The sequence below is a fragment of the Epinephelus lanceolatus genome, chromosome 23, assembly GCF_041903045.1.
Source record: "Epinephelus lanceolatus isolate andai-2023 chromosome 23, ASM4190304v1, whole genome shotgun sequence".
In the NCBI taxonomy this organism is placed as follows: Eukaryota; Metazoa; Chordata; class Actinopteri; order Perciformes; family Serranidae; genus Epinephelus; species Epinephelus lanceolatus.
Window position 1 is genome coordinate 2238687 of NC_135756.1, and position 121931 is coordinate 2360617.

The following is a 121931-nucleotide window of genomic DNA, read 5'->3' on the forward strand; positions in this document are numbered from 1 at the left end:
GTGTGTAAAGCTGCCAATCACTGATTATTTTAATAATCGATTAGTCATCGATTAGTCGACTAATCGTTGCAGCCCTACTACCAACGCCGAGATGTCAACAAAAACAGGTAGTAAGGTTAAATAAAAAACCATCATGGTTTGACTTTACATTCATACGGGAAGCTAACAGCAGGCTACTGGGTGAAAGTCCGGGGTTTGTTTGACCCATCCAGCACCAATTTTTGGGACTTTCCAGCCTCTTATATTACGTTGTGATCGGCAGCGTTTCAAACTGATACCTTCCTGTGTTGTATCATACTGCTGCGACAGGTGGAGTCTGGCCCACAGGCGGCGTATCACACCACCTGGTCAAGTATCATACAAGTGGCTTTTGGCATCAGCGTTTGATGCCGAAATCACTGACAAAGCCAGAGTATTTGACAGCTTCGGAATGGGAGCAGCTGGTTTTTATGTCCTACCACATTACATTACATTACAGAGTTATGCATTTTGTGCAAGATCAGAGCCAGTGTGCACAAATTATTATTGTGACATCATACACTTGATTTATGAGCTATTATTTGCAGGCGCGGGGCACGAGTTCTTGTATAGATATATCTTCCCTGTTATAATTATCCATGTGTCCCCCTCAGGCGCACTGCAAATCCTCGGAGAGCATCATGAGTAAGTCACAGCCTTAATTTTAGTTTGTCTCTATAATTACACGTCAGAGTCTCAGAGCTGCTGTTTTACTCTCTTGATGACAGAAATCTGATCCAGCGGAGGAAGATGATGATGATGACGATGAAGGAGGTATTTTCAGAGTGTGTATTTGTACCTCGAGATGTTTTTCATAGTAAACATTTGAATGTGGCTCCGTCAGAGAGAAGTAATTTAACATTTGATCTCATTATACGAGGATTATATTTTGGCTTTCTAATCTCTATCTGTCTCTGTGAGAGCTGCTTGGCTGACAAAAGGTGAACCACTGTTACAAGTCAACATGTTTACGAAGGCTTTATAAGCTCCAGACCTCCGGACTCGACATATCCTCATACAACGGTTTGTATATCTATCAGATCAGCGACAAATGAATTAGCACCCCGACCATTTCAGCTAGGCTTAACAAAAGAATCATGGTTGGGCGTTTTTATAATACATACTTGATGTAAAGTTACGTTCTTACCATAAAGTTATGTAGGTTAGCGTCAGGAAAGGAAACCTGGTTGGGCATTGTCACATTATGTGCTAAATGTAAAGTTACATATTTAACATTATGTAGGTTAGGTTTAGGGAAAAACAACATGGCTGGGTGGTCTCAAGACATACTTAATGTAAAGTTATAAACTTAACATCAAGTTACGTAGGTTATGTTCAGGAAAGTAAAGTTATGTTTGTTAGGTTTCAGAGAAAAAACATAATCGGGCATCATCATGTTACGGACTTAACTTAAAGCTACAAAGGTTAGGTTTACAAAAGGAATCATGGTGGGGACTGCTTTAAATTTACGAACTGAACATAATATTACGTAACTTCTAGGAAAGTTAAGAAACATGGTTGGGCATCATCACATTACTTACTTAATGTAAAGTTACGTACTTAACATAATGTTATGTAGGTTAGGATTGGGGGGAAATGGTTGGGTGTCATCAAATTACGCACTTAATGTAAAGTTATGTACTTAACGTGACGTTATGAAGATTAGGCTTAGGAAAAGACTTATGTTTGGTGTTGTCACAGGAAAGTAAAGTTATGACGGTTAGCGTCAGGAAAGGAAACATGGTCGGGCATTGTCACATTACGTGCTTAACGTAAAGTTACATAATTAACATACTGTTATGTAGGCTAGGATTAGGGGGAAAAATGGTTGGGTGTCATCAAATCACGTACTTAATGCAAAGTTACAAACTTAAAGTTATGAAGGTTAGGTTTGGAAAAGGAATCATGTTTGAGTATCATCGTGTTATGTAGGCATACTTAAAAGTTACCAACTGAATGATGTAAGTTAGATTTAGGAAAGTTAACTAACGTAGTCAGATGTAGGAGAAAAAACATGGTTGGTCATTGTCACGTTACATACTTAATGCAAAGTTACGAAACCTTACAGTCTGAAAAAGGAATCATGTTTGGGCATCGTCATGTTACGTTGGTCCACTTAACAGTTACGAACTTAAGATAATGTTATGTAAGTTAGTTTTAAGAAACTAAAGTTCCGTGTGTGTAGGGAAAATACGGTGTTGTCACTTTGCATACTTAACATTACATAAGTTAGGTTTGGGAAAAAAAACATGGTTGGGCATTGTCATGTTTTACTTAACGCAAAGTCACAAACTTAACATAAATTATGTCGGTTATGTTTAGAAAAGGATTCATGTTTGGGCATCATCATGTTACGTCGGCCAACTTAAAATTTACGCACTTTACATAATGTTATGTATTTTAGATTTAGAAAAACAAAACAAGGTTGGGCGTTGTCACATTGCGTACTTATGTAGGTTAGGTTTAGTATTTACTTACGTAAGTAATGTAAAGGTACGTACTTAACGTGATGTTACCTAGGTTAGGTTTATGAAAAAACAGGGTTAAGCATCGTCACATTACGTACTTAATGAAAAGTTACAAACTTAACATAAAGTTACGTGCTGAACGTAACGTGACAACTTACGTTAAAATAACTCAAAGTTCACTTGGTTTCACCTGGGACACAAACACCGGTGTCCTGGGGGAAAGTCGTGTGTTTGTTTGACCCATCGACCCCAGCCTGACTCCTTAACTTTCACTCTTTAATTATTTATTTATTTATTTATTTACTTCTTCCTTCGTTTCTCCCGTCGGGACATTACTCACGTGATCACAGCCTTTACGATTTCGTGGGTTTATACACTTATTCTGGTGCATTATTTGCAGTGCATGAAAACAGCCTGTCAGACTGTATATTCCACATTTGGAGCCTCTGAGTCTGATGACATCACTACGACATCATTTTTCCCAAATGTTGAACTTTTCCTTCAACTGCTGCTTTTACAAATCCCTAAAATTCTGGCTGCATTTTATGATTTCTTATTGATTGTTTTTTTTTTGACTTGATTATTTATTCAGTCTGTAAAAAGTTAGAAAACAGTGAAACAGTCATTTCCTCCAGTAATGTGACTGGCTGGCCCTCAGGTGACGTCATGTTTTCGCTTCACCCCAGTTTATGAGCAGCTCTTTACAAACGGGCCCCGGTGTCTCTCCCCGGTTTGGAGCCTCTAAAAATACCCGGAGGTGTCACCGTGGCTGCGGAGCCCCCGGCCCTGCGCGGGCGGTGATGGGGGGGTCCGGCCTGTCCCCGCCCCGCTGCCCCGCCGCCACCCAATGAGCTGCGGCCCCCGTATCTGTGTCGGAGTCGAGGATGCCCTGGCTGCAGTTGTATATGGTCATGGAGGGGGCATTCCAGGGAGTCCAGCACAGTGACGCCGAGCTTTTTAAACCTCTTATCCACTTGTGCTCCACCCGCAGTCCCGACTCTCTGCAGGCCGCCGTCTGCGCGTCTTTACCCGGGCACAGGAGCGAGTCTGTCCGGAGGAGATAAAAACTTCTTTTCTTTACTTTTCTTTTCTCCTCCTGTCTCCTTCCTTCACATTTGATCCTTCTCTGAGCTCATGACTCAGCCGGACTGGATTAACTGAGTGTGGATCTGCTCTCTGACCGGAGCGCACGCTTTCACTCAGACTTTGGTGAAGTGTGTCACTCCCAGCAGGCTCTGCGCTGCCCCTGCCGCTCCTCTCATTCTTCTCCTTTTCTCTTTTTTTCTGCCTTTTCTTCTCTTCCCACTCCGTGCTATAAAAGGGGGGCACCATGATGAGCAACAGCAGCTACTTGGAGCCGCAGCTGCCGCCGCAGCTCTACCAGAGCACCGCGGACATCGGCGAGGAGGAGGAGGAGATGCCGGCCACCGAGAAGGACCTGGCCGAGGACGCTCCGTGGAAGAAGATCCAGCAGAACACCTTCACCAGGTGGTGCAACGAGCACCTGAAGGTCATCAACAAGCGGATCAACGACCTGCAGAAGGACCTGAGCGACGGGCTGAAGCTGATCGGGCTGCTGGAGGTGCTGAGCCAGAAGAAGATGTACAGAAAGTATCACTCCAGGCCCAACTTCAGACAGATGAAGCTGGAGAACGTCTCTGTGGCGCTGGAGTTTCTGGAGAGAGAACACATCAGGCTGGTCTCCATCGGTGAGTGACGCACAGCACACACGCGCCGCTGCTTGGAGAGATTTTACGCACATTTTACGCAACAAATCAAACGAACTGCGCTGCGCACACAGTTCAGACTGCAGTGATGAAGATGAGGATGAAAAAAATGGCTTTGTCTCCCCAAACTTTGCATGTACAGTTAGTTTGAACTCCTCCAATTCAACACCTTAAAAGTGTGTTAAGGGGATTTCATGGATTTATAGGGCTGACAGTCAGTTCAGGGGGAACATTCAGAGGTTCAGAGGGAAGTTGGTGATGGTTGATGACAGCTGTTGGTCTCAGGTGTGTGTAGCTGCAGGTGTTAACAGCTTCATTAAACTTCTGCTGATTGGCTCACATGTTCTGTGACCGTGTGCTCGGAGAAACTCGTCACCTCTCAACGTGTATTTGTTCACATTCGTCACATCAACTGGGAAGATTCGTGTTGGACTTCAACTTAAAAAACAACCTTAAACAGAGCAAAACCTCTTAGAAAGTTTATTAAAATCCTTAAATCAATCTATCACTTATTCTCTCTACTATTATCTGGTTGTTACTTACCTCTTCAAGTCCCTTAAACTGCCCCCAAAACCCATTAGTGGCCTTATAATCCATTAAATATCCCCTCATCGACCCCAGATCTCCAGGATCTGTCCTTAATATCTACAGAGCATCACTGGGATTGTTCCTGAGCTAAAAGTTGAAGGCCTTTTACTTTGATGATTCAGGGATGAATTTAAAGGGTTCTTGCCCCTCTACAATCCCTTAATCCAGTGGTTCCCATGTGGTGGGTCGAGGGTCCGCTCTGAAAGGACCGCTCCATAACAGAAACAGACGACATGGCCAAACACCAGTGCGACACTGGGTGTATTTAACTGTGTGGACTGTGGACTAATGACTGAGGAGAAATCTGGACCTCCTGGCTGGACCAGCTGGGAGCCACTGCCTTAATCCACACTGAAATCCCTTAAAAATCTCAAATAATTATCCCTAATCTGAGCTGTCCATCTTTGCTTTTTGCACCTGGACCGAGAAATTAAAGGTTTTTATTCCTTGAAAATCGATTGAATCTGAGAGAAGAGAATAATCTCACGTCCTGTCTGCGGTCACAGCTCTGATGTGTCGATGTGTTGAGTCTCTGCAGGCTGACTGTGTTGAACACACTGATGTTGAATCTGTCTCACGCTGAGAGCTCCTGTTCGTATCTTTGGGTTGTTGATGATGATGATGATGAAGAGGTGGATCCTTCCAGAAGCAGCAGAGACATTTCCTCTGACTGATGTAAACTCTCATCACTCAGAGTTCAGAGTCAGACTGAAGGAGCCTCAAACTGCCTCTAACTTTACATAAAGTTAATATTAAATCAGAGACGGGTCGTCGCAGGGCTGGAAGGAGAGGACATGTGAAGCCGGAAGCGTTTTAGGAAACAGGAAGTGTTGTTGGCTGCAGCTGGAAGTGAGAGCTCCAGTTTCCTCTGCGCTCTGATCTGGTTTCAGCTCCACCATCAGAGTCAGACTGGTTCATACTGGGAGGGGCTGACCATTTCAGTGATAATTATTTTATTTTTTTTGTTTATTTAATGACCAAATCACAGTTTGTTTTCCCCAAAACAGACAAACTTGAAATCAGAAACTGAGCTGCTGGTTTGTTCACATGTTGTGACTCTACAGCTGCAGCAGGGTCTGAGAGGCCTGGAGGGGGGCAGCAGGTCGTAGGGAGGAGGAGGAGGAGGAGGAGGAGGAGGAGGAGGAGGTGGGGGTGTATGTGAGTATGAGCTGATTGATGGCAGGACAGCTGAGCTCTGCTCTGACTCCTCCAACAGCTGCTGAAAATAGACGCAGAGAGGAAACCATGAAGTGTGAGATCCACTTCAGCCTCTGATAGAAACACAGTGAATCAGTAGAAACCACGGGGGGGAAATCGATGCAGCACAGCATCACGATACTTTGCATGACGATATTGTGTCGATACACAGACGCCAAGTATCGATCTTTTAGTATATACATAATTTTTGCAAATACACATTTTAACACAACTGTTGGTCCTAGAATAATAAAATCAGTTGCTTTGTCGGGCCACTAGATGGTGCTGATGTGTTGTTTCCTGGTGAGGTCAGCAGATGTCTCATGGTGCATTCGTTTTGTACTCGGAGGTCAGAAATTCCCAGTTCCCAGTCAGAAGTTTAAACTCGAACGCACCTTGAGATCGGATTTCCAACTCGGAAACTCGGAGCAGCCGCATCAACCCTGACTTACAAATTCAAGATGGCTGCCGGTCACATACATAGTGAGTAAACACTCTGCTAAAATTCTGTTTATAGCAACTTTATCTTATTTGTTTTACATCAGGTCAGCGTCATCTGTGGCGTTCATCAGTTGGAGTGCGTGATGGTTTTGAAGCTGTCTATACTCCGAAAGTGCAAGGGCAACAAAGGCTTTCTTGCAGGCGTCCATGTTTTTTTCCAACTTGTCCACTGTTGTCAACTAGAATGCAAAAACTGTTGTCAACTCGGAGGTGACGTCATTCCCACTTCCGACTTCCGACCTCCGAGTACAAAATGAACACAGCATCAGTCAGCGGCATTTGGCGGGAAGTTCATCAAAACAAAGATGGAGGCACCAGAGAAATCAGAAATCAGAAATGTGTCGTCAGCGTTTAAATCAAATATCTGGACTTATTTTGGATTTTCTAACACAGAAGGAGGACTTGGATATGACACGTGAACTGTATCTTGAGGAGGTAAAACTGATGTTGACAAAGTTTTCCTTTGGAGAAATAATTTGCAGTTTGAAAAAAAGGTCATAAATCGCAGTATATTTTATCGCAGTCATCAGCATATCGCAATAATATCGTACCGCGACCTATGTATCGTGATAATATCGTATGGTGGGTCTTTTAGCTATTCCCACTCCCCGTAGAAACAGAGCGAATCAGTAGGAACCAGAGTTTGTTTCAGACCAGCAGAACCTCCTCAGCTGGATTCACTGTTTCATATCAGAGTTCGTTTGGATTTCAGCTCTGTGACGGCATGGGTCAGCTTCAGCTGCAGCTTGTTCTGTTTTCTGCTGATGTTCTGGGACTAACTGATCGTCTACAGTAGAGCTGGTACCTTCTGGTCTTTGATCAACTGATTGACCGATATGATCTCCAATCAAATTCCCAGTGGTTTGGTGATCGCTGGAGTTACTTTGAAAGTGTTTTTTCTGAGAGCGTTTTGGAGGTGCAGGATTTTTTCAGCTGAGATGTTTTGGTTGTGTCTGGTTGCTGTGATACTGAATGTCCACTAAAGGTAAAAATGTCTGCGAGTCGTAGAGTAACTTCTCTGGAGGAAGGGAAGGCCGAGTTAAGTAACGCGCCAGGTGGTCTTTTTGGTATTTATCCTCCCTTGTGATTGGGCAGCTCGGTAAAAAGTGACAGAGACGGGTGCAGCTTTTTCAGTGACCGAAAAAAACCCCACCAAACATGCAGCACTCAGCGCAGAACAGTCACTCAGGGACCTGTGGCTGATTTAGTTCATCTAGAGACAACGTGCAGATTTTGTTTCCCAATCGACTGGTTGAAGAGCAGGTTGAATTTCAGTCGACCAAAATTTTCTTGGGTCGACTTCAGCCCTGACTGATCGGTTCACTTTAGGATGAGATGTTACGATCCCTGATGTACACACTGAGACTATGAGTTGGAGTGATAGTGCCCATTGAAGGTTTCCAAGTGGGAGCCAAAGGGTTAAAGTTAGATGGATAGAAAAGTAGGAAGGAGTAGAGGGAAGGAGAGACATCTCTGTGGACTGATCTCTCCCCGCCGGACCGGGCCGTACACTTTGCCTCCCCCGATCCCTCATTCGGATGAGGAAAGAGAGAAGAAACTAACAGGAGATAAACTGACCAAACTTTAATCCAGGTCCAGTTTAACGGGTCGGTTGCTGGTGCACATACTTGTGATTGTGAGTGAAAGTTGGAGCCAAGCTGAGGAGGAGGTGGGGTTTAGGGTTTAGGGAGGGTAAAGCTTCATTGGGGTCATCAGGTGGGTACTCTGTGTTGATGATGTGTCGTGGGCCTATCATCGTTGGCGTCCCAGGTACACTCCCCTCTTTAACCCTGCTGCTGCTGTTGTTGGTGGTATTTCAGGGCCCAGGTGTCTCTCCTCTTGATCCAGAGCCACCAACTCTCCTATTCGGCTGCACCACAGAGGGCTTTGATGGCCTGACGTTAGGCTTGGCCTCAAATTCCCATTTCTTTAAGCAGCCTGGTAGTTGACTTACCTGCAAAGCCTCTGCAGTCCCCTCCAACTGGGCAGACATTTGCTCTCCTGCTGCGTCGCTCAGCGTCAGCTGCCAGCTCGGCCTACTTAAGGCTCCTCCACAGAATCCTCCCAGGACACAGTGAGCTCATGATGTAGACGAGGTGCAGTGAGGAGGTCCAAAGCACGAAGTCTGGTCTGAGGTTAGTAGAGGCGATCTCAGATGGGAAGAACAGACGCTGATTCAGATCTGCCAGTAACCTCCAGTCTGGTGCCCCTCCCACTTGGCTGGTGTCTGATTTTACTGTTCAGATCTTGTGTTGCTTCACACCTTCATGGACAAACTCTCCTGTAATTGTGGGATGGAGTGATAGAGGAGGGAGGGCATTGATGGTTGACCATCTGGTCTCCAGGGTAGCTGCTAGACACTGTAGCACCTGATTGTGGTGCCAGATATAACAACCTCTTGTCAACTTGTCTTGCAGCCAACCAGAGGATGTTTCAGGTTCTCTAACATACATGCCGATCATTTACTGTGGCGTTCAGCACGTCAGGACTGTGAGTGTTGGTGAAAGTGATCAGTTGCCCTTTGTACGTTTGTGTAATGAGCAGTTCCTTCAGTGCTGCAGTGCACACAGATAACAAACAGGTATAAAGACAGTTCTGAGTCATGAGGAATAAAAAGAGTCCTCACATGTTAAGATGTTTCATTTTATTAAAAACAGTCAGGAGTCTGATAAACGGTGAAGATGCATCTGAATAAAAGAAGGACTAATACCTGCAGAGACAGAACTCACAGAGCTCTCACCTCAGTGTATGAGGTCACATGTCTGAGTCACATGACCACAGTGAAATGTGTGTCAAATATTGTGGTTCATTGTTAAAGTGGATCTGCTGTCTGTCAGCCTCTCTCTCCCAGTCTGTAATGGTTTCCATGTGTCGGAGCAGTCAGCACACAGGAATGCCCCCCCCCTCCTCCTCTATACTCACCCTGATGCACTACACAAACTACACACAAACTACACACTCTGTGTTTCAGAGCCATGTGGCTGTTTGTCACTGAGTACGTTTAATGCACAGTGAAGTCGAGTCCCAGCTGGACGAGGACATCTAACTGGCCTACTGTCCTTGTCCCAGTATACAAGCACGGGAGGGGAATCCATTTATTGAGCCAAGTATGTGCGACTCCTCTACGATAGGTGGAGATATGCCCCCTTTCAGCTTGTTAGTATTGGACCTTTTTCCTGTTGACCTATTACGTCACAGACCAAACAATGGACAAACAAGTTAGCTACGGTTAGCTAGCTGCTAACTGGTACCATGGTGGACAACTCAGGGGTTCGTTCATCTTCCCATGCGTCCGGCTGTTAGCTGCCCTGCTGTTGCTGTGCCCCTCTGTACAGCCCGCCACTCATCCTGGCGTGACGACAACAGCCACCAGTATGCTGCCAAAACACCAAGATGTGCCACACTTTGCCCGGCCACGTGGCCTGCCCTCCCAGCATCTGTCCTGGGCGGTAACTGCTGCTACCGACTCAGGCCGGAGTATTCAGGCCGAACAGATATTGACTGCTGCGCTTCAGACTCAGGAGGCTCATCTCTGGAAGGTCGCAGTTTGACTCGTGCTGGATCTGAGGTTTCACTGCCGTGTGAAGTCGTACTGTTTGCCTGTTATTGTCCTTTCCACCTGCGTCAAACACCTGTTGCTTGTTGGCTGATTGCAGCCTGAGGATGGTCACTGTGTGCTTCAGGGGCAGTAGGAAAAAACTGTTGCATGCTATAACAGAGGCACAGTGATCTTAGGTGTGCATCTGATTAAATGATTAAAAAAGCAACCTTAAAAAAGCACTCAAACAATAAGTCATAAGAAAAACACTAAAGACACGCAACAAAGGCAAACAACACATGCAGAGCAGACCCCCAACACTAACACTGTCACGGGATGACTTTGGGCCTTTAAATAAAATGAACTTCAGTTGTGTTTCCTGCTGTGACGGACAGAGTTCAGCTCCATCAGCAGGACTGTGTGTCTGTAAAAACCATTATCAGAAGCAAACAGCTGAACCCTGCTGTTCCTCGTACAGACCTTCACTTTGCTTGCTGTTTTTAACTCAGACCAATTAGTTTCATTCTGTGTGAATGAAGTCTGCAGGGTTTAAACCCCCCCCCCCCCCCCCCCCCCCCCCCGAGCCGACAGATGATGAGCTCATGTTTCCTGCTACAGGAACCATGCAGCTCTGAGGATTACATTCTGATTATTAAACATGTCTCCTGTCTGTTGGCTCTGATCGGACACACTGATGTCCTCTGAGGAGGCAGCGAAACCTTAACGGAATACATACGATCAATCTCTGAATATATATGACAGCATCTGCCTACAGACGTTAACTCTGACACGAGTTCAGACCAAAGATTCACGACAAGATGAGTTGAAACAGACAACTGCTATCAACGCTCTATTCTGTAACATAGTAAAAAGCTGCCGGTTCACAGGAAGTGACCACCATGAGACGGTGTATCATCTCTAGTCAACAACTCTCTGTGCTTCTGTACTCCGGCTTGACTCAAGCTCAGATCGGCCAGTTCACACCGCTGACACTTTTCTCTGCAACGTTCTAAAACGGTTTCGTCTCATCGTGAATCTTTGGTCTGAACTGGACTTTACAAACAGGTTCTGCTAACTCTCACTGACAGTTTATTAACTCCAAACAACAAATCAGTTGTTTCCACGTCTTCTGTTTGAGCTGTCTGACTTTTCACTGAGAGGTAAAGAACTGTGTCATCTGCGTACGTGTTTATCCTGCACTCATTCTGCTGTACTGATGCTGAGGGGATTATCCTGGTGTCGTAAATTCAAAGGATTGGCCTCGCTAGCTCATGTCAGGCACTGACCTGTTGAGAGGATGCTCAGTTAAAATCATTATTGACCTTCATGCAGTGTTAATTGTGACAGCAATTTTAGATTTAGTCTGAGTCTCAAGATGAAAATGTTTATTAGTTTTAGTCACATTTTAGTCATTTTTATCCTTGACAAGATTTCAAAACATTCCAGTCATTATATTTTCTATATGTTTTTATCTTTAAACTAATCCAGTGAGGCTAATTCATGTATTAGAAATTAGAATGAAGGTGCAGACTATTTACTGGAGTTTACCAGCCTCTTGCTCATGCTGCATTTGAACATACAAGCACGGCTGTTCTTGGCTTTCAATGTCCGATAGACCACCACCAACATTTTCATCACGTCTTGTCAACGAAAATGAAACTTGGTTTTCATCTTAGTTCATTACTAAGATCTATTTTTAGCTCGTCATAGTTTTGGTTTTGTCAAAAAAAAAGGTTGTTGATGAAGAGCTTTCATTATAGTTTTCAGCAACGAAATTAACACTGCCTTCATGTCGTCAACATAGGTACATCAGCAGCAGTTTTAACTTTTATTAAAGCTTCTTTTAATCGTTAGGAAACACAGAATAATGTGTCAGGATGTATTTAAAGCAGCAGGACGAAGCCTTCGACTGATTCAGTGTCAGAGTCTCAGTGTGGCACCAGGTCAGAGGTCGGAGGTCAGGTTCATGTGAGATCTGCAGAGGTTTAGCATGGCGTCAGTCGTCTGGAGGAACAAACTGTATCAGTATGATGGTGTGGAGTTGATCCAGTGGATTTTCTTCCCCCTGAGTTTATTATTTATAAAACAAAACCTCTGTCTGTTGTCTCAGAGTTTATTTCTCAGTAAACTGAACCTCTGTGGGTCGGACTACAAAAGACGTCTGAACTTTGAAGATGTAATCAAATAAAGTTCTTTTCCCAGTTTGCCAGATTTTCAAAAGAATCTCATTTTCCTCTGCTCATGAATGAATAATAATATTAAGGAAATATTCTGGTTAATCAGATGATGCTGACTCCAGAGGGAAAGCTTGTAGGAATTGTTTCTGTGTCTCTGACCTCCTGTCAGACTCATCAGTGTCGGTGTGTGGTTTTTTGTTTGTTGAAAGTGAAGATAAATCAGCTGAAATGAGTTAAAGAAAAAAAACCTCAGTGGCATCAGATCTGTGTGTCATTCCTGAGAGTGTGGTGAGCACAGAGGAGTTGAGTCATGTTGTGAGAACGATGATATTTTAAATAAACTTTTGTTTTGTGCTCACAAAGAAACATCCAATCACTCATTCAGGCCTGAGACACAAATAAATCCAAACTCTCTTCACTCTGAAACTGTGGCAGACATTTTCACTGACCTTTTATAGATAGAAAAACTTCAGCTTCAACTCTATTTTGTCCCAGCAGGGCACCTGGTTGTACAGCAAGTGAAAAGTGAGCACATGAGAATATACCTACAGGGGGGAGCTGAATACAGTGGGCCGAAACATCAGTGGACACTGGCAAACAGCCACTGCAGTGTAAGCGACCTGCTGATCACGGCTCTGAATACAGAGAATCTGGTGCGATCGACACAACATATTAATAATGTCGATCATAATTAGCTGCAGCTGAATTTTAAACCCATGTGACAGTAGATGTGTAGGAATGTGTGTGGAGCAGAGTCCAGACTCAGCTGTGACGACGGCGTGGACACGTTAGACCAGTCGCTCCATCTGTTGCTGCTGTCAGCTGCTCAGCCGTCGCACCGTCAGACGACTGCACACAAATCATCAGCTAACACTTCACTAAAGCCGAGAGACTCAGGAGACGACTGCACAGAGATTGTTTTATCAGTTAAAGACTTCATCTATCAGGTTATTAAATGTTAAGGTGATGCCTTTAATGTCTCATTATGTGTGTCGTTCAGTTTAAAACCAGGAGAGCTTCACTTCATCTGAGAAGTGACAGAAAATCAGAAGCATCAGAAAAAGTGACACAAACAAAAATGGCAGACACAGTCGGTTAGAAAAATGTAAACTAGACGACTGTAAAAGTTCAGTCCTGACCCTGGAAACATTTTCCAGACTCAAGGTCCACTTATAGGTTTTTATAGTGTAGCTTTCGTTGTATCACATGGTCTTCATCTGTGGTGTGACACGGTGCTGATAGACGAACTCACCTCTGTGACAATCAGGTAATTACAGCCGCTGATAAAGACCATGAGATGTGGTTAAAGCTCCGGAAAAAGTGAATAAGTGGACTTTGATTGGGGAATATTCTGTCTAATGCGGGTGAAGCTCCACTAAATAAAGTAAGCAGTTTATCATAGTACAGTTTAGAGCTGTGCGATATCACGGCACTTACAGTAACATAACGAGTTTATATAACTCCGCTGTCTGTCTCTGCTGCGCTGCACACACAGGGCTCAGCCTCGTAGAGAGCAGAGACGCAGCGAGACGGCGACAATATTCAGACCAACTTTTTATTCATTGGATTAAAATGTGCTCTATCGTGATATGTATCGTTATCAGGACATGAAATGACCTATATCATGATATGTATCGTTATAGAGTGTGCCAGGGCTGACGTCAAAACCCGGAAGTTTAGCATCGCGCTGGTTCCCGGAAGAGAAAGTGAATGTGATTTTTGTATTGCGTTTTGGATTATGTCAGAAAATAAGCTCTGTGGCTAACACAAGTTTATGATACCTACAGGTTTTGTTCAGCGAGATAATCTTCACATATGAACACCTTTCATACCGCATTTGAAGCTTAAATGCGATCGCCAGAAGTAAAAAGCTAACGTTAGGCTTTAACGGACTACATGACTACTCCACGGTCGCATGACTCTTGACGTCACCGCCACTAAGCTTTCAACTGATTTCGGCTGCTTTATTTTAAAAACATTGTATAATGGGGAAATCGGACTGTTGAAGCTAAATAAGAAGCTGTAATGGCGGACTGCCAGCACTCTCGCCTGTTCAGGGGTGATGACGTTTAATGTCCCCGACAGGGTTTGTAGTCGTATTGAGCAACTTGTTAGCAACCACCTTTTTTATGACACGTAAAAGCTTCAAAATTCACAAGTAGGGTATTTATTGACGTGTTTTATGTTGTAGAACAAAACCTGAAACTCACTTAAGCTTTTGTTAACCACAGACCTTATTTGAGGTATTTTACCAAAATCCCATTCAAAAAACGTATTGACTTTTAGACGAGAGAACCGGAAGTGCTAAAAGTGCTAACGGAGTTCCGGGTTTACTGGCACACTCTATTGGGACATGAAATGACTTATATCATGATATGAGATTTTGGTCATATCGCCCAGCCCTAGTACGGTTCACAGTGTAAATACATACATGCAGAAAATATAAACTGTATACGCAGAGGAAATGGAGGTGTGAAACACTGGCTGCACAAAAAGAACCTAAACTGGTGTCTTTGATCAGAGAGGCCCCGTCCAGGTGAACAAATGTCACACCTCCAGATTGTAACACACACTGTGTCAGGCAGTCATCGTCTCCAGGCCCCAGGCTGATGACATCACTGTGACATCATCAGAGTTAGGTTCAGGAGATATATTAGCTGAGGGCTGCAGGCGAAGACTTAGCCTTTATACGTGGGATGCCCACTCTGACAGGTGAGCCACTTGGCGCCTCAAACATAACAATATTTCTGACCCTCTCTGATGTGACCTAGTTGTAAGAAAGTATTAACACAACATCACTAATGTGGATGTAACGACTCAGTGGGTTAAAGCAAGCGTTAAAACAAAAGGAAAAGTCCTGTAAGTTGATAAATTTACATCACTGTGCCTTTAAAACAAGGGGAAAACACCATTTATGCCACATCATGATACAACAATATCCAACATCACAGATGATATATAGTCTCATATCTCGCTATATTATCTTCATGTGGCCCAGCTGCAGTCTGAGGAGAACTTCATGTGTAGAACCATGAGTTTTAAACTGCAGTAAACCAGTGAGTGAAGCAGCTGACGGTCACACTGCTGCCTCATCACCAACGCTCAGTCTGACTCTGAACAACAAAGTTACTGTCACCCCCCCCATCATGTCATGTGGTCTGACCCGGTCTGGAGGGGCAGGGTGAATGCTGTCTGTGTGTGGGAGTCAGAGGGGGGAGGAAGGACGAGGAACTGTGTGTGTGTGTGTGTGTGTGTGTGTGTGTGTGTCAGCTGTCGTCACAGTTGGTCTGACACGTCTCAGCCAACAGCTGGAGGCTCCACAGATCTTCGATCACTCAGCTGAAGTTCTGAGGTGCTTTTACTTTACCGGAGTGTTTCCAGTTTATTATACTTCATCATTAAGTCATTAAAACGAGCTCCACCTTCACCAGCTGCAACATTTGCAACTTAAAATGCAGACAGTATGATGATGTGCATCCTGTGCAGCTGTAATTAAAAAACAAACTTCTTTTAAAATCCTCACCATGATAGAAAAACATGTGACGCTGCAACAATGACACAAACAGCCTGTGAGAATCAGGAGGGACTGAAAAGACAAAATATAATCAAAACTCTTCTGCAGGACGAGAACTGCTGGAGCTTTGAGAACATGTTGATATTAATACTTTTGTAGTTTTACTCAAGTTTTGAATGACTTAAATATCTCCAGAGTATTTTCACGCTGTGGTTTTAAGACTTTTACTGATTTTTGATATTTGAAACCAGTAAAAGATTCTGAGGGCAGAGAAATAACTGACTGAGTGGAAGCAGCATGAAGGGTTAAATGGCGAGGCGTTAAATGACGTTAGGTCCAGTTCAGAAGTATTTTATTTCTGTGTGTGTGTGTGTGTGTGAGACTCTCGAGGATTTCCACCGTCCAGCTGTTGGCTGGAAACACACACTTCAGGCTTTTATAGGTCACAGGTGTGTGTGTGTGTGAGTGTGAGTGTGTGTGTGTGTGTGTGTCTTTAAATAGCTCGGAGGTTTTGTCTAACACACACTCGGGGATTCGTCAGGATAAACAAAAACACACATTTATACAGCTGCTGTCCACCTGCTGTGTGTGTGTCTAATGAGATCTGTGGTACTGCATTTACTAAAACTGTGTGTGTGTGTGTGTGTGTGTGTTGAGCAGTGTTTTAGAGCTGGGTATCACCACTGATTTCCTGAATACATTAGATTTGATTCACCTGGGGATATTACAGTTACAGCACCAGTTTTTCATGGTGTGTGAAAGAGATTGTAAAATTCTGTTTCCTCCTCTCTGTCTGCAGCGTGGCGTCTCCACTCCGTGTGTGTGTGTGTGTGCGTGTGTGTGCGTGCGTGCGTGCGTGCATGTGTGGTGGCGCAGCAGCCAGGACACAGGACAGGCTACAGCATGATAATACGTTAAACCAAAACATGAAACAGTAAGCTAACTGCTAACTGCTAATAGTTACAGATAAAAGAGCCGGTAACATCGGAGCTAGGGTTGGGACTCGTTAGGATTTTAACAATTCCGATTCCTTACCGATTCCTTCTTAACGGTCCGATTCCTCTTACCGATTCCTACATTATATTCATTATACTTTCTATACTTAAACAAGTATATAATAAACACAAATGCAATCACACAAATACAAAAACTTTATTCTAACTGTTGCACAGTACAATTAGATGAAAATACACATTTGTGTGTGGTGTGTATTTCAGATTTAGAGCTTGTATCATCTCCCTGAGAATATATAACAACAAAAAGTGATTCTCTGATTTCTACAGTAACACTATTACCTCAAAATAACCACAGCAATGTAATAAAAAATACTTATTATGCATTCATGCTTGGGCACTGTTATTTACGTGACAACACCTGAACACAACACACACACACACACACACACACACACACACACATTGGCTGTTTGTTTCTCCCTCTCCCCTCGCTGGAAGTGTCGAACCTCCCGCTCCCGTCTCAAACGCAGAGGTCTCCCTCTCCGCTGAGCACCGGGCACGCCGGGCCTATTAAATAGCCTGTAACCATAACAACTGTGTGACACAAACTCAGTGCTTTAGTGATTAAATAATGTCGGGCTCGGTCGGGTTCGGACAGAAATATGCGTCCTGTGCCGCACTCTAATGGAAATGTACGTGACATTTTTTTGTTTTTTTTTTACAATCTAGGAATCGTTTGCAGGAACCGTTACGCCAAATGTGATGGAACCGGTTCCAGAACCGGAACTTTGGACCCGGTTCCAAAAAAGAACCGGATCCGGATCCCAACCCTAATCGGAGCTTCTCAAGTCTACAGTCATTAATAATTTAGGGGCTCGTTTACTACCATCGATTTTAGCAGGGTTCGAGCTTCACACATATGTGGGGAAAGCATATGTTAAAAGATCAATCTCAGATTTTATGAATCAAAGTCGGGTCATTTAAATGAAGATGGATTTGAATCGGATGAATCGATTATCTTAGCCCAGCTCTAGGCGTGTATCTGTGTCAGTACATGTCACTGAGACAATAAGGTGTCATGTTGAGTACAATCTTTAAAGTAGAGGCTGGAGCAAAAACTGAAACAAATTTATTGTGATATATCAGTGGTCCCAGACCTTTATCATCACAGGACCCTCCTCTATCACTGGGAAACTGACGACCCCTGACTAAGGAGACCAGTCTCACTCTGAAGTCTTCAAAATCCGGCGCTTGGGCAGTGACTTGCGGCGTCAGAAACCAATGTAAAAAGGTGTCCTTTAATGCCAAGGCCGGTTTATGTTATAGTTTAACAGTGCCCGATGCAAGGCTGTGCAATTAATCGTCTGGTGATCGCGATTACGATTTTGACGTCAAATGATTTCAAAATTAATAAAATCAAGGGTAAATGATTTTTGGTCACGGACGCCTAGAGATGTTATTTTGTCTTCTTCGGAAGCCGCACATGTGCAATACCGCCCCCTCCTCTGCTCTGTTCACTCCACGAGCCTGTCAAGTAGGTGAACTACAAATAATGCGAGGTGCAGGTGATCGCGGAAGATTTCAAAAATAGCGTGCGGAAAATGGCAGAGGGAGAGCGAGAGAGGTTGGTCTGTTTGTCTGTGCGTGCGCATCGGGGCCGAACTCCACCATGAACGATAAGAGAGCAGAGGAGACTTGTAAACGCGCGACCACGTAGAGACGATGACATGCCGTCGTGTAAACAGTGTAAGTCATCACGTGCGCCGCATAATTTTTTGCATGATTGTGATTTCAATTTTGACCAAAATAATCCTGATTATGATTTTTTTCCATCATCGAGCAGCCCGAGGGCATCAGGGAGAAACACAACAGGACAAGGATCTTCTCGCCCTCAATGGTCGCCATCTTGGCTACGTAGCAGAAGGGGAGGGACCACTTTTCAAACTGTGAACGTCGCTGCATTGTACAAATACATGTGTTTTCTGCACTAAGCACCACTATACTGTTGTCAGGTATAAGCCAGCAGTGTGTGTGTTGGGTTCATTTAGCAGTCTGTAATGATTTGGTACCACGAACGATAACACGAATGCTAATGCTAGTTTGCTAACTAGCTAATTTGCGGTCGTCATTTCCGGTGAGTGCACAACAGCCGTGTTTGGTTTGAGACAACACTACGCTGTCGAAATTTGCGCACTACGTCAATAAGTACATAGTGCACATAGTGTACTACACGGAAGTGTCCTAACGGAAGTATGTGATTTGAGACACAGACAAACTGGTGCATAAAGTTTCACCAGAATTCAGGAAATGACACGTTTGATGCTCAGAATCTTCTTGTCGAGGACCTCCAACCCCCCCATCTCACATGTGAGTTCAGATAAATGTCAAACATCATTTATTATATTTATGATTCTGCCCTTTGTCTTGTAAAAACCTGTAAAAGTCGACATCTGTTCATATAAACTTTGACTTTTAAAGAAAATCATTAAACAGATATTTAGGATATATTTCATATACAGAATAATCACACCTTCACATCCACCCTGTCAGTAACATTACATAAAGACACAGCTGAGTCTTTGACCGTCAGAACGTCTGAACACTGTGATGTCACTCAGTCTGACAGTTTGATTCCTGAGCTGCAGATAAAAGACAGATCCTCCCTCAGTGGAGCCAACGTCGTTGTACCGCTCTGTGCTCGGCACTGATGAAGAGAGGAAAACACTCCTCCTCCTCCTCCTCCTCCTCTTCTTCTGGAGTCTCTCAGTCTGTCACCAACTGTTCACTCATTCATTCATTCACTCACTGACATCACAGAGACTGGAGGTCAAAACAACATGTTGGTGACTGACTGAAGACACATGTTGTTTCTTCATAATAACTCCTCGTCTTTATTTTAAGGCCAGAAACAAAACTGAAATCATGTTTTTTTAATGAAAAGCTGGTTTTTGTTTGTTGGTTTGCTGCCAAGGGTGTTTTTAAAGTTCCTCTGCTGGTGTTAATTAAACCCTAAAACCTCGTCTCTGTTCGTCAACATGACATTTAGAAGATTTTTCCTTTAAAAAACCTGTTTCATGCTTTCAAATGGTTTAGATTTAACTCTACACTCATTTAGGTCCAGATGTTATGTCTGTCCAGATGTTTTAGTAAACAGATATTTTCCCCTCCGTCCACACGACCACACTAGAATGCTAGAACGACTCCAAACACTGATGTGTGCTGTGTCACACAGACAGTGTTCACACAGTGTTCACACAGACAGTGTTCACACAGACAGTGTTCACACAGACGGCGTTCACACAGTGTTTACACAGACAGCGTTCACACAGACAGCATTCACACACAGTGTTCACACAGACAGTGTTCACACAGACAGCGTTCACACAGTGTTCACACAGACAGTGTTCACACAGACAGCGTTCACACAGACAGTGTTCACACAGTGTTCACACAGACAGCGTTCACACAGTGTTTACACAGACAGCATTCACACAGACAGCGTTCACACAGACAGCGTTCACACAGACAGTGTCACACATACAGTGTTCATACAGTGTTCACACAGACAGTGTTCACACAGTGTTCACACAGACAGTGTTCACACAGTGTTCACACAGACAGTGTTCACACAGACAGTGTTCACACAGACGGCGTTCACACAGTGTTTACACAGACAGCGTTCACACAGACAGCATTCACACACAGTGTTCACACAGACAGTGTTCACACAGACAGCGTTCACACAGTGTTCACACAGACAGTGTTCACACAGACAGCGTTCACACAGACAGTGTTCACACAGTGTTCACACAGACAGCGTTCACACAGTGTTTACACAGACAGCATTCACACAGACAGCGTTCACACAGACAGCGTTCACACAGACAGCGTTCACACAGACAGTGTCACACATACAGTGTTCATACAGTGTTCACACAGACAGTGTCCGCACCGACAGTGTCACACAGAGTGTTCACACAGACAGTGTTCACAGAGACAGCGTTCACACAGACAGTGTCACACAGAGTGTTCACACAGACAGTGTTCACACAGACAGTGTCTGCACAGACAGCGTTCACACAGACAGTGTTCACAGTGTTCACACAGACAGTATTCACACAGACGGCGTTCACACAGACAGTGTTCACACAGATAGCGTTCACACAGACAGTGTTCACAGTGTTCACACAGACAGTATTCACACAGACGGCGTTCACACAGACAGTGTTCACACAGACAGTGTTTACACAGACAGCGTTCACACAGTGTTCACACAGTGTTCATACAGCGTTCACACAGACAGTGTCCACACAGACAGTGTTCACACAGACAGTGTTCACACAGACAGTGTCACACAGAGTGTTCACACAGACAGTGTCACACAGACAGTGTTCACACAGACAGTGTCCACACAGTGTTCACACAGACAGCGTTCACACAGACAGTGTCACACAGAGTGTTCACACAGACAGTGTTCACACAGACAGCGTTCACACAGACAGCGTTCACACACACAGTGTTCACACAGACAGTGCTCACACAGACAGCGTTCACACAGACAGCGTTCACACAGACAGTGTTCACACAGTGTTCACACAGACAGTGCTCACACAGACAGCGTTCACACAGACAGCGTTCACACAGACAGTGTTCACACAGTGTTCACACAGACAGTGCTCACACAGACAGCGTTCACACAGACAGCGTTCACACAGACAGTGTTCACACAGTGTTCACACAGACAGTGTTCACACAGACAGCGTTCACACAGACAGCGTTCACACAGACAGTGTCACACAGACAGCTTTCACACAGACAGTGTTGTTGCTGTAACTACTGTATTTCCACATGTTTATGGAGCCGTAAAGCCGCTGCATCATCAACAACATGGTCCTTCAAATATTTCACAGTAAAAGCCTTGTGTTAACAAATGAAGGCATTCTGTCCACGGAAACGTTGTCGGAGGGCTTTTATTTTGATAAAGAAACAGCAAGTGTTGAGTCAAAAATAAATACTTAACAGATATAAACATTAAAACTGTAGTGAAAGAGTTGTAGTAGAGAAAAGTGTCAGTGGTGTGAACTGGCCGGTCTGAGCTCGACTCAAGCCGGCTGATGGTGTCACCTGACACTCAGCTGGTTGAAACTTGTCTTGTCTTGTCGTGAAACTGGACTTTAAACTTCAGATGCTGACGTGGAGCAGAAACACTGAATGTCTCCGTGTTGAATTTAAGTGCAAAGTCGTCATCAGACCAAACGGTGCTGACAAAACATTACCAAACAGGTAGTCCGCCATTGTTGTTGTTGTTTCCAGTGTTTGCTCTTTGCTCATAGCATCAGTGGGCATGCACGACTGGAGACGATGACGTCATCGTTTTGATAAAGCTACACCTTAGTGGGCATTTTGAAAAATTTCCATTTTAGGAAACTAAAACTCTGTTTGTGTGGACGAGAGGCCTAAACATAGAGGAAAATATCTGTTTACAAAATGTCTGGCCTCATGGAACTATGAAGATGCAAATTAGCCCCGCCCCTCAGCCGCTCACCTGCAGCTGCTCACCCTCAAGCCCCGCCCTGCAGGGTGACGGGATTGGTTCCTTAGGTTTTTGTTGTCAGTACACTACAGCTCCACCTGAGCGCCTGCCTTCAAAGATACCTCCAACAACAGACTTTAAACTTTGAGCTCCTGATGAAACCTGTCTGTGTGTAGTTCTCGTTTCATCCAGCACTTCACAGACTTCACAGACTAATTCTTTCCCTCCGTCGTCATCTCTCCTCTTCCTCTCTCCCTCCATCACTTCCTCTCTGCAGCCTCATAAAGACTTCCTTTCTAAATGTCACATAACACACTCTCTCCGTCACCCTGAGAGACGAGGGTGTGTGTGTGTGTGTGTGTGTGTGTGTGTGTTGGGGGGGGTTAGGTTCTATCAGGACTCCATTGTTTCTCTGCAGCAGCAGGCCGACCTTTAGCTTGTTTGTTTGGTAACCATTGGCGACTGGCGAGTGTTGCTGCTCACTGTGACTGTTAACGAGCGGACGTGTTGTTGTTGTTGTTGAGGCCAGCCCTGCTCCCTCTCTGCTGTGGAGTATGGTGTCCCTGCTGGGACAAAAAGTCACATGACATGATTAAAAATAACAGTGAAGAGAGTCAGCTGATTGTTTTCTGCTTCACAAAAGTAAAACTTCTCAATCTGCAGAATAATATTATGTTATTTAATTTGAATTATTGATGCATTGATGTGCCGATCAGTTTAATGTTGCAGCTGCTGAAGGTGACGCTCACTTTAATGACTTTATAAACTGCTTCTACCTCTGAGATGGAGGAGAAGTATGAAGTAACAGAAAATGGAAATACTCAAAGTACCTCAGTCGTGTGTTTGAGTCCAGCACATCACTCCAGGGACAAACCATCAGACGGCATCTCCCTCCTGCTTCAGTCTGATAAAAACATCACGTGTTTCTGTCTGAGGAACAGAAAGCGTCAGTAAATCTGTGGAAGGTTCAGCTGATCTGAACAAACTGCAGCAGCTCCTGTTTCCTGGGGAAAGATTACAGCGTCGCTCCAAACACCACACTTCCTGTGTGAACACTGGGCCGAACTAATCTCTGGACTCTCATCTTCCTGACAGAGAGTCCAACAACAGACGGCTGGACTCAGAGAGGGAAAATATGATGTCAGGGTCCACGAGACATAAACACACACACACACACACACACAGTAAGGAGTTGAGGTGTCAGTTTAAATCAAGAATCAGCTTAAGTTCAAACATTAAAGCTGTCCAGTAGTTGAGGTTTAAGCAGCGTGTTGATTTGCTCCACCCTCCTTGTTGGCGGCCGTCAGGGAATCATTGCACTGTAGGAATTAGCACACATTCATTTTAATCACAGCAATCGTAGACTGTAGTGATGCTGGGAGAGTCGTCCACCCGACAAGATCACTATTAATGTCACTTCATATTGTCTCACAGTTATCTTGTACAGTTCAGTTTAGTGAGGGATGGATAGTAATGCCTGAAGAAGTCATTTTGGATCAGGTTGATATCATGCCTCACATCACACATGGGCGATGTTACCAACGTGTTAATTGGTAAATGCACAAGATTTGTTCCAGCTGATGTTAAATCCAGAGAATGAGCCACGTTCATTAAAGGATTTGAGAACATCAGGAGCAGACACCTCCAGGTCAGAGATATACAATACAATATCATCTGCATATAGGAGCATTCATCACCCCTGTTTTTGTTATTTTTACTTACCCTGCAGTTTCATGTTCTTCATTCATGTTTGATCTGCTTCCTGTTTTATTTTGTAGATTCTCTCCTCATGTATCGTGTCTGGTTTTACTTCCTGTCTCTGTCTGTTTCCTGTCACACCTGTCTCGTTGGTCCCTCCCTGTTCCCAGAGTCTTCCCCTCACACCTGTTCTGTGTTAGTCTTGTTTGCTCCACCCTAGTGTTCCCAAACACACCCTTGTTGTCAGCCAATCACCATTTCCCTCATGTAGCTCATGTCCTCCAGCTGTATCTCCTTCTTGCCATTAGTCTTGTCCTTTGTCAGTTCGTCCTGCGCTCATCCCCATGTTCACGCTGTCATTCCCTGCTCAGTTTCCTGCCTGGTATCTTGTGAACCTGAGTTCATCGTATTTCAGTTTAGTTTTGGTTCTGTTTTCATCTGGACTTTAGTTACCTGCCTGTTCCGGATGTTTTTCATTAGTTGCGTTAAAGCTTGCCTTTTGTTAAACCTTAAACCTGCCCGCCACAAATACACCTCCACACACTGAGGGCAGGTCATAACTGCTGTGTGAGTCTGTACGTTGTTTTTAAATAAACTCCTGCAGAGTGAGACGTCAGTGTTTGTGAAGTGAAGAGTGAGCTGAAGGTGAATGAATGAATGAACAGCCATGTGCTGAATGAACTCTGGACGTGAGTTACGACTAACTGATGTCGTCATTCAGCCACGAACACTCCGATGATTTATGATGGGCTCTCTGACTCTGTTTCCTGATTGGACGATCCATCAGAAACTTGAACCGTGTCAGCTTAACGTTCCTGACGGGGTGAACATGAGGTTTTCATTGGTCCGTTTAAACACGACACCAGTTGATGTGATGAAAACATGATGAAGTCGGTCCTGTTAAAGAGGTGAGGCCGAGCTGTGAGTCATGTGTGGCTCTGTGACAGCGCTCCGACCGACTGTGTATAAATGTAGAAAACAGAAAGAAAGAGTCATCACGCTGAAAGTTGGTTTTCAGCTCAGGAACAGCTCAGAGTTCCCCCTCAGATTCCTGAGTGTGTGTGTTATCCTGTGTGTGTGTGTGCATGTGTTTCCGATTTAAACTGACCTCATTCCTCAGCCCGGGGGCTGGATGACATCATCCTGCAGCAGATCTCCTCTGTGCCATCCATGGATCAAACTTTCACATTAAAAACAGCCTCGTGACAGCTCACAGATAAACAACATGGAGCCGTGAACTTTTATTTTGGCGAGCAGAACTAACGCTGTTGGAGGAGAACAGGAAACTGGGTCACATCAGCTGATCAGCAAACAACAGTCAGTTCAGAAGTTATTAAACCACAAACAGAGAGTTTACTGACGTCTCATTGGCCCACAGGTTTCTGTTAACACACAATTACAGCTTTAAGTACATTAAACTGCTGGTAACCATGGCAACAACATGATGATGAGTGCCACGTTACTGAGAGGTGAAACTAACTGACCATAGAAACTTTTCCCTTAGTGGACAATGACTCAGCAGCATCACATCTGTTCATATTAACACCAACATGTCTTCATCCAAACTGTCTTTGTCCATCTCTCAGACTCGAAAGCCATCGTGGACGGGAACCTGAAACTGATCCTGGGTCTGATCTGGACCCTGATCCTGCACTACTCCATCTCCATGCCCATGTGGGAGGACGAGGATGACGAAGACGCCAAGAAACTGACCCCCAAACAGCGTCTGCTGGGCTGGATCCAGAACAAGGTGCCCCAGCTCCCCATCACCAACTTCCACCGAGACTGGAGGGATGGGAAGGCACTGGGAGCACTGGTGGACAACTGTGCACCTGGTAGGTGCTGGGGATGAGAGGGTACACCATTATCTGTATCTGTATCTGTGTCTGTGTCTGTGTCTGTCTGTATCTGTGTCTGTGTATGTATCTGTCTGTGTCTGTGTCTGTCTGTATCTGTGTCTGTGTCTATATCTGTATCTGTGTCTGTATCTGTGTCTGTGTCTGTCTGTATCTGTGTCTGTATCTGTGTCTGTGTCTGTCTGTATCTGTGTCTGTATCTGTGTCTGTGTCCGTATCTGTATCTGTATCTGTGTCTGTATCTGTATCTGTGTCTGTGTCTGTATCTGTGTCTGTGTCTATATCTGTATCTGTGTCTGTATCTGTGTCTGTATCTGTATCTGTGTCTATATCTGTATCTGTGTCTGTATCTGTGTCTGTATCTGTATCTGTGTCTGTATCTGTATCTGTGTCTATCTGTGTCTGTGTCTATATCTGTATCTGTATCTGTGTCTGTATCTGTGTCTGTATCTGTGTCTGTATCTGTATCTGTGTCTGTATCTGTGTCTGTGTCTGAATCTGTATCTGTATCTGTGTCTGTATCTGTGTCTGTGTCTGTTTCTGTATCTGTGTCTGTGTCTGTATCTGTGTCTGTGTCTGTATGTGTCTGTGTCTGTGTCTGTATCTGTGTCTGTGTCTGTATCTGTCTGTGTCTATATCTGTATCTGTATCTGTGTCTATATCTGTATCTGTATCTGTGTCTGTATCTGTATCTGTATCTGTCTGTGTCTGTATCTGTATCTGTGTCTATCTGTGTCTGTGTCTTTGTCTATATCTGTATCTGTATCTGTGTCTGTGTCTATATCTGTATCTGTGTCTGTATCTGTATCTGTATCTATGTCTGTATCTGTGTCTGTATCTGTATCTGTGTCTGTATCTGTGTCTGTATCTGTATCTGTGTCTGTATCTGTATTTGTGTCTATATCTGTATCTGTGTCTGTATCTGTATTTGTGTCTGTATCTGTGTCTGTATCTGTATCTGTGTCTGTATCTGTATCTGTATCTGTGTCTATATCTGTGTCTGTGTCTGTATCTATTTGTGTCTGTGTCTGTATCTGTATCTGTGTCTATCTGTGTCTGTGTCTTTGTCTATATCTGTATCTGTGTCTGTATCTGTGTCTGTGTCTGTGTCTATATCTGTATCTGTGTCTGTGTCTATATCTGTATCTGTGTCTGTGTCTGTATCTGTGTCTATATCTGTATCTGTGTCTGTATGTGTATCTGTGTCTATATCTGTATCTGTGTCTGTATCTGTGTCTGTATCTGTATCTGTGTCTGTGTCTGTATCTGTATCTGTGTCTGTATTTGTATCTGTGTCTGTGTCTATATCTGTATCTGTGTCTGTGTCTGTATTTGTATCTGTGTCTGTATCTGTGTCTGTATCTGTATCTGTGTCTGTGTCTGTATTTGTATCTGTGTCTGTGTCTGTATCTGTATCTGTGTCTGTATTTGTATCTGTGTCTGTATCTGTATCTGTGTCTGTATCTGTGTCTGTTCAATGGACAAAATTTTCTGTACTCGAAATGCGTGTGGCTTAAACTGGCGTTAACTGACATTAACAGGAGAGTAAATTATCTCATGTTGCTGCTGCTCACACATGACTGACGTGTGTCTGTCCGTGTTGCCTTCAGGTCTGTGTCCAGACTGGGAAACATGGGATCCCAGTCAGCCGGTGGAGAACGCCAGAGAGGCCATGCAGCAGGCTGACGACTGGCTCGGAGTGCCGCAGGTAATGTTTGACCTCTGAATTCAGTTTTTCTCACAGTGCAGCAATCGCACCCTGAAAAAAGGTGCTTGGGAGTGTGTGCATGCTGCCACGACGTAGCTCAGGTGTGTGAGCGCACCTGTTGCACGTCTACATTGAAAACATTAAGGAATATTACAGGTGTTTGATTTTTCCCACATGGAAATTCTGACCAATCAAGAGCAGCTTTCTCACACAAGGCATTTGATCTGGTCCTCTTGTAAATGCTGCCGTGAGAACACGAACCAACTCTAGGCAATTATACAACTTTGGAACAACATGAGTCCCTGATTCAGACCAGAGGAGACCACTCTAGGGCTGAGAGCAGCCTTAAAAAATTTGTTTAACTGGTTTATCAGGATAATCTCAAAGAGAAAATTAAAAATAAAACATTCAGTCATTTTTATTTTAGTGTCGTTCTTTTTTCCTGTTCAGTGATATTATTCACCAACGTAAACCCCTTAACTTTTGTTTTATCAGCTTAATATGGATTTTTCCTCACAGCAAACCTGCAGTTGCTGCAGCAAAACAAAGCCTCTACACATGTGGCATCTGCTTTATTAGGTGAGCTGTGGGCGTCCCCGACACTGGCTCTGTAATCTCAGAATCTGAGCTTCAGTCCAGTAAAACTCAGATGAAATGTGCTCAGCGTCGGTTATATCACAGCCGAGCAGAGAAACCCTGACACAGATGATATAATGAGAGTCTCAGTGTGTAATCAGCGTGTGAACAGAGTTGTAGTCGCGCTGCGATCCAACGGGCAGCATCAGGAACTTTCCTCTCCGTCACACGTGTTAAATGGCCCTCTGGTCTATTTCCAGCCTGCAGAGCGATCCTGCAGCCGGTGGTTTGAATCAGCAGCAGAGTGAAGCAGGAACACAAAGGGTTCGATCAGATGATGTGAAAGACATAAAGTCAGAGTTTCCATCTTTACACAATCAGTGTGTGTGTGTGTGTGTGTGTGTGAGGATGATGATGTGATGAAGCAGATGGTTTATATTTAATGAGACAGACTGTTGATTAAAATCTTCATTTGTTCTCTACATGTTTAGATTATCACTGGAAACTGTGAGTCTGATCGAAGCTCTTAAAATGATCAAGTAAACTCTGATGGAGACAGTTAATGTGCAGGGGCAACAACAACAACAACAACAACAACAACAACAACAGAGCAAGAGTTATTTTGTCTTCTTTAATGTGATGATGTCACTTTAATGTCTGTGTAGTAATTGATCATTTTTGTGCAGGATGTAAAAGTTGCACCCACACATTAACTGTCACCTTCAAAATGGCCGACCAAGTTTATAAAACAATTGCTTGACTCATGGCCAAAACTCTGACTACTTCTGTGCTTGTGCATCCAATTGAAATGCATGCCCTTTATTTTGAAGGAGTATTTGGAGATAGTGTTACTGATGCTTTTATGTCAGCGGGGGTTTGAACACATCGTCCTGCGCTGCTAATGAACAACAGAGTCTGTTAGAGGAGCAGCTGTTCAACATGTGTTCGCTCAGACTCCGTCATTAGTCTCTCTTCTCAGTCTCGTTATGTTCATTAATTAAAATCTTCTTTGATGTGTCGCTCTTTAAACCAGCTTTTTGTTCATGATCAGGATCATCTGCGTCATGTGTTCACGCTCTCGCTCTTCTTCAGGTGATCGCTCCAGAGGAGATCGTGGATCCCAACGTGGACGAGCACTCTGTGATGACCTACCTGTCTCAGTTCCCCAAATCGAAACTGAAGCCCGGCGCCCCCCTGAGGGCGAAGACGCTGCACCCCAAGAGGGCCAAGGCCTACGGGCCAGGTGAGGAAACACACAACCCTGAAGTCTGCTCAAAAACTGATCACTTTAAATCCACATTTATTGAATTTCCCAGCGAGAATATACACGTCTGATACAGATTCTTTTGCTCTGAAGATGCTGGTTGACAATATTTTGCACACTGTTCAATATCTTTAAATATGACCACAGGAAGTATTAATCGTTATTTCACAGAGCTGTGTTCTGGTCAGAGTGGAGAAGCCTCTGAGGCAGCATTTAACATGACGTATCTGCTCACTGTTTTAATTTCTCCTGAAACCTCTCAGCCTTCACATCAACGTCAGGTGTGCAAAGTCATCTAGAGGACTGGTTCTGGCCCCCGGGCCGTATGTTTTAAGAGTGTTTTCACATTTAGTCCTTTTTAAATGAACCGAACTCAGTCCTCTTAAAGTGCACCAAAAAGTGGACCAACAGAAAAGGGACTCAGTTCTTTTTGTGTTGACACTGTAGCCTTTATCTTAATGACGAAAACTGTGTGTGTGTGTGTTTGTGTGTTCCACGTTTTTCGCCTCACTGACTTGGTCAATCCATGTGAAATTTGGCACAGTGGTAGAGGGTCATGGGAGGATGCCAATGAAGCAATATTACATCAATTGGCCAAAGGGGGGCGCTATAGCAACCCATTGAAATGTCAAACTTTGAATGGGCATATCTCATGCCCCGTATGTGGTAGAGACATGAAACTTTGCACAGAGATGCCTCTCCTCATGAGGAACACATTTGCCTCAAGAACCCATAACTTCCGCTTATATAGATTTTCCATTTCCATTTTGAATGTTTTGAAAAACACTTCAAATGGATCTCTTCCTAGGAAGTTTGAGCGATCTGCATGAAACTGGGTGAACATAATCTAGGGACCAATATCTAAAGTTCCCTCTTGGCAAAAGTTGGAAAACTTACTAAAACTGAGCTTCTATAAGGCAATGAATATTGCGGAGGGCGTGGCTCATCACATAAAGGTGTATAACATCTCAAGGGTTTCACCCATCACCACGCAACTTTGTAGGCATATGACCACACATAATCTGAGGGGACCCCTCCATTATTGAGCCCATCAAACAAAATGGGGGCGCTAGAGAGCTCATTTCTTATCTAGGCCTAACCGCCATATGGATTTTTACTAAACTTGGTAGATATGTAGAACAGGACGCCTCAAGGTGACTGGAGAAATTTAACTCTAATTGGCAACTGGGTGGCGCTATAACAACGGAAAAATGCTTCAAAATGGCTAAAATGCGACCGATCGCTGTGGCTCCCCCTGTGGACCAATGTTGGTGTTGTTTCTAATGTTTGGTATGACTAAGTCATGGTATGGTATGCTGCTGCAACAAGGGCTAGCTGCACCTTTCCCATGTGAACTACCAGTGCGCCCCACTTTTAAGTCAATACAACATATAAACACTTTAACTATCTGCCTTTCAACGTGCTACCTCAACTACTAATGTACAGTTTTAGCCCACTAACTATCCCACTATTGGCAATGGTACTACTGTACTTTCAATAAAGCAATCGTACTATCAACTTCACAAACACTCTGTCTGAATACATTGCTCTTCTTAATGGGTTCAGTTGACTATTTAATCTGCAGTTTCCTATGACCTGTATCCCAAACACACACCATGTGAAACTGTACGTGGGCAACTGTGCACTCAGTGGGTATGTACTAGTATATATATTGATGGAGTTTTGTTTTTACTTTGATGTGGCACTGCAGTGCGGTCATGAACTTAACACTGGAGGGAAACATTTGTGTTTCTGTGAGTTGTTGACAGTTGCCATTTGATGTTTTCTTCGGTCCATATCTGGAGGAGTTGTTTCATCGTCAGACCAAAGTCCAGACCAGACTGGCCGTGTTGTCGTTACCTGTGGCCATGGTTCCATTGTGTTTATAATGCGTCCCACTGAAATAGCATGTGATCTGGCTACGGCAAGCCTGGAGGGCTACAGTACAATAGCAGAAGCGGACCCGGAGCGTTTTGTGTTCACTAGGCACAGGTTAAGTGAACCGGACCGCTGACTTGAAGCAAACCAAACTCAGACCATTTGGTTTGCTTCAGAGGGGTCTGAGGTCTCTTGGAGGGCTGAAAAGGACCAAGTGTGAAAACACCCTAATTCACTGTTTTGTGATGTTCTATAGACTTAACAATCAATCAGGGTTGGCTTGTTGGCCATCTTTGACCTTCCGTAGTCACTGCTATTTGTTCATTTATAAAGCCATACTGGTTAAACTCCCTTTGCATATTTGTACTTTGACTGAACAGAGATCTGACTGTAGCCACAGTCTGAGATCTCAACACTTAGTTGTGTTGTCTGTTCCTGGTGCTCAGACAGAGCTGGGAAATAAAGCTTTTCTGTGCTGTGCTCCTCTCACCTGGAATAACCTTCAGAAAGAGTCCAAACTACGTGAACTGGTCTCTGTCTGATTTCAAAGCTCTTATAACTACAAGGTTGAAAGAGTTTTTGTCACGGTCCATAGGTGTTGTAATATTTCTGTGTGTTACTGTGGATCTTTTATGTTTTTTGTTGTGTTGTTGTTCGGCTGTAACTTTTCGTATGCTGCTGTCTCGGCCAGGTCTCTGTTGGAAAAGAGATGGTTGATCTCAACTGGACTCACCTGGTTAAAGATGGGTTAAATACAAAATAAATAAAGTCAGTCAATTAGAAACTGATTGATAACAGAAATTATAACGGACTGCAGCTGTAACTGTGTTTAGTCCCAACAGGATTTAAACTCTCTCTTTAACTCTTGAGTAACTTTCTGCTGTCATCACGGTCTGAGACGTCTGGTCCTCTGGAGTCATCAGATTTCTGACTGATCTCTGTCTCCTGTGTCTCAGGTCTGGAGCCTCGAGGGAACGTGGTCCTGAAACCAGCAGAGTTCCTGGTGGAGACGGTGGAGGCCGGACTGGGTGAAGTCCTGGTTTATGTGGAGGATCCAGAGGGACACACAGAGGAGGTGAAAACACACACTCTTAATTCTTCATATTAAATCAAACACAACAAAGTTAAATCAGACTGAATGTGAATGTGTTTCTGTGTCCTTCAGGCCCGAGTCATCCCAAACAACGACAAGAACAGAAGCTACTCGGTGGTCTACCTGCCCAAAGTGGAGGGGCTTCATAAAGTAAGAAACACAAAGTCATTACTAAAAGTCTGTGTCATATAAAAACTAAAGTGATGCTCAAAGTTGTCACAGTGAAATTTAAGGTGTGCTGATGGATTCACGTCATCAACTCATGCATTGAGTAACATTACAAGTTAACGTTCCACCTTAAAAGTTGCCGGCAGTCGGCCCAGTGAATGAAGTTATTTTTTCTCTTTCATTTTATAGTTGTAGTTTACTGATGTATGAACAGAGGTTACATAAAACCAGAGTGAGCGTCCTCTACTGACCAATCAGACTGCAGGGTTTCTAGCTCCACCTTTTAGTACCAGATCTGTGTGCTAGGTACCCCAACAGAGGGGGGACCAAACATGGGGACGCTAAGGAACGCTTCTGTTGGGACCATCCACAACTTTACACTGTGGAGACAGAAACAATGCGTACTGAACTGAATCGTACTTAATCGAGGCTCAACAGACACGTTAACTGTGCTGTTTGATATTATGAGAATAAACCACAAATATTCATTTAAACATATTTCCGAAGTTACCTTTGTTCAACATGTATGAAATGTCCCAAAATCCTTTAAAAGTGCTGCCTCACCAAATTATTTGAATAATAATAGCCATGTGTATTTTGTGTATAATGTTAGTAGAAGTATGATAACAGCAGCAGTAGGAGGCATCAGGCAGCAGCACAACCACAAGAAGAAGCCAAGTCTAAAGGCCCGTTTCCACCGCAGGAACTTCGGGGTAATTTTACGGGGCCGGGGCCGTTGGTGCGTGTCTCCACCGCAGGAACCACCCCCGAAGGACAGAGTTCCGGAACTTTTACGGGGGCTAAACAAGTCCCTGCCTCGGAGTAGGTACTCAGAACGGCCCCGAGAAACTCCTGGCTGGGGCTTGGGGATTACTTGGTGCTGATTGGATATACTCAAGGAGGGATGTGACGTCAACAGAAAGCAACAAAATAGCTGGCATTTTTAAAATTCAGCCGACGAGGGTTATCTCGTTCATATAGCTTCCGCCGCCATGTAAAAAAACTCACTAAATGGTCCGTGAAAAAAATATTTTTTCCAGCGGATATCTTAGTTACAACATGATTGAGCTAGCAAAGCAGTTTTGTGTTGCTCTGTGTGGTATTTATTCAGTTTTGGGAAATCACGATGTCTAGAAAGCATCAGTGGCTGCAGCTGACAGGGACAGCTAACAGCAGCAGCAAAGCTAACATCAGGACGTCATCTGTTAAAAGCCTCCCGTTGTCGGATACGACATGAAACTACTCCAGTTAGCTCAATCATGTTGTAACTAAGACATCCGCTGCAAAAAATATTTTTTTTCACGGACCATTTAGTGAGTTATTACAGACACCGCTAAGGGCTAATAGCTAACGGCGTCCCTACGTCGCCCCGGTAAATGGTCGCACAACGATTACGTCACATCCAGAGCCCGTAACTTTACAGGAACCTTCCTCGTACTCCGCTCTCAGTGGAGACACGGCGGTTGAGAGGGCCGAGCGAGAGGACGTTCCTGTAGTAGTTCCTGCCCCCCAAATAGTACCAGGAACTTCTTCAGTTGATCCGAGGTGCCCAATTTTCCTCCTCGTAGGGTAGACATATTGGTGGAACCCTTTTAGTTTAAAAAGAACAAGGCGGCCTTCCACAACAAGAGGGGCTGTTGATGACTTGTGGGAGGAGCTGTTGATGACTTGTGGGAGGAGCTGTTGATGACGCCGCACGTGCGAGCCACTGGCGGTGGATAAACAGGAAACAGCTGATAGCAGGAATTAGCGAGCAGCTAGTAGCAAGAGGGAAACACAAACCTGACAGACACTGTAAAGATGAGCAACTGGGGAGACAAGGAATTGCGCGCCCTCCTTGTCCTCGCAAACGAAGAGGCCATTAACCGTCAGATGACGGGGACGGTGAAGAACGGGCCGACTTACGAGAGAATCACCGAAGGACTGACCAGCCGCGGCTGTACGCGGCCAGTACAAGAACAGAAGCCTCAGAGTTGCTTTACGAACGAGAACCTGTATCAGATTCCCTGACTGGCCTGAGTGTCTCTGTTCCTCCCAGGTGAAGGTGCTGTTCGCTGGGCAGGACATCGACAGAAGTCCCTTCATGGTGAACGTCTCCAAGGCGATGGGCGACCCAACCAGAGTTCAGGCCCGCGGGCCGGGGCTGCAGACAACAGGAAACGTGGCCAACAAACCGACGTACTTTGACATTTACACTGCAGGTAAACTTCTAAAACTACATCTGCATGAAACACAAGTTGAAAATCGTACAAACAAAAGACGAGATATTTTTCTCGTTAAATGTACAGACCTTTGTTTCTGCAGTATTTTCATCTGATCAAAACATTTAGACTTACATGTTACTGAAGATATTCGACCTCAGCGATGACTCAGTCTGCCTGATACTGATTTAGTGACCTTCAGTGTTTGAGAGACTTGTTGTCCGTCTGTCTGTCCTACAGGGGCGGGTGCTGGAGATGTGGGCGTCATCATTGTGGATTCAAACGGTCGAAGGGATACAGTAGAGATTGTGTTGGAGAACAAAGGCGACAGTATTTTCCGCTGCACCTATGTTCCTGTCCTGGAGGGACCTCACACCGTCTACGTGACCTTTGCAGGGCAGCAGATTCCCAGAAGTCCTTTCACTGTCAACATCTCAGAGGGTAGGTGTCTCACAGTCCAGACTGCTTCGACATGTTGTTCTTAAAAAGGTTTAAAGTTGTAAATTAATTTCCATGTAACATGAACATGGATCTGACGTGTATCTGATGCATGAGTTTGTAATCAGAGTGTTACATTGAAATCTGATGTCCAGACTGACGGATTAAAGAACAGGATGAGATCTGTTCAGCTCAGTCTGGGTCCAGGTCTGATGGGACAGTCAGTGCTTGCTGGGTTTTGTTGGCTGAAGCTGTGCACTCTCATGGTTTTGGGCTGTGGTGTTCGGCCTTCTCCTTGGTGCTCCACTGGTCTGCTGGCGGAGGTGTGGACTCAGTGGGAGTTGGACTGTTGGACAGACGGCGACAGAAAGAGGATGTTTGGATGGACTTGACTTGAGTCTTGCCTATCTTTAATGTGGGAGCTTGAGTGATGGGACTTGGTTATGATGACATAACATGGGTCGTACTATTTTTATCCAGGATGTGACTGGTTCAACTTTGACCTGGACCTGGACCTGATGTCTTACAAACACAGATGTAGCCACTGTGACATCACCCAGTGGTTTGTAGACTCCTGTTTTGAAGCCTTGAATTTGGCCTTTTGTGCCGTTTGAAGCCAGAAATGACCATATTTGGACGAGAGGGTGGAGCTAATGCTAATGCTAGCTGCTAGCTTGGTTAGCAGGTTGCATTTATAGCTATGGTTAACTCTGATAATGCTAATTTTTGCTGAGGAAAAACAGGATTAAAATCATTAAAACAAAATGTACTTATTGGAAAAACTTTGGAGGTTCTTTTAGTGAACAAGGCTTTTTTTAGGTGACCAAAACGTTAAGCCTTAATAAAACGTAAACAGGTGTGTAATGTATAAATTCAGCCCTGTACAGTCGTCATGAATGTTGAAATGATCTCTACAGACCAAAACTGTTTTTGTACCAGGCTGTAAACATGTTTATTTTTACATGCTAACATGGAGGTCTGTGGGAACTGACTCGCTCTTGGAGACAGCCTCTAGTGGACATCAGAGGAACCGCAGCTTTTGGCTTCATGTTTCAGGCGGCTTGGTTATGACTTGAAACTTGCTTCCTGACTCTGGACTTGACCCGGGACTCATCTGTCTAGGCTTAAAACTTGGAAATCTTGAAACTTGAATTGGGACTTGGCTTGTGACTTGTAAAGTTAGACTTTGACTCGATAATGTTAGACTTGCAGAACCTGACTTGTTCCCGTGTCCGCCTGCTGGTCTGGAGGTGTGGAGGTGTCTGTCCCCTCTCTGCCTGTCTGCACATGTATCATCACTGTTGTTCCCTCCTTCAGTTTCACAGAGCGTCCCTCCTCTCGGGTCTCCGGTGCAGGTTTTACCTCAGTCTGCACGCACCCCACCCTCAGACAAGACAAGGAGAGCCCCCCCTCCAACACCGCCCAAACCCAGGCGACCAAGTTAGTACAGGCCGGGTGGGGGTGGGGGTGTGACTGGAGCCTGCCTGCGCTCGCCTGGTTTCCTTCCACCTCAACTCAAAACCATCCCTGCTTCCGACCCTCCTGAAGAGGGTTCTCCCAGCTTTACAGCATGTGCAGCACTTGCTTCTTCTTCTTCTACAGAAACTGAGTGAATGTGGACGTGTGGATTGAGTCCTCTCTGGATTAAAAGAAATGTTATCCTACACTTGTTTTTCATTTTCAAGAGAGCGACTGAAGCTCTGAATCGCTTTGTCGTAAAATACAAAACAACTCATAAAATACGTCCGATTAACAGTAGAAGATATTTGTATGCTAAGCTACATAGCTAAGTGTGTCCTTTATAATTTATCATTCCCTGTGACGACAGCGGTAAACTGTAGCTACAAACTAAACCAATTCAGTGTAGTCTGTGTTTAGAATATAACACGATATTTATACATCAGTTCGTACTCGTCATTTTAACCGTGTACGCCCTGCACGGTGCTGGGCTGTGAGCACAGGTCCCACGAGAGGACGTGGGGCCCTCATGGAGTCTGTTTCCTGATGTTATACTGGGACCATTAAGTGGCCTCGCCAGTGTAGTGCTTAGAGCACTCATCGTCCATGCGGAAATTCGGGGGTTCGGGGTTCGAATCCTGCTGGGGTCAACGTCAGCAAAGGCATGCGGTCGCAAGAGGTTCCCACCACTGAATCAAACGGGATTCGGCGGAAGGAGGCTTCAGGATAAGAGAGTTACTCTGGAATCTGAGCTAAGTCCTCAACGAGGGCGCGTCTCAAGCCCGTTGAAGACGGGAGGTTCCAGACGTAAAAGCAGATTCATACTGTGACCACTTCATTTTTTTGAGCAGTGTCTTTAAACCAAACGTCTCACTCCACCTCTGTGAACCCTCCAGATATCTGAGGATATATAGATTCATGATTTTTACACCATCCAGAGAGGCTTTTGATTGTGTGTGTGTGTGTGTGTGTGTGTTGAGTCACTTCATACCAACATCTGGAGGAAACATCAGCCAACTTCTGGCTGGTTTGGACGCCCATCTTTACAGTCTTTTGTTCTTCAAACCAGATTTTTATTTTGTTGGTAAAAAATATGCAAACCATAAATGTTTCGGTTAACGCTGTAATTATAATAACTACTAATGAGAATAACAATGATGAGAAAACTTCAGAAAAAATAACACTTTCAAACACACAGTATAACTCTAATTTGTGGCCCTGCCATGAATTTGATTTTTTTACACACACAGGCCTTCATCATCATCATCACGATTATTATCATGAATATTAGCAGCTTCACCTCTTCCTCTCCTCTTCATCATAACCATATAAATAACTCTGCTTTTCCAACCTTTTAATTTTGCATCTCGTCTGTTCAGACATAAAAACTGTTAGTGAAATATCTTTCTGTTTCTGGTTTCTGGTGTTTTACCTGCAGATAAAACAGCAGGTTGTTTTTTTTCTACATGTTTGTTTTCCACCTGTTGAACCTGCGGCTCCTTCAGACTGATAATAACACTGTTTCTGTTTCATCCTCACCTCTGCTGCTTTTTCCTTTCAGCCTCAGCAAACTGCTTCTCTGATCAGCTGACTAACAGAGATCAACTCTGTGTGTGTGTGTGTGTGTGTGTGTGTGTGTGTATTCTTGGTTTTACTATATTTAGTTGAAGACTCGTGACGATTTGTGACGTTTGGTTATTTTTACATTGAGGGTTAGTTCAGGATTCTCTCAGATTAAATGAGAGGAGGTGGACGTTCCCAGACAGGTTTAAATTTAATCTGAGCCTTCGTTAAAAATGAATCCACACTGACTCTGATTTACGAATATTTATCAGGTGTTTTTAATCGTCTGTCACAGAGAGCAGACCGTTTGTGTGGCTATAGCCAGGAGTCAACAACCCCGACTCTAAAACTTCATGTATTCATTATTCTCTTAAGATTTTATTCAGGCAGCTGTTCAGTTATTTATTTCTCCAGATTTTCTCTGGAAATCAATCAGTGCAAATCTATGAAATTAACTCAGATCTAGCTAACTGTTGGATAACTTTAGCTCGCTTTGTCTTCATAAACTTTACTAAAAAAAATTATGTTGAATATGTTGAATTTTAGATTTCTATATGTGTCAATAACGCTGTGGTTGATTAGTTATGTTTAGGCACAAAAAACACTTGGTTACACTTGGGAAAAGATCATGTTTTTGCTTGAAATACCTGGTGTCCTCTCTGCAAGTGCAAGGATGTCTTGATAAAATACAGCCGCTAAAATAAGGTCACTAAAAAACACTGATGTTCAAGGGGCCAAAAAGCAGAGCACAAATTAGGAATATGTACCGCAAATTATTATTTGTAATAAAATTAATAATTCAAGACCTCGATGTAGTATTTTGTGCTCATTATTTAATAATCAGAGAGCACAGATGAGTATTTTGTACGTATGAATTATTAGTTAGAGTATTTCTAACTTCCACCTTCAGACTAACATCTAATCTGGATTAAAATCGGAGTCATTGTGGACTGGACGGGTCCTGCTTCAGGGCTCAGTGTAGAACTACTCAGGAAGTAGAAGAACAAAATGTGTGTTTGTGTGAATGTTTGTTAGTTTTGTTACCATTTTAAAATCATCTCCCAGCCTCCCCAGTGACCCACGTCTTTGTCTGATTGGTCCTCACAGCCTGTAACCCGAACGCCTGCAGAGCGTCGGGCCGAGGTCTGCAGCCGAAGGGTCTGAGGGTGAAGGAAGTGGCTGATTTCAAAGTTTACACTAAAGGAGCCGGCAGTGGAGAGCTCAAAGTCACTGTGAAGGGACCAAGTAAGAAGCCATGAGACATCTTTACTTTAGTTTGAAATGCACCTTTAATGTATATGATGAGCAATGCTAATATTCGATTTTGAATCCAGAGGGCTTGGAGGAGCCGGTGAAGGTTCTGGAGATGGAAAACGGGATATTCGAGTGTAATTATTACCCCATCATGATGGGAAAATACATTGTTACCATCACCTGGGGAGGACACAGCATCCCACGCAGGTGAGACAGTCAGCTGATCTTATTATTCTCCAGTTTTTATGCTGATAACGTTTATCCAAACAGAAAACTGACAGAAACAAATCCAGGTCTTTGACTTTGATATTAATGGTTTCATGGAACTACAGAATTATAGGGGACCAAGGATAGAACCCTGAGGTACTCCAGGGGTTTTACTCAGAACACAGTTACTTACAAACAATATGAAACTTACTGGACAGGTCACCAAACTATCACAGGACTGACACATAGAGACAGACAAAAATTCACCCAGAACACACTGGAGGGATTACATATCTCATCTGGCCTGGGAACACCTCAGGATCCTCCAGGAGGAGCTGGAAAGCATCGCTGAGTGGAGGGCATCTGGAATACTTTGCTCAGCCTGATGCCCCCGAGACCTGGTTTTGGATAGAAGGCTGAAAATGGATGGATGGATTATTTTTGATAATTTTTTGATTAAACTATAAAAAAAGTGCCCATCATATCTTCAAATGTTTTACTTTGTCCAGCAAATAAGACAACAAAAAGCAGAAAATCTTTCAGAAGCTGAACTGGTGAATTTTAGCTTGAAAAACAGCAGAAAGAATTAACTAATACACAACATAATTTAATTTTGGTAAACAATAATTAAAACAGTTTCAGCTGTACATTTATACATGCTTTGTTTGTTTAAAGAATGTCTTCCAGCTACATTGTCATGTGTGTTTGTGCGTTTTCAGTCCATTTGAGGTCCAGGTGAGTGAGGAGGCCGGGCCTCAGAAGGTGAGGGCCTGGGGTCCTGGTCTAGAGACGGGTATGGTGGGGAAGAGCGCTGACTTTGTGGTGGAGGCCATCGGCACGGAGGTGGGAACACTTGGTATGTCACAACAACATGAAGGACGAATCAGAGCACTCACCTGCTGCTCAGAATTATTGACAGGAGGTTGGGGGAGGGGCTAAAAGAGGGCGGCTGCTGGTCTGAAGCTTTGGTCCACAGAGACGGTATCTCAACAACTGGTGGTCAGAGTGCCTTTAAATTTACCATAATTGTTCATGGTACTCAGAGGATGAATCACAATGATTTTGGTGACTTTATAAACTTTATATCTGTGTATTCCATGCTGGATATTCATATATATTTAAATAAAGATTGTTTATCATCAGTATATATGATGTGTAATGTGATGTTTGATGACTGTCTGCAGGTTTCTCCATCGAGGGTCCGTCTCAGGCGAAGATCGAGTGCGATGATAAAGGTGACGGGTCATGTGACGTTCGATACTGGCCGACTGAACCAGGTGACTACGCTGTGCACGTGATCTGTGACGACGAGGACATTAAGGACAGCCCCTTCATGGCTCACATCCTTCCTGCTGCCAACGACGTCTTCCCAGAAAACGTGAGACCAGAACCTGACTGATCCTAAAACTGTTTCACAGACGTTTGATTGTTTAACGTGACGTGTTGATAATTCTCCTCAGGTGAAATGTTACGGTCCAGGTCTGGAGCCGCTCGGCTGCATCGTCAACAAACCTGCTGACTTCACCATCGATACCCACGGAGCCGGCAGAGGAGAGCTGAAGCTCTACGCTCAGGTGACGTTTAAGAATGAAATAACACTCTTTCGTCTTTAATGATGACATGGTGATTGGATATTAATGAGCTGTGTGTTTGTGCCGTCAGGACGCGGAGGGCTTCCCCATCGATATCCAGATCACAGATAACGGAGATAGCACCTTCTTCTGTGTTTACATTCCCACAAAACCTATCAAACACACCATCATCGTCACCTGGGGCGAAGTCAACGTTCCCAACAGCCCCTTCAGGGTAAGCAACAACACAGTCACACTGTCAGGAGGTGGAGCGGGTCGTCCACCGATCACAAGGTCAGCGGTTCTATCCCCAGCTTCTCCTGTGTCCCATCCACAATATCGATGCAGCCATTTTCCTTTTATTCAGATCAAACCAGAAATTTGTAGTTAGTATGATCAGTAAAAAATAAGTCACTTAAAATATCTAATCACGATTAATCACAAATTAATCAGACATTTTTTATCTGTTCTACGTGGACCTTAAAAGGAAAAACAAGACAAGACATTAAATTATCACATCATAAAATTTAAAGCCAAATTCAGCTGAAAACTCTGCTATTTTTTATTGTTTAAAGGACACAATTTCAGAGATGCACATAGCTGCGTGGAAATGAAACGTTATGAGGTTTATTTGGCTACGTGGAACATAATTAAAGTAGACCGAGGAAAGAGCCCTGAGGTACATCGTACATCAATGGACGTAGAAAGACATGTAAAACAAATATTTTCACAGAAGAAGAATAATAGGAACAAAAAGACAAATACAAGGCAGAGGAGCGTTAAAAATAATAGATTAAAATGGACAAATAAGTGAGAAAAAAGATTTTCAAAATAATGAAATTAACTGTACATAAACAGCAATTACACAGGATTGTTGGAGTTTATAACTGTATTCTTAATTGTTTTCTTTGTAACTTTGTATGATGTGATCCAGGTAACGATAGGAGAAGGCAGCCATCCAGAGAACGTGAAGGTTTACGGTCCAGGTGTGGAGAAGACGGGACTGAAGGCCAATGAGCCAACGTACTTCACTGTGGACTGCAGCGAGGCTGGACAGGGTGGGACACAGCTCTAATCCAACATTATTCCTGTTTCATGTCTTTTATCCTGTTATTGTGACCAAACAGTGGAATAACATCCATCACATGATGTCCTGCAGCCCAAAAAGACTCACCCAAAGACTTAGACCCAGTTCAAACCAAAGATTGGCGACGAAATGAGTTGAAACAAACGACTACGTGCAATGCGCCGTTCTGCGACATTGTAAAAAGCTGGCAGTTGACAGGAAGTGACCACCATGAGATGGCGTATCATCTCTAGTCAACAACTCTCTGTGCTTCTGATCTGATTTGCAGCTTTTCAGACTTATTTTGTGGCTAAATATAATTTGTAGCTTCTTAAAATCTGAATGAGGATAGTGATAGTGAGCTTGGATAGCTGATTGGCTGCTGAAACAGGTGTCATGCTTTAAAACCAGCCGCCGCCCATTTGACCAGCTGAGTGTCAGGTGACACCATCAGCCGGCTTGAGTTGAGCTCAGACCGCTGACACTTTTCTCTGCAACAAACAGTTTCGTCTCGTCAGTCTTTGGTCTGAACCGGGTTTTACAGGGCGAAAGAGACGTCTATGTATCAGTGGGTAAATTTTTTTGAGCATCACAACTTCCTTAGGTTGACTAATTACACTATCAGAATTTGATCCAATAACATTTTGAAGCAGCATGAGCAACTTTCAAAGGAATGAATGGAGCTCCGCCTCCCAGCACTGTATCCAGTTTGCTTTATACATCCATGGGTTATCCATTTGGAAGCTTCAGTCCAGGCGGCCATGTTCTTCAGCGGTCCCACTTGACTCCTTGATGTCACGTTACTTTAATGTTGTTGTTTCTTCTGATATGAATAGAGTTAATTCTGACTGTTGTTACCTGCAGGTGACGTTAGCATCGGGATCAAGTGTGCCCCAGGTGTGGTCGGTCCTGCAGAGGCTGACATCGACTTTGACATCATCAAGAACGACAACGACACGTTCACAGTGAAGTACATGCCTCCAGGTGCCGGTCAGTACACCATCATGGTGCTGTTCGCCGATCAGGTGAGAGCAGAGACAGGAAGTCTGCTTCTTCTCACGTTTCCTGTTCAAACGATAAACACACCTCTCACCTTTAATGTTGCAACAGGAAATACCCATCAGCCCCTTCAGAATAAAGGTGGATCCTTCCCATGATGCAGCTAAAGTCCGAGCAGAAGGACCTGGACTCCACAAGACAGGTGAGCTGACCTCAGGTGCAGCTCTGCAGGATCATGTCATCACGTTTCTGTCCTGCAGAGAGCGAGTCACCTCTGCTCTCCAAACACTTCATTATTTGCAGCAGTGTCGTTCATCACTTTGTGCTCTGGAGTTACTTCATTAATGATTCAAATGACTCAAACAAACCACAGAAATGATGTAACCGGTGTTTGTGAATTATTTAGTTTGTGCTCTTTATTTTGGTTCATAAACGTTTTGACATGTCCTCTGGAAACACTTATTCTGAGGGTACTAATGTAGGAATTTGTGCTTTGAGTCAGTTGATTATTTCCAGCTGGAGTATTCAGATCCTTTACTGACAGCCATATGCAGATGATTTGTATTTATATATTTCATTTCTGCGTGCAGGAGTCGAGGTGGGGAAACCGACTCACTTCACCATTTACACAAAGGGAGCCGGTAAAGCCCAGCCTGAGGTTCATTTCACCGCAGCAGCTAAAGGCGAAGCCGTCAGAGACTTCGAGATCATCGACAACCACGACTACTCCTACACCGTCCGCTACACCGCCGTCCAGCAGGTGACACAGCACCCTGATTTATGTCACGTATGAGGAGTGAGCTGAACCTGAGTTAACTCTGTGTCTCTCTCAGGGGAGCATGTCCATCACCGTGTGTCACGGAGGAGACCCCATCCCTAAAAGTCCCTTCAACATCAGCGTGGCCCCCCCGCTGGACCTCAACAAGGTCAAAGTTCAGGGTTTGAACAACAGTGAGTATGTCTGAGTCTGCACTCAGGAAATGAGAAACATTCATCATACAGGAAGTGGAGTTCAGGTTCAGTTCAGAGTGACGACATCTTGTGATTGATTCTGTGTTGAAGGTCACAAGTTAAACATGTCACTGTCAGTGACATCATACATGTGGTATTTTGTGTCTTTAATTACGTAGAGAGTTTAATTTGATAGTGACAGAAGAGAAGTCATGAAGAGATGCAGCGAAGGTTCCTGATTGAACCTGAATTATTTTAGTTTTGATTTGATGCAGCCAAAGTTTCCCCACAGAGTTTTTTTAATGACACTTTCACACGGAGCACAAATTAGTTTTTTGGGTGATGACTGAATGAAAATTACTGAAGGATAAATGTATTTCTATATTTCATTTGCTCCAGTCTTCCATCTCGCACCTCTCATAGGACAGATTTAGGCATCACAAGAAACAACAGACCAGAACAACAGATATAACTCACCTCTCACTGTAGCCTATAAAAACCACTCATGTATGTTTGAACTTTAGACTCAATGAGTCATAAAAATGGGAACATTAATATTTCCTTGATAAAAACGCCATTTGAGGTCCAGAATATTGTACTGTCCTCTACTGTCCTGGTTCTCTTACCAGTGTTACCAGCGGTGCCACACATCTCAACACTGGAAGCTGGTCCGAAAAATTTATCTGTCTCCTTAAAGGGATAGTGCACCCAAAAATGTAAATTCAGCCATTATCTACTCACCCATATGCAGAGGGAGGCTCAGGTGAAGTTTTAGAGTCCTCACATCACTTGCAGAGATCCAAGGGAAGAGGAGGTAGCAACACAACTCCACCTAATGGAGGCTGACGGCGCCCCAGATTCAAACGTCCAAAAACACATCATTGAAACCACAAAATATCTCCATACTGCTCGTCCGTAGTGATCCAAGTGTCCTGAAGCCCCGACATAAAAAGTTGTTTGGGAAAACCTCATTTGAACTCTGTTTTTAGCCTCATTGTAGCCTGTAGCTCTGACTGCGTGCTTCATGTGTGTTCACATGCTTTCGCTACGGACGAGCAGTATGGAGATATTTTGTGGTTTCAATGATGTGTTTTTGGACGTTTGAATCTGGGGCGCCGTCAGCCTCCATTAGGTGGAGTTGTGTTGCTACCTCCTCTCCCCTTGGATCTCTGCAAGTGATGTGAGGACTCTAAAACTTCACCTGAGCCTCCCTCGGCATATGGGTGAGTAGATAATGGCTGAATTTACATTTTTGGGTGCACTATCCCTTTAACTGGCAACCTGTTGCTCTTCAGACCCTCTCCAGTGGCTCCCTGTCGCTTTGTCATTGTTGTAGGCCCAAAGTGATAATTGCATACTACAGCTGTAATATATGTGCAGCCTATACATTGAATTTAAAAAAGTTTTAATGTTTCATCCACTGAAATGTGCGTCATACGTCTACAATGACCTTTCTGTAAGAATTCTGCTGAAGTTCAGTCACGGTGGCTGCCTGGAGTCTCTCCAGCAAGGCTAGTTAGGGATTCTAAATCCAAAAACAGAAACGCCTTGGAGGAAAATAGAGGATTTAATAGCATGTGGACAGATTCATTTGCTTTCAGCACCAATGTTGCAAAGTTAAAGTACTAAATAATTATAAACAATTATACAACACCTTGTTGTAAATCATCTTAATGTATGCTCATTTAGACCTATTCGTTCTGTTAATGAGCTAATTTAGACTAAATGCTGTTACCTTTGTTCAAATATGTTTTGCGGCTCCAGACAGATTTTTATTTTATTTTTTTGGCCCATAATGGCTCTTTTAATAGCCTTCACTTTTTAGTTCTACTCGGGGGGGGGGGGATGTTTAATAGACCAGAGGTGGGGGGTCTTAAGGATGTAGAGGGAATGTATCAGACCAACATATGCGATAAACTGTCAGGATTTAAAAACTAAAAGAAAAAAATTAAAATTGACTATAACAGACACAGGAAGCTAATAAAGGGCCTTTAAAACCGGAGTAATGTTCTCTCAATGTTCATGAGTCAAGAACAGGTGGAAAAAAGGTTTTGCAGGATGATTTTTCTCAGATCCCTAAACGAAACATTTGTAGAAAGGGTTTGAAAAAACTTTTGCCAGGAAAAAAATAGTTTTGCTGGGATCATTTTTCAAAGTGTTTGTTGTTGTAATACTCATATCAGCCACTAGAGGCTGAAGTGCACCACGGTCATGTGTGTGTTATGTGTTAGCAAGTTATTATAACATTACTGTTATGTCTTTTGGCTAGAAATGTCTATTTATCAATCTGTACCTGTATATACTGCTTCTGTATGTATTTAGATGAGGGGTTATAGTCCCTCCTACTTCAGCCCTTGTGGCCATAATGAGTATTACAACAAACAACCTGTTTTATAGATAGAAAAAAAATAAGGAGCTTCCTCACTTGCCTGTCAGAGCTTCCGTAATATTCTGACAAAAATCCTACAAAAACCTGTTGGTGCTGAAAACATCACTAAGCTCTAACTGAATATCATTTATCTGTGTTTGCAATCGAAGAGGTGGATGTCGGGAAGGACGAGGAGTTCACCGTCTCTACTCGAGATGCAGGAGGTCAGGGCAAACTTGACGTCAAGATCACCTCCCCGTCCCGTCGACCAATCCCCTGCAAGCTGGAGACAGGCACAGCCAATGAGGTGCACACAGTGAAGTACATTCCCCCCGAGGAGGGACAGTACAGAGTGGACATCAACTACGACGGAAACCCTGTACCAGGAAGTCCGTTCACTGTGGAGGGCGTCATGCCACCTGACCCTTCAAAGGTCAGTTAAAGACCATCTTTTAAGATTCACTCAGAATTAAGTATGTTTCATAAGTTTCACTTAAGTAAAGGCCTTTAGAATTATACTTAAACTGAGCAGCTTTATCCTTAAAACCTCCAACAAACTCATTAAAATCTTTCTCGGTCAGAGTATACCTTTCTTGATCCAACTAAATCTTTCTTGGTCTTAGTAAACCTTTGAAGTTACAACTAAACCTTTCCTGGTCCCAGTATACCTTTCTTGATCCAACTAAACCTTTCTTGGTCCCAGTATACCTTTCTTGATCCAACTAAATCTTTATTGGTCTTAGTAAACCTTTCTTGATCCAACTAAACCTTTCTTGGTCCCAGTATACCTTTCTTGATCCAACTAAACCTTTCTTGGTCCCAGTATACCTTTCTTGATCCAACTAAACCTTTCCTGGTCCCAGTATACCTTTCTTGATCCAACTAAATCTTTCTTGGTCTTAGTAAACCTTTCTTGATCCAACTAAACCTTTCTTGGTCCCAGTATACCTTTCTTGATCCAACTAAACCTTTCTTGGTCCCAGTATACCTTTCTTGATCCAACTAAACCTTTCTTGGTCCCAGTATACCTTTCTTGATCCAACTAAACCTTTCCTGGTCCCAGTATACCTTTCTTGATCCAACTAAATCTTTCTTGGTCTTAGTAAACCTTTCTTGATCCAACTAAACCTTTCTTGGTCCCAGTATACCTTTCTTGGTCCAACTAAACCTTTCTTGGTCCCAGTATACCTTTCTTGATCCAACTAAACCTTTCTTGGTCCCAGTATACCTTTCTTGATCCAACTAAACCTTTCCTGGTCCCAGTATACCTTTCTTGATCCAACTAAATCTTTCTTGGTCTTAGTAAACCTTTCTTGATCCAACTAAACCTTTCTTGGTCCCAGTATACCTTTCTTGATCCAACTAAACCTTTCTTGGTCCCAGTATACCTTTCTTGATCCAACTAAACCTTTCCTGGTCCCAGTATACCTTTCTTGATCCAACTAAATCTTTCTTGGTCTTAGTAAACCTTTCTTGATCCAACTAAACCTTTCTTGGTCCCAGTATACCTTTCTTGATCCAACTAAACCTTTCTTGGTCCCAGTATACCTTTCTTGATCCAACTAAACCTTTCTTGGTCCCAGTATACCTTTCTTGATCCAACTAAACCTTTCTTGGTCCCAGTATACCTTTCTTGATCCAACTAAACCTTTCCTGGTCCCAGTATACCTTTCTTGATCCAACTAAATCTTTCTTGGTCTTAGTAAACCTTTCTTGATCCAACTAAACCTTTCTTGGTCCCAGTATACCTTTCTTGATCCAACTAAACCTTTCCTGGTCCCAGTAGATCTTTCTTGGTCCCAGTAAACCTTTCTAGGTCTTATGACACCTTTTTTGGTTCAGCTAAACCTTTCCTGCTCTCAGTAAACTTCTATTGCTCGGTTTAACCCTTTTTGGTTATTAACAAGAGTCACTGGGTCTATGATGTCAATAATCACTCCATGCTGCATCTGGTTTAGCTTCTGAGATTGTATGTGAACTCCTTCAACGTGTCCTTGTGTCTCACCTCTCTTGCCTTTTTACCGTCCAGGTCCGAGCCTATGGTCCAGGTCTTCAGGGTGGTGTTGTGGGTAAACCAGCCCCCTTTGCCATTGACACAAAGGGAGCCGGTACTGGTGGTCTGGGCCTGACGGTGGAGGGACCCTGTGAGGCCAAGATCGAATGCCAGGACAATGGTGACGGATCCTGCTCCGTGTCCTACCTGCCCACCGAGCCCGGCGAGTACGCCATCAACATCCTGTTTGCAGACCAGCACATCCCTGGGTCCCCCTTCAAGGCTGTGGTCCAGTCGGTGTTTGACCCTAGCAAGGTGACGGCCAGTGGGCCCGGCCTGGAGCGAGGGAAAGTCAACGAGGATGGATCCTTCACGGTGGACTGCTCTAAAGCCGGAGAGGCCGAGCTCACCATCGAGATCATCTCAGACTCTGGAGCCAAAGCTGAAGTTCACATCCAAAACAACAGTGACGGAACCTACTCCATCACCTACATCCCAAAGTTCCACGGCATGTACACCATCACCATCAAGTATGGAGGACACACAGTGCCCAAGTTCCCCACCCGACTACAGGTGGACCCAGCTGTCGACACCAGCGGGGTGAAGGTGCACGGACCAGGAGTGGAACCCAGAGGTGAGGACTGGAAGATGTTTTCTAACCAGTAACAAGGTGGTTTATATAATTGAACATCAACACATAGAACAAATCAAAGAGACAACAGAAAGAAATTAGAGCATTAATATTCTGTTTGTGTGTTTGTTTCGTCTCTGCAGGCGTCCTGAGAGAAGTGACCACACATTTCATCGTGGACGCCCGGGCGCACTACAAGAGCGGCGGCAGCCGAATCAAAGCCTGCATCTCCAACCCATCAGGCGCCAACACAGACGCCTACATCACCGACAAGGGAGACGGGACCTACAGAGTGGAGTACACGCCGTACGAGGATGGTGAGACTCTAAACTTTTCTGTGTGTTGTTGTGTTTGAGCTGAACAGTTTTCAGTGAACTGAGCTGATCATCAGGAACAGAGTCTCAGGCCGCAGGAGGTCTGCTGCTGTTTTATGGAGGTTGTTTTTCCACAACAACATTATAACATTGAATTGAAAGTGGTTTGTGGTTTCATAAAGCTTCTGTTTGTCCCTCGGCCACAGTAAAGAGAAGGAGGCGAGCGAAGCATCTGTGGCTTCAACAATGAAACTCTCAGAATATTTCATCATGTTTACGACTCTTAATGTGGTCACATGACTCCAGCTCCTGATGCTGTTTGTTACAGACTGCACATGTAAACAACACGGAGCTGCACCGTCAGAATCAAAACGAAAACATGTTGGAATTTAAATTTAAAGCCTGGTTTAAATCCCAGACACATTCCTGCCCAGGTTAGTGTTTGTTTCCATCAGTGATCCTTTAGTTTTAATGATGCTAACATGAGAAGTCACATGGACAGCTCTGTGCTCCTACAGCCGTCCTGACCTGACAGTGGAGAATACAGTAATGTGACAGCGACAGACGTGTGACGGTATAGAACTGTACATGAGGTGAGATTAACGAAGCAGTGAGGTCTCTAACTGAGGTGAAGCAGAGTGTGAGGGTGGAGGGACGGGCGGCTGGTATTAATAGCTGCAGTCTCTGCTGGCAGCAGATGGTTTTCCACTGATAGTAATGTGTGACATGTTGGAGCCCGGTGCATTGTGGGACAGAAATACTCTTCCCTGTGGAGGCTTCAGTCAGACTGGGATTTTCATCTCTTGTCTCTCTTAAACACACAGACGTGTACTTATAGGTTTGTAGCTGACAGTTGTTGGTTTAAAATATCAGACTAATATTCAGAGTTCCTCTATAGCTCCACCATCAGCTCAGAACTGGGGTTACGTTCGGTGACTCCCAGTGTCAGTGGGAGAAACTGTTCAGATTTAAAATTAGGTGTTGTAGTGTGTGTGAGTGTGTGTGTGTTTAGTTAGGCCTCCCTTCATGAATAGAGCATCAAACGAGACATTTAAGGAGTCTCTGAGCTCCTCGAGTTGAAAAACCTTCAACTCAAAGCGGAAATTCGCTCCACGCCATCTCTTTTTTAGTCATCTTTGTTCCCATCGTCCAATTGTACGATCTGAGAGGTGGGCCCCTGAGTCATCCTAAAAACAGATCTCTGTTTATCTGACCCCGTGTGTGTGTTTGTCAGGTAAACGGTCATGTGCTGAATATTCCACATTAAACTGGTGTGTTCGTCTGCAGGTTTGCATCTGATTGAGGTTTTGTTTGATGACGTCTCGGTACCTAAGAGTCCCTTCAGGGTGTCGGTGACGGAGGGCTGTGATCCCAGTCGAGTCCGAGCCTACGGTCCAGGTCTGGAGGAGGGACTGGTGAACAAACCGAACCGCTTCACTGTCGAGACCAGGTGAGTCTTTCTTAACCAATCAAACAAATCTGAATGTTTCAGACTGATTTATCTCTAATGTCTCTGACCTCCTTGTTATACCTGCTCTCCCCGGTCACTCCCTCAGAGGTGCTGGCACCGGAGGTCTCGGCCTGGCCATCGAGGGTCCATCTGAGGCCAAGATGTCGTGTAAGGACAACAAAGATGGCAGCTGCAGTGTGGAGTACATCCCCTTCACTCCTGGAGAGTATGATGTCAACATCACCTTTGGAGGCCTTCCTATCCCAGGTGATGTATCCAACCCGTCCAGACTTTATAGATTCGTCACATAGTTCAGGTTCAGCCGTGACTAATGTCCAGCCTCCTGTTTATTTTTCAGGGAGTCCATTTCGGGTCCCAGTGCGAGAGCTGGTGGATCCCAGTAAGGTGAAGTGCTCAGGTCCCGGACTGGGAAGTGGAGTGCGAGCACATGTCCCTCAGACGTTCACTGTGGACAGCAGTAAGGCTGGTGTGGCCCCGCTGGAGGTCCAGCTGTATGGACCCACAGGTGAGACGACCCTGATCTGTTCTCTTAGACCTGTGAGTGTCTTCAGGGTTTGATCTATCACGGCTGCTTTCACACTGGCAGCTCAGTCTGCAGCCCTCAGAGGTCACTGGAATATTTGGTTACTTATTCCAAAATGGGTCCGGATGTGTTTTACCACTTACGTCCGCCCCTAATTCAGGGTCAGCCAAGTCACAAACATGCACAATTTGCTGCAGCTGTATCTTGTGAAGGTGGTCTACCTTCGCTAATCTAGAACCGTCTAATCATAAAGAATTAATGCATCTTTATGAAACAAAAAAACCTGCACAAAGGCGACACATTATCTCAACGTCCTCAAATGCGGTTGAGACTGATACCTGCCCTCTCTGATGACTTGTGTCCTGGGATCCTCTCTCGTCGCTAATGTTTGTGACCTGCAGGTTGTGGCACTTATCTTCGCTACTTCTTGGTCAAACTTTGACAGATTTGAAAAAATGCAGAAAATTGAACCGGCTTTGAAAACTTTAACAAAGGACAAAAGGTTTGCGGTCAGTTTAAGTTAACATAAAATCTGGACCTTGTGTGCAAAGTTCTTAAAAGTCCAAAACTGTGAAACTTTGCTCTTCAGGTGTGGCCGAGCCGATCAGCATCACCGACAACGGTGACGGTACTCACACAGTCAACTACACTCCTGCCAACGACGGCCCGTACACGGTGTGTGTGAAGTACGCCGACCAGGAGGTCCCTCGCAGGTCAGTACCCAACAGACAATTATCTAAAGGAGTCTCCATCGTCGTGGTTCAGGTCTCACCTTCCAAACTGTCTCCTCTCAGTCCGTTTAAGATCAAGACGTTACCAGCTCACGACGCCAGTAAGGTCCGAGCCAGCGGTCCAGGTCTGAATGCATCCGGAGTTCCGGCCAGTCTGCCTGTGGAGTTCACCATCGATGCCAGAGACGCCGGCGAGGGACTGCTCACTGTTCAGATCCTGGTGAGTCACAGAGTCCTGATTCTGACTGAAGCAGCTCAGGACTCGGCCTGTATCATGTCTGTGATGTCTTCATTCATCTGCATCTTGAAAGCTGTAGTTACGAGATGAGCCAACTCAAATTCAAAGATCAAATATGAATTCTGATTTTGTAAATAAGCCAAATAACAAATCTGTAACCAGGGGCTTAAATTATACCTCTTGTAGTTTGCTGATAACAAACCATCCAGTTTAGTGAGATACATTTGTAGGCTGGTAGCAGCATGTTTGAAGCTCGCATGTCTCTGGTTAGCCTCAGTGTGTAGCCAGCCAGTCCCACAAGTAGTCACTACATCACCCAGCCCTATTAAAGGGATAGTGCACCCAAAAATGTAAATTCAGCCATTATCTACTCAGCCATATGCCGAGGGAGGCTCAGGTGAAGTTTTAGAGTCCTCACATCACTTGCAGAGATCCAAGGGGAGAGGAGGTAGCAACACAACTCCACCTAATGGAGGCTGACGGCGCCCCAGATTCAAACGTCCAAAAACACATCATTGAAACCATAAAATATCTCCATACTGCTCGTCCGTAGTGATCCAAGTGTCCTGAAGCCCCGACATAGACAGAGAGGCAGTCAGAGCTACAGGCTACAATGAGGCTAAAAACAGAGTTCAAATGAGGTTTTTCCAAACAACTTTTTATGTCGGGGCTTCAGGAAAACATTTTGATTTTTCCTGATTGTCGATAAAGCTTTGTGCTGAATCAGAGTAACGGGGCTGAACATCATCATCATCATCATCATCATCATCACTTCAGGCTTCAGATCCATCAGGTCAGACTAGATGTGTAATCAGATACAGATCATAGAGATGTATCTTCCTCCTGGACCCTGGTCTTCATCTGCTCCTGTCTGAACTGTTGTTGTCTTACTGACTCTTTTAACCCCTGATTCAACCTCTCCATGTCACTTCCTGTTTCCCCCGGCGGGGGCTTGTCGCTGCTGCTGCTGCTGCTGCTGCTGCTGCTGCTGCTGCTGCAGGGTCCTGATGGGTGCAGGCGCGAGGCCTCAGTGTTTGTGGAGGACTGGGGCAGGAGGGTGTGGGAGACACATATAGTAAAGAAAACCATCCCCTTCAGTATTCATAAGAGAGGCTGTGTAAGGCCTGCACTCTCTCCTCCGTCACCTCCCCCCCTCCATCACCTCATGTCTCCCCTCCTCCCCTCCTCCCTGACTCCTCGTCTCCTCGTTCACTTTAAATCTCCCTTTTAATCAGTTCAAGAGGAAATCATCCAGATGTGTTCAGACCAGATGAAAGCTAATATTTGCCTGTGTGAAAACAGTCGCTGGTCAGCCAGCTGTTCTAACGTGCTAACTAAGGCAGCTAACGCTAATATTCGTGCTAACTTGGTTTGTAGTAAACAGGGTTCGCACGAGGTGCCTGAGGTGCTTCATGTTTGAGTAAAAAAAATCATGTACTGGAGTTCCCTGAAAAGAGCCCCTTTTTATAAAGTGCTGAAAAAGTCCTTGAAAATCAAATAAAACACAGAATGATGTTTTTGTTCAAGTCAGTGTCATTAAAGTCTTCAGAACTCCGTCAGCTTTTTCTTTTTATACCTCCACGCTGGAGAGAGCCATAGCCAGAGGCGTTATGTTTTCAGGTCGTCCGTCCATACGATATCTCAAGAACACCCCAAAGGAATTTCTTTGAATTTGGCACAAACGTGGACTGAAGAATAAACTGATTAGAATTTTGTGGTTGAGGGTCAGTGTGACCTTGCATTTGCCTCGTTCTCATGAATGTGAAATCTCAAGAACACCTTTAGGGATTTTGACCTCACAAAACATTTTTTTGGCCATAACTGAAGAATTCATTCACTAAACTTGACACAAATGTCTAACAAGATAAAATAATGAAGGTCAAAAGGTCAAAGGTCAGCTTGACTGTGACATCATCATGTTTTAACGTCATATCTCAGGAACAGAAGGGGAGACATTTGGTCAGATACTGAATTGGTGACTCTAATCTTGAAACTGTGCTGATTGTATAGATCTTCTGTGTGTGAAGCATCCATGTTTTCACTGACATGGATGGAGACTGTCAGAGACACTGGACTGGTGGGCGGAGTCATACAACCACAGGGTGGACTGGTGGGCGGAGTCATACAACCACAGGGTGGACTGGTGGGCGGAGTCATACAACCAAATTCTGACGAGTCACCGGGTTGTACTCTCCTGCCCGACATTGTAGTTTATTTTTGCGTCACTCAAACCCTGGCGAAATCGTGTTGGGTCTGAATGCGTTCAGAGACCAGTGAGGAACCTGCCGTCGTGCTCTTGAGAGCTGGCACAGAAAAGGCACATGAGTGGCACCCACACCTGACCTCAAGTTCTCCAGGCGGCTAAAGACGCAGCATGTGTACAACATCTTGTGCAGCAGTAGAGCAGGATCCCTTCAGTCAGTCAGCTGAAGTTCTTTATACACAGAGACACCATAAGCACCTTTAATATCAGGGTATAAATACCAAACAGATCCATGTCCCTCCTCCTCCTCCCCTCTGTGGTCTCCATGTGAACTGACCTCCATCAGTTTGTTTAACCAGCTAACAGACAGATGTGGTTTTCAGTCCTCCACTAACCAGAGTGATTCATAAACATCCTCCTCCTCCTCCTCCTCCTCCTCTTCCTCTGCTGCGGTGATTAGAGTTAGATCCTGTGTGCTGATGTTAAACACATGAAGAACTTGAAATGTCCTGTGAACACCACTGGTCTCAAACATCAGCAGTCAGAGAGCCTCTCTGCATTACACACAGTTAAAATGTCCTAGTGTCTAACAGGTTACAGTTTCAAACGCCAGCGTTCACTGTGACACAGACACAAAGGTTTACGTCTGGATTTTAAGAACTGATATCAGATTATTCAGAGAGAAATCAGGATGAATCAGACAATGATTCACACGGTTCAGTTAGAGACCACTGATGTACTTCACAGTACTTCACCTCGCAGAAAGATGTTTCCTGTGCCCTTCAAATATACTTCCTGACCTTGTCCCCGTGTGTGTCCAGGATCCGGAGGGAAAACCCAAGAAGGCGAACATCCGGGACAACAGAGACGGGACGTACACGGTGTCCTACGTACCGGACATGACGGGACGTTACACCATCACCATCAAATACGGAGGAGACGAGATCCCGTACTCACCCTATCGCATCCACGCCCTGCCCACCGGAGACGCCAGCAAGTGTCTGGTCACAGGTCAGACTCCGCCCACCTCTCATTCCAGCAGCCAATCAGATTTCAGCACCTGTCACAGCATCACTGACTCTGTTGTTGTTTCCTACAGTATCGATCGGAGGACACGGACTGGGTGAGTCGAGTTTACACTGCGCTGCTCTGATGATACAGAGTGTGTGTGATGATGTGTGTGTGTGTGATGATGTGTGTGATAATGTGTGTGTGTGTGTGTGTGATGATGTGTGTGTGTTCGAGCTTATAACTGCAGGACAATATCTTCTATTAACAATTAGATTGTCGGTCAAAATAAACAAAACCAAGATGATGAAAACTTCCTTTTATAAGATTTTATTTTTATTTAGTTTATTATAATTATTCAATTATTATTTTTGTTTTTCTAGTTCATTTTAATTTTATGATTTTATCCTATCATTCCTATTTTTTATTTTATTTCTTTACGCACTTTTAATTTTAATTTATTATTCTGTTTTAATTTGTTTTGTTTTCTTTTTTATTTAGTTTTGCTTTGTTTTATTTTGTCTTGTTATGTTTTAATTTATGTTTTTGAATTGTTTTTATTTTTTCATTTTATTATGTTTTATTTGTTTGTTTTATTTTATTGTATTTTTTTATTTTGAGTTTATTTTTTATTATCATTATTATTTTATTTGCTTTTCCTTGTTTTGTTTTACTTTATTTTATTTCATCTGCTTTGTTTTATTTTTTTGTTTTATTTGATTTTTTTTATTTTAGTTTGTTGTATTTGTTCTGTTTTATTCTATATATTTTATGTTGTTTTTCTTTGTGTTATTTTATTTTTTATTTCTTAAAATTTTGCTCCATTTTTTTTTTTTTGTTCCATATGTTTAATTTTTATTTGTTTGATGTTGTTTTTGGTATTTTATTTTGTTTTGTGTTGTTTTCTTTTCTTAATTATTTGAATTTGTTTTAATTTACTTTTGTTAGTTTAGTTTGACATACAGCAGTAAACGTGTCTTTAAGCACCAGCTCAGCTCAGATGATCATATCCATAATAAAGATGATTCACTGTAACTTGCCTCCTGATTGGTCGTCCATCTTGTCAGGATCAGGTATAGGCCCGACCATCCAGATCGGAGAGGAAACGGTCATCACCGTGGACGCAAAGGCTGCTGGGAAAGGTAAAGTGACCTGTAAGGTGTCGACCCCTGACGGAGCGGAGCTGGACGTGGACGTGGTGGAGAACGCCGACGGGACGTTTGATATTTATTACACGGCTCCGGAGCCCGGGAAGTACGTCATCACCATCCGCTTTGGAGGGGAAAACATTCCCAACAGCCCCTTCCACGTGGTGGTGAGTGACATCACTGAACACCTGAGACACAGGTGTGGTTTGTTGTGAAGGTCAGTGGTTCTTGAGCTTTTTATCGGAACAATTTCAGACGTCTGAGAGTCGTTCACACTCGAGATAGAATCCAGAATCCAGATCTGGATCATCTAGAAAAGTCCAGGAACCACTGCACCGTCACCGTCCTAATATTCTCATGGAGACACTTGTGTTTGTGCATGGAGTGTGTGTTTGTGTGTGTTTGTGTGTGTGTGTGTGTGTGTTCCCTAAAGGTTGTACCTTGTTCCCCGTCAGGCGAGTGATACCGTCCCAATAATAGAGGAGCCATGTGACAAGCTTCAGTTACAGCAGCCCTACTCGCCCTACGTGGGCTTCTCCCCTCCATGGGTACAACACAGAGTTATTACATATACATATACTGTAGATATAAATATATACACTCACACCTGCTGTCCATTGACACACACTGTCCTCTTCAGTCTGCAGCTGATCAATAACAACCCAGATTCACTGATAGATTCATTATCAGGCTCAGCATGAAGCTGCATGTTCACTCTGCATGATCGTCTGATGCCAGCTGCTGAGGGGGCGGGGCCTGTCTTCTCTGTGTCAGTGCATCAGCTGCATGAAGTTTACTAGTTCTTCATTATCTGATGTAAACTAGTGGCTGTTATTTAAGTTAAGACTCTGTAGAGTAAAAAAAAAGGAGCAACATTTTCAAACTGCTTTTTCTTTAAAACTTTAATTCATTTTTGTTGATTTTTAAGTTCATTTTGATTTTATTAGTTTATTCCATTATTAGTATTTTTAATTTTTATTTTGTTTTAAAAAAAACGTCTTTTTTTTTCATTTAAATTTTTTTAGTGTCATTATTATGACTTTTATTAATTTTGGTTTATTTTGTTTTGTTTCATGTTGTTTTATTTAACTTTTTTGCATTTTTATTTAACCTTAGCGTCTCTTTTTTATTTTACTTAATTTATTTAATAGTATTTAAGGTATTATTTTTATTTTGTTTTGTTAGTTGTTTGCTTTTGTGTTTTTTAGGAGAATTGCTTATAATTTTTATTTTCTTTTGGTTTATTTTGTTCTGTTTTCTGATGGACTGTTTACAGTATTTAAGGTTTGATTTCCATCATGACCCAGTTAAAAATGGTGTTTAGTCGAACTGGTTTCAGACCAGTCAGCCTCTCTGCCGTCCTGCTGTGCGTCCTCCTCCTCCTCCTCCTCTCTCTGGACTGTATCCCAGAGTTCCCAGTATGGTGACACTAACACCCTCCCTCTGGCTCTGGTTTAGGCCACTGATGATCCCATCAGCCCCGTGGATGGCATGGAGCCGGTGCTCCGCCCCTTCAGTCTGGTCATTCCCTTCACTGTGCAGAAAGGAGAGATCACAGGTAAGAGTCTGTTTACACGTCCATCTGCCAGATCGACAGATTTATGTTTGTTTACCTGTGAGATAGACATATTATTTTCATTGATGAAGATTGTCTGGTTTGCTCCAGAGAGGAAGAGTGCATGACGTCATCTTCGTTCATAATTACTTGTAAACAATTTGTACATGTTTACTCTGACACAGCCGTGTTGTACAAGTGTAACTAAACGTTGAGTTGTTTGTGATTTTAAAGGTTCAGTCTGGTTGTTGTTATTTATTTCTCATGTTTAAACTCACCAGCAACATGTTTGTCCCTCAGCACTGTCTGACAGGAAGGTACTGGTTCCTGCTAAAGGTCTTAATAACACAGATCTGTAGTTTGTTCAGTCCTTTCCTCAGACAGATGCTGACTGGAGTTTTTTTTATCAAACTAACAGGAGGAACCAGTGACTCTGTTGGGGACTATTTTCAGCGGCGGATTAATGTAGAGTGTAGAGTGCTGTAAAGAGTGTGTGTCAGCAGGACAGTGTATAACACAAACTACAGGGTGTGTTTGTGCATAAACCAGTCTGTGATTTGTCCTCCAGGTGAAGTACGAATGCCGTCTGGTCGAACCGCCGCTCCTCACATCACTGACAACAAGGACGGCACCGTCACTGTGAAATACTCCCCGACTGAACGAGGCCTGCACGAGATGGACATCAAATATGATGGAAGCCACATCCCAGGTGATGTCACGACGTGTTTTTAATTCACCTGCTTTTTTCTCTTCAGGCTCAGCCGGAGAAACGAGGATGACTTCAGTGTTTGGAGACAAATATCAGAGTATCATCTGCAAACAGTCTGACTGCAGGCTGAATCTGTCCTGAACTCTGGCTGCACCTGTTTATAATGTTCATCCTGCGTTTCTCTCCATTACAGGAAGTCCACTCCAGTTCTACGTTGATGCCATCAACAGTGGTCATGTGACAGCATACGGCCCCGGGCTGAGTCACGGCACGGTGAACAGACCGGCTACCTTCACTATTGTCACTAAAGACGCTGGAGAAGGTATCAGTGCCAAAACACGGGGTGTTAATTGGGTTAGGTTTGTCAGTACCTCAGCTCCGTTCAGTGAATCACCATGGTGACACAGACCTGGTTGTAAATAGGGAAGGTATCTCAACAAAGTATCACAGGAAAGGGAGAGATCACGCCCCTGAGTAGCTGCAAGACTTTACTTTGGAAGATTTTTTCGGAATTAGCAACACAGGTAAATAAAAATCTAGAAACTGCTGATAGTGAATTGGAACAGTGTTGTTAAACAGAGAAACCGTGATGAGCAGAGAGATGAGTGTGAGATGTTTCGGTACAAGTGCTGCTCACCTTTATATTAGGGACCATCCTTCACCTGTTCTCTGCGTGCAGGCGGTCTGTCTCTGGCTGTGGAGGGTCCGTCTAAAGCAGAGATCAGCTGTAAAGACAACAAAGACGGGACCTGTACCGTGTCCTACCTGCCCACCGCACCTGGAGACTACAACATCATCGTCAAGTTTGACGACAAACACATCCCCGGCAGCCCCTTCACTGCCAAGATCACCGGTACTCAGACTCTGTGTGTGTGTGAGGTCACTGCAGATGGGAAGTTAAATTTGTTTCTGGAGCCAGACAAACTTGTGATGCTTTTAACTCTTTTTTTAAAGTATGTTTAGACATATTATGAAGACCATAGAGAACATTGTGTGGGAGACACCGGTTGAGTATTCATGAGTCCACGTGTTAAGTGTAAAAACCTCCCACTCCTTCACATTTAAACTCATTAACTGTTAAACACAAGAGTAAAATTCTGACCATCAGCTGCAGCTCAGCGCAGACGTATCAGTAGTGATAACAGACTGATGTGTTACAGCCTGGTGCCAGTTATATTCTGGAGTTCCCCAGGGCTCAAGTTTGGGACATTTTTTATTTTCTAAATAAATGCTTCACTTTATGTACAGTCATGGTATTTAATTTGACTTTATGCAGATGACACTCCGTATTATCTTCCTGTAACAGACAAAAAATATTTAAAGTCTTTACAGTCCTCTGCAGATGAAATATGGGATGTCCTCCATTTTCCTTCAACTAAACTTGGATAATTATTTATTTAGCCACTTGTGTTCCCGTTGCTATTTAAATGTATATTTTGATAGGAAAGGTTTCTGTCTGAAATAAACTGTTAACATTTCTGTATTGAGAAAATTATTTGACATAAGTTTAAAATTTTACTCTGCTTGTTGTCTTTAAGTTGTATCAACCTGAATGATATTTTCCACCATGTTTTAGTTTTCTCTATAGGCAGCCTTTAATAGGTTTACCTTTTTATATTAACGTCATATTATATTTTACAGCCTCATTATCCGACATAATTACTCATCACCTCTCTCTAGATGTTGAGCTTCATTGTTTTATTTTGATGCGATTGATCTCTAGGTGATGACTCCATGAGAATGTCTCAGCTTAACGTAGGCACGTCAACAGATGTGTCCTTAAAGATCATGGAGACGGACCTGAGCAGTCTGATGGCAAGCATCAGAGCGCCGTCTGGAAACGAGGAGCCGTGTCTGCTGAAGAGGCTGCCCAACAGACACATCGGTCAGTCTGGGATCATCACGTTCAGATAGACTGTTCAACATTTCAGGCTCACTGAGAACGCTAACTTTACTTAACGTTTATGGTCTCTTTCCAGCCGTAGCTTAAAGCTAAGAGCTAACTTTAATTAGCTTACCTTACAAACATTATATGTGGCAAATATATATATATTTTTTGACATAAAGTCCAGTTCAGACCAAAGATCGGCGACGAGACGAAACCTGACACTCAGCTGGTGACAGATTTTAAGAAGCTACAAATTATATTCAGCCACACAATAAGTGAAAAGCTGCAAATCAGAACGGAAGCGCAGAGTTGTTGACTAGAGATGATACGCCGTCTCATGGTGGTCACTTCCTGTCAACGTTACAGATCAGAAGCACAGAGAGTTGTTGACTAGAGATAATGCGCCGTCTCATGGCGGTCACTTCCTGTCAAGTAGTAGTTTGTTTCAACTCGTCTCGTTGTGAATCTTTGGTCTTGAACTGGAATTTTATCAACAATCAGCGATGACTAACTTTAGCTGTCGGTCAGTAATAAGTGGTTTACAGGGAAATCAGCCTCGTGTCATTCCTAGTTTCGGACTTGGATTTGACTCGACTGGTTTGTCAAACAATGACTTCAGCCTACTGAAAGAAATAACTTTCAAGTCAAACCTGGCAGCACCAGTTTGATAGACAAACGAACAACAGAACAAAATTATATCCAGTTCGTGTTTCTGTTCCTGCTCCTCCTGTCTTCAGGGATCTCCTTCACTCCGAAGGAAGTAGGCGAACACGTGGTGAGCGTGAAGAAGAACGGGAAACATGTGACCAACAGCCCCTTTAAAATCATGGTGGGTCAGTCGGAGATCGGAGATGCCAGTAAGGTGAAGGTGTACGGTCAGGGGCTGGTGGAAGGACACACCTTCGAGGTGGCCGAGTTCATCGTCGACACCAGGAACGCAGGTACTGTTCAAAAACTTTATTTGAACAGCAAGTTGATTCATATCCATCTTATTAAAATCACTGCTGAGGGAAAATTCATCTTTAATACAGACAGTCCATTTATCTGACCCCGACCTGATGATGTCAACATGTCAGATCTTTACATGTTGTAAACATCTTTTTTCATTTAATTTCTCACAGTCCTCTCATCATGTGATGTTTATAGTTTAAAACAAACGTTAAGATAATCAGTTTTCCTCCAGTCAGCTGAAACAGAAGATGTGACTTCGTACATCACCATCGTCCCCGTCTTCCTCTCTGCCTTCAGGTTATGGCGGTCTGGGCCTGTCCATCGAGGGTCCCAGTAAGGTGGACATTAACTGTGAGGATGTGGACGACGGGACGTGTAAAGTCACCTACTGTCCAACTGAGCCTGGAAACTACATCATCAACATCAAGTTTGCCGATCAACACGTTCCAGGTACGAACGACTGCATGCATATCGTCTCTGATTACTGATGATTAGATCTGACCAGCAGAGGGCCTTTGGTTTAATTTCAGTTTCATGAAAACCAACCTCAGGTTGTTAAAAACAATCTGGATGTTTTTGTGACGTGAGAATATTTTGGTCCCAATAGGAAGTCCGTTCACAGTGAAGGTGTTTGGTGAAGGCCGGATGAAGGAGAGCATCACCAGGAAGCGTCAAGCTCCCTCCATCGCCACCGTGGGCAGCACCTGTGATCTCAACCTCAAGATACCAGGTGAGTTGTGACATCACTGTCTCCTCCACCTGTCCCCTCCTACTGTCCTCTCTGCTCCCTCCTCTTCACCTCCTTCTGTGTCCCTTGTTTCCTACTTCCTCCTCGCTGCTTTCAGGGAACTGGTTCCACATGGTGTCGGCTCAGGAGCGTCTAACACGGACGTTCACCCGCAGCAGTCACACCTACACTCGCACCGAGCGGACGGAGATCAGTAAGACCAGGGCAGGAGAGACCAAGAGGGAGGTGAGGGTGGAGGAGAGCACTCAGGTGGGAGACCCCTTCAGAGACGTGTTCGGAGACTTCCTGGGACGTGAGGGTCTTAGCGGATTCAGTGGCACCCGACCGCCGCCACTGCAGGATGGTGTGTGTGTGGACCGGCTGTGTATGTTCAGAGTTTCTAACTTTACTGACAGAATGCAGGAGCAGCTCCTCACTGAGCCGACATGTGTCGACACTATTCAACACATATTCTGCTAATCACTAATCAGAGTGTTGTGGTGGTGGAGAAGTCCAGAAACGTCTAACCTCGCTGTGACATCTGACTTCATGTTGACGCATGTTGTGTGACTGCAGTGTGACAGCTGTGATGGTCGGCAGGTTTCTGTGGTGTCAAAACAACTTTGAATTTTTCACTTTTATGTCTCAGATAGCTGCAGCCAGAAGCATTATGTTTTCAGGTTGTCCGTCCGTCCGTCTCATTCTCCTGATGATATGATATCTCACAAACACTTTGGAGGAATTTCTTCAGATTTGGCACAAACATCCACCTGGATGATTCTAATGCCAAACACTGGCTCTAGAAAGGGACATCCACGTTTTCACGGCAGCCACCGTAGTTCTCCTGCACGCTTTGCACATGGGAGAAGTTTCAGTTTCAGTTCTGCAACCTCACCACCAGATGTCACTAAATTCCAAACTGGACCTTTAAATTTACATTTTGAATTAATAAAGTGAAATGTTGGGTGGTAATTAACTCATTTGATTATATCCTGTGAAAAAATATTATCACTGTGAAAGTGTCATTACAGCACACACATTTTTTTGTCTAATTCACTTTGTAAAAACTGTCCTGGTTGAATCCACACAGAGAAAAGAAGTTGTATTTTTAAGTTATAAATATGTAGTCACAAACAGATGGAGACTTCAGGTTAAATAATATTAATCACTAATTTGCATGGCAGTTAATGGTGGCAGGTGTGTGTTAATTTGATTTTAACCAGAGTTGATCCCTGGCATCTTGCTGCATGTTCCACAAACACTCACAGACTCTTTAGACCAAAATCTGTCTGATCCATGTTCCTCTTTGTCCCTCTCAGGTGAGGCAGGTAACCAGGAGATGACGGCTCAGGTGACGAGTCCTGGAGGAAAGACGGAGGACGCAGAGATCATTAAAGGCGAGGACAGCACCTACAGCGTCCGCTTCATCCCTCAGGAGATGGGAGCTCACACTGTGAACGTTAAATACCGGGGACAGCACGTCCCTGGGAGCCCCTTCCAGTTTACCGTGGGGCCCCTGGGAGAGGGAGGGGCCCACAAGGTCCGAGCAGGAGGGACCGGGCTAGACCGAGGAGTGGCAGGGATCCCAGGTAGGCTGGAAAATGACTTCATTGTCTGACTTATATGTCTGAGATCTATTTCTTTAAAATGATTCATGCTCTGGTTTTGAGATTAATTTTCCTCTTAGTTTACTGTTAATGACATAAAACTAAAAACCTAAAAGTAAACTGTTACGTGTTGTTACGACTCTTCCTCCACATGCTGAACTGAAGGTGATAAATTTGTTGTTTTCCAGCTGAATTCAGTATCTGGACCAGAGAGGCCGGAGCGGGTGGTCTGTCCATCGCTGTGGAGGGGCCGAGCAAGGCCGAGATCACCTTTGAAGACAGGAAGGACGGATCCTGTGGAGTCGCCTATGTGGTTCAGGAGCCTGGTGAGACTCAGTCACACACATTATGTGGACAAAAATTTTGATTCCTTCGTACTCTGTGGAGTTTTATATAACAAATAGTCCCACATTTGGTCTGTAGAAGAGAAAAGTGTCCCACTCAGAGTGAATGTTACATGTGGAGTTCCACAGGGCTCAATTCTGCTCCCACTACCTTTTCATTTATATGTTTTTGCTCAGGGTTTTCCAAAAGCTCAGTGTCCATCAATATGCAGATGACATTAAACACTATACAGACATTGATAGCAATGATCTAAACCCGCTTTACTGCAGTGAACAATGAAACTCTGACATATGTCAATGACTCAGAATTTCCTTCAACTAAATCAGGACAAAACACAGGTCCTAAATTAAACTTGTTGTTTTCTAGGTTTGGATTTTGAGATATGCAGAAGTATGAATAATATCTGCCAGCAATGTCAGCAATTCAATCACATGAGCACAGTCAAATATTTTATGCAGGATTTTATATTTTCTTCACCATCTAAAAATTAAATTGTTGAGTAAACTGTTGTCACAACTAACGACAATGAAATCTGCAGCTACTGCCAGACTGAAGTTGTTATAGCAAAAGATATAAAGACTGAATCCCACATGATAAAAATACATTTCAGTATTATCGTTGTTTTCTTAACAAAGGAACAAAGTACGTAAGTTTAGAAAGGAAAGTTATTAAACAACAAATTAAGGCAGATTACATCAAATGTTAAAAGCATTCAGAAACATAAAATGTATTCTGATCTGAGGGAACAAACCGGCAACAAATCAATGAATCAAGATATTTTGAAGTGAGGCCATTTAATGTGTTGAAGTCAGCGGTAAAATATAAAACAAATAAAAGCAGAGTGCTCCGGGGATGATACTTTTCTGTAAGCCGACCCTGAAGTAAGCATCACCCTGGTTCATTCTTCTGTTTTGGATTAGCGCAGAAAATAAACTCTATGACCAACAAATGTTTTAAAAAAAATGGTGTCTGACATTTATAATGAAAACAACAGCGGGCCTAGAACGGATCCCTGAGGAACACCACTGTTATACTGAGCTTCAGAAGAACAATGACTTCTGTTAGATAGGAATGAACGTGACATAATGATGATAAAAAATCATATTCTCAGTCAGCTGTCATCTCTTCTCTCCAGGTGACTATGAGGTTTCCATTAAGTTTAACGATGAACACATCCCAGACTCTCCGTTCATCGTGCCTATCGCCACTCTATCTGATGACGCTCGCCGCCTCACCATCACCAGCCTGCAGGTAAGAACACATCGTCTTTATTCATTGAAATTAAATAGTTTCTACAGAGGCAGCTGAGGTCACTGATGTATGAAGAGTCTCCATGTTAAACCCTCTGAGTGATCTATTATTAGTGTCTAACTGATTTATACTGAGAGTGTATTTCTGTGTTCATATGTGTGTAAATGTGTCTCAGCTGCCGTCCTGTTTTAGCTCTGTATATTTGTCACCGGCAGTATTTGTGTTCCTGCTCACAGATGACAGCACAAGTTAGAAATATCAATGTGATGAAGGGACTTCATGCAGAATTGTAGAAAGTGCTGTTAGCTTTGGATAACCGCTAATCAAATGCCTACTTTAAACTCGTGCAGTTATCATGACAACGTAAACATAAATATATGTCTATGACAACAGCTGGACTGTGTGTTCAGGGCCCTATTTCAGAAAGCAGGATTAGGCACAAAGGTTGAGGCACAAATTTTTCAGAGGCAGTAGTGTAAGAAGAAAGTGATTAGACCCCATTTGAGCGTCTTATCGTTCCCGGAGGAGTGTCTATATGAAAGATACTGTTTCATCTCACACTTATTCTTCTCGCTCTGATGTGGAGATGATAAAAATTGCTTGTGTGGATGGAAGAAGCTGAACGCCTAAAAAGTTCCTACCCACATGGTTTTAATTAGTGACACGAACAGCATACGTAGAGCTGAAAAATAATAGCAATGATCCCCTGTTCTTCTCTTCGTCTGTTCTTCATCAGGAGATGGGTCTGAAAGTCGGACAGGAGGCCTCCTTTGCCGTACAGCTGAACGGAGCCAGAGGGCTGATAGATGCGAAGATCCACACGCCATCAGGAGCCATAGAGGAGTGTTACATCACTGAGCTGGACAGCGGTAAGACCCACACTTTATCATCAAGTGTTAAAACTGTCAAGTGGAATTATTATTAGTGTCTGACTGGTTCAGGTTTGTAAAAGAAAAGAGCGTTAACATTGGACATACGGTACCACAAGGATCAACTCTGGGTCCTCTGTTTTTCTACATCCCAGTCAAAGTAATATTAGAAGTGGAGGACTGCAGGGCTCAGGTCTTGGTCCACTACCTGTCCATGTCCCACTTTAAGTGAAAATTATGTGTGTCAATATTATGTAAAAGCACAGTTTTAATACCAACTGCCGTGAAGGTTTGGGTTTGTAAAAGAAAAGCGCGATAACATTTACCACAAGACTCAAATCTGCGCCTAAAGTAGTGGAAAGAGGAGCAATGTTAAAGTGAACTTGTACTAAAACAGCTGTTTTAACACGTTACTGCAGCCAAAGATTTCCCCATTACAGAGCTGATATGTTTTTATAGACGGAACTCATTATGAGTGTCATTTGTAATCCATGTTTCCACAGACCAGCACGCCATCAGGTTCATCCCGAGGGAAAACGGAGTTCATTCTATCGACGTTCGTTTCAATGGCAGCCACGTCCCCGGCAGCCCCTTCAAGATCCGAGTCGGGGAACCAGGACAGGTCGGAGATCCCGGTATGGTGTCTGCCTTCGGACCGGGACTGGAGGGAGGAACCACAGGTATGAAACATAAACACCTGAAAAACACCTTAATTTAAAAGTCATTAATGAAAACATGAGGTAGATTTTGACGGGTGTTTGTCACGTCTGCGTCCTCCTTCAGGTGTGGCGTCAGAGTTTATTGTGAACACCTGTAATGCCGGCTCAGGAGCTCTATCTGTGACCATCGACGGGCCGTCGAAGGTGAAGATGGACTGTCAGGAGTGTCCAGAGGGCTACAAGGTCTCCTACACACCCATGGCTCCTGGTAACTACCTGATCTCCATCAAATACGGAGGACCGCAGCATATCGTAGGCAGCCCGTTCAAGGCCAAAGTCTCAGGTGGGTCGAAGGACCGCAGAACCTGCTCGCATTTTTCTCTGAGTTTTCAGGTCAGTCCTTGAATTGGGGTGCCAAGTGGGTAGAGTGGCTGTCTCAAAATCAGTAAGATAGCAATAAATAGACAGACAGCTTAAACGAAATCAGGATTTCCGATAGAAGTATGTTTTTGGGAGAGACTTAAACGAAGACAGTGTCTCCGCCTGACCGCCCGATATCCTCGGGCAGGTCGTTCCAGAGCGTCAGAGTCCTAATTGCAAACGCTCTGTCCCCTTTGGTCGTCAGTCTGGACCCTGGGACAAGATCTCAAACTACGTAAAGGTTCATAAGGGACTAACGGGTCTGAAATGTGAACTGGAGCCATGAAGAGCCTTAAAAGTAATTAATAAGATTTTAAAATCGATCCTTAAACAAACAGGGAGCCGATGTAAAGAGGCTGAAACTGGTGTGATGTGGTTGTGCTTCTTGGCTTTGGTTAAAAGTCTTGCTGCTGAGTTCTGAACAATCTGAAGACTTTGCAAGGTTTTTTGATTGAGACATGAATAAAGGCTGTTGCAATAATCAAGACGCGAAGAGATAAGAGCACGTGTAACAGTTCCTGTATCTCTAAAGTTTAGATAGATTTTATTCTAGCAGTGTTTCTGAGGTGATAAAAACATGATTGGACAAGTTTAGTGACATGTTGGTCAAAACATCATTTACTATCATTTCCAACAGGCTTTATGTGCTGTGTCAGGTGACCAGTAGATGGCAGTATTTGTTTTATGATATGCTGTGACCCAGTTACATGGATTTCTGTTTTATTACAATCAACAGCTCTTAAAGTTTTTTGGGTCAAATCCAGCAGGAGAAACAGACTGAAATTTATCTTCCGTTGTGAGGTCATTATCCTGTGACAGTGTACAAAGCTGCTCAGTATTTTTTGCTCTGTTGCATGTTTGTCAAGAGGAGCCGTGTGGCTGCTGGATTTTGTTCTCCAAGTGTCCCGAGCACTGGAAAATGTGTCAGTTAATTTGGCCTGAGGAATGTCAGGCATCGGCTGTTGGACCCGTAAAGGACCTGGTTTACCTTTACAGCTCTGCAGGAGACAGTTCATCTCAGTTTTCTGGTTGTTGGCAGACGACCAGCCCAGCATCAGTTCTTTACAAGCTGCGCACCAAACCCAAAACAAAACTTGTACACACCCATCATAATCTCTAATAATCATTCTTTATAACGCGCTTTTCAAAGTTACAAAGTGATTTATATGTCGACAATTAAAACAGACATTAAAAGGACTGATAAAAGACTCTTGAACGGACAGAAGACCTCAACGTACGTCCTGGTTTGTACGGCACCAAGAGGTCAGAGATGTATCTGGGAGACAGACCATTTTAAAACACACTGGGAGCTGCTGTAAAGAGGCTAAAACTGGAGTGATGTGATCACGTCTCTGGCAGCTGAGTTCTAAACAGTCTGGAGTCGAGTGATAGGTTCTTGATTCAGGTAAGAAAAGAGGCTGCTGCAGTGATCCAGGGGTGAAGAGATGAAGATGTGCAAATGTGTCCTTAAGGTTAAAATGGATTGTATTTTAGAAATATTTTAAGATATGAAGAGTCAAAAACTGAAGTCTTAATTAAAAGCTGTTGTCACATGTGAACCCACTGATCAGACGGGGTGAGCAGAAACACTGAGCCAAAATACGAACACAACTTAGATCTTTTGCTAAAACCTGTGAAAAATGCAGAAACCTAAAAATATTTCTTCAGCGTACTTTTGGAGATTCATTTTATTTGACTGATGTCTCTTTGACTCCGTCTGCAGGCCCTCGTCTGTCCGGCGGCACCAGTCTGCACGAGACGTCGTCTGTTCTGGTGGAAACTGTCTCCAAGTCGTCGTCGTCGATGGGAGGAGCCTTCGCCTCATTACCCAAATTCTCCTCAGACGCCAGTAAAGTCATCTCCAGAGGCGCCGGCCTGTCGAAGGCCTTCATAGGTCAGAAGAACACGTTCACAGTCGACTGCAGCAAAGCAGGTGAGGAGCAAGGAACCCTGTTTTAATTTGTTTTTGTCAAAATGAGTCGAGCTCGTCTGCGAGGAAATCACTTTACTGATGTTACAAATCTTTAAAGCTGAACCTCGTCCTTTAATTTATACTTTCCTCAGTCTGTTAAACATGTGTCTTAAAGCAGTTTAAATGTTTCTGACACCCTGTAAATGAAACAGATGATGTATTTGTCCGTCTCGTTGACTCTGCAGGCACCAACATGTTGATGGTTGGCGTTCACGGGCCGAAGACGCCCTGCGAGGAGGTGTACGTCAAACACATGGGCAACAGGATGTACAACGTCACGTACACCGTCAAAGAACAAGGCAGCTACATCCTCATCGTCAAATGGGGGGACGAGAACGTCCCGGGCAGTCCCTTCCACGTCACCGTCCCTTAAAACTGAACTCTTCATCTCGATGTCTGTCGCTCCGCTGCAGCTCCTCACCCTCCTCACCTTCCTCACCCTCCTCACCTTCCTAACCCTGATGCACTGAAAACGCAGAGACTATTCACTTCCTGTTTGAGCGGACAGTTTTCACTCCACGTGCCAAAGTTTATATTCATTTCTTTCTTGTGTCTCTCGGAGACGCTCGCCGCGTGCAACACAACAGTTGTTTGTTGAACATGAACACAACGTTTGCAGCCCGACACCAGCAGCATTTATAACTTTACACTGTGCTAATTTGTGCTGTTGACCAATCACGGTCCAGACCTTCGAATGAAGAGACAAGATGTCAGTACGAGACACGACCTACTGCCGACAAGATATCAACCTGTGCACAAAAATAATATCTGAGATGCATCTTTTTTTAGGAACTTAAATCTGACCTTTTTGAAGTTATATCTGGATCTTGATGTCGGCATCTGGTTCACACCATTTGTGCTGCGTTCACGTGGAATCAGACAAACCAGAGATCATGTTAGTGGACAACAGCAGGACGGGAAATAAGCTGAGGACAGTAGAGAATACTGGCGACAGTAACAGCACTGTTTTCCAAAGTTAAAATATTAGTATTTGTCGAGTTTGCAACCAGATGTTACGTAGCTCCTTCACACAGGGAGCAGTGTTGGGCTTGTTACTCTAAAAATGTCATATATCACTCGTTACTCTTTTCAAAAGGTTATCAAATTAAATAAAGGGATAGTGCACCCAAAAATGTAAATTCAGCCATTATCTACTCACCCATATGCCGAGGGAGGCTCAGGTGAAGTTTTAGAGTCCTCACATCACTTGCAGAGATCCAAGGGGAGAGGAGGTAGCAACACAACTCCACCTAATGGAGGCTGACGGCGCCCCAGATTCAAACGTCCAAAAACACATCATTGAAACCACAAAATATCTCCATACTGCTCGTCCGTAGTGATCCAAGTGTCCTGAAGCCCCGACATAAAAAGTTGTTTGGAAAAACCTCATTTGAACTCTGTTTTTAGCCTCATTGTAGCCTGTAGCTCTGACTGTTAACTTTTTATGTCGGGGCTTCAGGACACTTGGATCACTACGGACGAGCAGTATGGAGATATTTTGTGGTTTCAATAATGGAGGCTGACGGCGCCCCAGATTCAAACGTCCAAAAACACATAATTGAAACCACAAAATATCTCCATACTATGGGTGAGGAGATAATGGCTGAATCTTCATTTTTGGGTGCACTATCCCTTTAAATCAAAGCCGTCTCCCGTCTGTCTGATTCCAGCATTTGGATGTTGTTGATCTGTTTGGAGCGTCTTGTTTGCACAAGTTGGTGTTTTGTTGGTACAGGATCGCACCGTCAGCGCCCACCATGAACATAAGTCACCTTCAGGACTTGAGCAGCTAAAAAAAACTAAAGTCAGGTGTTGAGTTGTTTAAGTGAAGACATGAAACTCTGAACTGCTCGGACGTGTTTCACTGATTCACAGTCACATCAGTTCAGTTCAAAACAATCTGCATGATGAATTGAAACATTTGGATAAAACCACTACGCTGATCTTTGTACTATCAACACTTCTGCAGGATGTTTCTGGGTTTTGTAGAAGCTGTGGATGTCAAAGTGTCTCCACTTCCTTCTCATGTTTTTTATCGTACGGTCCGGAACAGAAGCGACTGGTTTCATCTCACGTCTGGTTGAACCTGTGTGTCCTCACAAAGCTGCAGAGAACAGGACGAGCCGTGCTGTGACTTTATCTCAAGCTTTTCATTTTATTTATTCTCTGTTTTTCCCTCGTTTGATTTTCTTTGACAGAAAATGGTCTTATTGTTGAGGAGAGCAGTGATGAGGTCGATCTTTACTGAGTTGTTTTTCACAGAAAGATGTGATGATTTTTTTTTTACCACAGGAAGAAGTGCGGTGAAACAATCAGTTTATTTTGTGAATGTTGAAAAAAGCCCACAATATTACAGAGTGACATTTTATAGTGATTTTTGTATGTATCAAAAATGGATGAATGAAACACATTTTAACTGTTTGATATGTTAACCTTCAGTCTGGCAAGATTGTGCAGGCATAATAAAAGTTTATTCGCTAACTTGCCACAAAGAGTCGCAGCTGATCGTCGTGTGATTTGTTCAGAGATTTAAAACAAACTGAGGCAGCTCCGTCACTTAGAGACCAAACTACACCAAACCTTCTAGTTTACTGATGTATGAACAGAGGTTACATAAAACCAGAGTGAGCGTCCTCTACTGACCAATCAGACTGCAGGGTTTCTAGCTCCACCTTTTAGTACCAGATCTGTGTGCTAGGTACCCCAACAGAGGGGGGACCAAACATGGGGACGCTAAGGAACGCTTCTGTTGGGACCATCCACAACTTTACACTGTGGAGACAGAAACTATGAACTGAACTGCATACACAGTTTGTCCTCAGGGTGGCGCTACAGTAAAGACCATGGAGTCATTAAAATCTAAAGGGTTCATCCTCTGGAGAGCCGAACGAGATCAAGACATTTACTGACAACCAGCCTGTTATATTTGGATTATTTAAATGTAGAATTTAATGTACTTTATTTTGAGCATTTAAAAAAATAAATTATAATGTACATGTGGAAAAACAAGAATAATCAAAAGAAAAAACATGTGAAACAGATTTTTAATAAGCTACACAAATGAACAGGAGTCGCAGGAAGCAAACTGCTTTGTGTCTTCTTTTTTTTTTGCAGGTTTTTGTTGAGTTATGTAAAAAAAAATTGAAATATTTGTCCACATGTTTAAAAGCTCAGACTCAGCAGCAGCAGCAGCAGCTCCTCTCTGTGGTTTTCCTCCGATGTGTTTGTGAGTTTCACTCTGAGCTGTTTTCTGCCCCAGGGGGATCTTTAAAGTTTCATCTCAGCAACAACAACCAGGAGGGAAGAAACTGCTGCTCTGCTCAGGTTTGGATTTGGACACAGTTTCTGGTGAGAGACATGAACTCAGGTCTCAAAGTGAAAACGTGAAAAGGAATAAAATAAAGAGGTAAATATGTAAAACATAAATGTGACTGTGTTCAACAGTGTTTCTCATCAACACTCTGCACTCACCATCCCATAATATCACTTAAAAACTGGATCACAGGACATTTATTCAAACCAAAGAGATATCTTATTTATTCATTTTAAAGCAAATGACCAAAACTGAGACAGAAGAGTGTGTTGACTGCAGAAAGAGGAGAATGTGGGGAAACGTTTAGTGAGATGAATTCACCTTGTTGTTGGAGCAGAGAGGCTGCATGAAGACAGCTGCTGACACCGAGTGTTTCTGTGTGACACAGCAGGTACGTTCCAACTTTAGTTTCATCTGCACTGTGGTTAAGGTGTGATTATGTTTAGGCACAAACACACTTAGTTACAGTTCAGAAGAGATCATGTTTTGGCTTAGAATACCCAGTGTGTGTGCCACAGTGCCCGCTGGAAACACACACAGCTCAAGTCTCAGGATAAACTACATACTCTCTGTACGAGGTCACATTTAGTTCATTTTTCAGACAGGACGTTTTAATGCTGCGCTTCACTGAGTCAGTGAGCTGCAGTGCCACGTTTCAAAGCTCTGTTCATTTACAGGAGGTGACAGTTTACTGTTGTGTTGCCTTTTATTTTTATTTTCTGTTGGTTTTGCTCTGTTAAAGGGATAGTGCGCCCAAAAATGTAAATTCAGCCATTATCTACTCACCCATATGTCGAGGGAGGCTCAGGTGAAGTTTTAGAGTCCTCACATCACTTGCAGAGATCCAAGGGGAGAGGAGGTAGCAACACAACTCCACCTAATGGAGGCTGACGGCGCCCCAGATTCAAACGTCCAAAAACACATCATTGAAACCACAAAATATCTCCATACTGCTCGTCCGTAGTGATCCAAGTGTCCTGAAGCCCCGACATAAAAAGTTGTTTGGAAAAACCTCATTTGAACTCTGTTTTTAGCCTCATTGTAGCCTGTAGCTCTGACTGCCTCTCTGGGCACCGCGCTCACGTGTCTGCGCTTGTGCGAGACCGTGAGACATGGGCACCGCGTTCATGTGTGTTCTCATGCATGCTTGTGTGTGAGACCAGCGAGCATGTGAAGTATGGAGATATTTTGTGGTTTCAATTATGTGTTTTTGGATGTTTGAATCTGGGGCGCCGTCAGCCTTCATTAGGTGGAGTTGTGTTGCTACCTCCTCTCCCCTTGGATCTCTGCAAGTGATGTGAGGACTCTAAAACTTCACCTGAGCCTCCCTCGGCATATGGGTGAGTAGATAATGGCTGAATTTACATTTTTGGCTGCACTATTCCTTTAATGTTCTTTAACATTTGTAAAGGGGTCATGGTTTGGTTCAGGATAAGAAGTCAGGGTTAGGTGAACAGTCAAAATGACTCCCAGGTCTCAACCAGAGTTGGTCTGTCCCAGCTTTGACGACTGATTAGGAAAACAGAAGTTGTTATTTCAATGCACTGGTGATCACGGTCCTCTGCTGAGGCAGGCGTACTAATGGTTCAAGCCTCTTTAATTTCGATATCCAGAGTCTTTCAGTCCGGACTCTCTGGTCAGTTGTCCAGTTTGGATTACTTTGGATGACTGTGACTTGCACCAGTGGCCATCCATGAATTAAAAATGGATGACTAAAGGAGTGTGGGTTTCCTTTTGTCGCAAAATGTTGTAGTAGACAATATCCTGTTACCCCGCCATACCGTGCACCACATTTTGAACAGCTGATTAAATAAACATCATTTGGTTGCTGCGTAAGCAGATTTGTAGTTTATAAAATTCCCCATAGTCCCTTGGTTCCGGGGTTACCAGGGGCCTGACCTTGGCTTTGACTAAATAATCTCTGCTGTGAGCTGATGACTGTCCCTCCTGCCACTCCCACAGAGGGCTCCATTAGTTACCATAGCAACGACCGATTGTAACTACTACTGACACATTTGTGTGTGTGTGTGTGTGTCAGAGAGGACAGCAGCAGAGTCTCTATTTTAAACAGCATGCTAACACTATATATCAGAGTTTTCCATCTGTCACACACCACTGCAGCCTTTACCACTGATACTACTGTTGATACTTTTGGGATTATGACTGTCAAATACATATTGTTATGTACTGTAAATACATACACAGTGCTCAGTACCTGCAGCACATGTAGTAATCATTACATGTCAGTGACTCAGACGCTGCTGCTTAGTACTCTGTGACGGTCGCAGGCACCTGTCAACATGTCCTGCCTCTCCATGTCCTCTGCCTCTGCAGCCAACAATATGATTAAATACAGTAGTTTCTGATCACTTTAACTGATGTTACTGTAAGTAAGGAAGACGTAGTCACAAAGGGGAGATTAATCTGGGTTCATTTTGTAGACAGGTTTTCAGGGCTGCTCTCCTGAATGAGCGACTGGAGGCCTGTGTCACTGTGTTTTGGATGGTGGCTGTTTTTGTGCAGTCGAGCCTGAGTGTCTGTCTCCAGAGTCTCTGTAAGCTAACATAAGGATTAGCTTGCTGAGCTACAGCGTCAGCACCAGTGTGGTGTTCATTCTCCTAACCTCAAATCTTTCTATCTAACAGTACAGTTTCCATCAGCGACCTACAGAGGTGATAGGCTCCCATCTGTATCCTATAACGTTAATACCTCATCGTCTTGTATGAAAAATTAAAACTCACATTTGTTGAGATAAGATCATCCTTTATTCGTCCCACAGCAGGGAAATATGAGTGCAGACAGGAAGCATCAGTAGAGACAAAATGCAAAGCAATATGTAAGTACGTATCGATAAAAAGAAACACAAAGATCAGTATAAAAACACAAGTAATTAGTGAGCAGCAAAAAGAACATTATTAACTGATGGAAGTAAAGATACTGCACAGTTTAACATGAGCCTATAGTGCTGACTGTCAGCAGTAAAAAATAAAAGCAAGATAAAATATATAGACATTACTGCGCGTATCATTTGTAGATATTTAACAGTTGGTATATACATGTACACTGGGTCAACAGGTCAGCTATATGAACCAATATTTGGGTCATTATTCATTCTTCATCAGAACATAACCCAAGAGAATGACCCACAGCCACATGCCCTGAAACTGAGTTAATAAACTGACCCTGTATTTTTTTAGTGCATGTATTGATGCACAATTAAAGCAATCCATCATATATTACTTTAATATAAACTTATTTTAACAAAAACACAAAAACAAAATCTAAAGTCCTGAACAAAAGATGATCAGATTTGGTCTTGTTATTTTATACAGTTTTAAGACTTAAATCATTTTAATTTAAAGAGTCCTAATCTTCTGCTTGCTTGTGTAAATATATCAAAGTAAATTAGTCATTTTTCATGTATCGTTATTGATTATTATTCAGATTGAAATGTGTGGATCCAAATTAAGTTATTGATTCCAAGAAATAAGATAAAACAAAAAGGACGGGGAGAGAGGAGGGTCATTATTAAGTTTTAAAAAACACATTGTTAATATTACTCAAAAATCCAAATTTTTCCAAGAATGAAAAATATATAATTAATTCGCTCATTATTTTAGCTCAATATTATTTTCAGAAAGTGATCTACTTTAAGAAATGTTCCCCTGCTTTCAAAATTAATAAAAAACTAACCAAAACTATTAATTTATGCGAATCTTACAACTTTAATAATCAGGTAAACCTCTGTGTGTGTTCATACTATTTTATTATATTTTATTATTTTTGTCTGTCTGGTTTTGTACGATTAACAATCAACTAATAATAATAATAATAATAATCAACTAATAATAATAATAATAATGATAATAAAAATTAATCTTTACAGAACGACAACACGGCTGACGTCAGTCCTCAACGCCCTGACGTCAGACGCTGAGCTGCCATGGCAACGGCGGGCAGCTTGTCCCTGTAGCCGAGGCTGAGGAGCAGCTGGTTAGCGGCTGCTCGGGTTAGTTAACTAACCTTAACTGTACGTCACTAACCAGCAGCTCGTTAACAAACTCAACGTCAGCGTGATGACAAAGCAGTGACTTCTCGCGGTGTTCTGTCGGCGGCGCGAGCGCCATGACCGTCCGCTTCAAGGTAAGCAACAGGTGTTAGCATCGCTAGCCAAACAAACTGATGCTAATGAACTTAGCCACCTAGCTGGCTAACTCTAATATTCATGAAGTGGTTGTAACTGGATTTACAGACGGATTTAGGCCTCGTGAACGTCTCGCGGTGTTCCGGTGCACCGGACAGAAGTGTGCACGAGGCTGCAGAGTGAGGATAGATGTGATTTAATGTGATGTAATGAGCTAATCCTGCTAATCAGGTGCAGACTGACATTCACCTGACTGTATACCTACAGCTAACTGCTACACCTGCCAGGGATACATTCAATAACTTATATTAGGCATTAAGAAAATGATTGATCTGTGATATTATCTTTATTGATTATTTAGTGTTCTTGTTTTGTTTGATCACTCAGACTACAGGAGGTGCATATTAATAATTACAGTTATTTAAAATGGGAGAAATGCTGATGGGTGTGTGTCATCATTTGTTGGAGTATGTTTCTGTGACGTAGCACATGATGGTGCCCAGTGGGGGAGGAAACATTCACATCCTTTACTTCATTAAAAGTACTAATAAACAGCCTGCATTTTATAACCTACCTCAATCAAAGTATAAGCTGCTAAATAATAAAAATACTTAAAGTAAAATATTGCAGATGTCTTGTGCATTATTTTATTAACACGTCTCTAACATTCACTGTGACTCATCTGGTGTCTCTGCAGGCGTTTGGATCTCCATTAGAATTTAAGGTGAGACACTGCAGGTGAATAGGGTAAAATAATAGATATCATTATGAAACTTCCTCAGTTGATTACTTACAATAGTATGAAAAAAAATGTATTGCAAGTTTTTAACATTTTAATGTTTAATTTATTATTACTCATTAAATATGCACTAATTTGCATATATTGCTTTTACTATTACTATTACTTTTTTCATTTTGTTTACATATACGATGAAAAAAAAATACAGAGGGGTTTAAGGATATCTGCTTTTATTACAGAGAAAATCAAAATATAGTGTCCATAGCCTTAAAAAGTTGATTTTTGCCATAGTTTTGGGAATAAAATGTCACATAAATCAGGCTAGGAATGATTTATTAACAAATCCCTCTGTGAATATCTTCAGAATATAGCTAGGTGTGTAACTGGAAAGTTTGGTGAACATAGGTGCTACAGAGGCTGAGCCGTTCCACTTGGAGTGCGGCAAAAAACTCATTTTGGGAAAACGGCATTCAAAGATTTACATAGGGGAATTTAATACATTTCTTTTGGAAACAATTGACCTATGGCTAAGCCACGCCCCCTCCACTCACTCAGACAAACTATCAACATTCAGTGAGCGGCGCTATGGCAGGTGTCACAGTACACGGCATTTCACAGGAGGCAATTGATGATTTTTGGGGACATAACGATCAGATGTCATTGAGAAGTAACCAAAAGGGTCTAAACTACGCATTGGAGGGATATATTCATCATTTTATTGTTGAGAAGGTCGATGAAAAGCTTAAATTACAAGCCAAAATTTACAGGTCACAGTGTACGCTTGTGAACCGCATCTGGTTGCCGTCACCATCAAAGACAACAAGTTAAAGTGCCACTGAAGTTAAGGTTTTTGGCTCAGAATATGAGAAAAGGATAACGGCCTTTTTACCATCTTTACCAAGAGTGTCTCTCCGTTAGTTTGGTGCTACAGTATTTACACTGAATCATTCAGCATAACGTTTGCCAACCTTTGTTATCTCTGCCATTACAGATAAGTTAATGAAGCTAAGCTCCAGAAGTTAACGTTAGCTTAACTAGAGCCCTTTGGACAACAGCTAACAATGATGTACGATCACCAAAGTACAAAACTAGAACAAAATAGGCTAATGAACTCCCAGCAAACAAGGTGACATGATGAACAACGCAGCTAGGAGCTAACGTTAGGCTAACTTTAGCTAACGTTAGCTAGAGATGTTAAAGATAACTTTATATTTCTTTCCAGCAAAGTGACAATATGTTGCCTCAAACACAATGTTGACTTACCTTAGAACAGATGTAGACATCATTGTTAATCTTATTCACGTTGAGTTGATGTTGTGGTCTAACGTTACCACACAACTTTATCCAAAGGAGACACTTTTCTCGGTTGAGATGTGGTTTAAAGTGTAAAAAATACACCTGGTCGCCCAGCCTCTCAGGATACCTTGTGTCAGAGTTGCATGTACCCCATGCACACCGTTTGACCATTTTTAAACTTCAAATCTCAGAAAAAGCTCATAAAACCGAACAAACTGACTTTCTGTAATGCATTTCAATGGACGTCCAGGCAGAGAATGTCCCAGTGTATGGGAATGGCTATACGCACTGTGATTGGCTCATCGCGTTTGAGGGCGGGGCTTAGCCATAGGTCAGTTGCTCACAAACAGAATAAATGTTCAGGCCCTTAGTAATAATGATGTAGCATATTTCAAGCTCATGAAAATTGATCATTTAATAACATGACATAAGGCCTACAGCTGTAGTAACCCAACTAATAAACATGTTGGCCTACACTGCACAATGCTAACTGTTTGGTAAATTCAGGAGAAACTTACTGCCACAAGTAGACAAAATGTAATAAAATAAATGTCTAAATGTATAATTTAAATGTTTTCTTTATAGCAGTTTGAAAGAACACATATTCAACCAGTAAACTAGCCCAAAATCTCAATCTTTTGCCTGCCATGTCTCGCCTTAGAATAAAGTTTAGTTTGAGCAATGTTTGGAAGCAGGAGTTGGATTTGTAAAGAGCCAAACACAACAGTCTGTGTGTGTGTTAATGTGTTTGTGTCAGTGTCAGAGTGAATACCAGAAGAGCTATAAGGCTTCCCGCTCCAGAAGTGTGTCTCCTCAGCGCTGCGCCCCGTTGGCCGGCCTGCGCTCTGACCAGATGGGTAAGTTACTGAACTCTGAATGCACAGATTCACTCCTCTGAGCTCCACTGTTCACACTACACTGACTCTCACTGACTGTAACGGTGACACACCTGGGCCCAGTTGTTTTATTGTTCTATGTTTTATTAATAACAGTTTGAGTGGTCAGAGAGAGTTGAGTGTCCTGACAGCTTGGTGGATGAAGCTGTTGATGAGTGTGGTGGAGCAGGCACGAAGGCTCTGGATCCTTCTCCCTGATGGCAGGAGGCAGAAGAGGCTGTGTGAGGGGTGGCTGGGGTCACGCACAATGCTCAGAGCTTTACGTGTGAGGCGGGTGTTGTAAATGTCCAGGAGGGAGGGGAGTGAAACACCAATGATCTTTCCAGCTGTGGCCGCTATGTGCTGCAGGGTGCTTTGGTTGTAGTCAGTGCAGCTCCCTGTCTCAATGGTGCCACAGTAGAAGGAGACATGATTGGGGGGGGGCTCTGGCCTTCCTCAGTTTGCAGAGGAAGTACAGGTGCTGCTGAGCCTTCCTCGCCAGGGCTGTGGTGTTGGTCGTCCAGGAGAGGTCCTCACAGATGTGCACCCCCAGGAATTTGGTGCTGCTCACCATCTCTACAGCAGCATGGATGGTCAGTGGGGGTAATTCAGTGTGTCCTCTCCTGAGGTCAAGAAGGGGGAGATTGTTGTCCCGACACCACGTGGCGAGCTGGCTGATCTCACCCCTGTAGCTAGTTTTGTCGTAGCTGGAGATGAGACCAACCACGGTTATATCATCCGCAAACTTCACGATGTGATTGGTGCAGAATGTTGGTGAGCAGTCATGGGTCAGCAAGGTGAAAAGGAGGGAGCCGAGCACACATCCTTGGGGGCTCCCGTGCTGAGGATGATGGTGTTAGATGTGGTGTTGTGGACCTGTACTGCCTGTGCCTGTGGATCAGTTGGCCTGATACGCAAACCAGAAGGGGTCCAGGGTGGGAGGAAGGGTGGATTTTATATGGGGCATGACGAGCCTCTCGAAGCACTTCACTTGTTTTTCCGACATGTCTTCCTCTCAGGTATCAGCAGAGAACCACGCCTGCAGCGTCGGAAGAAGCTCAGTGCTGGTGGTCTGGCTCAGTCCTGCAGCTCTCTGCTCTGCCCTCCACAGGACACCCTCACTGCTGAGCTGACTCCTTGTGCACAGAGAACAGCACCTCCTGCTGGTAGGACGCCTCCAAAACAGACTCCTCTCAGAAGTGTATTAGAGTAGAAACACAATAAAGTTTCTAATGTGCCGATAAAAAGCAGGTTTGTCTCTATTAATCCTCTGTTAACATATTAAGAAGCGTACAGTTAAAGATATCGACATTAATGTGTTAAGATACATTTATCACGTTTAATTTAAGTGACATGCTTGGAATTATAATGTTGAAATAGCAACAAAAAAGCTGCTGTTTAGCATGTTAGCATCCTAAGCTAATAACATGTTATTTAAATGTCTCCTGTCTTCATCACCAGCATCAAGGAGTCGCTCAGCCCTCAAGAAGGAGCCAAATCCTCCAGCACCTCCCAGAGCACGAGCTGACCCTGGACCTGCTGCAGACCCACAACCTCCAGCTGGACCACGACCTGCTGCAGACCCACAACCTCCAGCTAGACCACGACCTGCTGCAGACCCACAACCTCCAGCTGGACCACGACCTGCTGCAGACCCTGGACTATCAGTAGAACCAGAGGCTGCTGGGAAATCCGGTAAATAAACATCACATAACTCAGTTTTCATCATCTTCTTGTTATTTCTGAGAATTCAAACACCATACGAATCTCTCTATCTATAGACCCTTGACTCTGACATTTTATATGTGTCTCTGTGTCCTCAGCAAAGCCCCTCCCCTCCAAACCCGACAGCCAACCACAGCTGAGCCGACCTCTGACAGCAGCACCTGACGGACAGCAGCCCTCTGCCAACAAGGTGAGCCAAACTGTAGCCACATATCTGAGCCAATACGTCCACCATAGGTTTGTCTTGGTGTCACCTCCTTACTGTGTTGCAGGTCCAGCATGCTCTGCGTTGGAGGGCGGGGCTCAGGGCAGGAGGTCAAAGGTCAGGTAGTCAGCTGTCAGAGTACCACAGACAGTTCAGCTGGAAGAAACCTGCAGCTACTGCTTCACCCATACTGACTGCAGAACAGGTTCGCTGAATCAGTGATTCTAACAGGTTTATTCTTGCCTGTTTTTACTGTCTTGTGTTTTCTGTTTTATTGCTTTGTGTTTTATTTGGTTTTGTAAAGCACTGTGTTTTGGAAGGTGCCATTTTAATAAAGTTTATGATTGTTATTTCTATTATGATAACAATACACCTTATATTCGAGCTGTGACACTGAGGGCTGCTGAGGTCTGTATTACTGAAGTAGTTCTGTTGTTTGTCCACTAGATGGAGCTACACTGTTTTTGTAGCTAGTTTAACTTCAGTGAAGAAAAACTTACCTGATGAGTTTACTGGGTGTTAATGATATATATAACTGGTTCTATTATGTTCAGTTGATGAGCTTTAAAAGTGGTTTAATGAGCCACTCAGTCATTTCATTGATCCTTAATATTATTGATTATTAGGGTTAGGGGTCAGAGGTTGAATGAATTGAACAGTCACATTAAACATAAGAAGAGAAACAGTCTATGTTTCTGTTTCATAATGAAAAGAGGTGCACAGTGCACAGTGTGGTCCATTCCTATGAAGACTTACATTAGTATGTGAGTGACTGCTGACCTTTGACCCCACCCCGCAGGTGCTCCAGTCCAGCCACAGGTCTGTGCCGCCCTTTAAGAAACACCCACTTCCAATAGAAACAGAGTATCAGCACAGCTTCCAGGGTCTGGCGCCGCCGAGCAAGCCCCGCCTGCGGAAACACCTGGAACATCAGCAGAGAGTCCCACTGTTCCACACGCAAACGGTATGAAGAGCGAGCACACACACACACACACACACACACACACACACACACACACACTGCCCCCTGTCGTGTACTTCCTGCAGTACCAGTACAGAGCATTTGAATTTTTATGTGACAAGGTGAAACAAATTATTTTACACTGGACATTTCATACCCAAAGGCAGCCCAGAATATGGTTGTTGTCTGCTAATGTAGCGTGATGTTAGCTGGTAGGCTAACAAGTACCTCAAATTGTACTCAAGTACAGTACTTTAGTAACTGTACTTAGTTACATTCCACTGGGGCACCTCATTTAATTGAATATTAATCATGATCATGATGTCCCACAGTTAAATGAACCTGATCGTCTGTGATGTTGAAGCTTAAAATGCAAATTAAACCAAGTGTTTCCTGAACTAACAGCAGCCTCCACGGTTGAGGAGCCGCTCGTGCCGCTACACACACACACACACACACACACACACACACACACACACACACATACGTACACACCCTGCAGCAGGAGCTCGTGAAAAGCTTTCCAGAGTGTTGCAACTGCAGACAAGCATAACGAAAATCATTCGTCATTTACCACCATCATCATCATCATCCTCGTTGTGTGGACACAGGATGGAAGGAAATGAGATACCATCATGTTAACGCCACAGAACGTCAAATCTGATCTGGAACGATTACCATCTGGAATGTGTTTGGCAACAGCTGATTCAGGATCAGCACTGTGTTCATTGATCCTGAATCTGAGTTATTTTCTTGTTTTACCAACGTATTGAACGCCATATTTGGTGCATGCAAGAAGGTAAACACTGCTGGAGTGACATGTTTTCTCTTTTGATAACAAAGCTTGTAAAAGTATGAACCTTTGTACACTTAGTGTGCACAAATGTGGCAAGGGAAAAAACAATATCTATAATCTGTCACCTAATTTTTTTAGACTTGAATCAGACAAACAAGCTAATTGAAGACATTCTGTGGCCTCTGAAGAATTCAAACGTACATTTTTCCACTTTTTTTTAACATAATAAAATTAGAAATAATGTGCAGATGAATAAGTTATGAAATTAATGGTTAGTTTTAGCTACAGTTGCTTTTGTTTTAGTGTTGTTTGTTAAATAGTTTTCAAACTGTTTTCATCTCCAGAACAAAAAGAGGGAGGAGAAGTTGGAGAAGAAGCCCCACCCCAATCAGGATGACCCCACCCACAGTAAAAATAATGGCACTCCTCCACCTCCTCCTCCAGTGAAGAGAGGACACAGGTGTGTTTATCTGTGTGTGCGTGTGTGTGTGTTACTGCGTATTGTGAATGCATCGTGTTTATGAACATCTGTCTGTCTGACAGGATGTTGACAGAGTATGAGACCAGCTTTCGTTCTCCTCTATATAGGATCGCGGAGGAAGGCGGAGCCACACACAGCGCCGCCCCTCAGGTCAGGGAGCAGTCACACACACAATGAGGGGCGGGGTCACTTCCTGTTTTTATCACATTCATCAAGCTGCAGCTTGGATGAGAAGTTTAATATCACTGCAGGGGTCGGCCATGTTTAGCTTAGCTTAGCTTAGTATAAAGGCTGGACGCAGGGCTGAAACTGCTAGCCGAGTGCCACTTAAGAGAAAATACACCATCAGTCTACAGAACATGTTCGGTAACAAGCTAGCAGAGGTGGACAGAGCATCAGTTTCACTTTGTTAGAATTCCTTCACCGTCCAGTATTCAGGAGGGTCACAGCTGGAGCAGAATGATCCTCAGAGGTTTCCTCCTCTTCAAAACAAACAGACCAGTTGAATAAACCAGTAAAAACCACCGAATTAAACAGTTCAAACACTATCATGCGTTTAAATAACTTATTAGACGGATATATATAGAGGAAGGTGATGTTTAGAGAGCAAGCCCAAATAAGCAATTCCACTTTAGAAACAAGCCCAAAGTCGCAGCTAATAAGCGGACCTGGCAACCATGCGGCTCGTTCTCCTCACATTTCTTCCGTCCTCCTGCGTGCTGATGTGGGACGTATCCCGCCTCTCATTGGCTGATGCTTTTTGTCAGGTGTGTCAGACTTCTCCAGTTCTCTACCATGCCAGATATCCAGTCCCAGTCGCAGACGAGGGGGCGACTTGCTCGTAGGCTTGTTCACACGAGGACTCGTTGTGGCAGACTATCTGCCGACTCACCTCCGACCCAAGGTGGCTCTCAAGATCCTCTGTGACGTCAAAATCGCGGTGAAAATCGTGTAATGTGAACTAGGCTGAGGCACAGTGGGCGAAAGAAACTTTTTAAAGTCAAAAAAGATCGTACTTTTGTTTGTTTTAATAAATACATTAATTTGATTAATCAAGGTCATGTCTCAGACATTTCATCTTTCTGCTGAATCGTATTAAACCAAACTGAATTTTGTAAACTGTTAGACTGTTAGACTCTGTTCATTATGCATCAACATTAGTTTGTGACTCCGACTCCCTCTCAGCTAATGTTAGTCACCAGCAGTCCAGCACCGCCACAACTGGGACGCTCTGATGACACACAAGATTTTCCAAAAAGTCAGGTTTCAAAATTTGCAAAGATGACCTCAAAAAAAGTTGAGTGTCAGCTTCGCCAAAGGAAACTGTTTTACAGATTACTGAGAACTAACAGCTCAGTTGTTCTGCAAAATTTTCTGTTTTTTTCCAGCTAATATAACGAATGTTGCTGCGACCTGCACGCTGCCAAAGAGACCAATGGTCACAATGTTTTAGGTGCATCGACTGAAAACGGATGTTTCAGAAAAAGTCTGACATGTGTCCTCGTCCTTCACTAATGCAACTCAACAATATATAACGCTGGTCTCCTCGTTTTAATGCAGACAGATTACTTATATCTTCAATGATGCAGCTGGTAAAGGTGGGATATTTTATAATAATTACATCATCAAACTTAAGTTGATCATATTTTATATTCATAATCTGAATCTGCAGAGTAACTAAAGCTGTCAGATGAATGTAGTGGAGTAGAAGTATAAAGTGGCATAAAGTCAGCTCAGTTAATTGAATATTAATCATGATCTTGGCGTCCCAGAGTTAAATGAACCTGATCGTCTGTCAAGGCTTAAATTGCAAATCAAACCAAGTGTTTCCTGAACTAACAGCAGCCTCCACAGTTGAGGAGCCGCTCGTGCCGCCACACACACACACACACACACACACACCCTGCAGCAGCAGCTTGTGAAAAGCTTTCCAGAATGTTGCAACTGCAGACGAGCGTAACGAATATCATCCGTCATTTACCATCATCATCATCATCATCATCATCATCATCGTTGTGTGGACACAGGATGGAACGAAATCAAATCCAAAGAGTGTGGAGACGTGTGTCTGCACTGCGACGCAACAAAACTAGCTTGTTAAACCACCTGGAAAAAAATCCCACGAGATCCAGAGAACAATGACATTGCTTATGTTACCATAGCGCTTCTGTTAATCCCCGTCCTGATCCATTGTCAACGTAGACGTTCACAGTGACACTGCAGCATGTCACAGTACCGCCACTGCTGTTAAAAGGTTAAGTCTAACGCAAGGTTTATGCTTCTGCGCACCTACGATGCAGAGGGCGGTCGCAGAGGGATGCAACATACTCCTCCAAAAAATTGTAACCACGCATCGAGGCAACGCAGACCCAACGTAGACTGCAAGAGCTATGATTGGTCCTTCAAACTACATCATTGCCGGCATTTCACAAGGTTCCCCTTCCTGCTGCAGCACCACAACACCGCCATTTTCAAAAGTCTCCAATGTGATCGGCTGGTTGAGCCATTCAACAGGCGAACAGATGGCGCAGTCGCCTCTCTCTTCGTCGTCGTTGTAACATTTGTAAAAAGAGCATTTGTTGTTCAATGTCGATCATTTCGAGCTCCAGCAACAGTCTGTCTCTCTTGGTCGCCATCTTCACTGTGCCGGAAGATAAACGAACAATGAACGAGCAACGACCATAGACGTCACAGAGTCTAGGTAGGTGTATAAAAGAACACAGCGCCCCCAAGCGCTTTGGCCTGGAATTGCATAGCGACATAGACCAACAGGACGCAGAACTATGATAGGCACACAGCAACTGCGGAGCAACTGCGTGCATGTTGCGTCGAGTGTACGAGTGTACGCAGAAGCATAAAGAAACTTTAAGAGTTGTTAATTAGCAGGACTGTAGCACAACATGTCAGTGAGAGCAGTCTCTGTGAATTTAATTCTGGGTAAAACTTTTTGGTACAAAGTCAACACGCCTCCACGCCGGCAACAGTTTTCTTGTTGTCCGTCCATCCCATCCCTGTGAACACGGTATCTCAAGAACGCCTCAAGGGAATTTCTTTGAATTCGTCGCAAACGTCCACTTGGACTGAAGAACAAACTGATTATAATTTTGGGGTCGAAGGTCAAAGTCACTGTGACCTCATCCATTGGATTCTTGTGAACATTGTATCTTAAGAACACCTTGAAGAATTTTTTTCAGGTTTGGCACAAACATCAATTTGCATTCAAGGATGAAGTGATTAGAATTTGGTGGTCAAAGGTCAAGGTCCCTGTGACCTCGCAGCCATCTCATTCCCATCGAGGCAGTATCTCAAGAACATTTTGAGAGAATTTTCTCAAATTTGGCACTAACGTCCACTTGGACTCAAGAATGAACTAATTGGAATTCGGTGGTCAAAGGTCAGTGTGACCTCACAAAACATGTTTTTGACCATAACTGAATAATTCATTCACTAATTCTGACCAAACTTGACACAAATGTCTGACAGGATGAAATAATGAAGGTCAAAAGGTCAAAGGTCAGCTTGACTGTGACATCATCATGTTTTAACGTCATATCTCAGGAACAGAAGGGGAGACATTTGGTCAGATACTGAATTGGTGACTCTAATCTTGAAACTGTGCTGATTGTATAGATCTTCTGTGTGTGAAGCATCCATGTTTTCACTGACATGGATGGAGACTGTCAGAGACACTGGACATGAGGCATGTGACCACCAAGTAGTAACTCTAGTTTATATTTAGTTTCTAGGAGATGAACTGTGAATAAGCACCAGTCTTATTTTGATGCACAGATTAGTAGCATGTCTGCAGCACAATGTGAAAGTGAAAGCAGTGCTGTGTCAAGTTAAATGTGAAAATATTGTGTCCCTAAAAACAATGCATACTTGTGATCTTAGTATTTATCAAAATAATAATAATACCCATTTTGGCCATAATCGTGCAGCCCGACTGTCCACCACTGTCAGCTCGTCACCAATCGATCCACGAGTCAGCTGGTTACGTTCACACAGCTCGGGCAAAGCTTTTTAAGAAGCTGCTAGCTTTAGTTTCATCAACCAAACAGGAGGGAATACGAACTTTGTTGGGGACTATTTTCAGTGGCGGATTAATTCACAGTTGGTGAGTGTTTGTGGCAGCAGCACAGTGTATGTGGGACTGCAGTGTGTGTGTGTTCATGGTGATAATCAGAGTGTAGCTACACACTGTTTACTTTCATCACTTTCACTAAAGGTGTGACCACTTCTGATTTTCGTGAGCTGGAATTCAACTCTGCAGGACTTTGCCCACCTGCACATCTAAACATCACGTTGAGAGGACGGTTGATGTGGTTGATCTGTTTGCCTTATCAGCCTCACTGATGTGGCAGCTGGGGATTTGCACAGTGCCCGCTTCGTAGCTAAACTGTGTGTGTTTGTGTGTGTTGCTGATGGAAAACCAGAGTGCTGAGTGTCAGCGGTGAAACCACAGTGCTTCATTTCAGGGAAACAACTCACTGTTAGTCACACAAACACACACACACACACACACCAGCCTTGTGGCAGAGATGAAAAGTTTTTCTGCATAAATTTTGCAGATTATTGCTGAAAACAACAAACTACAGTAAAGCACGTTCTCTAAAGCTGCGCAGGGCAAACGGCTTCTACATTGTTTGCATTTACGTTTGTAGCACAAGACTTTTTACACTACATGGCCAAAAGTTTGCGGACACCCTTGTAAATTTGTGGATTGATTTATGATACAGAGAGGTGGTGTTGTGATTTAGAGGTGACAAAGTGTGGCTGTATTATTCTAACGAACAGCAATTAAAGCTCTCTGTTCAAAGCCCCTCCCACCTGATGACCACAGGCATGTGCACGGCCTTCATACAGTAACCGAAAAAACCTAAAAACCTAGAAATGTCATGTTATCTTGAAAATAGAAATTTTCAGGCCTGGAGAAATTTAGGAGAAATAAATCAACCCAGAGAGTTTTGGAAATGTTCTTCACAAATGTCTGTATGACGGAGTAAATATACTGAGTCTGTATATGGTGTTAATATTCAGGCAGGTCAGTCGTGTCACTTGATGTTATGTTGTTCACTCGGGCCTGAGTTGCAGCCTTTACTTTGCCAGATGTCAGTTTACGTATCAGAGCTTCAGTTGGTGGCTGTGGCAGTTTGAATGCAGCCAGGCCAAACCCCCAGCAGCACCGAGTCTAACCTGTGTCACAGCAGCAACAGAAAGTTTGCTGGGCGGAGATTCAGGGCTGTCTGCTTCCCAGAGCTGAAGTTTGTGCTGGCTCGATTCCGGTTTCTGCAGCCGCTGACTGGGGGTCAGTCTCAGAGCTGCTGCTCCTCCCAGCGAGGTGGTATGTAGCTGTGTGAGGCGGTGCACACACTGATTTGAGGCTCTCGTTACATAAGGAATCCCTTCTCCCTCCTGCAAGTTGATCTAATGGCAGGTTTTCTAAAAAGAAATTGGGATGTTTGCAGTAGTTGATGTCTTGGATCTGGAGCCTGTTCAGTGTTTCCCAGCAGCAACAGCTGATGGCCGACACTTAGCTGTTGCTGCCGTTGAAAGCGGCGCTGAAGGACTGCGTCGTGAGCCTCTCTCCTCCTGCTCTCTGCCCGCTGAGCTCAAGCTAACACAGCAGCAGCTTAAATCCAACACCAGTCAAGGAACACTAGTTGCGTGATGATAAAAGTTCTCCCTGTGGATGAAATAAGAATTCACCTGTTTTAAAAACTCAAACTTGCAGTGAAGTTGCTGTGATGGGACAAAGTTGCAAGGTCGTGCAGAACTCATGGGAGACTGGCTGATCCGCGTTAATTGTTGCAACTTTAGCTCCTGTTAGCAGAAGGCTAAACTATTAGCAACATTTTCTCTCCATCTCTGAAACACTTCACTGATACTGACACGTGTTTTATTTAGTTTATTATCCGACTCTCTTTCAGACTCTGTTTGATCAGTCTGTCTTGTTTTTGGGTTGCTCTGCAGTGCATTGAAACAGACCTTCACCATCTGAAGGGACGCACACGCTCATCTGCATCAGTAGATCAGCCAATATAAACGCTCTCTCTGTCTGATATGACCTTTCAGAACACGTAAATTACAGAATGCTCAAAGGTTATTATGGGACTTTTGCCAAAAATAAAACTGCCTACCGCAGCTGTAATGCAGCAAAGTCACACTGTACTTCAACATACTTATATTTACAGATTTAATTTTAATGTCTTCGTGGTTTGAAGTGTTCTCACAGTCGAAACTCAGATTCAGTTGAATGAAAAAATACATTTTCAGGATTAATGCGTTCACTCATTCTTGAGAATCGAGACAAAACATTTTGTTTTTTTTATTTTTACTCTTCAGTTATGCTGGAAAATATTTTTATTTTCAAACCCTGTGACGGGCCAACCAGCTGGTGATTAAATGTTTTTCTTGAAAATCATACATGATGGATGTCGGAGGTCAGATCTGACAGAGATGACAAAAAGTTATATATTTATGAATTTCACTGCAATGGCAATAAGCAGACATGTTATAGTTAATTTTATTGTTCTCTTAAAATGATGAAAATACTTGTTTTTAAACCCTAATTCTTATGTAATTTGGATTTAGAAGGCCTGCAGAGTTGATCTATTGAGACACAGCTGATAGCAATATTATTTAATTAATTAATTTTTTAAAAATGAGCATCATTCACACCTTTTTTTGGAAACCAGGAAGTGAGACAGGAGTCCTTGTGATGCAGCTCATTCCTGTTATATCTGATTAATTTATGTTTTTGTAGAAATTTGACGGAAATCAGGGACACATCTTTCAAGGGTCAACATTTTCACCAAAACTATATTTTAAAACAAAGGTGATTTTAGCTGTACATTTTTACACAGTATGTACTGCAGGTTTAGAGGATAAAAAAAGTTAAAGCAGATCAAATTTTTTTCTAAATTACATTTATTTCAGACAAATAAATCATTTCAAAAATAATGTTTCACCCCAGCAACAAAATGAGTGTGTTGATAAGTTACAATTTTAAGTTTTGGTAGGACATGATTTATCTCAGTTACATTAGTTGTTGCTAGTTTGGTATAAATGTGTGTGCGTGAGCAGCTTTAATGCAGCTTGTTTTCAGTTCCCGGTTTCAGAAACGAAACCCACACTCTCATTCATAAAAAACATCAGAAACCTCTTCAAAACAGTTTCAACACAACCGAATGTTATAATCATTCACTGAAGGGCTGTTGTATTAAACCACATCAGTTCATCTCTACAGGTGTACCTAATAAACTGGCTGTCAGTAGGTGCTGCATGGAGCCAACAGAGGGTTTAAACTAATGATCTCTTCTACATAAATAATTGAATCAATGAATGTGTGGGTGTCGTGCAACCGTCCGATTAACTTTCCACTGTCTCTGCGGTGAGTCTGGCCTGTGAAGAGTTTCAGTGTGTGGAGGGAAGCTGACGTCTGTTCAGAGGAAACCTTCACAGACTCAGAGCCGCTGTCACTCAGTCAGCGAGGAGATGTGCAGCGTCAGGCTTACGGTTCGTCTTGGGGTTGAGGTTTAGGTTAGAGACAGACTGAGGTTAGCTGTGAAAATAAGGCTGGGGGTTATCCAGGGTTTGGACCAGGGTCAGGGTCAGGTTACTGGTAATTTACCAGAATCTACAACCTGCAACTCAAATTACACAATAACAGTAAAGTCTTCCAAAGTATCGTTTAATGATCTGAAGGTAAACTAGAACAGTTAAATAATCCCAGGTGTGATTGCACAAACCTGTTCTCATAACCCTCCTTGAAACATGTCAGTCAGCGTTGCCTAAATGAGTCCATCATGGGAACAAACACCCAACATGGTTCCTACACCCTGTCACCCTCCTTTGTTCTTCATCTGTGTCAGTTAGGTCAGCAGGTTTTTGACTTTCAGAAAACCTTTGAAACTGACCTTTAAATGCTGCAGCGCTGCATCAGCTAAATGTTTCTTTTTGTTGCTGCTTCAGCCCCGTCTCCACCAAACCCTTTCAGTCCAGCACCTTTGGAACCAGCAGTAAGCCTTCAGACATGGTACCTAGACCCTCGGTGTGTTCAGTCAGTCCTCTTAAATGTGGGCGGGGTTGTTGTCACTCACTGCTCCGTCCAGCACTCGCTGTATTTCCTCATCAGCGGTGACACAGATGGAAGTCTGCACCTGGTTTATCGTCCACAGAACGAGGCTGCACGCCCACATTTTCACAACAAAATAGAACAGGCTGCAGTGAGAGTCTCTCTCCATGGGATATTTAAAAATAGCAGCTTTGTGCATTTAGTCCTTCTCAGGCAAGCTCAGGGGTTTAGTGTTGCTGTAGCCCACAGGAAGTGAGGATTAGAATATATGACCTTCACATAATCCGCTCCAAATTAATCTATATTTTTAAAGTCATTACTAAAAGTGTGTGTCATATAAAAACTAAAGTGATGGTCAAAGTTGTCACAGTGAAATTTAAGGTGTGCTGATGGATTCACGTCCCCAACGGTTGTGTTAACTGCTTATCAAAGTAACGCGTGCACAGCTTCATCCACACAATAAGCACCAGATTGTATCAGTGTATGAAGGAGGCAAGAAACTCTGCTGTGGTGTTTATTGATCTTTAAATGACATGATGTAGTCACCTTACCAGCTCGTCCTAAATAGAGCAACATGAAGCGAGAGAGTGGGCAGAACAGAGAGTGAGTGAAATGAAACCTGGTAACAAACTAAAACAGAAAAATAACCTCAGCAGATTGTTTCAGAGACAAACTACTGCTACAAACACCAGAGTCATAATCTGTAGCAGCAACATGAAATCGATTCTGTGTTGTTGTCCCATAAGCTTGAAGCAAAGATATTTCACATTAAATCAGCCGTTGGTCTTTTGCAGGGGGTGTAAACAGGAAGTGAGTTCTGCCAGTTGCCTTCAGCTGGAGCCTCGTGTTTCACCCCTTATTGTAGTTTACAGTGTGGCACAGTGTCTCCATTAAAAGTGCAGAATGATTTATCAGCAGCTCCTGTTTGCAGTTTGACGGAGTGCCTTCTTTCTATGATTTCTGAGTGGATTTATGGACATTTATTCGAGATAAACACAACAGTAACTGTCCCTTTCACCTCACACAGTATCTGCCTCACTTACAAACTCTTAGATTCTGATTTAAATTTGTTTGGATACTTAATTTCTGGAGGTATGTGCTGACAAAAGCCTCACAGTGTGTTTCTGTCCAGGCAAAGGAATTGCGGCAGCAGGCCTTGTCGTACCGCCATCGAGCATGGGGAGGTCATTTCTCCAGAGACCACCTGAGCCAGCTGGTGTCCGAACACAACGCTCTGTGGGAGCCCACAGACACCACCGACCCCCCCACCCCCTGCCTGACCTCTGACCTCTGCCATGACTCCGACGGCTGCAGCATGTCACCTGTGGAGGCTTTGGACCTGCACAGGTGAGAGACCCGAGGAGAGGGAGAGCATCGTCTGAAACCGTCTCTGAGCTGGTTTTAAAGTGTCTGTCTTTGTGGTTCTGTTTTCAGCCGCTCCAGTAACTCCAGTAAGAGGTCTTCTGTTTCAGGCTCAGGACACAAAAACACACAAGTAAAAGCACAGACACCTCAAAGTCCTCCTGCTGAGAGACGTACAGCCTGGGGAGAAGAAGAAGAGGAAGAAGAAAATACAGATGAGTGAGCAAAATTGTATTGAAATCAATTTGAGGTTGTTTTTTTCTTTAAGATTATTTTTTCGGCTTTTTGCCTTTATTGGACACATTGAACTTTATGGTCCAAGCATGAAGGGAGGGAGAGAAGGGGTGATATACAGCAAAGGGCTGCAGGCTGGACTCAAACCTCCGGCCTCTGCAGCAAGGACACTGCCCCCACACATGGGATGCCCACTCCAACCACTAAGCCATCACACGCCCCATGTTGATAGTGTCCCTCCAGTCCCCCCAATCCCCGACCACTCAAAGCGCCTCACACCATGTCCTGACCAGACGAGATGTGAGCGAGCGTCAGCGACTAAATCAGTTTGACTGCGTTGTTTTCTGTTGCATCGTCCTAACTGCCTGTGAGCACGCAGAACAACGTAGTGTGACGTCACTTGCACAAACACACACATGCAAGGCGCCAACCCAGCCATCGGGTCCAATCTAATCTCGTGGTACACTCACATACCGATCGAACCGCTGACCCTCCAGTTAGCCAACGACCTGCTCGACCTCCCGAGCCACAGTTTCCTCTGTCTCACTGACAGGCCCACCTCCAGAAGGTTCACCAGTGATTCCTGGTGTCTCAGGCTCGATCCCTCGATGCCATCTGCTCACTTTGGGGCCCAGGTGGAGTCTGTTCTCCTCATTCTGAGCCACTCACTGCCCTTTGCAGCAGCTCTGGAGAGGTCTTTGGGGATTCGCTGGTGGGCCTTGCCTCAAACTCCCATTTTCTGAAGTAGCCTTGATCGTGATGATCCTCAACTGGAGGGAGCTTTGCTTTCCATCCACAATGTTGTGTGTGTGTGTGGGAAAGCTGAGCATGCCTCTGTTTTTTTGCGCTTGCAGGCTTCCTCCTCTGCATCCTCCCAAGGTCCTGTAAGCTTGATGATATAGTGAGGCCGACCATAGTGCAGGGTCTGGTCTGAGCCTCATGTTTAACTCTGCAGCCACCTTCCAGTTGCACCTGGACGATCGTCCTTGTTGTGTCCAAAAAGGGTCCCACAAATCTCTTTCAATTTCATGTGTGTGTGTTTTTCCCCCTGAACTTTACAGAAAAAATGACTCTTATGAAATGTCAGACTCAGTTTGTAGACGTGAGACGCAGCAGCAGTCTCACTGTCAGACTTTGGTCCTAATTTTGGGCACTGTCAGGACTTTTTTTGGCGGCTACCAAAGTCGTCAGTGGACGTTTTCTCACGGTGTGATGTGGAAGCATTGTGTTGGATTAATCACCAGAGATTTCACTATGTTTCTGCGAGGGAGTCATTAGCCCACATGGCATCATTACAAAAATAAGAGGAGGGTAAAGGTCAGAGTGTCGTATGTCAGTCAGTCAGTTTCTCTTCACTCTGACGTGACGTCTTGTTTCTGGTAGAAACACAAAGAAAACTGTGTCATCCTGCCAACACATCACAGTTTCTGTGCAGCCACACTGGTTCTCAGGAACTGACACAGTGTGTGTGTGTGTGTGTGTGTGTGTGTGTGTGTGTGTAGGGAGGAGGAGGGAAGGTTACCAACTCCGAGGTTGAAGATACGACCAGTTCAGAGAACTCACCATGACCTCACCACACCTGCGACCGGTACACACACACACACACACACACACACACACACACACACACAGCTCGGACCACAGTGTGTGACCTCTGACCTCTGTCTGTCCTCCAGGAGGCGCTATACTGGTGGGAAAACTGAAAGGCAATGATGAATCTTCTCCATTCAAACAGGTTGATATAACATCAAACATATTATATTATATTATTTAACATTATGATATTATACGGAGGTGTTTTTGTCTTCAGAGGTCTGGGTCAGCCGTTTCCATGGCAGCCGGGGTAGAGACCGCGGTTGACGTGCCGGTCAAACCGAAGGAGGCGTGGTTGGAGAATAACCCCACACGTCGCTCCTGCTCTTCTTCTGGCTCCTCCCCTGACCAGAAACATACCAGCAGTCCTAACTCTAAACCAATCAGGATGAAGCCTCCGTCCCCTGTTGCCCCGCCCCCTCTGGTCTCACCCCCACAGCACTGTATCCAGGGCACTCTGAGACACGCTGACTTCCAGCACAACGGTGAGTATCGATGTGGTGCTGCTAACGATACGAGGACTGTAACTAACAATCATTATCAATCAGTCACCCTGTGATGACTGTAATTAGTCGATATCAGAAACTAGTGAAAAATGTTTCGATTAATCAGGAAGCTGCAAATGTTTGGCATCTTTGGTTTTAAAAAAAAAAGCGTTAATTAAATGATTGATCAGTTATCAAAATAGCTGCCAAAAGTTTGTTTGACAATGATGAAGCCATTAAACTTTTTTATGATTTATCTTCACGTTTTTATGCCTTGGTGCCAGCGATCGCGATGACCGGAGGGTTGTGTTTATGGGATGTCTGTCTGTCCCATTATCTTAAGAACACCTTAATCATTTGAACATTAGGTTGGTTAAGTCCGATCTTACGGATAGATGTCAAAGGGTTAATTTATGGAACATTATTCAGTCCAAAAACCATAAGTGGTGGTGTCCCCCAGGGCAGTGTTTCAGGGCTGCTTTTGTTTTTATTATGCCGCTGCATCAGCAGCAACAGTGGCCAAAAATATTATGTTTACAGGTTTTGTTACGTAGAAACGTCCTCTTAGACTCAACAATGAACTGATTAGAATTTGGTGGTCAAAGGTCAAAAGTCAGCGTGACCTCACAAAACATGTTTTTGTCCATAACGCAAGAATTCATACACTAATTATGACAACACTTCACACAAATGTCTAACAGGATAAAATGATGAAGTGATGACATTTTATATCCAAAAGGTCAAAGGTCAGCTCGACTGTGACTGTAGGCGTTTCTCGCAATTGAAGCAACTCTAATACACATTCCATGAGGGGAACTTAATGTACAATAAAAATCATGATCATGTCATTTTATCCATGTGACCCACCGCTCTGTGTGACTGCAGTATATTGTTGATCAGTAATCAATAATCATGTACCTGTGTGTCCTCAGGTGAGCTGGGCCTGAGGTTCAGGGAGCTGCAGTGTTCAGGAGGAGGCTGCGGCTCTGATGAAGGTGAACAGATTAAGGGAGGAAAAAAAACCATAATTATACTAAATTTTGTTCTTGATTTAAAAAAACAAATTATTCTCCTGTTGCTTAGATGACCGGCTGTCGGTGATGTCGTGGCGCTCAGCAGCCTCCTGCTCCATGGCGTCCGCCGTGCTGGAGCGTGCTCAGAAGAGAAGAGAGAACTTCTGGGGGAAGAGATGACCTCTGACCTCCTCACCCCAACTTCTGCTGTCGCCATGGAAACAAGCGTCCTGTCTGCAGAGCTGAGTGTTTAGCTGATCGATCACTGTTGGACAATAATCAGTCAGAATAATGTATTTTTATAGATGAATTCATTGTTAGTTTTTACACTGCAGGGTTTTATACATTTAGTAATTATGTTTATTTAATAATTCATTTATGTAGTAATTAATGTTTCTTACTGTGTGACTGCTGAAATCATCAAAGTCATAAAAGTGACATGAACAACTCATTTTTGTTTTGACGTCATTACACACTGACACAGATGAGAGACAGTGTGAACCAGTTTGTTTAAATCTGTTGGAAAATGTGTTTGTGTTTGTTGGCGAGAAGCAGAAGTTGAGCTGGAACTCTTCGTCAGCCTCAGTCTGTGTTTCCTCCTGAAGGAATGACGTTTGACAGGCTTAAGAGGAAATTTCACTCAAAACTTGACGTACTTTCCTCGCAGAGCTTCAAAGCCGTCAGCGGTTTGGTTTCACCTTCCTCTGGATACTTTCCAACAAACTGCTGCAGCTCCACGTGCGTGTTTAAAGTCAGATCGATACCTAAAGCACGGGAAACTTGATGACAGTAAAGTCTAAAAAGCTTTAATGCTTTTATTGGATTTATGAAGTCTGGTTTTTTTAAAAAATATTCTTGTGCCTCTTATGCCTGATAGCCGTGGCCGGGTTGTTTTTTCGGGTTGTCCGTCCGTCCTTCCCATCCTTGTGGACACATTATCCCAAGAACACCTTGAAGGAATTTCTTAAAATTTGGCACAAACGTCCACTTAGACTCAACAATGAACTGATGAGATTTCTGTGGTCAGAAGTAAAAGATCAAGGTCACCATTCGACTATAACTAAAGAATCAAACGGTGATTATGACCAAACTTGACACAAATGTCTAACAGGATAAAATAATGAAGGTCAAAAGGTCAAAGGTCAGCTTGACTGTGACATCATCATGTTTTAACGTCATATCTCAGGAACAGAAGGGGAGACATTTGGTCAGATACTGAATTGGTGACTCTAATCTTGAAACTGTGCTGATTGTATAGATCTTCTGTGTGTGAAGCATCCATGTTTTCACTGACATGGATGGAGACTGTCAGAGACACTGGACTGGTGGGCGGAGTCATATAACCACAGGGTGGACTGGTGGACGGAGTCATACAACCACAGGGTGGTAATTCTAGTTTTATTTATGTTCTCATGAAAAATCAGAACAAACTGATTGTTGTCGTTTGTTGATTTTATTTTTTATCATTAGTCAAAATTTGCAAAAAAACAAAAGGTGTCCAATAAATGTAGTGCAGTAAAAAGAAAGAAACAGAAACACAGAGCAGTACTTGAGGAAACGTCCTGCCCTTCCTCCGCACATCTAATCTGCTGTTTTCTATTTTCAGCCGACTTTATAAAGTTGGGAATTCACAACAAAATTCCTCAAACTTTTTCCTCACACATCTTTATTTAAACAAACGCAGGTGTCACGTTGTCAGAGGTCGTAGTGGGAGAAGAACAAACATGGTCATCACTTCCTCCGCACAGAGAGGATGGATTACCTGGCAACCACTCGTACTGTTTAAACACTATACAAAGGCACAGACAAACAGCACACACCAGGTATGAACTGTAGATGAACCAGCTGACTGTGAATTCCCCTCCTAACGATATACAGGCCGGAACAAACAATGTACAGTGTGAGAGCTCTCCTGTGATTTATCATCATATGAGAAAGTTTCATCAAAGCAAATGTGAAGTTTAAAAACTATAAATGATCTTCTATAAATCCTTTAATGGTCTTAAATAATGTTATATATTTATGTTTAATGTTTTAAGACAAAACATGTGGTTCTTTGGCCAGTAGTAGCCGGCCCGTCACTAACGTTTTTTTTGTTTATATATTTTTTACATGGAGATAAGAATGTGAGAATGTCGCCCGGCAGGTTTCATCATCATCTGATGACCTCAGTTTCACTTTCAGTCTCTTCACACTAAACTAGAAAAAAGACTCTCAGCTTCACATCAACAAGCACTTTTTCATTTTCAGCTGTTCACGCCCAACACAGAACCATCTTTCTTCACAAATGAAATTAGTCTAAACCTGTCCATACCCATTGAGTGCACAGTTGCCCACGTACACTTTCACATGGTGTGTGTTTGGGATACAGGTCATAGGAAACTGCAGATTAAATAGTCAACTGAACCCATTAAGAAGAGCAATGTATTCAGACAGAGTGTTTGTGAAGTTGATAGTACGATTGCTTTATTGAAAGTACAGTAGTACCATTGCCAATAGTGGGATAGTTAGTGGGCTAAAACTGTACATTAGTAGTTGAGGTGTGTGTGTGTGTGTTCCACGTTTTTCTCCTCACTGACTTGGTCAATCCATGTGAAATTTGGCACAGTGGTAGAGGGTCATGGGAGGATGCAAATGAAGCAATATTACATCAATTGGCCAAAGGGGGGCGCTATAGCAACTGATTGAAATGTCAAACTTTGAATGGGCATATCTCATGCCCCGTATGTCGTAGAGACATGAAACTTTGCACAGAGATGCCTCTCCTCATGAGGAACACATTTGCCTCAAGAACCCATAACTTCCGCTTATATAGATTTTCCGCCATTTTGAATTTTTTGAAAAACACTTCAAATGGATCTCTTCCTAGGAAGTTTGAGCGATCTGCATGAAACTGGGTGAACATAATCTAGGGACCAATATCTAAAGTTCCCTCTTGGCAAAAGTTGGAAAACTTACTAAAACTGAGCTTCTATAAGGCAATGAATATTGCGGAGGGCGTGGCTCATCACATAAAGGTGTATAACATCTCAAGGGTTTCACCCATCACCACGCAACTTTGTAGGCATATGACCACACATAATCTGAGGGGACCCCTCCATTATTGACCCCATCAAACAAAATGGGGGCGCTAGAGAGCTCATTTCTTATCTAGGCCTAACCGCCATATGGATTTTTACTAAACTTGGTAGATATGTAGAACAGGACGCCTCAAGGTGACTGGAGAAATTTAACTCTAATTGGCAACTGGGTGGCGCTATAACAACAGAAAAATGCTTCAAAATGGCTAAAATGCGACCGATCGCTGTGGCTCCCCCTGTGGACCAATGTTGGTGTTGTTTTCTAATTTTTGGTATGACTAAGTCATGGTATGGTATGCTGCTGCAACAAGGGCTAACCGCACCTTTCCCATGTGAACTACCAGTGCGCCCCACTTTTAAGTCAATACAACATGTAAACACTTTAACTATCTGCCTTTCAACGTGCTACCTCAACTACTAATGTACAGTTTTAGCCCACTAACTATCCCACTATTGGCAATGGTACTACTGTACTTTCAATAAAGCAATCGTACTATCAACTTCACAAACACTCTGTCTGAATACATTGCTCTTCTTAATGGGTTCAGTTGACTATTTAATCTGCAGTTTCCTATGACCTGTATCCCAAACACACACCATGTGAAACTGTACGTGGGCAACTGTGCACTCAATGGGTATGTACTAGTATTTTGTGTTTTAGATACCTAACACTGTTACTTGTATTCCATTACTGAATATACATGTATGTATATGCATATACAAAATTCTTATTATAATTTCTGATCATTCTTTAGTGTTTGATCTTTTCTGAATAATGGTTTCAACACTCATTTTCCACAGTATTGATACACCGATATGAGCTGCGCTTTCTCATTGTTAATTATTGATCTTTCTTCTGCTTCTAACTAAGAAATGAAAACGGTTATATTTAATTTTTAATAAAGACAATCATAATTTTAGGTCCTAAATATCAGTTCCCCCTGTGGTTTAAAATATCGTGTTGTATATCAATATATTTCAAGGTATTGTATCAAAGATAGAAATTCCACTATCATGGCAACACTGTCGTACTCAGATCTGGTCGACATCACATCAAAGTGCTTTGCCTGGGAAGAAATTCAGTACAACAGATACAAGTTTAGAGAAATAAATAAAATAAAATAAACAAATTAAACAGTTATGGGAATATAGAAAAAAATACTTGGTTATAACAATAAAAAGCTTCATTACTGATTCTTCAGTCCTCAGGTTCACATCATAAAAACATCGACTAACATCTTTTCCTCTGGCTCTGAACAGGTTAATGCCTCATGCTAGAGTTAAAACTATACGTCAGATCACATTAGATATTATTTTCCTGCGTTTGAACAGTAACTCCTGATGAAAGTGCAACAACCTGCAAATCCCCCACACAGATACATCCATATGACTCGTTTATTATCACTGCGTGCAAGAAAACCTCCCTGAATTATTCTTAAACATCAAATATGCTCTGAGGATGTTCAGCTGAATAAAAGAAGACGTCTTAATTACGATTCTTTTTGGATTTATCTCAAACTTCCCTCAGCTCTGCCCAGTTCTCAGTCACTGCTGTTCATGTGTCATTTCCCCCTCATGGTTCACTGAATGTTCCACTTCAGATTGCTTCTTCCTCACTATGTACAATATGTTGCAATATGTCCTGACTAATGTCTCTTCTTGTGACGCACAGGTGGTGTGACACGTGATCTGATGAGTTTATGGAACATCAAAGAAAATTTTTTCAAAAGATGCAGTGGTTTGATGAGCGTGTGCTTGTACAGACCGGAAACTGATTTATATGAGTGATTTAAAGTGAGATTTATTTCAGAATAAGTGAGTTTATTCTAATGGAGGCTTCACTCGACGCACTTTGATTCTGATCGAGCCTGTTGGAGATAAAACACCGTCTAAAGAGTTGGCTGATGAAGCCTTTAATCTTTCTATCAGTCTCTGAGGGACTCACACCCACACCCAACACAATGAATGATGAAACTGTATAGGAAAAGGACCTGGCCACCCGATCCTTCACTCCACACCTGCAAAAAAAATCTGCCAGGAAAATAACGGCCTGACAGGGAAACACTGATGTTTAAAAAGCTCAAAGAGGGAAGAAGCTAAAGGGGAAAATCGGCATTTCTGCACTGGCAGTATTCAATGAGGAGAGTCGGTGTTTCCATTGTGTCACTGATACCAGTCTCCCTCTGTAGTGGCAGTGACCTGCTTTGTTGTGGTGTCCCCCAGAGATCTGTACTGGGTCCCTTTTTATTCTTTATCGTAAACCTTCAGGAAATATCACCTGCAGACACAGCGCTTCTTATCACTGTTCTGCAGATGATGTGCAGCTAATCCTGAGAGAGACTGATTTTACATAATGTCGTGTGTTTCCTTGATTCTTTGTAAAACAACCGAGTTGCCAAAATAAATGTTGACATTGTAAGTTTCTCCGAACCACAAATACGTTCCTGTGTATGTTAACACGTAGCCGATTATTGGAAACTTCATGTATAAAAAAGAACGCTGTGGTTATGATGTCGTTAGATTTAGGCAGCAACACAACGTAGTTAAGATTTGGAAAGGATCATGCTTTGGGGATCATAACCCCCGCTGGAAACGCTACGATGTCTCTGTAAAGAACAACATTTTTTTAGTTTGTTGGTCTCGAACTATGAGACAGTTTTGCTTTCAATAGCCTCACACCTGTTAGCTGGTAACTAACAGGTTAATATTTAAGGGGAAAAAAGCAAAATGAGGTGAGATACAGGAGGCGATTTCTGTTTAGCTTTAGCGCCATATTTCAAAGCTCTGTGGCTTTAGAGATGGTGAAACTGTAATGTTTAGTGATATAAATGTTTTGCCTTTTCTTTTAATTTCTGTTGGCTTTGCTGAAACACAGCCAGCTTCTTATGTTAACATGCAGACATACAGAGCTCACTGCCCACCCTCTGGTCTCCACTGGTTAGCTAATGTTAGCCTTGGCTGTTCTACACTCCGCACCAGCCAAGTTTGCTGGGAGCTAGCTAATGGCGACGCTCATTTGCAATTACCACTGGTAATGCTGGTCCAGGGGCCGGACTGGAGAGCAGAGCATAGTTAGCTAACCAGTGGAGGGTGGGCAGCGGGCACTATGCGTCCGCATGTTAACACAGCTAGCCTTTCCAGCGTAACCAGTCAAAAATATTTTCGCAAGTTCACTGATTCACAGTTCACTATGACGTCCCCATCTGGAACAGTGGTCTGCAGCTAAGCAGGCGTCACTCCATCCCCTCCACCTCCAGATGACAAAGTCACCTCATATACTGCGTCACTTTAGAAATGTTGATATGATACGTATGAAACGTACAAATGCAACATATCGATGATTTGCAGAAACGTACAATGCTAACATTTACTTCTGGTGGCGCAGCTGAATCAAACAAACTATTCAGCGTTGCCAGGTGGGAAATGTAGGATTATCGTACCAGAGACTCAAAATTATCATATAATGAGGGAAATTATCGTACGTCCGTCATAACCAAAATAACAATCCTACTGATGCGCTATAGGCACATATAGTCACTCTAGTGTTTACTTTTTTGGTTTACTTTTTTTTTCCATTTTCCTTGCTTCTGTTTTTCTTCTTCTTCTTCTTCTTCTTCTTCTTCTTCTTCTTCTTCTGTTTTGAATCTCATTCTCGCTCAACTTCCTGACAGGTCCTAGCGCCTCGTGGGGTGGGTACAGCTGACCATTCAGCCAATCATGCTCATTGTTCAGAGACAAACCTCACCCGTATCTCACGCTAAGCAAAGTGCGATTGGCTGAAACATGTCACATGGGAACAGATGCCTTCAGGCCCACAAAAAAACTCCGGCATACTCATTACAACCACACATTCATGAAATGGTCAAATTATCGTACATTTGGCCTTTTTTTGGATTATTGATCGTACATCGTACAAATACGATAATTATGGTACACCTGGCAATGCTGAAACTATTGGTTGAATCATGAGGTTCTTCTAATATCTGCTTCTAGTCCAGGTGGTGGCGTTGTTGAGTACTGGTGCTTGGGTAGTGACTTCAGCGTCAGACACCGACGTAAAAAGCCATCCTTATACGTCAGTATGATACGCAGTCAGGTGCCATCCGTCCGTCTGGTGTGTCGGTGCTTTCACTGAGCAGTGCTGCGTTTCTTGCAGGGTTAGTGCCACGAAACCAGGTATTAAAGCCAGTGTGTTCCCTTAAAATAACCACGTGTTTAACCGCACATGAACCACAGCGACGTTGAAATGTAAAATTTAAAAAGTCTCTGCTACATAAACAAACATGCAAATGTAACGTCATTTATTTAACGTAAATTTTTTGAAGCAGTTCGGTTGAAATGTTCAGTTAGCAGAGTTAGCAACACAACTCCACCTAATGGAGGCTGACAGCGCCCCAGATTCAAACGTCCAAAAACACATAATTGAAACCACAAAATATCTCCAAAAAACAGCTAAAAAACGGCTAAAAACAGAGTTCAAATGAGGTTTTTCCAAACAACTTTTTATGTCGGGGCTTCAGGACACTTGGATCCCTACGGACGAGCAGTATGGAGATATTTTGTGGTTTCAATGATGTGTTTTTGGACGTTTGAATCTGGGGCGCCGTCAGCCTCCATTAGGTGGAGTTGTGTTGCTACCTCCTCTCCCCTTGGATCTCTGCAAGTGATGTGAGGACTCTAAAACTTCACCTGAGCCTCCCTCGGCATATGGGTGAGTAGATAATGGCTGAATTTACATTTTTGGGTGCACTATCCCTTTAAGTCAGTTCTGGAAATGATCGGGACTGATACAAATCAACAGGTTATCACATCATCAATAAATGACTCCATCCTTGTTTCAGTTATTGCATCATTAAAAGATTCAGTATTACAAAATTGCTTCCTCTTTTCCGCATAATCCCGCACCACACATTTTTATACCTCGCAGTCATCTTAGATCTCAGGTGCTGAAGCAGTTGGAAGTGTGTGAAGTCACAAGCGTTGCATAATCTGGTGAAAAATAAATCTGCTATGCAAACGTGTCATCACATCAGAGCTGCTGGACAAGTTTGGGTTTTTTATCTGTCAGAGGAAGTTTATTTGACAACTTCCAGCTTGTAATCCACACACACACACACACACACACACAAAAGAGGAAATGATGTCACTGCAGAAGTACAATTAAAATGCTCTTTTTAGAAAATCGATGACAAGCACTATTTAGAGTTTGTCGTCACACCTTGACTGACAGTTAATTTCCTCTTTGTGTAAGTGTCAGTAAACACTGATTATGCAGCACTGACCTGTGTGTGTGTGTGTGCGCGTGTGTGCGTGTGTGCGTGTGTGTGTGCGTGTGTGTTTGTGTGTCTGTCTGTGTGTGCTGGTGTGTGAGAGTGTTGGGGTTTTTTGGATGGTTACCTGTCCTATATTTCTACAGAGGTGGGCGGAGGATTGATCTGTATAAAGAGACAGGGCTCAGAGTCGTTTTCACAACAGCATCGACTGACAGGTGAGGACACACACTCACACACACACACTCACACACACTCACACACTCCGATGCAGCAGATTAATTTCACAGTTTCATGTTTTATTAAATAATTTAATAAATCTTATAACAAACTACTTTCTAATCATTTTTAATCTGTTTCTTTCTTGCAGTTGAAAAAACACTCTCTGACTCTCCTGAAAGGACTAAGATCATTTATCCACCTGAACGATGAAGCTCGCCGCCGCCACACTCGCCTCCTTCCTCCGTCCCGCCGCCACCATGCTCATCCTCCTGCCACTGCTTCTGATTGGCTGGGCTGAGCAGGCAGCAGCGCACCCTGTCGACCGGCCGCTCAGCCCGCCGCTACGAAACGACGGGACGTACCAGGCTGTCCGGGACGTATCACAACACGTGAGTAGATCCTTTAAATTATATTTAGCTTTGAGTGGAAATGATCATTTTATTTATAAAACAAAAAAAGATGCAATGTGGAGAAGAGAAATCAGCTCATATAAGAAATGACCATGCATGTGAACACATCAGATGCAATTTAAAGCAGATAAAATGCCAAAAAAGAAAAAACTCTTAAACTTAAAACAAGTAAAAGTGCAAAATTTACTGAAGCAAAAGCGCAGAAACATCACACTGTAAATATTAAATGTCAATAAAGTGAGTTAAATCAGAATTAAAATATGCATTCTGACATTTTAATTTTGATATGAAAATTCTATTTTTTTCCAGCATCTTTAACATGTGGTCAGAGAAATATTTTACAAAGTAAAAGTGGCAAAAAATAGTCCTGCATTCAAAAGCTTACTCGTGTTAAAGTACAAAAAATATACGTATTTAGTCCTCGCTGTGCAGGAGAAAGAGCCTGTTAGCAATATTTAATATTGTATGATTTCATTATTATTGTTGGCAGTATTTTGATACTGTAGTGTTTGTTCATCTTTGAAAATTCTTAATGTCCTTTTTTATGAAAAATCTGAATCTGAGAGGTTTGGTCACAAAAAGTCGAAACAGTACAAGTTCTTTAAAACTGTACTTCAGTGCCAAAATTGAGAAAATGCTTTTAGTTATTTTTAATCCCAGAATCAACTTTAATCTCACCACCAGTTTTGTTGAATTTTAAATTAATAATTTTGTTGTTTTGGCACAAACGTGACTCCGTAGAGCTTCATCTTTATCTTTATTCAGAAAATTTTGGGATTTTTAGCTTCCTGTGGGAATAATTACATCCAACAAACACATGTTGGGTTTATTAAAGGCTAATTGATATTTTTGAACCCAAATTTTTGAAATTTTTACAACTTTTGTCTCAAACAACATAAATAAATAACAGTTTTATCATTGGCATGGTAAGGACTGTAACACTAGCAATCTGGCTCTAAAGTAAAAATCTTAATTTTACTTGTAGTATTTTGTTGTTTTTTAATTTTTTTAGCATCCTGAAGCAGTAAACTAAAAGACGGTCGGTATATTAGAGGCCAGTTCCAGTAATTTTAGGCTGATATTTTGAATTTGACAAACACGATTTTTATCCGCGGGGAGAGCTTTGAAACAGCAGAAAGCCTTAACATGGAAATATTATCAAACAATTTGAATGATTGAAATAAAACTAAATAAATAATTTAATCACATAAGAGGCTTTATTTTGTTTATTTTTGGTGTGTTGTTGATATTTGTGTTTGTTTTATGGAGGACTCCGTATGTCCAGTTTTAAGATGTTTTTCTTTCTGCCTCTTCAGGCTCAGAGTTTGCAGACGGAGGATGACTCCAGCACCAGACTGATGCCCAGAGTCAACACCGACCAGGTGAGCCCGGTGTTAAAGATCCTGTGACGTTTCCCACAAAATAAATATATGAATGAAAATAATCATTAAGAACATTCACGTAACGTTCGACCTCTGACCTCTCCACCTCCTCCAGGACCACCTGAAGATCTGCTGCCTCCACGCCAACATCCTCGACTACTATCTGAACAACATCCTGCGTCACCGCGACAACACGCATCCCAAAATGCACCGTCTGATTGTCGACCTGGCCCGTGTCAGCGAGGACCTGCAGACTCAAGGCTGTGTGAGTGTTTTAATTCAGCTGGTGGTGTGAAGCCGGAGCCAGTTAGCTTAGCTTAGCATAAAGACTGGAAACAGAGGGAAACAGCTAGCCTGGCTCTGCCCACAGTTTAATAACGCACCTGCCTTCTTAAAATCTCTAACTTAAAACGTTATATTTGGTTTGTTTGATCAGTGTTTGGAGAAAATACAATAATCTGCTCCAGTGATGAGTTAGATAAGCGATTATAGATTTCATAATTAATCAGTTATCAAGCAAAGACAAATTTTAACACATAAAAAAATCTAATATAGAAAAAAAAACATTCACTGTCTTGTTTTTTTATAAAGTTTTTAATAAGACTTAAAAACTTTTGTCATGAATCAGCTGTTTGTAGTGTGTGCATGTGTGTGGCGGCGGTGTGGTTGATCCTTAAATCTGTATCAACTTTCTGTGGTTTCAATCAGCGAAAGTGAACACACATGCAGCACACACACACACACACACACACACACACACAGAAAAGATTAAAGTGATATCAGCTGCTAACCTGCACTACCTGTCTGTCTCTCCAGAACGTGACTCGCTACCACGACCATCACCACGCTGTGGAGTTCCGCAGGAAGCTTGACAAGGTGAGATTTTACTCCCGAATGACACCTGACCGAAAGAACAGTGACATCATTCAGACTCTCAGCTGCTCGTTTTATTCTGAAGTTAAGTCAAACAAACAAATACACTTTAAATTTGACGTGTGTTTCTAACGTGACTCTGTTTGTTTCAGATGGGCGGCGAGCGCGGTATAAACAAAGCCGTGGGAGAGGTCGACATCCTGTTCACCTACCTGCAGGACTTCTGCGTCCAGCCCAGGAACTCCACCGCCGCCATCTGACGCCCCGACTGTTCCTACTGAGCACTCTGCAAACAGCCGCCTCTCTATTTATCGTATTTATCAGCTTTTATAGCAACAAGTTTTCTACTTTTATTTATTATTAGTTTATTTAATTTGAGAACGTATTTAATGTTTTTATACAGTATTTATATTTGACACGAGTCTGATAAACAGTTATTGATTTAGATTTTAATAATTTGGTTGTATTGATTTTTAAGATATTTTTTGGGCCTTTTTTTGCCTTAATTTCATGAGAAACCCAAAGTGTGTGTGTGCGGCCGGAATCAAACCCGTGGCCGCTGCAGCCCTTGCACATGAGCCAACCCGTTGATCTATTTATTGATCAGAATGTTGTAATGCCTGAGCTGAAAGGTGTTGATCATGTTGCCATGTTATGGCAGATTATTACAAAGACGTTTCAGTATTTAAACGTGACACTGTGCTGACTGAACTGTGTCATACAAAGTTTACTTGAAGATAAATAAAGTTGGTTTTGAATATGAACGCTGGTTCGTCTCTCTGTTGGTGTTGCTGCAGTGTGGAGTCAAAGGTTACGAAAACAAAAAACAACAAACAAAAATACATATTACAACTGAAATACAACATAAAAAAACAAAAAACAAAAAAAACAGAAACCATATTAAGTACTAGTGTTAAACATGGTGGTGTAATGAATTATTTGGATCTTCTCAGACATGATGAAGACGTCAGTATTTACGAGTTGTTTGTTGGCTTTGGTGAAAAACATGCCTTTAGTTTTACTTATGTTAAGGGTGAGACATGACTCAAGCCACTCTGTGATCCTTTCCGTAGCCATTGATAATTTCATGGCAGCGAATTCAACAGTTTTTGCATGTGTATATAATACAGTGTCATCGGCATACATTTGCAGGTTGATCCCACGACACTGTTGCGGAAGATCGTTGATGTAAAGACTGAACAAGAGGGGTCCCAACACGGACCCTTGAGGAACACCCATTGTACACTTCATGTCGTAGATGAAACACCACAAACATGAACACACTGTACCCTGTCCGAAAAATAAGAAGACATCCAAGCCAGTGCTCCAGGTGGAAAATTAAATTTTGATCATTTATAAAGAACAACGTTGTGATAGATAGATAGATAGATAGATAGATAGATAGATAGATAGATAGATAGATCTTTATTTGCCATTTCAAAAACTATACATTTAAACCATACATTTAAAAACTTAAAAACATGATGTAAAGACTGAACAAGAGGGGTCCCAACACGGACCCTTGAGGAACACCCATTGTACACTTCATGTTGCTAGATGAATAATTATAAAGAACAACGTTGTGGTTGATAGATAGATAGATAGATAGATAGATAGATAGATAGATACAAAACTGCATCATTCACCCATGCAGACATACCTGCACATAGACTTGTGTACACATAGACTCATACTCGTGCAGATCTACCCATCTCCAAACTCTGTAAGTAAACTTAGCCACATACAGTGGAACTAAGGGAGCTTTCATTTGCTCAACAATGACAGAATGAAATAAATATAAAACTATTATGAATAATTAGGTGTGTGTATAAAAGTTAAGATGAACAACAACGTCTAAACTTTAAATACAAGTCACGAGTTTCTGTGAGTCGTAAACAAGCACAAATCCTAAAATCACTGTGATTGTAAATTTGAATCACATATTTGCAGTTTAAACTGTGAAGCCTGTCGTTAAACATCACCTCAGGTTTATAAATCTCCCTCAGACTGTGTGTGCTGATGATTTCCCCTCAGACTGTCACAGTCAGCGGACAGGTGGCACAGCGTTGGCATCAGGAAGTAGGACAGTGGTGAATACGATGCTGCCAACAAACAAACAGAAGAAAGAGTGTAGGTGTTTAGTGACTCATATGTTGCCTGTGTGTGTGTGTGTGTGTGTATGTGTGTGCGTGTGTGCGTGTGTTGGCCTTTAAAGGTCATTAAATAAGGAAACTGTCTCTCGACGTGTGCATGTGCTCTGAGCAGAGGTGACAGAAGTACGCTGATATTTTATTTAAAGATATTCTGCAGGAGTTTCCTAAACACTCAGACAGCAGTGATTCCTCTCAGTGTGTGTCGGTGTGTTTATCTCCTTCTTCTTATTTCTTTTGATTTTCTGTGTTCAGAAGGTTCGCCATGTCAACTTCAGCCTGTTACATGCATTGTCTGTTTTCAGAATACACTTCTGTTTTCACAGGAAATGTACAGTTTGCATACAGTCTCTTTAAAAATAAAAGCAAAATATCATGCCGACCTGAAAGGACGACTTCTTTCGTTGGTGTCTGACGCTGGTAGTCACTGACCAAGCGCCGGCGTTATGTCGATTTCCCCTACCTATCGAGAAGTGCTACTTTGTGGTTCTGTGCATGCGCAGAGCCGATTTTCCAAGTTTCGTATATTAAATAATTGCATGTACTGTGTCGTATTATCGGTAAGCATTATCATTAACGGTCTCAATATCCCTTTTCTTTGCGCTTTTGGCCTATTTAAGAAGTCAAGTTAGCTTGCAGGTTGCACATTGGCTTTGCTCTTGAATATAATTATCAGATAATTGCATCTATTGTGTCGTATTATCAGTAAGCACTCATGCTAAGTCAATTTTCAGGCCTTCGGCAACATGTCCACGCTAAGCGCTTGACCTGCACGCGTACAGACCTATCAGTTTATGCAGCGGTAGCAATTTTTGACAAAGCAGCAGAAATTGTCAGAACACCGGCAGTGGAGCGCGACCGGGTTGTCGTAAGTAGAACGCATCAAAGAGGAAGCTATGTGGCAAGACACCCGCTCCAAATATAGCAAACAAAACTCCAAGCAGATAAAATTTGTTCCAAAACCTGGGATTGGCTTTTTCTTCACTGGCGATACTGTTTACAGTCAGTAACTGAGGATTCCTGCATCATAATTTACCTTCAGCTAAAAATGTAGTAGTTCCACTGAGGCAGCTGTGGCTCAGAGGCAGAGCGGGTCGTCCACCAACCAGAGGGTCAGTAGCTCGATCCCCAGCTCCTCCAGTCAACACACTGATGCATCCTTGGGTAAGAAAGTGAACACCACACTGCTCCATCAGTGTGATGGTATGTAGCCTCGGCCCCAGAGTGTGAGGTGACATGTGGCGTAAGTGGAGAGAGAAATAAAAGTCCTGATCATTGATGCATTAATGTGTTCATCAGTCTAATGCTGCAGCTCTAAAGGTGGAGCTCATTTTAATGACTTCATGTACTGCTGGGTGGTTTGTGTGTTTACTCTGCTGGCAAATATTTATTTTACATTTAATATCTATCGATCACAGCTGGTTAAAAACAAGTTACTGAAGAGAAAATGAGATTTTCAGTCAAAACTTTGTGAATGAATCAAAAGAAAAACAAAACAAGACGCACGAACATCTGTAATATCACATGAATCTCTTATCTTCACCATCGATTTTATCAGATCAGATTTAATCTTATCTGATTGTACACAACAACACACACACACACACACACACACACACACACACACACACACACACTCACAGACACACACAGAGATCTGTGTATCAAACTGGTGCAGAAATCTGCAGAAACCACAAGTAGACGAGCCCTACTTACCTACTTTCACTGCTGTAGGTTTGGTTTCAGATCAGTGTGTGTGTGTGTGTGTGTGTGTGTGTGCAGTATATGTATATATACACATTAATATATGGAATGTATGTATATTCTGGGGGGTTCCCTCACCCCTGAAAGAAAGATCATGCACGTCAGTCACGAAAGGTTTCGTGTTAAACTCATCTGCGTCTCCTCTGATCATTTCACCTGTAACTGTAATAAATAGTGCTTTGTTTTTAAATAATGCATTTAAATGAATGAATGAATGAATGAATGACTTTATTTCAAGCAAAACAAGAAATGAAACAAAACAAATATCAACATGCTCAAGGAGGAGCAGAAACAAGTGTACACTTATATAACCCTTCCTTCTTCTCACTGTTCATCTGTCATTTAAAAATGAAACAGTAAACAACGTTCCCAAACTTATTAATAGATATTCATTCAAATAAACACAAGAAGTTTGTGCTCTAAAAAAAAAAAAAAAGGATCAGCACTCAGTGAATAACCTCCTAAGCCCTATGATAAGCTATTATGGCAAGGCTTAACTATACAGACCAGTGGGCAGTGATAACTAACATGTCTTTGGGGTCATCGGATAAACAACAATCTCAGATATTAAACATACAAATCTCATCTTAACTTTATTTACATCCCAATTGCACAGCGACATAGACCAACAGGATGCAGAACTATAGGCACACAGCAACTACGTTGCGTCGAGTGTATACAGAAGCTTAAAGAAACTTTAAAGATGGAGATTGTGTTCATTTTCTTGACTCATACATTCATCACATTAAAAAGACGAGACAGAGCTGTGGTCACAGACATTTTCTCTCCATCTCTTGGGCCTCTTCATTTCCATTTCCCATCCGTCCACCAGGTGCCCTCGGACTTCCCCTCCTGTCCCCATCACCTGACTGCTGCAGCCGACGACTCACCTGTTCCCACTTGTCTCGTCAGTCACCTCCTCACCTGCATCTCATCATGCAGGTGGGACGACTGTAACGCTGTGTTTGCAGGATTATCCAAACTATCAGTCAGTAGGCTCCGACTCATTCAGCCAGACAACTTGGACTCATTAATCCAGTACTGATCACTTCACTGGCTCCCAGTAAAACACAGAATCACCATCAAAATCCTGCTAACGGACCCTTTAAGGGCCAACGTCACAATGACATCATGTTATCAGCTGGAGGTGCAGCTGCCTCTCCCCCACAGGGCTGTAGGCTCCACAGGAGTGTTAAAATGTGTATGTCTTGTTGTGTTATTGGGAGCCAGAATAGAAGGAGTCATGGCTCAAAACCAGCCGCCACTGCCCGTCAACAAAAACAAAGACAACTATGGTTAAATGTGATAAGACCAAAGGACTGGACGGAGGCCATCATCAAAAATGCTCACATGTGCAGCGCACACTTCATATCAGGTTAGGGTGCGTTGGTAAATTCAGTCTGACGCTCTACACTAAAATGAGAGCCCTGTTGGTGGAAGAAACGCAGCGTTATATTTCTACATGAATGAACCAACGGTTAAGTTAATCACACATTCACTCCGCTCGGCGCTCTGCTGCTCCGTCTCCACAGACAGAGTGTCCAGAGTGCGCTCTGCCACTCTGAGAGTGCGCTGCTCTGGATAACCCAACGCTACATTCACACAGCGCTCCCAATTTATCAACGCTCCAGTTTGTGTCAGAGTGCGCTCCCACACTCAGAATGAGTGTTTCTGAACGCACCACTCACAACAAACATCAAACTGCTAATAACTGCACCACTGCTGCTTCACTTGAGTCAGTCCTGCAGGATTAGTTGAAGTAAATCTCTGGTTGTGGGTGCTGCTTATGTGTCGACTGTATTTTTCTTTTTACTTATAATAATCTGTAATTATTTCTCTCTTTGTGCTGCTGCAACTTTTGGGTTTCTGCTCTGGGGATCAGTGAAGGTCCACATCATCTCATCTGATCTTCATCAAAGCACAGAGTAAATAATCGTGTATTAACTGATGAAACACAGGAACCCTGATGACATCATGTTTTCCCACTGTCACTAACTCTGACTGTGAAAACTAAATGTGTAACTCAACCTTTCTCTGAACCCTAAATCTAAATCTGAAGCCTCAAACAGTCCTCTGAGGTTAAAGAATGTCCTCACAGAGATAAAAGAACAACAGCACACCTATCTGAACTCTTCCCCATCATTACCTCTCAGCAGGGGGGCGGAGTCAGCAGGGCTCTACCTGTGTGATGTCACCGCAGGGGATTTCCCACACAGGTGACTCCAGGAAGTTCAGTAACAACAGCAAACTTTCCGCCTGCGTCTGTGTTTGTGTGTGTGCATGTGTGTGTGATAAGGATCTATATTTAGCTGAGCTCTTTGTGTTGAACAGACAGCAGCAGGAAACAGATCACATGACGACATCACCTGCAGGGCTGCACTCGGGGGCTCAGAGCCCTCTGAGGGACGCTGGACATATTTATGGACACTCCGCCCCAAATAAAGAACTTCTAAAGATACACTTGGTTTTGGAGTACATGATATACTCAAAGAAATAAAGTGAAGAGAATAAAGAGGAAAGAAAGTCATATAAAAATAAATAAATTACTAATAATACTAATAATAACAATAATAATATATGATAATTAAAATAAATATTCTGCTTAAAAATATTTTCATTATGCAGTCTGTCTAATTTATATCATTTTTATATTAAAATTAATTAAGTTACTATATTACTATATTATTCCATGTTTTACTTTTATTTGGGGGATCAGCATGCTTAACTTTGGAACTACAATTCCCATAATTCTTGGGGCTTCGGCTTCTTAACAGGAAGTTCAACGCTTCCGAGTCATTAAAGTTGACTGTGGGTTGTGCTCTTTTTAGCACATATTTGTTCAATATTTGGCAACTTGGTGCCATTAAAAATTTGCCGAATTATATATTAGCAGCTGCTGTTTGCAGTGAAGTTATGACTGTACAGATAAATGTCACTGAATCACTTTGATACTGAAGAAAACTTAAAAACCTGATAATTCTCAGTGGAGTTCGGCAGCGGTATGAGCGTGTCTTCTCTCCGTTTGCTGAGTGGATTTCTCGATGTTGACACGTGATGAAGGTCGGAGATGAAGATGTCCTCGGGACGTGTGAGTCAAACTGATTATCAAAATATATGTTTCATGTCTGTGTGTTCAGTTTTGTTTGAGTTATTGTGAATGTTTGATTCACATTGCGGCACTGGGGAAATTCAGACCAGTTTTACTACAGTGTGTTTTTGCTTGGTGATATAACTGTATTTAAACAAACAGCATTTATATACTCAGGTGAATGGCTTCATATTCAACTGAATATACTGTTGCATAATATTTTCCTCTTAATAATGATGATGAAGCCAAACAGAATTACCGCTCTGGAGTCCCTCACCTGATGCCATTGGGCCCCCAAAAGTTTTTTACATAGACTTACATTGGAAGAGACATCTTTAAATCACTGGATCATGTCTTTGGGCGTCGCCACATGGCTGGTTTCACCATGAGGATGTAATCCACACCAAAGTCTAGAAGATCCACACAATTAAATAATTGATCCCCAATCAGTGCTGTGAGTCTGTAAAACTGTTGACAGGACACTTCCAACTGTAAACAAACTCCATTATAACTCTTTATTTTCTGAATTTTTGAGCCATGATGGTTTTATATTTGTAAAACTTTTACCAAGCTGAGAAAAGCAATTAAAAAATCCATGATTTCATCATAATGTAAAGACAATGAGCCGAGCCAGGAGAAACACTGCTGTGGAAGTAAACCCAGACACTAGAAAGCTTTGCTGAAGTACATGTCAGTTGAGTACGGAGCCCCTTAAAGGTCAAGTCGGGTGATTTTGTTTGGACTGACTTTTGCGTCCCCTCGCAATACTTTTGCATTACCTTGCAATACGTGCGAGGGAACGCAAAATTTATTGGGAAGGAACGCAAAAAGTATTGGGAGGGAACACAAAATTTATTGTGAGGGAACTCAAAATTTATTGTGAGGGAACTCAAAATTTATTGTGAGGGAACGCAAAAAGTATTGTGAGGGAACGCAAAATTTATTGTGAGGGAACGCAAAAAGTATTGCGGAATTTATTGTGAGGGAATGCAAAATTTATTGTGAGGGAACGCAAAATTTATTGTGAGGGAACGCAAAAAGTATTGTGGAATTTATTGTGAGGGAACGCAAAAAGTATTGGGAGGGAACTCAAAATTTATTGTGAGGGAACTCAAAATTTATTGTGAGGGAACGCAAAAAGTATTGCGGAATTTATTGTGAGGGAACGCAAAAAGTATTGCCGAATTTATTGTGAGGGAATGCAAAATTTATTGTGAGGGAACGCAAAAAGTATTGTGGAATTTATTGTGAGGGAACGCAAAAAGTATTGGGAGGAAAATCAAAATTTATTGCGAGGGAACACAAAAAGTATTGCGAGGGAACGCAATAGTATTGCGGAATTTATTGTGAGGGAACGCAATAGTATTGCGAGGGAATGCAACAGTATTGCAAGGGAACGCAAAATTTATTGTGAGGGAACGCAAAAGTATTGCGGAATTTATTGTGAGGGAACGCAAAAGTATTGTGAGGGAATGCAAAATTTATTGCGAGGGAACACAAATAGTATTGCGAGGGAACGCAAAAGTATTGCGAGGGAACGCAAAAGTATTGCGGAATTTATTGTGAGGGAACGCAATAGTATTGTGAGGGAATGCAACAGTATTGCAAGGGAATGCAAAATTTATTGTGAGGGAATGCAAAATTTATTGCGAGGGAATGCAAAAGTATTGCGAGGGGCTCCTGAGTCTGTCATGTGACGCCATTGGGCCCCAACAGACTTTTTCCCATAAGCCTACATTGGAAAAGAGACATCTATAATCACTGCCACATGACTCACACTCTCATTTATTCCACTCGATCCACTCCGATAACATTTGAAAGTCTGGAAGATCCTTACGATTAAATCATTTATCCAGATTCAGAAGTCTCTGCTGTGTCTGCTCTGTGGGCCTCATGATCCACTGAGCAACTTTCATTGGATTGAACGGGATCTGCCTCCAGCGCTGTATCCAGGTCTCTTTATACATCTGTGGAAAAACCACTGACGTCAACTCAACAGAAGTGAGAAGTGACAAAATCACCATCACTGGCAGTTCAAGGTAAATAAAAGTCAATATTATCAATGATTAATCTTCAAAAATAAACTTTGTTTTATTACTGCACTTGTTTATACCTGATTTAACTTGTATCACTCTCAATCAGAGATATGTAGCTAGGATACAGAGAGCTGTTTAATGATGTGTACGAAGCCCCTAAAGTCCTGAAAGATTCAAATTGGAGATTGATTATGTTGTCTCATGTGTGTGACTTTTGGGACTTTAGGGCCTCCATAGTTTCAATAAAGAAGCTAAATTTGAGTCAGTCAACATTTATATTTTTTAATGCTCATGTTGTCTTAAAATACACTTAATATCATGATGTTCCCCCAATAAATGTAATTTGCATTATAATGTGATCATGTATTGTTTTTTGAATGAGAGAATGTTAGCATGCTAATATGCTTAATTAAAGGAGAAGTCCGGTATTTTGCACTTTGAGCCCCATTTCTGGGTTGTTTATGATGAAATAGAGCGGTTAAGACCAGAATAGTGACGATTGCTCATTTTCTGAGAATTTGGCTTTCCCTTGCCTGGCTTAAAGGGATAGTGCACCCAAAAATTCAGCCATTATCTACTCACCCACATGCCGAGGGAGGCTCAGGTGAAGTTTTAGAGTCCTCACATCACTTGCAGAGATCCAAGGGGAGAGGAGGTAGCAACACAACTCCACCTAATGGAGGCTGACGGCGCCCCAGATTCAAACGTCCAAAAACACATCATTGAAACCACAAAATATCTCCATACTGCTCGTCTGTAGTGATCCAAGTGTCCTGAAGCCCCGACATAAAAAGTTGTTTGGAAAAACCTCATTTGAACTCTGTTTTTAGCCTCATTGTAGCCTGTAGCTCTGACTGCCTCTCTGGGCACCGCGCTTCATGTGAGACCAGCGAAAGCACGTGAACACACATGAAGGCGGTGCCCATGTCTCACGGTCTTGTGCAAGCGCACATATTTTACATAGAGTTTTAGGAGTTGAGACATACAACAATTCATATCCCATCCATTTTTATTTTACGCGCTGGTATCGGATCGGTACTCGGTATCGGCAGATACCTAAGGTTCAGGGATTGGAATCGGTATTGGGAAGGCCGGGCAGGGGAAAGACAAATTCTCCGAAAATGGGCAATTGTCACTATTTTGGTCTCAACCACTCTAGTTCATCATAAACAACCAGACATGGGGCTCAAATTGCAAAATACTGGACTTCTCCTTTAAGGTGGTGAACACAGAAAACATTTTACCTGCTAGCATCGGCTTGTTAGCATTTAGCTTCAGGATCTGAAATAATGCCTCACACAGCTTTCATATGTTTGTATTTACTTTTCTGTTTGTTTACTTTATCTGATCTGAAAATTAAAGCTGATGCAGTGTGCTCTCACTCTGCAGGTGTATCGGCTCTACATGACGGCATGTGATGAAATCTGAGTCCTGGAATTTCTCCAGCTTTTCCCTTCACTTGTTCTCAGCTCCTGTTCAGTGTCTGTATCTATTATCTCCTGCATGTCACATTCATGTCTGCAGGCAGTTTGGATTCACCTGCTGCATGACTCTGTGCTGTTGGAGGAAACTCCACACTGTCGACCCCTGCGTGTTGAGTTCAAGGACAGTTTTCAAGTTGCCTGTCGACCAGAAGAAAGAAGGCGTGCTGCTATATGGGTCAGAACAGCAGCTCGTCACTCTGTAAAATCTGCTGCGTGGAGCAAACAGACCTGCACTGTCACCGTTTCCCGCCGAAGTCGACAAAGCCGCAACCTACTTTTATCTGACCACACGTCTAAAAGCTGCTTACCAAAATAAACGTGTTAACACGGCCGATGACGTCATCACTGCAGAGACAATTAGATGTGATCAGACACAAGGAGATAAATAAAACAGCTGCAACAAATAGTGTTTTCATAAACTGTTAAATCAATTATATTGATAATTTAATCTAGTTTAATGCCCATCACAGTTTCCCAGAGCCAAATGTGATGCTTTCAAATGTCCTGTTTCTTCCAACCAGCCGTCCAGAGCCCAAAGATATTTAATTTAAAATGACAAAAAGAACCCAGTAAATCTGAGATCAGAGGAGCTGAAACCTGAGCACTCAAAAAAAGTGTACGCAGAAGGAAAAAAGCCTGAAGAGGTGAAACTCCAGAAACACTTGAAGTCTGCAAAACAGCTTTATTTTTAGACCAACAGGTTTCCCCTTGTGACTTCATCAGGGTCATCATCATCATCTGGAGAGTGTCGGCCTCTTTGCAAAGTTTTCTGTCAAACAACTCATCAGCACGAACAACAGCTTCAGGGTAACACAGGTTATCAGAGCCAGAAATATTTTGGGATGTGCTGGAACGGGAGATTCTCATCATGGATCAACTGTGTGATGTCATCATGTCAATATGGACCAAAATCTCTGAGGAATGTTTCCAGCACCTTGTTGAATCTGTGACACCAAGAATTAAAAAGGGGATCCCACCTGTTACCAGCAAGGTGTCCCTAATAAAGTGGCTGGTATGTCGATTATGCCACAATATAGAGAAAATAGAAGAAATACATCATGTATAATGAGCACCTACAACTACAGACTCACCACAGTTATGGCAGATAGTACGGTTCAGATATGGTCGAAGCTCGGCAGCACTTTGTTGTGGTTACAGGTTGGGGCCTCAAGGAGAAATGGAGGTCCTGGTTAAATATCGTCAAAGTCGACAGTGACTCTTTTACATCATCACATTTAAAGAGGAACTATGGCCATTATTCCTTTGTCTAAAACAGTCCAGAAATATTAGTCAACAAGAACAACTCCCTCCCAAATCCAAAATCTAGTGTGATTAAACTCAAATTTGTGACGTCATAAAGTATAAAGTCTGGAGCTGCTCCACAGACAGTGACTGGTGAAGGATATTCCAGATGACACTGAGAGCAGCTGGAGGAATGTTCTGAGTATACAGGAACATTTTCTGTTTCACAACTGAGGACACTACACGAGAATAAAGAAAACAAAATCAGGCTCTCATTGATCGTCTGTGGAGCAGATCCAGATTATACACTCTATGACATCACAACACTGACACTCACTCCTCCGGTTTCTGGATTTGACAGATATGAGCTCATGTTTACAACTTAAACTTTCCTAGACCATAAAATAACATACTGGAAATCATAATTTAGATGATTTTCCTTTAACCAAACAATGTTTTGTCTCAGTATAGATGAGGTGTAATCTGATTTTTTACTTTAATAAAGTACAGTCACAATAGTAGAATTAAAAATACAGTTACACTTTTACAGCTTGAACGTCTTTCTGTCAGCTGCTCCAACAACAAACTGACGCTACAAGAACAGAAAGTAAAACTACTCAGATCTCTTACAGTGTAGAAACACTCTACTCCTCCATTAAAAATGTAACTGAAAGCTGTGGGATGGCAGAAATCGAAAATTGGAAAACACACCCTCCTCCTGCAGCTCTCTGTCCGAAGCCCCTCCCACCAGACGACTGCGACAGTTTCCCATACACTGATTTATTTCATCCTATTTCACTGTAGAGTTGCACACAGCTCCTTGTCTCAGCCCCTCTCACAATCTGTGTATCTCACAAATGAGACCAGAATTAGCAGCTAGCCACCCCACGCTCCCTCCGCCTTGCTCCCCTCCGCCTTGCTCCCCTCCGCCTCGCTCCCCGCCGCTACAGACCACCTCGCCAGGAGGAGAGCGGGCAGCAGCTCCAGTGATGGTCCTTTAGTCAGAGGCTCTAATTTGGCCAGCTCAACCCCCCCAGTGCAGGGTGTCACAGCGAGCTGGTGTCCAGCAGCAGCTTCAAGTCGGACCTGCGTAACGGCAGCAACAGAAAGTTTTCTGATGCAGTGGGGAGTTGTTCCTGTCCACCAGAGCTGGGGTTTGTGTTGGCTGGATTTGGGTAGCCGCTGCCTGGTCTCCTCCCAGTGAAGTGGTCTGTAGTGGCGGGGAGTGAGGCGGAGGACACATTTTTATTTGAGGCTCAAGCTAACGTTAGCTACATAAACATAATTTGAAGCCTTTAGTTCCAGTTATTAAAAGGCTAAACTATTAGCAACATTTTCTCTCCGTCTCCGAAACACTTCTACAGACTCTCTTTCAGACTCTGTTTGATCTGTCTTCTGTTTTTTGGGGGTTGCTCTGCAGTGTTGCCAGTTGTTGCCGATGTTGGAATAGCAACTTTCTCTGCAGGATTCTCAACCTTTGAATCCGGCTCATCTACAACAACGTGAACAGAAGAAGTCTAGTTTTCTCTCGCAAAACTTTGATTTAACAAAATGCTCAAAGTTTATTATGAGATTTTTGCCCAATGGCGGCAACATAAAACCTGCCTACCCCAGCTTTATGTGCAGCACCATCTCTCCCGGCCTTAAACAAAATACTCTTGTGACTAAAACAAGCGTGTTGCTGTTACAGTACGACACTGTGACTGTTAAGAGGGTGCTGGAGCTTTTCCCAGCATGCATTGTGCAGGCGGACTACCTGTCAATCAACCACAAAATGATGTGACAAAAATTGCTCTTGTGAAATGTGCACTTGTACACAGACAGACAGACAGACAGACAGACAGACGGTGTATAATCAGTGCGGCTGATTGACCTGGTTACTGT

At 43.0% G+C, this 121931-nt stretch overlaps 3 protein-coding genes across 8 annotated transcripts; all 3 read left to right on the forward strand.

The window, feature by feature from the left end:
* The first annotated feature begins 3309 nt into the window (after nucleotides 1-3309).
* On the forward strand, nucleotides 3310-72241 carry LOC117249175 (filamin-C-like). Of its 5 annotated transcripts, XM_033614612.2 has the most exons (49): nucleotides 3310-4195; nucleotides 25502-25750; nucleotides 27382-27479; nucleotides 29148-29298; nucleotides 32154-32272; nucleotides 32363-32440; nucleotides 34497-34659; nucleotides 34900-35100; nucleotides 36415-36537; nucleotides 39226-39363; nucleotides 39453-39579; nucleotides 40299-40435; nucleotides 40764-40957; nucleotides 41040-41153; nucleotides 41242-41385; nucleotides 42085-42208; nucleotides 43081-43241; nucleotides 43327-43417; nucleotides 43806-43975; nucleotides 44049-44166; nucleotides 46705-46967; nucleotides 48564-49161; nucleotides 49302-49475; nucleotides 50760-50922; nucleotides 51029-51189; nucleotides 51281-51448; nucleotides 52056-52179; nucleotides 52261-52417; nucleotides 55460-55649; nucleotides 55738-55761; nucleotides 56714-56961; nucleotides 57250-57342; nucleotides 58253-58352; nucleotides 58918-59058; nucleotides 59252-59380; nucleotides 59738-59911; nucleotides 60782-60943; nucleotides 61684-61887; nucleotides 62195-62347; nucleotides 62505-62627; nucleotides 62743-62988; nucleotides 63944-64213; nucleotides 64420-64557; nucleotides 65712-65827; nucleotides 66564-66696; nucleotides 67200-67376; nucleotides 67480-67698; nucleotides 69499-69708; nucleotides 69933-72241. In XM_033614612.2, exons 1-49 carry the CDS (start codon nucleotides 3817-3819, stop codon nucleotides 70118-70120), a joined length of 8325 nt encoding a protein of 2774 aa, XP_033470503.1. In that variant the 5' UTR covers nucleotides 3310-3816; the 3' UTR covers nucleotides 70121-72241. The 5 variants fall into 5 exon arrangements, with proteins under 5 accessions (XP_033470503.1, XP_033470510.1, XP_033470505.1 ...); XM_033614619.2 differs by lacking the exon at nucleotides 62743-62988; XM_033614614.2 differs by lacking the exon at nucleotides 36415-36537.
* A 4742-nt stretch (nucleotides 72242-76983) lies between these two features.
* On the forward strand, nucleotides 76984-97497 carry mdm1 (Mdm1 nuclear protein). Of its 2 annotated transcripts, none has more exons than XM_033614306.2 (16): nucleotides 76984-77203; nucleotides 79997-80096; nucleotides 81134-81280; nucleotides 81576-81809; nucleotides 81938-82029; nucleotides 82112-82249; nucleotides 82844-83008; nucleotides 84146-84261; nucleotides 84345-84432; nucleotides 93492-93706; nucleotides 93794-93940; nucleotides 95458-95543; nucleotides 95632-95690; nucleotides 95766-96033; nucleotides 96966-97028; nucleotides 97117-97497. In XM_033614306.2, the coding sequence occupies exons 1-16, from the start codon at nucleotides 77186-77188 to the stop codon at nucleotides 97224-97226; spliced, it is 2046 nt and encodes a 681-aa protein (XP_033470197.2). In that variant the 5' UTR covers nucleotides 76984-77185; the 3' UTR covers nucleotides 97227-97497. The 2 variants fall into 2 exon arrangements, with proteins under 2 accessions (XP_033470197.2, XP_033470198.2); XM_033614307.2 differs by having other exon boundaries at nucleotides 84390-84432.
* Nucleotides 97498-105769: 8272 nt separating this feature from the next.
* il22 (interleukin 22) lies at nucleotides 105770-109047 on the forward strand. The gene is made up of 5 exons (XM_033615241.1): nucleotides 105770-106007; nucleotides 107345-107410; nucleotides 107526-107675; nucleotides 108227-108286; nucleotides 108436-109047. The coding sequence occupies exons 1-5, from the start codon at nucleotides 105825-105827 to the stop codon at nucleotides 108541-108543; spliced, it is 567 nt and encodes a 188-aa protein (XP_033471132.1). The 5' UTR covers nucleotides 105770-105824; the 3' UTR covers nucleotides 108544-109047.
* Nucleotides 109048-121931: the final 12884 nt, after the last annotated feature.

Bases quoted from the DNA above. Each gene is read 5' to 3' on its own strand.
- LOC117249175 (XM_033614612.2), top strand. From the start codon at position 3,817: ATGATGAGCAACAGCAGCTACTTGGAGCCGCAGCTGCCGCCGCAGCTC. The intron at 49,476-50,759 runs GTGAGACTCTAA...GTTCGTCTGCAG, and splicing joins GTACACGCCGTACGAGGATG to GTTTGCATCTGATTGAGGTT. The intron at 52,180-52,260 runs GTCAGTACCCAA...GTCTCCTCTCAG, and splicing joins GACCAGGAGGTCCCTCGCAG to TCCGTTTAAGATCAAGACGT.
- mdm1 (XM_033614306.2), top strand. The intron at 84,433-93,491 runs GTCAGGGAGCAG...GTTTCTGTCCAG, and splicing joins CACACAGCGCCGCCCCTCAG to GCAAAGGAATTGCGGCAGCA. The intron at 93,707-93,793 runs GTGAGAGACCCG...TTCTGTTTTCAG, and splicing joins GAGGCTTTGGACCTGCACAG to CCGCTCCAGTAACTCCAGTA.
- il22 (XM_033615241.1), top strand. From the start codon at position 105,825: ATGAAGCTCGCCGCCGCCACACTCGCCTCCTTCCTCCGTCCCGCCGCC. The intron at 106,008-107,344 runs GTGAGTAGATCC...CTGCCTCTTCAG, and splicing joins TCCGGGACGTATCACAACAC to GCTCAGAGTTTGCAGACGGA. The intron at 107,676-108,226 runs GTGAGTGTTTTA...CTGTCTCTCCAG, and splicing joins ACCTGCAGACTCAAGGCTGT to AACGTGACTCGCTACCACGA.